General features: G+C 25.1%; 1 protein-coding gene across 2 annotated transcripts; it reads left to right on the top strand.

Annotated features, from left to right (window-relative positions):
• Nucleotides 1–64,578: 64,578 nt before the first annotated feature.
• Nucleotides 64,579–120,400, top strand: LOC129613027 (uncharacterized). Of its 2 annotated transcripts, XM_055526910.1 has the most exons (3): nt 64,579–65,033; nt 66,457–68,380; nt 118,716–120,400. In XM_055526910.1, exons 2-3 carry the CDS (start codon nt 67,534–67,536, stop codon nt 119,972–119,974), a joined length of 2,106 nt encoding a protein of 701 aa, XP_055382885.1. In that variant the 5' UTR covers nt 64,579–65,033; nt 66,457–67,533; the 3' UTR covers nt 119,975–120,400. The 2 variants fall into 2 exon arrangements, with proteins under 2 accessions (XP_055382885.1, XP_055382883.1); XM_055526908.1 differs by lacking the exon at nt 64,579–65,033 and having other exon boundaries at nt 66,408–68,380.
• Nucleotides 120,401–144,179: the final 23,779 nt, after the last annotated feature.

Below are 144,179 nucleotides of genomic sequence, written 5' to 3'. Positions count from 1 at the left end.
TTGGATATCATTCCTGACAGGTGGTCATAAATTTATTTAATTATGTTTCATCAATTCTGGAAACAGATTATAGTTATATATTTTCGAATTTTCATAGTTTACATGGTATACGGTTACAGTTTTAAGAATATCAAAATAAATGTTGTAACTATTTGATATACGAAATCCTACAAAATTGACATAAAAATATGAATAAACACTCAACATCATCATCATAAACATCACACAGCCCCAGATGATTAACCACCTGTCTCCATTAGTCTCGATTAACCGCTATGTCTTGCCAATTATTTAAGCTCATTTTTCTTAAGTGATATTATCCCTCCATCTTAATAACCTCAGCGCCTTCCTACGTGTTTCTGTTCACGTGGTCTAGCTTTAAAAATTTTTTTTGAACCAAAGGTGCAGATGTTCCAGCCATCTCAACCTTTGTTTAACCCGCATCCTCGTTTTGAATTAGGTCCATCAACTTTCCATTTTTCGGACCAAAAATTCTTCTTAATATTTTTCTTTCAAATATTCGTAAATTATTCATATCATACTGTGTTAATGTACAAATTTCAGAACTATAGCTTAATATAGGCTGTAAGGTGGTTTTATAAAGCTGGAGATTACGCATGATCTAGACAGAGTCCTTGATGTATCAATGAAAAATATGCTCTATTTGTAATTAAAATAGAGATGCTTATACCTCAGAAAATTTCTAATTTATTAAATTATTTTTCTAATAAACTAAGATAAAAAATTTTTCATAAAATGGATTTAGCTCTCATGAGCTAAACATGATTAAGCAAAAATTACAAATGCATAGTTTATTTAATTTATTTAAGAAATTTTATGTGAAATTTATGATCAATTTAAAAATGAAAAAAATTATTGAAGTGTTAAAATTCAAATAACAAGCAATATTTTTTTAAAAAAGCAAGTACATAATCGTAAAATTTAAAAATTTAAATGGCTTCGCACATAATATAGCTGCTTTATTTTATGAAAAATATTTTTCTTATATAGTTTATAACTTAATTAAAAAATGTCTGCCTTCGCTATAATTTTTTAAGTGCAAATGCATATTTTTTTTTTTAATATTTAAAAATTTATGACCTTTAACTTGAAATGAATTTGAAAGTACCTACATACATAAATTTTAAAATTTCTTTCACTTGTGCTATGTAGAAGGAGCTATCAATCAAAAAATACTTTGTAAGTAAAATAATATTAGAAATTTAAGTGTTTCTAGCTAGTAGTTTTCTAGAATTTAAACAACATTGTAATACAATGAGAAGAAAATTATCTATTTTAAACTTTCGATACAGGCGGAGTTCATTTAATATGAACATTATCCGACCTGTTGATACAGATTAAACCAAAAGCCATCCACCATATAAGGAAATGCACTATCAACTAAATCATCTGCTTTCATATCAACTTCTTGCATACTTAAAAATACTGCCGGATCAAAACCAAGTAATTTAAAAGATTAAACCAAGGACGACATTGTCGACAATATCAAACTTACTACTAGACCATATGAGTCTACATACAGGTTTTCTACATTCAATTTTATTTACGTGTATAATATTTCATAACAGTGTCTTAAGTTTAGGCATATTTGCGGATATTAAATACTTTTATTGTTTAAAAAAAATAATTTAAATAATAAAAATATTTTATTTTATTACAATATTAAATATTTTCTCTATCTAATCTTTTCTATATTTAAAATACATAAATATGTTTTTATCGATGATAGATCAGCTTTATTATACTATCTAAATCCTGAATTACTTGATTCAAGAATATTAAAATAGTCTTAAAAAAACATTCTATAAAATTTTCTTTTTCAAAATTTGGATGTCCTTGAATTTTAATCAAAATTTATGTACATATAAATTTGTATTTCTGAGCTCTTAAGCTCAAGCAACGATGTTTGTTGTATGTTACAAAAACATAATTTTGAGAAATTGACCTATCAAGATATTAATTGAAAAATTTTAGTGTGCAATTTTATAAGTTTCATGAATGTGCGTTCTCCTGTTAAAGTGCATAATGGGCTTAAAGCATAACATATACGCAGCGTGCCTCTCTTCACCAATCGAAATTCACAATTCCACAGTTTCATTCTCCAACAATATAACAAGATTATAATCTTATATATGTATCTATGCTCTTAAAAGAAAAGAATTTAATGAGAATTGTAGGGAAACTTAAAAAAATGAAGCACATATAATGAAATTTAAACCCATGCATCACATGTTCTTACATTCCAATGCAAAGGCTGCAAAATAAAAAAAAATTGACTCAAATTACACGAAATCACTATAAATCGAAGAATAAATATAAATTTCATTAGCAAGGCCTAACTCCAAAACCTAAAATAGAACAAAAAACAGAAATTTGAAAATTTCGCACATACTACAACGATTTATCAAAGCGACAATATTGTATGTATGTATACATAAACATACATAATATCTTCATACATTTTATGTGCACATATTATCTTACATCTATTATTAATCATTTTGGAAATAAATTTATGAAATTTTTTTTTCAAAATAATTCAAATTAGAATTTTATGGCAGAGCTATTTTATAAAAAAAACTTTAATGTATATTTTGTAAAAAATTTTAAGATAACTGTTCAAAAAAGTACGTAGGGCAGGACTGGCAAATCAAAATCGTTCTGCGGGCCGCATAAGAAGAAGTAGAGGGTAAAATGAAAATGATTTTCGTGTTTAAATTAATAACAAACTTTAAAATTTCCCTACTTTGTCGAACAAACACGAATTTTTGCAATTTTCGACTTTAACTCTAACTTCACGTCAAAGAACACGAATTTTCACGATTTTCGAACGTACCTTAGCTACAATACTGAAATTTTGCCAAAACAAATGTAGTACAATGGCCGTTATTTTTAGTAAAAGAAAAAAACTTCGTAAGTAATTTGGTTATATCTTTGAAATTATGGAAGCTGCAGTATTGAAATTTCTCCAAATAAAATATTTTCAAAAAGAATTCAAAATAATTGCCAGGCTGGATTATGGGCCACGGGTTGACCATCGTATATTTAAGGTGATGGTAACATAATCAAAAAGTTTTTGGTATTCAAATATTTACGCAACCATGCATTTTAAAATATTAGAAAAAAATAAATATGTAGATATTATATTAATCTTTTTCGTTATTTTAATCAAATTAATCATAAATTATAATAAAATATGCATTTTTTGTCATAAATTGATGGCGTGTGAGCATAAAAAGAAAAATTTAAAAAAAAACAAAACTAGGTAAATAATTTTAGGTTAAGTTATTTAAAATAGCAGGCATATTGAACTTTTATTTTGTGCATAAACCATTATTGAAACATGTACACGAACCATGAATATAAAAACAAGTAAACAATTTAATTTCAATCTTGGCCAAAATTGAATACCCGGCTCAATTAACATTATTTTAACCTAAAAAATTAAAACCTTTATACTCGGTAGATATTTTTTTCCCCTTCAAACTCCTGCTAAGGAGCATAGGGCTTCGATTAAACCTCTTCATCTCTCTCTATTTTGAGCTATAAGCCTTATTTGCGCCCAAATCTTGCCTGCAACTGATATTTCTTTTTCTATTGTTCTTCGCCTTTTATTCTTAGGCCTACAGATGTTGCGTCTACCCTGGGGATTCCATTCTAATCCTTGCTTGGCTATGGGCTTATCTGACCTCCTAATTGTTTCACCAACCCATTTATATTTTTTCTTTCTCATTTGATTTCCATTCATTCTAATCCTTGATCCTGCTTGCATAGATGCCATAGGTCGCTGTTTCTAATTCTGGTGACCGAGAATATTCGGCATATGATGCAGAGGCACTTATTTGTGAATAATTGCATTCGTTTTGTTTATGAGCCTGGTTTCATTACCGTACAACATTTTTGAATTTTTCAACTTCTCTAATTTTTGCTTCATATGTTCAAATGAGTGTGAGAAGGCATACATCGTCTCACACATACTCACTCAGTCTTCCCTTGTGAAGAATATATTAGGTCGGCTGCATACATATTAGGCTATAATATCACAGGACTAATTTTCAAAAAAAATTATTGAAGAAAATTAGTATTAGAAATTTCGAAGACTTTTTCAACAATATGCCGCAGACCCATAATTAATACATAATTTTTTTCTTAAATTCCTGCCGGGACTTTTTTACAAGAGGCAGTAGTTTAAGTTGGTCAATATCTTGCTCTTTTCCAACACTAAAATACGTACAGTACAAATAATCAAATTTCAAGGATCTATTCCTTTGCCTCTTCATACGAGAGCTTTAATAACAGACGGACGGACGGACACAATGTGATTCTAAACAAGAATATATGCAAATGAGGTTCTTTTTGGCAAAAGTTTCCTTTTAACAACATACATACATATGTACGTCTTGATAAATTAAAAAAAAATATAATAGTTTAAAAAAAAATTCGTATTTTAAAATTTGTATTTCAATTATAGCTTTGCTACATTTAAATTTGAAAGTGTTGACATATTGTGATATTTGAAATTTCATTAAATAAGTAAAGTATCTAGCACAAATTTAAATTTTAGATTAAAACTTTTCGATATTGTAGAAATTAGTTTTGTTTTTAATAAACTTTTTTAATTTTCGCATTTCTTTGCTTAAATTGTTTGTTAAATTTATGAGTAGATCAATAAAGATTATCGTCCATACTGAATATCGTTCAAGGCCAACTAAATACAATAAAATGCACATGCCAGCATTAAGCAGTGGCGTTGCTTGAATTTAGGCTAAAATTCCTAACATTTTTAAAAAATTTAAAAAAATCGAATTGATTCACTAAAATTTTTTTTTTACACAGAGCCAAAAATTCAGCTTATTTGGCTATAATTTCATTAATTCAGTGTTTACAATTCTTGTTTGCACAACTTAATTTGAATTAATTGATGTAGTTTAAAATTACTTTTCATCCAGAACATGCTAGTGTTCCCATGACCCTCTCACATGCAAAATTGATTTTGTGTATGCATGCATAGATACTATTGTTTTGATTTTGATTATGCGTTAGTATAACCATTTGGTGTCTTCAACTCCATAATTGACATTTATATGGCACATAGGAATTCAAATTTCAAAACAACTACGATTGCCGTGCTGCTATTTCGATATTGTTAAACCCATACTACTTACTCAGTCCATTTATAGCACAGAGCTGAACTGCATATTTTTAACTTAATAACGAAATTTTTTTTGATTTATAAAATTTTCAAGACTACACAAAGCAATTCATCGTCACTAAACAATTTTAATTTCTTTAAAGATTAGTTACTCCTTTTTAATCAAATCATACACACTATCATACCAAAACGAACGAAATACAAAATATCTCACTTGAATCATTAATGAGATTTAAATTTTTTTTTTTTGGTAAGAAGAAAGAAGAAACTATAAAAAAAAAATCAAAACTTTTATTTGATAACACAAAGTTTTAGACGGTTGGTTGTTTTGTATTTCGCTTGATGTACGTTTTAAAAATCAGAAGGTCAAATTTAAAATATTTTGATTTACATCATTTTTTTTTTATTGCTATCCAAACGAGTCTATTAAATAACATTCTGGTTTGTTTTTATAAAATGAATGGAATGAACTAAAAAAAAATAAAAAAAACCATATACTAAAAATGTAAATTATGAATGCAACCAAAAAAAGATACAAAAAAAAATTGAGAAAAAAAAAGTGCATTTTTCACCGTTAAATAACCAGGTGAACCAAAGTGAATACTAATTAGAAAATACTAAAAATTATTATTGTTTACCTATACAAAATATCTAATAAAATGAAACTATGACATCATTTCATTGCTTGATTGGAATTCCTCACTCATAGCATCTGTCATTTATTTTATTTTTGTTTTTTTTTTTTTTTAGTTTTTGTTAAAAACATTAATGATTTGATTCCAAGGTCATATGTCTTCGACACTCATTTAATTTTCGAAAAGAGATTTTTGGGTGAGTCTTTATTTTGTATTGCAACAGAGATTTGTTGAAAAATTTTTAAATTTTTTATCTCTTTATAATGGTCGGTTTGGTATTATTGTTCGCACATTAGATGAAATGAATAAATTATGGAAAAAAATGCTGAATAGAGGAGAAATGGTCAATATTTTCTTTGATATTTCAATTAGAATTTTTGACACAGATTTCAATAGATGATTTTTAGGACTTTTCTAAAGAAATTTTTGAAAAAAAGTGCTTATTAGTTTCAACCTCCGTAAGTACGTTCGACCATCCGTGAGCCTCTTTACAAAATTTCTACCACCTTTAAGATAGGAAGCTGAAATTTAACTAAAGAAGAGTTTTAACTATCTCCTCCCCTAACCCTTTAAAAGTATAGTCCTTCAATGGCCTAAAAATGCCATTGTTGAACTACTAAATATTTTTCAATTTTTGCAACCGCAAAAAAATAATGACTGGTTTCTTCTACAGGCCAAATATTGTAATCCTTAAACTCGTTTTTTGCAAATTTTCAATATCCCTTGTCTTAATACTAACAAATAGTCGTTAGAAGACATTTTTTTTATTCCACCTGCATTCCTGTCAGGTTATTGTCTCTCAAAAATTCTAAAATTGTATTTTAAAAACTTCAAGCTTCTCAAAAATAAGTGCAGAAAGCTAACGCGAATTATGCCATCAAAAAGTATAATTATTAATTTTAATTCACGCAATTAAACCTCGGAATCACTATTATGTTAACGCTTCTTTCAATTTTTTCCAAGTTTCATCCTAAATACATGCAATCTTCGAAATATTTTAACATATGATTGAAAGTGGCTTTAATAATGTAGTACATAGATTGTTTTTAAAAGCAATATTTTCACTTATTGAAGGAAAAACTGCTACTTTACAAATCATTGGTTTGTATTCCCAACCTTATTGCATTTCATTTAAAAATACAAGTTTAACTTCAAATTTTCTATGATTATCTGAAATTTGTATAATATGAGTAATTGATTTTTGACACAAAAATTTAATTTTTTATAGAGTGCGATCAATAAAACTTCCAATATAAAATTCAAAGTAAAATCAATTAAAATTTTAGAGCATTGACATTTTAAATGAAATTTTTAATTAATTTATATGAAAGCTATATCGAATTTTTTTTTGTTTATAAAATCAAAATCAATTTAAAATATATTAAAACCAATTAAAAATAAGCAACAAATCAAATCCAGTCTGTTTTTGCAAAATAAATAAAGTTTTATGGTTTTCAATTGATTTTTATTCGTTTGGAATGAAATTTTTGATAAGAAGACAGAATATTATTGAAAGAAATTGTTGCGAAAATTTAAGTGATTTAAATGTGTTCAACTTAATTTTTATTATGTAATATTCTGCGTTAACAGAATTGCGATATTGTATAAAAATTTGAATGGAAATTGGAAAATAAATTCTTTTCAATGAACACGCTAAACATCTGGATGGCAGAACTCGTAAATTAATTTTAAGTTCAAATTAAATTAATTTATAACATTCTAATGGACACACTTTTTTTAAGATATATAGTAAAAATTTACTTTTCGGGATTTTTAAAAACTTGCAATAGGGCAGGTAATGTGATGGCATAAAATTGACAGTTCACGTTTTCGGCGGAAATGTGTTTCTCCGTGCTAAATGGAGGCGCAAGTAAACTTGTTTTAGAAAGATGTCCGACTAGATTAATTTTCACGAAAATTTATATTGGAGTTTACGTTGAAAATGGGACGGCTTGATTAAATTTCGGCATTAGATATCGCTGAAACTGGATATTATGTTCCATCTGGCAATATAACAAGCTTCCGTATTTTTTGGGGAAATAAGGTGCTCTTACACAACAGTAAGAACAGTGGGCTCTTACACAACAATCAATTGTATAGTAACATTCACATTATCCTCATCGTTATTTATGTAATTGTATATTTTATTTTGTATACCAAAGTACTAATATAAAATTAAATATTTTTTATCAGCCTATGTTAAAACAAACTTGAGATTCCATACATTCGTTGGAACAAATTACTATATTGTAATACCAACTGTATACACAAATTATGTGGAAATTCACTTTCAACTCATTTTCTTTTTAGCACACTCTATATTCTCCATACATAAGAAATCTTTTACATATGTACAAGAAACTAAAAAATGGCTCATATACTCGTGCTTATGCATTAAAAATATTTGAATCGAAAAAGATAATGAAATTGTTCCATTAAATTTATCGAACTATTAATTAAATTGTCGATTTATTTTGCCTCCTTATTTTTCGTGGTTTAATTCACTTTTATCTTTGTGGTTTTTTTTTATTCTTTCCCTTTAGCACATAGCTATACGCATTTTAAATTTGGACAAAATGATGATGATAAAAATGTGAATTTGTTGACATTAAATAAAAAAGTGAAAACAATTTATGGAAAACGCAAAAAATTCTTATATGAAAATATTTACTTGCTATAAAATAAGAAAATTCAAAGCAATTTGTGAAATATTTTGCAGTGTTTCACAACAGCGGTGTATAAGAAAATATTTTTAAATTTTATTATCAAATATGTACTATAAATTTTGCTGTAAAGATTAGAATCCTGCAGTGAACATAAATTTTAAAATGATGGACCGGAACTGGTGTTAAAGATGAAAAGGAAAAGGAATTCGGGCGGCTATGAGTAGTTTTGGAGTGTAAAAGAGTGCACTTGAACGTCACTTGAATGGTGAATGATGTGAAATATAAGGGGGAGGTTTATATTTCGGTTATCAATTTAATGGTAAGGTTAACAATTTTGTTCCAATATTAAAATTCACAAAATCTGGCAGTCTGTTGGCGGCATGTAACTGTAAAAATTATGTGCAACATATTGTGACTCATCAATTTGGTAACTACTCAACCACTTAAGTTAAAATTGCAATTCTTTATCAATGTCATTTGTTATAATGATTAAATTGATCACTTCAATTTCTAAGCCACATATTTTATTATCGAATTTGTTATACCAGTTCCAAATATTAATAAATAACCTTAATAAATTTATTACAATAATTAAATGAAAATAATTTTGTTTGCATAGAAAACTACAAAAATATTATGGAAAATTACCATTATTTTTTTTAATTCCGTTTCATATTCCCCGACTTACATTAGTTTTATTAATGATTCTTCACCTAAGATGGTGCGAAACTAAAACTGAATATTTACTAATATTTGCAATTCCTTAATTCTCTATTTTGTAGGCACATGAAAATGCTGTACACACTACATTTACGACATTAATATAGAGAAAATTATAAGCAAGCACATGTAATGAATTACAAGAACTCTTAGTTCTACACTTGCACTTTTTATCATAAAAATATCTATTACTTTTATTTATTTTGATAATTTATATAATAAATTTTAATTTAAAAGAAAAAAAAATTCTTTATTTACAATTATCTATAAAATTTAATGCGCGTACATGCGGCTTAGGGAATGCAATTAAATTAAATCTAATTTTCGTGAAACACTTTTAATTTTTCCTCCGTTTTTCTTATATTACATGTTTTTCTTATGTATGTATGTATATGTAGTGTTTTACAAAATGACACGATTTTAGCATGTTGTTTTAGATTCTTGGAACTTCTGCTTTTACAGAAGCCATAATATTTTTAAAAATTTGTTTTTTTTTTTTTTTTTGTAAGAAAAAATTGCAAATGTTTTCTCAGCAAGTAACATATGAAGATTAATTGATATTAAAATTTTAATAGCGTTAAAGTAAACTATTAAGGTAATTAATATAAAAAAAAAATAATATAGCTATGTGTATTAATTTTCGTGGCTATAATCATTAATAATGAAAGTGTTTTTAAAAATGAACAAACCGCGTTCTTATAATATTCAACAAATTTGCATAATATGAGCAATAAATAATTTTCGAATATTTTAATTTTATTTTTGTTTTATGCAAAAAAATAAATGCTAGTTGCTTTTTTTATTTTGAAGACAAGTGATTATTACAGAAATTAGTTAGAACACTGCAAATGTGTTATAAACTCATTGGTATTGTTGATGAGAATTATTGTAAATTATACACAGTTGATGTGTAAATTTTTCTCAGAAAATTTAAAGATTTACTTACGGTATAAATTAAAATATTTAATTAATAATATAATAATTGACCATATTAGTCTCCTTAACAAATTAAATTTCTCTGAGAGTACCGTTGATATAGTAAAAACACTGTTCTATGTCAAAATTCTAATATAGAGAAATAAAAACTAGAGAGCTACATATAAAAACGAACTATCTATCGGAATAAAGTTAAACCTTTATTTTAATCTTAATTTTCACGCATAAGTATGTCAGGCCCAGTTACGCGGTTCACCCAAAATGTTACGTCCATCCATTAATAAATTGCGCACAATAAGTCACTTTCATGTTATGTAACTTTGTCACACTGAATAAAAGATTACTCAAAGAACTAAAGTCTAGAATTAAAATCAACAAATTTAGTTATTTTTTTTTTTCAAATTTTCAATGGCGTCCCTGTTTTTCGGTGCCCGTTGCAAATGCTTACTGACTTATGTGGTAGATCTGACCCTGACGTATTCCCTTTGTTGCACTATATTGCTTTATCATAGCTATACCATTTGAATGTTATTTACTTTTAAAAGCAACGCAAGAATTATCACAGTTGTTTTGACAAATTGATGAAAATAAGGCAAGCCCTCACCTGCTCGATGCTCTACTTTTTTCAATTCTTTGCATATGCAAGTCGTTGTTATATTTACATAATCACTTTTATGACTCTGTTACGAATTTTAAGTGGTGAGTGTATAAATTTGCAAATTTGTAAAATATCAGAATAACAGCATCGTATATATTAATTGGAATGTATGTGAATTTTGTTAAATTTTAAATTTTTAGAACAATCTCAAAAATGCCCTTATGGACAATAGTGCAAAGAGTACCTTTGTCAAACTAAATCAGCAAATGCTCAAATTCAGTTCTGGTTCTTAAATTTTTTTAAAAGCATACGTTAGTTTTGATTAAGAATTTAATATTAAAATTATTTTCCGAAAAAATCGCCAACTTTCGTAACTTCTACTATGCAAAATATTATTTATTTTATTTTAAAAAATTTAATCCAATAATTTCACATCAAAAATCAGTAACGAGAGTAAAGCAAAAGTAACAACTAATAACCAACTTTTATTTTTAATTTTTGATTCAATTTATTAAAATAAATAAAATATTCTTTTTCCATAGGAAAATAAATGTGCAGTAAAATAAAAATGAAAAATATTTTAAGCGAAATATTTTAGAAAAATAAAAATTAAGAGAAATTCCAAAAACTGCAGGATTGAAAAATGAAAACAATTTTATACCATCATAGTAAGTACTAGAATTTTGTAACTTGACTTGTTTTATAATTACGCTCTAAAAATCGTGTCCAGACAAATGTCCTCGTAATCTGATAATATTCATTAGGAATATTTTAAATAAATATAAAAATTTATATGTATAACATATTATATAATAAGGGTGATATTTACATTAATAAATTTAAGTTGCTAGTTTGAAAAAAAGAAATACTGGGCTAAAATAATACAAGGAACACACAACTATTATAAAAATACTTGCGTTCAATATGAAGAGTTTTAAGTAAAGTTTTAAAGAGATAATGTAATTGCCTTGATAGTGATATCTCTTTTTGATAATGGTTGAATTAACTGGATTTTATGCTCATGCATACTTTGCAGTATGTTTATGCTTTGTACTACCTCCAGTATACATTTACGTCTAAGCATTAATTAAAAAAACCGAAAGATTATTGTTTTGGCTAGAGAAACAGAGTCTTAACAATACAAGACTGTAACAGCTGCCCGCAGAATACACCATAACCAATTGAATTTCCTTGTTTAAGTGTAACGATTAACACTTCCAAATAATAATAAAAAAATTTTATGCAACACAAATTTTTGCAATCTTAAGGACTACAAACTGCAAGGAAATAATCAAAAATATTAAAATTAAATTACTGAACACCTTACTTAAAAATTATGAAAATGTCAAATTCATAGATAAATTTCTGAAGAGTACAATTTGACAAAACATGTAAAATGTGCTTTTTAGTATTACATTTAAATGTGCTTTTAATTATAACATTATTTTTCACAAGAGTTTACATGAGTAATGTAATCAGAGATTAAAATAATTTAAGTAAAATATTTAATTTTCTTAAAGTTTTTCTACTCAGCAAATCAACATATTATGTAAGTTTTTTTTTTTTGTTTCATTTTGAATACTAAGTTTACTGCACAATATTATGACAAATTTATTTAAATTCTTTTCAAGTTTAGCGATTTCAAGTTATTCAAATAATACACAATTTCATATTTATATTGTATGAAGACAACTGACAGTTGAAATATTTCAAGTCGGATTCTTCTCGAGGTGTAATGTATGCCTTATAAGAAAAAAATAGCAAAAAAATTTAAGAAGAAAAAAAAATCTGAGGTGACAATCTGATCTGAAATTTTTATTTATTTTTTTTTGTTACCGACTGTATTAAATATAAAACAAGAGGTGATGTGTTGGTACCAAAATTCATATGTCTATATAACCAGACACAAAGATCAGTGTCTATCCTTCCATCGTCTTAGTGCAAGATATATATATCTCTACAGCACCCGCTGGAGGTCCACCTTCCTGATGAGCTCCAGCCTCTTGTTGGGCCTGGAAAACGGTTATTCCGTCGCTGTGAGAGTAAAGTTCCTCAGTATTTCTCCTCACCCACGAACGAGAGTATGACCCTTTCTAGAAGGGTGCATTTAGGTCCTCTCACCTTTCACGCGGAATTTGCAAATTTCTTCATTTTCTACACCTAATTTTCCAAACCACTGAATTTACTTTCCAGTGAAAATTTTCATTTAATTCTTATCCAACCCTAAAATCTTCTTAACTGCTTCTGATTATTATCTCCAACAAGCTCTTTTGCTTATTTGCCACACCAAAGAAAGATTTCTCTCTGAATTTTTCCTAAATTTTGCCTAACGAACAGTATAATGGGAGAAGCGTGCTTGTCCTCTCCTCGCCAACGCATCAGTAGCCTCATTTTCTTTTACGCTCATATGATCTGACACTCAACACAGAATGAGCGGATTGCGCCTACTCAATTCATGCCTACTCAATTCATTGAGTTTTTCAAGACAAAATGAATTTAGAACTCATTTTGACAGTCCGGTTATTCGACCTGATTCATATTTTATTCCCGATACCCGATACCCCATTTTAAAGTTAAACTGCACACACAGTTCAATGTAAATTTTCATTATAATCGACCAATTTTTTTCCTAATCTAATAGAAACAGGTTCATTGATCTTTAAAAAATTTTATTCAGTTACATATGTACTGACCACATCATTTTTTTTATTGTATGTATTCCTTGTTGGCGTTATTTTATTTTAAATTTCTTATATACATATGTTACGAGCTATATGTGTATGAATGTATAGAGAATATTTTAAAACTCCATGAATTTAATTTATGGAATGTTGTCTGTGATTTAAATCATTTGGACATTACATATACAATAACAAATATGCACTAGAATTTTTATAAAACGTAAAAAAAAAAACAGAACAAACCACAAAATAAATATGAAAAAAATGAGAAAAAAAGCGCATGTACCGGCTTTTACTTTTTTAATAAGGACTAAAATTTACTTATTCTTTTTCGCTTTTTTTCGACATCTTTTAACCTACCTAGAATGACATTTTATAAGTAAATGCGTGCGGATATTTTACGCTCATTCACTTAGTTTTTTCTTTATTTATTTATTATTTTTGTAGTATAATAGTTTTACTGCTCATCGTATATAAGTACGTTATTTGTATAAAGAGTAAAGATATTAATGTTATTAAATGTTATTGGTAATAAAAGAAGAGAAAATAATGGAAAAGCGATTAACTTACTTTTAATTTGCATAAATACTTTTTGATAATTATATATTGGTAAAATTTCTTATATTCTATTCTTATTTAATATTTCTATAATTACAATAACTATGCCATATAATGTAGTTGTACATAAATATACTTTCGCATGATTCTTCTTCCAAGGATATAGAATTTCAATTTCAATTCTACTCCATATAGAGTATAATAAATATTTGATTATATTTTACATTTTTATTACATTATTATTATTTTAAAAGAAGACGATTGTTACTTAAAAGTTTGAAAGTAATAAATTACATTACATGTAATCTAGACATTTTATAAAAGTAAAGATTATTTAAGAATTAATTAAGAACATGAAAAGATGGTAATGCATAATGAGTACTATATAGCTCATGCTCGTAATATATATACATATATAGAAGAAGAAGACAAAAAAATGTGTATATAATGTCGACAATGAAGATGAAAATAAAAACAGAATGCCCTCAGAATCAGAGAATAAGAATCAATTTTCAAAAAAGAAAAAAATAAAGGGATGATAATTCAATCAAAAGTGTTGTTTATTACAATAAACTTTGCAAATGACTTAATTAGTTAAACTATAATTTAAAAAAAAAGGAAAACTATATCAGATACATTTTCTTTATTGCATAAAAGTCACTCTATATAGTCGTTTTAAATGTGTTAATTTGCTTTGGTTCAAAAGAAATTATTCTATAGTTTATAAATATAAGAATGAATAAAAGAAATTGTAGAATAATTTTCATATTTTACAGATTATATACAAAATCAAGGATTAAACACTGATCTTACCTAGTATTTCATTATATTTTCAAAAGCGAATATTCAAAGTAATATGGGCTTCTGAAGGAATATGATCCTTATGTTCCAAAATCTTCATAAATCAAAAAATCGCACAGAAATCTTCATAAGTCAATAATTACATTTGCTTTTGCAAAAACCTATAAGCGTTGCAGTCTCCATTTAAGAATCAATTTCGTTTCTGCAATGAAAAATTTAAAGAAGTTAATATTAAAATGAGTTCTATACTATATGAACTAAAAGGTAATTGTTTTGCAAATTTCAATAGCATGAATCTTTAATTAAATTAAATCATATGATTTATTTCATATGTATATGCATTCTTTGAAAAAATGACTAGAGAGCTGTCAAATCTTACCAATAAATTGAACTTAGCCGAAATATCCTATATAAATAGATTAAATTGCAAATGCAAGTATAGATCAATTCCGACCATCATTTCTTCATCATATTATGATCACAGTATTATGAAATATTTTTAAATTTACACAAATAAAATGAATACCTTAACTTGAACAATTCACTAGAAAATTCAAATGATTATTTTAAATTTTAGAAAGTTTTTATTTATTTATTTTTTTGCTTCCTTTTCATTCGTATAACTTCAATGAGTTTATTTTATTTTTGATTGTTTCACTTTGCTTTTATGTCTATTTCAAAAGTTTAAATAAATAAATTTTTTAATATGAATTTAATATTTAATATTTATTCAAATTTGTACTGTGCATCACCATCATAACAGAAGTTCAAGATTTTTGAATTTTTTTAAGCCATAATATTTATATATGTATCTGGGTACACAAATGTAATTAAAAACTGCCAAAATTATAAAAAACATGTAAAAACAATTCAGTCGATCTGAACCAAATACCCTATCCATACCAAGACAACCTTAATATTTAAAATATTAGCTTTAAGGTTTTATAGCAGCTACATGAAATGGTAAAACTGCTGCACCAAAAGTTCTAAGATATGTATGTATGTATGTATATGTATCTCAGATATAATTTAAGATATGACTGCAAAGTTTAATCCAACTAGTTTTGTTATGTTTTCAAATGGACAGGCAGACATGTCTAAATCAACGCAGAATTTTACGCAATATTAGCTAGAATATAAATCCATGTTCATACTGCAGAGGACTCCTTTACAAACTCCATATCAAAGTTAATATACCTTCTTCTGGGGTAGATGTAGGCAGCGTTCCCACTTGGATACAATTGTATCCATTTGGATACATTTTTGCTTTAAATTTCAGCTTGGATACAAAGATACTTAAATCTGCTAAAATTTCGAAATTGGCTACATTTGAAAATTTTGCTTAAATACGGCTACATTTTTTTTTTTCAAACACTAAATAAATATTACAAAACAGTTAAAATGCTGGTAATATTTAACGTGATTGTTGATTTATTTTCAAAAAATGTTATTTGCTGGCTTTTCTAAGCAGGTTTCCGAATTTTTTAGAAGAAAGCAAAAAAGATAGTTTATTAACTGCCTATTCCTGTATTCAAATCTAACATTTATGCAAGAACGTACCAGAAATATTTTAGTGTAAGCCAGGTGCTATAGAAAATGCATTGGAAGTACATATTTTTTAAAATTTGTCCGTTTTCATGGTGAATCGTCTTTACCGCATAGTCCAACAACTACAGAGCATAAACGTATAATATGTTTTTTATTTCCTCAACTTTTACATTTAAAATGTAAAAAAAAGTTGTATGTGTTTTCTTTACTAAAATTTACTAAAAAAAATAAAACTCATATTGTGGAATAAAGCAAATTAATATCAATTATGTGTTAATATGTACAAAATAAGACGACTTATTATAATAATGCAATTTTAAGAGGTTGGATACATTTTGGATACATTTTTTTCTCGAAATTGGATACATTTTTTTTTTACCGAGTGGGAACACTGGATGTAGGGTATGTGAAAATAAGTTACATAATCCTATAATGCATAATATACACAAATACTCAAATAATAATAGGATGTGCACTGTGTAACATTACCCATCATTTCTTTTTCCAAATTCACTGCTTATTAAAAACATCATTAAATACAATTTATTTCTAATTTGCATATTTTCGCGTCACATCACTTGCGTCAGTTTCTTAGTTGTTTTTTTTTTTTTTTTTTGTTATTTTATTTTCTATTTACTTGTGCTCTTCAATTCATCATCATATACATATAATCATCAACAATTCGATTCAATGATAATTAATTGTATTTCCACTTCAAAATAATCAACAATTCTTAAATTTCCCTAAAGGTGAATTAACTAACCATTTTGTTTTCGAAAAGGAAAGGGAAATTTTCATTATTTTTTCAATGATTAAATTTTTGTTTTAATGTTATTTTTATAGCTTCTACTATTGGACATGAAATGGTAGAAAATATTCACAATGAGTTCCGAAAACTTTTATATTTCGTATATAACTTCAATTTATATTCAAATTAAAAATACACAATTGAAATTGGAATCAATTCATTACAAAATATGTAATTCAAATATAAAAAAATAAACTTTTTTTTCAAAATTACAAAACAAATCAATTGGAAAAATAACTGTACTTACATTAAATTTGTCCAAATACAACCACAATCACGTATCTACATGCAAATATGAAAATGAAAGTGAGATAATAATGAACTTTAAAGATGAAAAATAAATTTTAAAACCACAAAATACAGAAATTAAAATAATTTAATTTTGTTTTGCATCTTTTTAAATCCTTTAGGTTATTTTGACAAATGATATTGCTTTAAGCAAATTTACTTATATTGCAATTACCTGGATGTAAACAGTAAATATAGTGTTGGTAACGCCAATATTACTGTCATCGATCATTATTATCATTATTATTGTAATATTGTGTTATGTATCGTGATTTTCACCACCTTCGCCATCTATTGATATTATTTGAAACATTTTACGTCAAGTTAGTAATCAAATTCAATCAGTTTTCAACAGGTTGATTTAATTTTGATGATTGAATGAATATTTTGGTTGGATAGCCAAAGGCTGAAAAGAAGGTTTTGTTTTTTTTTGTTTTCATTTTAGTGTTTTGTTTAAATTTTCTTAAAGAAATTGAAAATCGTGGGAGTTAATTGCAGGTTCTTGTGTTTTTCTTTTTTCCCATTTAATTTACATGATTTTATTTATTTTTCTTTTTTTTTTTGTAAATAATTTTTTGATTGTAAACTGTTAAAAAATAAGTTTTTGAAAGTGAAAATGTTCGATTTGAATTGAATTCAATTTAACATTGTATATTGTTAAAGAAGCTATTTTGTTGGATGGGTTTTTTAAATAAATCTTAAATAGGAAATGAGGATTTTATTGCGTTTAAAATTATTTTATTACTCTTTTTAAATTAATTTAAACGGATCACAAGGTGTATTGTTTAGTTCAGCGAAAGTGTTGCACAAGATTACGAAAATATCACTTCAACATTTTTTTCAAATTTCAACAACATTACTAAGCTTTATGGTAACATGGTTAGAAAAATGGTTTTTTGTGGAGTTTCTCTTTATGCTATCCGAATTTCAGGAATATGCGTTGTTTATTTTCTTAAACTTAGTCAAAAACATAAAATTGGGCAATAGTAAAGGTCAAGTTACTGAAACTTCTCATATCCCTTAAGTTGATCAAACCGTTCCATCTCTCTTAAGTACAGTCAAACCCTAAATGTCAATTACCGTAACGAAATTCGTTTATTGCAAACACCTTACGTTTAAGGAAAATGACAATTATAGCCAAAGGGCAATTAATTTAAAATTGATAAAGTTTTGGGTGCAAATTTTTTTTTTTTAATTTTTTCTTTTTCTGTAACAAATAGGATAAATGAAGACATATGTATGTATAAACTTAGGTTAAGCTTAAATATTCTCTTGTATAATAAATTTATGGTCTAAAAGACTTCCTGTTTTTCCCTCACTTAAAGAAAGTCGCAATTAATTATGCTGTAGTAAAATGATGACCATATTTTGTATTACTTTAACTACCTGTCAACTACAATATTATTAACTGAACAAACTTATTGTCAACAAAATTATTAACTGAATAGGTTTAGTTTTGTCATATGGAAATGACTACAATAAAGCTCATATAAGTTGGTTCTCATAGTATTCCTGAACCTGAATGAATAAATAAAAAATTATTTTCAATATCACATCTTTATTTTCGAATTTCCCATCGTTTTTCATAATTGACGAAAACAAAAAATGTTAAATAATTACAATAAAAATGATAATTAAATTTTACAGCTATAGCACTAAATTTCTTCACTTTTTATTTACCTTTACAAAATTTATTAATTTTATAAATTCTTGTGTAAAAAAATCGTTGTAAAAACTTAAGTGATTTAATGAATAATAATATTAAGATTTTAAAATCGCGAAGTATACAGTAGGATGTACATATTTATGATAACATTATAATATTACCAGGAAATTGGAAATCATACTAATTATGTATTAGACGGGTGTTAGCTTTAACTAATGATAGACCTTTGATCCTTTGTATTCTTTGCGCGTTTTTACTTTCTATTCTATTCCTCCCATTTTCGTGAGCTTTGACGTAAAAGCTTTAGGTACATGTTCTATTGTTGTTAACCGAAAAATTACAAAATTTTCAGTATTCTCTGTTGCTAATTCACCAGTCCATACAAAACATCAGAACACTTGCTGTCAGAATTTAAATTATTTTAAACAATTTCAAATTAAAATTTTTACTCCCCATTCAAAGTGACAACACTGATCCAAAAATACCAGTATACATTTGAAGTGTTGTCATTCGAGCTTTTGCAGCCTAATTAAGAATAGAAATTACCCAAAGCTGAATTACCTCAACATTGGTATCAAATGTACTCATACTCAAATTCTTTATATAGTTTTGTATTGTAAATTTTTGAAAAGGTGTTCGGAACAGAAAGAAAAACTAAATGCAAGTCCGCCTTGACATAATTAATTAAAGCACTATTGTCAATATCCGGAACTGTCAAAAATTTAATTTTTTTCAAATGGCATTGTCGAATTTTAATCATAGAAATTGCCAAAAATTAAATATGTTCTAAAATGATTTTGCACATGCACTAAATAGAATTAAACGAAAGATTTACGGAGTATGTGCAACTTACTTAACAGAAATTTGAGTGAAAATTACTATAAAATTATTCAAAACGTTAAGTGAAATGCTGTTGATACGAGTATTCATTTAAGATTTGACAATTTTTGAATTCTTCACTTTCTTTTGTGAATGCATAAACTCGGATTCACAAGTGTGTTCTCGCGAAGCATACAATGTGAAATTTTGCATACATACACACATACATAATTTTTTATTTTTTTTTTGTTTTCTAATGTCAACGTTTTTTTCAACCACAGAATTTTTAGTTTGAAAAATATTGCAAACGAGTAAGTAAATAACTTTAGTTGAAATGGTAAAAGTTATACGATTAAAATGTGATCTTAATAAATTCAAATGTTTTGTTGATTGCCATTAGAGAAGCGAGCAAAACATGCGCTTTCAACTTGTGATTTTTATGATGGCCTCACAGAAATAACTGTGTGTAACTTTTATTTTTTGTTTAGTTTCTGATCTATTCTTTACGGTGTGTGCTCTATCTTATTTAAGAGTATAAAAGGTTAACTGGGATACAATGGATAAAAATGTTTAATTTAGTGGTTCCAATGTGAATATTTCTTTTCTACAGGTTTTGTTTTTTTTTCGAAAACTATTTAAATAATTATTATTACTGTTGATGATAAGATGAAAAATTTTAAATAGAACAAAAAAGGAATAATTCAAGTTTTGTTTTTTTCTATTTTTATATTTTATCCAGTGAGATTGCCATGGAATAGGTTTCAAAATAGAAAATACAATGTTATAAAAATTAAACATTTTTGTAAAACGGTTTATATCATTGTAATTAATAAATGAGAAATTAATTGTGCTTATAATATAAGAGACATACTATAAACAAATTATCCGAGAAGTAGAGCCATTTCCAAAATTACATAAAAAATTAACATTTCCTCAAACGGTGTGTATTTTTATAAGAGCCAAATTAAATATTAATTCGAAAAATATGCAAAACGAAAAAAATTTGAAAGAGGCTTTTGGAAATATAGGAATAGAAGAAACAAAGGACAACTGCCTTTTGAGAAACGTTTGCTAATAGTTTGGATTCAACTATTGAAAAGAAGTGCTCGAATTATTTGAATTTTATATAATATAAATTTTGTATTTTTCCAGGCCATATGCCACTGCATCGAGAAGTATAGGCTTCTTCTTTTAAATTGTTGTAGATATTTTAACTACAAGACTACTGTATGGACTATGCACCCAATAGGGCTATTAAAACTAAGGGGTTTCTACAATAAGGCTATTTGAAATAAGAGACGTAAAAAATACATTATATTATGTAGTTAAAAATCCATTGTAACTTAAAATTTTTGGAGCAACAAATGTTAATATAGCAGATTCAAACGGTCAAAGTGATTCGTAACCGAATAGTTGGAACAGATGTCGAAAGTCGAATTCACAATCATAAAAGAAAGTATAAGTCGGAGTCAACGTTGGTGTTAAACTCAAAAAAAAAAAAATCGAAATTGGAATTTTAATCGGTTTCAAAAACGGAAGATTTGAAAAATTTAAAAACGGAATATGTTGGATTTGGAGTCTAGGATGAAACAGAATTTGAAATTTAATGAAAGTAAGAGTTAAGGTTAAATGAAATTTGACAAATTTTAGATACACACATATTTTTACTACATTAAATATCCCTTAGTTGACTGATTTCAATTTTACATTTTAATTTTCTTGACTTTTTTGTTTGCTTATATCTTTGAAAATTGAACCGCAAATAAGTTTATCTTGAAATTTTTTCAGTCTCGTTTTATTTTTTCTAATTTTAATCTGTTAAACATTTAAAATATACGTTTATGAGTTCCATAAAATATGGTCAAGTTCATGTATCTTCGCGTATATATTGTATAAGCTTGTTCATAAAATCGAAGTAATAAAGAACATTGTTTTTTTTCTTAGCTCTTTCTCCATTCTTACTTGAAATTATATACGCGCATAAATTTATATGCTTGCATTATACGCTTGCATTTACATACACACACCTATAGACAATAATATATTTTTACCTTTAAGGTAATAATGTAAGTTCTTTTTTTTTTATGTTTCTTTCAGTATTAGACGAGCTCATAACATACTCGTATTCTCTTACTTTGTATATCAAAGTTATAAGAAAGCGTTTGATGCATACTCACTTCTTTTGTATAGGCACTAAGTATTGAATTTTTAATTCAAATTTATTCACTTTGATTTTTATTTGCTAGTTAGAAATAATAAAACAAAAAAATTGACTAAATAAAAAAAAAACTTTAACTAATTACTATTAAAAAAAAGATTCTTTTTTTTCGTTTTAGGTTTCTTAAGAAGTTCTTCCACGAATATTGAATCTTTCAATTTAGAAAAATGAAAAAAAAACCAAATTTGGAAGACAGAGGAAAATTAATAAAGTGAAAGAAAGTGAGACCTTTTTGAGAGTTGACAGTTGTTTGGAATTATAATAATGGCAAACTGGTAAGCATGTGACAAACTCACAAATTTTAATAACAAATTTGCATAGCCTCAAAATTTTCATCAAACTTGTAAAAATATACCTGGACGTAATTTTTTCCCAGATATCGGACAAAGGTTTATAACTACGAGTACACTCTGGACTTTCTACATAATTAGATTTTCGTATTTACATACAAATTTGATTGGTGCTATCTTACCATTTTTTCCGAATACTAAAATCGAATTACATAGTAAGGCCGCTGCAGTTCTTTAGATTTAAACTTGAAAATTTCTTAGAAGAAAAGTCAATACACCTTATTACAAGAATCTAGTAGGAATAATTACTAAAAAGCTTTATTAACGCGAGTGGTCATAATTTTAATTTGGACAAAAATATTTTTTTAACATAGAATTTTCCTAAATTTCTAATCTAAAGCCAGTGATAAATGGTGTTTCAATAAAAATATTCGAATTCGTTTTTGAAATAAAAATTTGATATACAAATTATAATTTATATGAACACTCTTATACGAATGAATTAAACAAATCTAATTTTCGATCATTTTATGTAACAATTGGGGTCCCATTTCAAGATACAGTATGGTATAAACTTTAAACGACTTCAAATAAGTAATAAAAATAAACTATAGTGTTAAAATATTAGAGCTTCTTAATTGTTTGCTTGGCTATATCTTGTTTAAAATATGAAGGGTAGCTTAGCGTGCACTAATCAGTTGTGTACCTAAAAGGTCATGTCAATTAGGTCAGGTCAAACTAATTTCTATTGCTTATATAAAATTTTCTCATTTCCATATTTATTGCATTTTCCAATCCTCTAAGAATAATTTTAATTTTATTTAGATAGAAAAATAAGTAATTTACTAAATAGCTTTAAAAATTCAAGATAATTTTAATAGCTTGAAATTGTATAAGCGGTTACTCTGGTGTAACTTTTAACTAAGATGATTTTATAATTTTTTTTTTTAATATTTCTGATGATGGGAACACTAACATCTGATATGATTTTTAGAAACATAATATTTTCGAATGAAAAATAAAATTTTGTTTTAAAACAAAAAAAATTTTTACATTAATTTCTCTAAATAGTTTTTATTTTATTTTTAAATGGTTTTGTAAATTTATTATTAGAGCTTCAATATTTTTTTTTTGCTTTTTCCTCGCGTATTTTAATTCTATTCTTTAATATTTCTTACTTTTTTATTGAAAAAAAAAATTAATTACATGGAACAAAATTTCTCATAATATATTCATAATAGTTTTAAAATTAGTTAAAGAAACAAAAAAAAATAATTGGAAATTTATTTAAAGAAGGAAGTAAAAAAGTATATAAGGAGGAAAACAAACAAAAAAAAAATTCAACATTAATCCTGTTAAACGGAAAATTTTATAGTTGTACACTTCCATTTTTAAACTTTTGTGTTTTTTCTGGTTGTTGTTGTTTTGTTTTTTACAAAATCCCTTAAGAATTAACATGTTGTTTTTACGAGTATCTTGAAAATTTTACACATAATGCTATTAAAATTATTTTCAATTTTAAATTGGAATTCCAATTATGGGAAACGTTCTTTGTGTAAAGTAGCGGCATTTTCTTAATAGCAATACGAGTATTAAAATGTATGAATGTTTTTAATAGTATTTAAGAAAAAATTGGTCTATGTTTCTTGTATGTACTAACATACTATTCATATGCTGTAGTACATAATTTTAGTGTTAATAGTCTTCTACATAAATATAATTTTGTTCATATTCGTATAGTATAATATTAGAAACTCATAAATAAATTATGTAAAAATTTTAAGAAATTCGCAAAAAATTGACGCTAATTGACAAGTCTGTCATTAATATTTATTCGTTAACAATTATAGTTTGAATAATATGAAACGTTAACTGAATTATTTTGAGTAATTCACTTTCAAAATTACATTACAAAATCGGAGAAGCTTGTTTCAAAAACATTCAATCTAAAAATTAATTGTCAAATTTCAAGCTATTGTAGCTTCCCTTTCTTATTTCAATAAGATTTTCATTTGAATGGAAGTACGTTGTAAGTTGTAAGGTTCTGAAATATTATAACAGTCTTTAGATATTACAGAAAAAATTAAAAGTTTATTTTATTGAAAGAAAGTTTTTGTCCAATTCTATCGTAAAATTCTCTCAAAACTCGTGAAGAGCTCGAAAATCGTAAAATTCGAATTTTCAGCTCTTATATTTCCAAAACTACAAGCTCTTCCAAAATTTCTATAAATACAGAAAGCTGAAGATAAATGTCATGGCATCAAAAAATATAATTAGTTTTCTTAACACACCTTTGAATTCGGCCATTACGTTAATGTCTATATAAATTAAAGTAACTTAAAATGTAATAGGAGGAATACTTTTAAGAGGAATATTTTTTTATTTGTTCAAGAGAAGAGTACTACTTCACAAACCATTGATTTGACCCGAATTTATTAATACACAATATTTTATTTATATAAGCTTACAATTATTTTAAGATTGCACATGTCTTGTTCCAGAAAATCCACTAACTTATTACTTTTATATTTATTCAAATTTTCCAATAAAAATGTAGCTGTAACACTTAGACAGATATTCACATTTTTAATTTTGTAATTGTTGTACTCACTTTATTACCAAAATTTATCAGCTTGAATGTATTAAAATTTTAGAGGTCATTTTACATAATAATGTGAAAATCAAAATACGTAAAAAAATTTAGTAAAATATACGCATGATTTGCAAATAAGGAAATAATAATTCTTAACTTAAAATTCTAATCAAATCTAGATTATGTAAATAGATCTATTTAAAATTCTAAGTTAAAATTCTTAAAAAAACTTTAAAATCATTTATTGATTTTTATTGTAAACTGTTTTTCATAGTCAATTTTTACTTATGGAAATGAGTTTCAAATACACAAATACAAAAAATAAAAGAAAATTTACTTCTTGATTTGCTTAACATTTACTCAGCCAAATTATATTGGAAATCATCAATTTTTTATTTTAAATTCAAAGTTAATCAAATAATCAATATTTACAAAATTTTAAAGATTCAATGAAAAGATTTTTAGAATTATCATAATTTTTTAAGAAATTTAAATTAGAAAAAGCAAAAGTACTATTTAATTAGTTGAGAACAATATTTTTGTTTGCAAAAGTAAACTTTTAAAAACTCATAATGCGATTAATTATGGGAGGGTCGCGGCAAAGACTAAGTTACATTATGTACTTCAAATTTTAAGAATAATATTCATCTATAGACATATAGTGAACCAGTTCGGGTTACTCTAGTGAAAATCTTTTTTTCGGATTAGTTGCGTGAAAAAATTTTTAGTGTAAAATTTATTTTAGGAATAATTATGTAAAATTTATTTTATGCATATTCTGTAAAAACGGGTTTCAGAAAACCCTGTGTTTTCGAAGTATTCAATTAAAAGTCGGAATACTTAAATATCGTCACATTGAAAACTATTGAAAACTATAAATGAATTCCATAAATTTTATTCTGATTCCTAATTTGAATTGAATGATTCCGAGAAGGGAGAAAAACCAGCTACTCCTAGTTCTCAAATAAACTGAAAAAGTCAATAGATTGTAAACAAATGTCGCACGAATAAATGATTGATTTTTAAACTGAAAACGGAAAAGAATGTCAAGTAATTTGAGTGTACCAAGTCAACACGCCTATGCTTCCTTCAGTTTTTAATATCATAATAATGACCACTATTGATTGTATAAATCAACTATGACCCTATACATATTCACTATACATATACAAATTTGTTCATCAAAAATCCAAAAAATACAACAAACCCATATTTTATTTGTTTCTTAATGCATAAATTTTTAAGATATTTGCTAAACAAAATTTTTTTTTTTTTTTAGAAAGAAGGACAGAAAATGTTATATGAGATGTGGTTCATACAATGCTAAAAAGAAGAATGCAAATTTGTCAATTATTGACACTTTCAAATATTATGAAATCAGAAAAATAATTATTTAAACTCATTATTTATGATAACTAACCAGTCTTTATTGATTTTCTTTTTTCTTGAAATTCATGCGCATATTAAAATACTCAAAGTTGCTAATCATTGTTAAATATTATTGGGCGCAATGCCATCACTTTGTTAGCTCAATTATGTCACATCCTTTACTGATTCACACCAAAAATATTAAACATATTGAAAATTTAAATATTATGATTATTGCAGCAAATAATAACAAAGTATACATAAATTTCATATACGGTTGTAAGATGCTTTTGAATGAAATAAGTGGCATGTGTGCATTCATGTTAAATTAATATGTGCAAAATAAATTGAGTAAATAAATGAAAAATAGTACTTAAGAGTTTTATGAAACCAAAGTTTTCAAATAAAAATGAATAAGTTATGGAAATTTTATTTGTATTTTTAATATTGACTTGGTTAACATTAAAAATATATGAAATCGTGTAGTGCAACATAATTTTTGTTGTCGCGGTAAGCAATTTCAGAAAACAAAAACCAATATAACTTTTATGTTAATAAAGATGAAGCAATTTGTTGGGATTATTTAATGATAAATGCATCATAAATAATTCTATGTAAAAATTAAATTTATATTTTCAATATGGTTTTTTATTTTTATAACAATTTGCACTTATTTTGGATGTTCATGTCGTAAACTTTCATTGAACTCATTTGATTTTAAATAATTTTGAGAAATTTCTTTAAAAATTTTTTCGGCTTTAAAGCCCATTCCCAAATACTGACGAAACTGTTTTATAGATTTCATATTGTCAGCCGAATTATATTTAAGAAATCATAGCGACAGAAAAAAAGTAAAAATACATTTATAATACTTTTGTTGAATTTATAAGTACAAGTTGTTATTTGTAAATTTCTTAACAGCAATAATTTAAATTTAATTTTTGTTATTTCAAATTTTTATAGCTTAATTATTTCAAAGGTCATCTTTATTTTTTTAATTCATTTTAATTGTAGAAATCAGAGAAATCTGGAAATACTTTAAAGAATTCAAAATTAGCCAATTAAATGTGCAAAAAAATAAGTGAATCTTTCAGCAAACTTGTCCCAAAAATGAATCAATTATATGATATGGGGCGCTATTTAGATTGATGTCGGAACCGAATGAAATCTATATGAAATATCAAAGAGTATGTGAAGGTTATGTTTTTCCATTTAGAACTCTTATAAGAAGCATGAGAAAGTGTGAGTTTTTTTTGTAATAGAGCATGTAATGTTAAAATAATTACTGAGCTCAAGCCCTGACCTCAATTCCTGCAGAATTTGAATGAAAATTTTTGCAGAATTCTCAAAAGGAAACTCAATTATCCAAGATTGTCTAAAATTAAAAATAGAAAATACATATGTATAATGTATTTGGAGTGAAGTATCGTAAAGCAAAAACATATTAAAGATAAAAGATCTCAAACAAAAAAACTCTTCTCAATACGAAATTATAAAAAAAAGCAGGAATTTACATCTCATTTAGGATAATGACTGTGGTTCAAAAAATTTTGTAAGTCTATATTTTATTCACAACATTGTAACTTACTATTTGAATTCCAAATTATTCAAGGGTTCCGGTTTTAATTTTTTTGGCATTTAAGTTGCATGTTCACTTATAAATGTAATATGGTTAATAAAATTATATGATCTAATCTACTGAGGGCGTTTAAAAATGAATAATATTCTGCAATATTAATAATTCATTAAATTTAAACTAGATATACAGGGCGTAATTAAATTATTTTATAATACAAAATATGATCATTATTAGAAGCGCATATAGGCACAATAAATATTCCAAAATTAGTTTATAACTTCAAGGATTGTTGCACCCTCGCAATATTCATAGAATTTATTTGCTTCAATTAATTTAAAAATTGCACCAGTAGAGGCGAGTTTTAGTTCTTAATAATTTTTTTTTGCATTTTTGTATTTTAAGACAATTTCTGAATTTAGTTTAGTGTAAAAAGTATACAATAAAATATTTTTTTTTACAAGAATGTACAATTGCTCATTATCACTAAAGTCTATATAATATTTTTTATTGAAAATAGTATAATTATTTTATATTTGGCTGTAATTAAGACTATAAAATTGTTAAATAAATTTAAGAGGCTTAAGTAAAACTTTTTTTTACAATTCAGAATCTTTAGATTTCATGGCAACTATAAGATTTCTTTAGAGTGAGAAAATTAGGAATTATGAGAAAAATTTTTTAAATTTATAAAATTTCTAAATTCATTAAAAATTGAAATGCCACCATCAAAATAATTTTGAAAATAGATTTGGCACTGTAGCATTAAATTATGGGAACAACTTAAATATCGAAGCTTTGAAAAGTTTGGAAAATCAACTTGACATCTAAGAAATGATATATTAATAAACAAACTTTTAATATCTTTGTAGAAACTTCAACAAGAAGAGATCAAATCATGTATCAAAACAGATATCACAATTGTGAATTCACAACAGATGTATATGCGAAGAGATCACATACGATACGCAAGTAAAAAAAATTTGGCACTAGTATAAGTAAATAGACGTACCATTAAGTAACTGAAATTATTAACTAAAAATATGTTTTATATGACCATTCCTTAATGATAACCTGCTCATCCGTGCTTACAATTTTGGGACATTGTTTAAAACGATCTATAAGTGAAAAATACCACAAATTTTTCGATTTATTTTAACTCTCTTTACACTAAAACTGAAAGTCGACAAATATAATCGTGCGGAATGTAGTCAAAAAAGTCTCGGCGAGATCTACAACTTTTTTTTCTGGGAAATTTTTGAAAATCAGCCATTATTAAAGTCAGTAAGAATTTAAACCACCAAAGGAGGGAAAAGAAGAAATAATGAAGAAATTGATCGAGAAACTAATCGTGATAACGAGAGAGACCATAAGGTCATATCGGAAATCTGAAACACGGAATAAAATTTTGGCATAATCATGTTGGGAAATCGATTATAACGATTTTTAAAATATTGCGAACTCATTCAAAATTTTTTATCTTGCCAAACGATTTTCACCTACTTATTTTCTCATAATTTTAATGAAGATAACCGATTTCTTTTTGTTATTCTAAACCGAATGCTACGTTAGTAATAAAAGTTATTAAAAAATATTTTACAAAAATTTCAAATATGAATTTAGGGAAGTAAAATTTACCGGTGATGTTCATTCCATGTGCTTAAAACTTTATGAATATGTGCATTAAAAAAATTGTTTGTATTTAAAAACGGTTGCACGGCTATACGCAACTGTATTTTAAAGGTAACAAATCACATGTTCATTAATTTGCAATTTTTTATTTCCCTTCAATTCTCATTACAAACACATACATACATACATACATTTTTATTTTTAGTTCGTGTGTTGCAGTTTTTGAACTTTTAAGAGATAATTTAAATTTATTACACATGTTTACTTTTAATTTTCTTATTCGACTTTGTATTTACGCTAATTTTGTGTTTTTTTTTTATTTGGCAGTAACAAACATCAAAAATATTGACTTCTGACATACCTTAATCTTTTAATACACGAAAAAACAAAATTATTCTCTTTTTCGTGTGTATGTACTGCTTTTTTAAAACATATAACAAATTTTCATCAAGCACGTCACTATATCTAATAGTATTTTAAGTGTGTGTACCTATAGATAATTAAAAACAAAGAAAAAACAAAGTCCATAGCCTTTAGCTTAAGAATGATTACGCACGAATACAGAAGTTCAGTTGTATAGTTTAGCATTTTATGCCTTTTATGAAATTTAGAAAACAGCAATAACATCCAAATTTTTTTTGATTTCGTTGAAAAAATAATCTTGCGAATTGAAAAGTTTTAAATTATTGGCTTTGACAGTATCTTTTAATAAAATTTTTTCTACTTGTGTTATAGAATGTTTACTTGCATAATTTTATTCTAACGTGTAATAGTGATAGAAGACAATAATCAGTTAAAAGACCTGCTACTTTTTCAATTTTTACAATTTCTCAGAGATCTTAAGTTTGAAAGCCGAAATTGATCATCAAATTTTAGTTAATGTAACTGGAATAAATTATTGCACTTCAACTTTTCTATGGAATATAGAAATTTCCAGAATGTAAATGGCTACTTTGTTGAATTTTCAACTACAATTATTGTGTTTCCGATTGTTTATCACATGTTACCTTATATAAATATGTACAACTTTACAAAAGTGTTATTGGTTTGGAACATTTTTCAAGTGATTCCAACTGTTTAGGTTAAAAAGCGAAAAAAGAGAATAAAACAAAATTATTTTTATGCTTTTTTTTATTTTTTCCGTAAAAAAAATCTAAAGAAAGTAATAATAATTTTTAATTACCCTCCTGGCGAAAAGTCAATTTTGAGTATAGAGTTTAAAGAGTCTTGTTTGAGTGTGTGCCAATAAAATTATACGAGAAGTATGATTTTCTTACTATAATTAAAATTTTCTTTGATTCTGTTTTGAATTCTACAATATTATACAATTTTACTTATTGTAGTATAACAGATTGTAATGTGTAATATTTAGAAAATTTATGCAAAATTTAATTATATTAGTTTTTACTTATTTATTGTGCAATATGAAATTTTCTTAATTGGAAAAATGAAAATATTATTAAAAGTGTTTGGAATCCTACAAAATAAAAAATACGGAAGAATATTAATAACATTTTTTGTAATCAACAGAGATTTTTTTTTTTGAAATATTTTTTTGTATTTTGCGATTTAGATTTTGAAATTTTTTAATTGCTCGGCGATTATGCAAGCAAGGAAACATAAAAAGCTTGTTACTTGATTTGAAAATACTTTGAAATTCGAATTAAGAATAAAACAAAAAATTAACTGTCTTTCTTCTGATTTTTAGGTAATCAATTTTTTATTTATAGGGAAATAAATTTTTGATATAAAAAATTATGTAATGAATATCGAAAATAATACCGTTATATTAGGCATGAAATGTTAATCGAACGCTATATAGGATACGTAGCATGATGCAAGTGGTAAAAATTATTTCACATTAATTTTTCACTAAGAAAATACATTAAGAGAATGGTTCACTCAAAGACTTGCACAGAATTTGAATTTCATCTGTCATTTAGTTTGTTTATTGTAATGCGTATTATATTTTGCTTTTGTTGCCGCCACTGTCAATAAATTTTATCTAATTTCCCTAATATTTCTGAATAAAATGGAAAACATTAATTTGGAACGTCAATTTTATAAACTAATAGAACATGTTATACAAAAATGTTTTAAGAAATTATTAAAAAAAAATCAATAATTATTCGCTGACATTATCTTCAAAAAAAAAAATATGGAGGGTGATTTATATAGGTCATAGGACATCGTTGGTAAAACTTTTGTTTTCGAACTAAATATGAGTCCCAAATGTTTCAGCCTTTAATTAGTCCTTTAAAAAAACTGATTTGTTTCAAGTTTCTGTCTCTTTTGGAAGAGAAATTATTACAGAAAAAGCTAGAACGCTCATAGGTTTTTTTTTTAATATAAGGCAACGCTTGCGATTTACAACTCTCCTCTAATAATGCAAAAACGATATTAAAATATAGTGTTCGTTTTACAAAGAACATCAGGTTTTTAAAACATCTTCCACATTTACAGTTGTGTTATTGCAATTCTTTACAGAATTGAATAAATATTTATGAACAGGAGAAGGTACTGATAAAATACTGAGAAAATCTACTGAGAAATGTCAACATAACCGAAACAGTATATCTTAATTTTACGCGATTTGATAGGGTGTCATCATTTATATCAACTTTCATAAATAATAAATTTATTTTCAAAACATTTTCACAACAAAATATAAAAATATTAAAAGCTTCTCTTAAATAGTTTCTTCTGTAATAATTTTTTTCCCCAGAAATTAAATCATAAAATATTTTTATTTCGCTTTATGTTTAAATTTTTAAATATTCGATTTACATAATTTCTAATATAAAATATTTTATTGCAATTCTGTATTATACAATGTACATATAATATAACAATATCTAATTTTGAATAACTGGTTGCACACATATTATATGACTATTATACACATTGCACATATTATGCATTGTACTAAATGGCATTAAATAATTTTTTGGTATAACAAAAAAATAAACAAAAGAAAAAACTAATATGTAGTAAAACTTGCTTCCTCAAATATTATAAAAAAATTAAATCGGCATAACAAACATGAACACATATAAACATACAATATTATAAGAGTATCAAACAAATACATACATATATAGAAAATTATGTATACGCGATTCGATACGAATATCGCATATCGAAAACATATTTCAAAATTGAATTATAATACCATTGTACGAGTAGTATATCTGTGCACATATGCGCCTTAAGATAATTTAAAAAAAACAAAGAAAAATAACTATAAAAGGGGGGAAAGAAAAACAAAATAAATGTGAAAACTGTAATGTAAATATTTATTATTACACACCAGAATTTTCTTTAAGAACAAAAAACAAAAAAAACGAGAGAATTTTATCAAAGAAAAGGTAAGCTTGAATGTTCTTGTGAATTGCTAAAGAAATATTTAAGAAACTTAATAAAATAAATAAATAAAAACTAGAATCAAGTAGAATGATTTGCAAAATAGCACATTTCCTACATAATAACTGAAAATGAAGTATTATTGAGGAAAAATGTGTTTCGACAAAATTATTTAATATTTATTACTCTTATTTTACAGTTTATTGCATAAATATAGGAAGGGCTTGGAAGTAGGAAAATTATTAAAAGAAAGACTTCGATCATTATCGTTAATTGTCTTGTATGTATACCATAATTTGAAGATAATTTTGTTGATTTTTTATTCCTTATATAGAAATTTAAAAATTGTCTTAAGCTTGGGAACAGAGAGAAAGATTTAAACTTCATTTTAATAAAAAAAATTAAACAATAATTACAGTATGCTGGGGCGCAACTTCAGACTTCTGTTGCCCGCTATTTGCAATTGAAAAAAAAATTAAATAATTGAAGTTGACATTTTTCAACACAGACATTTTAAAACTTTTTATTGTTTCTTCATAACAAGTAAACAAAACTAAGGTGTAGATTTTATAAAAAATCTAAATTTTTTTCTCTTAAAGAGTTCAGAAGTTTTATAAGCAGAAATTAGTGTAAGCAATAAGGTATATAATAAATAGGCAAATAGGCAATAAGGTAAAATAAATTGAAAAAGGAATGAGTTATATAAGTAAAATTTTCAACTCAAATTCGTTGGACAATGACATTAAGAAGTACTTATAACAAAAATTACATATCGTGTAAAATCTTACATGATTAAATTGTTGAAACAAAGTTTTATATAAGAGAAGTTACATATATACATATAGCTTACTGGCAAAATTTTTTGCGCCGAGAGAGCGAAACGAAAACGATTAAAGATTAATTAGGCAGCGTTTATGGAACTAGGAACTATAATGCAGCGTTTACAAATCAAATATTATTCATTAATTTCGTTTGACCGGTTTGAAATTTGATGCCAGCTGTTCATGAACAATTTTCACGCTGATTAAAGGCTGACTTACAATATTTTTAGTTTGTATCCTTTTTATTTATTAACATTAACAATTTTATTGGCAACTCCGTCAACGATCAAAATTTACAATAGATTTAAACGTTTTCGATCTTTGCGCACTTTACACATATTAGTTTCAATTTTTTTTTGTTTCACCTTTCTTTTTATTTTGTTTTTTCTTCATTATTATTAAAAAAAATGCTGTAAAAACACGGCTATATATTGAAATAAATGAAACAAAAATTATTGAAATATCCCGTTTATTCCTTAATTCAATTTTCACCTGGAAGGTAAGGAAACGCAATTAAATGATTTTTGTTTCCACTTTATTTTCTATTTACTATATTTATTTTTTTTCTCTCTCTCTCTTTTGATTTTCTTGTTCTTTGTTTTTTTGTATTTTTATAACATTCGAACCTTTAAGCTTCTGTTATCATCATTGCTATGTGGTATAATAAGTTGAAAATATCAGAGACTTTCCCATTTTCTACAAAGAAAATTAAAAAAAAAAAAATGAAAGAAAAACTTTCTTTGTCGGCGGGATATTCACATAGAATGTGAATAGTTTTAACTCTTAAAGATAGAACAATTCTTATATATGAAAATCTTCTGTTAGATTCGATTATGATACGCGATTTTTTCAAATCAAATAAAAATGAAAATACATTTAAGAAAAAAATCTGAAGCATTGAAAAAAAATAAAACTAGGTGCGGATAAGAACCAAAGAATACATTTAATATTTATGTGTTGGACTAAACATTCGAAAATGGCACCGTTTTTCAACATTTTCAATTGCGAAACTTCAATAATTGAAGTAGTTTTTGCATAATATCATCAACCGGGCTAATAAACGTTCGTAATATTACAAGTTCGTGAATTTGAAAGAATTTTCTGTTCACTCGGCAACATTTTTTCGTATTCTGTTCATTTTTTTTCGGAAACATTCATAAATAACAACATTTTTCAAGTAATTAAAGTAGCCAAACTTGCTCAAAATTGTAAGAATTTTTTAAGAAACGTTTTTCTCTGTGCTGTTGCTTTATGTGCTCTCGCAGGTCTTTACTTAACATATAACATTAATCATAAACGCAATTACTAATCAAAAGTTGATGTGCTCAGGGCTTCCTGATATATTCCTTATCGAGAGCAATAGGCTCCATCTCTTTGCAATGCAACTAATGGTTGCAGGATATGTTGGCAGAACGTAAAACTTATTACATCAGCATTAGTCTGTACATATTTTATTACTTCTTTTCTTCTTCACCATTCAACCAAAATCTGATTTATGATTCGTTTGTTCTTCCCCTTGTAATAATCACTAGAATGACATCTGTATATTCTACTAAATGAGTCTTTCATTTTTATCACATTAGATCTTGCCTTAAGATACTGTGATAAAGATATAGATTGCTACGCAATTCATTACGTTATTTCGCATAACTGAACTATCACTTGATTTTTTTATTTTGTTTCTTGTTGCAATTGCACACCATCCCCGGATTGAACGTCAATTTAAATCATACAATTTTTGTCTTCGGATACGATTCCTAACAACAAAAAAATATTATTCAACCTGATTTTATTCACATATGAGCGTACGAGGTATTAGAAAAAATTAAAATTAAAAAAAATAATACAAAAAAAATAAAAAATAAAAACTCGCACGTCCAGGAATTCGGAAACAAGAAAACCTACAGATTTTTTCTACCTTTTTTCATATCAAAAAACACAAATCTTCAATTCATGTTAAAAGTCCATTAGAAAGAAGAAAATCAAAAGAGTAAAACAATAAAAAAAAATGAAAAGAGAAAAAATAAATTTCTTTTTTGCGCTATTGCATGGGGTCTTTAATTTTTGGGTGGCTGATGATGACTGGTTTTCTCTACTCTTTTGTTTTTCATTTCTTTTTCTTATTTTCTTTTGGTTGGAAAATTTTGAATTTTTTCTTTTTTGATTTTCTAATGCACACTTAGTATTTGCCACATAGAAAATAATTTTCGGTGCAAAAGTACTTACTCTAATCCTCTATTTTAAATTATTTTTGTATGTAGAAGAGTGTGATGTGTATGTAAACAGGTATGATGGTGATGTGCCAATAATATCGAATTCAAATGTAAATGTACAATATGTTCAAAAGTAAAGCGCGGTTTACTGTAAACAAAGCTCCAGTTTTATTTGCTCTTCTGTTTTTTGTTTTTTTTTTTTATTATTTTATTTGTTTTGTTCAAAACTGTTTTTGGTTTTATTTATTTCTTGGTTAGTTGGCTTGTAGTTATTTTATGTTTACCACTGAATTGCAATGTTTTAACTGGTTAAGGATATGTTATTGTTTTTTCTTTTTATTTTTCTTGCCTATACTTCTCTGTTTTAATTTCTTTTGATAAATTTAAAATTTCAATAATAAAATCAAGAAAATAACTGACCATTGCATGTTATTAAAAACATATTATTATTATTAGTTTTTGAATATTTTTGTATATATGGATGAAAGACCAAGAGAAAGAGAGAGAAGGAGATTGAATTGAAAGATGTATTGATGATTATAAACACATAACAAATAAATTTAGCATAATATAGAAGAGTGTTTCAGTTGGCATTTCACTTTGTTTTGCAGTTATAGATCATTATTATTTAACGGTTTGATGATTACAATATTATTTTAAATAATTTCTCGATCTATTGAATGAAAAATATTCATTGTATTTCGTAATATATTTCAGGGAAAAAGATTAAAAGATTACAAAATAATATTATAAAATTTAAAAAAACATGTAAATGAAATTCACAAATAGAGAAGGGTGTAGCGATTCAAAAATGCTGTCCGTATACCTTAAACATACTATGCAAATTTGAAATATCTAATATAAAAATGAGCACGAAAGATTTAAAAATTTTAAAAACCAACTGTTTGTAGACAAGCGATTCTCAAAAAAGGAATATGGCGACCACAAGTGTGGTCGGATACAGTATAGAAATGACAGCGTGATGATTATCAAAAATTAAAATTTAGTAAGTTTTTAGTTTGACTAATTCGTTTTATGGAAGAGTAGATAAGTTGGTCAAGGTGCAAGAACAACATAAAAATAATTAAATATTAATGCAAATATTTAAAAATCAAACAAGTGGCGCTTATAAAATCATTGCTCAGTAATTTTTGTAATCGCATTGTCATGGATTTTGAGAAACACTGTTTAGATGACTCCATTGTGTAGTTTATTGACACAAGAACCATTGACACAAGTCTACCAAGAAAAGTAAGTTTTCTATATTGTGAATATCAGGTGATTGTAAATTTTTTGACATTTAAGAGTTGATCGTGTTTTTAATGTAAAAACAAATAGATGTGCACAAAATATTGTAAAAAAAGTTTTAAGTTTTGAGTTTGAGTTATTCGGGAAAATTTTAATAAATAGAGAGCAACTATTTGAAAAAAGTAGTATTTGCTACTAGAAATTTTATTATTGTGTAACGTAACTTTGTCAGTAACCTACGCTGCTCAATCTAAATTTCAAAATGGATCCTATATATTGGATAGCGTCCTAATTGAAATTAGAGGATTTCTTGTATTATTCTAGAGAAATTCTTAAAATCACAAAACTCAAAAAAAAAAAACAACAAAATATTGAATTTTGACACTATTGTTTCTTAACATTTTCATAGTTTGTATAGTTTGACAGCAGTAAAATGTCAAAATTATTCTTTAAATTCCGGATTTTTTTTAACATTCTTAAAACTTTAATGTTTTAAGATATACAATTGCCTAACAAATTAGACAGTTCCAAGGTGACCAAACGATGACATTTTTAAAATACTTTAAACGTTGTCACAGGATAACTTTTAACACTTTAAAATCACTCACTATATTTTTTGTACATAAAATTTATGGCATTTGAATTAACGTAAACAGTTTTACCTGGTGGGAAACTATAAAAATATTTTCACTTAAAAGCACAAAATCGCTTATAAAGTGATTTTGATCAGCTCACACACACACAAAAAAAACTTGTACATTTAGGATGAGATTTCCGAACAGGTATGAAAACACATACTTTTTTTTTCTCTCATACTTATGGGCAATAACCGTTAACATAATCATAAATTGTTACTAAAAATAAAAAAAAATGTAAATGTTTGACATACACAAGACTTTTGTTCTTCTTTTTTCAATTCTAAACATTTTGTTGTTCTTTTTATTTTTGCGCTTTCCCAGCCAATTTTTCCTTCATATTTTCATTAATCTATATAAAGTGTGTATATGTCTGTTAAGGATTTTTGCGTACAGTGATTTCTTCCTGCATTTTAACAACTGCAATGTATGAAAATGATTGTATAGCCGAAAAATATTCATAAAAATATTTTTTTATTTTAATCTTAAAATCAAAGAGGAAACCAAGAAAAAACTTAGAAATTTCAAAAAAAGAAAACAAAAATCACAACTTAAAAAAACCAATCATTGAATTGTCGCGATATGATCTGTGAAAAAATAAAAAGAAATCTAATGAAAATAAAAAACCAAAAAAGGCTAAAAAAGGAAATATTAGAATTGTAAAGCAGGAAAGGAAGCTATATGTACAAAGGCTTATCATCTGTGAATATTTTGAAAAATGGTAAAAATTAGGAGTTGATCAGTACGAATTTGGGGTTGCAATTGGTAGTAGTCTTGACATTGCGACTTTTATTGAGCTATTTTAAATTTTAATCTACTTCCATTGTTGTACGACTTTGTCAAATACCAAAAAAGTTACAATACGTTGCATTATGTGAACAAGTGTCATAACACACAGTTGTCTAACATGTCATATGTTTTTTTCTTGAAAATATCAAATGTCAAAAAAATCAATTGATTATTGAAATATCAAATTGCAAATTAAAAATTGATTTTAAAATTAATAAAACTTATTGAAAAACTTTCAATAAGTGAACTACTCTTAGATGTTTCAGTACAAATCCTAAATTTATTGATTTCAATAAAATAATTATAAAGAATCCTGAAAAACAGGGGGTTTTAACGGAGTTCTACTGTTATAAGTTATAAGATTAGTAAAAAAAAATTGTTTTGGAAAAGTTAAGAGATTCGAGATATAGTACTGTTACAAAAGCACTAATTTTGACATTACACACGAAATTGTCATTTCAATATACTTTTTGAAATAGAGAGATGACAATGCACTTTGCTTTTATAGAGAAATGTCATAAAAAATTGGTCTTTCTTAACCAATCGACTGCTTTTTTTTTTATTATTTCATATTTTATAAGTCCCAGTTAGACTTTTTAATGCTTCAATATGCATTTTTACATTATATTTTTTACCAAATTTTACTAGCACATATTATATTTCTAATTTTCACAAATACACTGAAATCTTATTAACAATCAATAACGTACAGTGATTTGAAAACAGAATTATCACTGCTCTCAAAAGCAAAATTATTGGCCAAATAAAAAAGTTCATTAAAAATAACTTGAAAAGTACCATTTGGCAAGCAAATTTATAAAAATTAGTCATGGAACCAATTTTAAAATACAGTTTAGCAGCCCACTTGAGTTTAGGTGGCAACGTATGGTTCAAACATAAAAAAACTCACAGGGATTTCGTTTATATTTACATATGTATATTTTTATACAAGTACGAACGTATGTTCGAAGGGTATACTAAATTCGCCTTACCGTTTATAACGCTAAGAAATAATGGTCTGAGATATAGACTCAAGTATATGTTTTTGATCAGCGTCGAATTCTGAGTCGATTTGGCTTTGTCTATCCGTCTGTCCGCCACACCGATAACTCAAAAAGTAGTTGAGCTAAGTTCACTAAATTTTCACAAATGATTAATTATTCTAGTAAATGCCAGAACTCTATTTAAATTGATTATCATTGTGGTACTGAAAACTGTGGTCTTGAAATTTTACACAAGCGAATATATTAATAGGGCCAATTTGTTTGATTAAAGAGGATGAAATTGTTTGGCTCCTTCTGGTAGTTGCCATACAACTCCAAAAATTAATTGGCACTACCTCAGAAATCATTGGAATTATAATAAAGAAATTTCGTGAAAGCAAATTTCAGGATAAGATAACAAATTCGTACGGGTTTCACAGAGTTGGCACGATCAACGCTATTTTTCACGTTTTTTCTATTTTTATGTTATTAGATACGTGGAAAGGAATCTTGCAGACTGATTGCATAATAATAACAGGGTTTTTTTTTCTTTTATTTTCTCTTTCTTTTTGCATATATGTACAACACTCGTATATTGAAAATATTATCATCGTAATTTTTTGTCAATTCAATAAATTTTATTGAAATATTTTATTGTTTTAATTTGAAATTTTTTCTTGTACAAAAAAAAAGAAGTTAACAGAAAATCATTGTAAATATTGTGAACTATAAGCTGGGACAGACGGCAACAGATTTTAGCCTTTCTTATAAGAATAAATAGATATGTGAAAGGAAAAATAAAGGATAAAATCGAGAATGACAAAATAGAAAAATAAATTTTTATTCATTAATGGAATCGAGGCAAAATATTAAAAATTATTTCTATAATAAATTTAAAAAATTTTTTTCTTCTTTTTTTTTTTTTTGAATTATGAAAATGAAAAAAAAGAAAATATATATTATGTAAGATGAAAATAATTTGTTGTAAATGAGTTGTAAATTGCAACAATTTCTGAAATTTTTTTTTAATATTTAATGCTTACATATGGATATTATATCTTCTTTAAAGGCTGCAAATTGTATAAGGTCTCAGGTTATTAAAATTAACTACCAGTTACAACAGGCTTAGGGATACACTTTATTAAATTTTCAAAATTAGATCAAACGTTTTTAACAACATTCATATGACAATAATAATTTGAGTATTGAATATAATCTATAGTAAAATCTTCAAGATTATCTAAATGAAATCGGTAAGGAAGCAAGAAAAGTAGTGTTGATTGTTCTGTGAAAGTTTGAAAATGAAACTACGTTAATCAAAATTCCCCCCAATTACCAGAACAGCAAACCAAAATTGTATGGCGCGGCATTGCATATTTATTGCTAAAAAATATGGTTGTATAAACGTCGAAAATGATTAAATGAATTTTTTTTTTTCCAACACCGCATGCTTGGAACTGCAAATACGAATTCCATATAGCAAACCTCAGTTCAGTTCATTCTGAATCAGTTCGTTTCTGAAAATTACATGCCGCCGACCAAGTCCGTTTAGATTGACCACTAAATTTGATATGTAGGAAAAAAATTAAAAAAGGCTAAATTTAAGCAAAAAGGGGCAAAAATAACAATATAAATAATTTTAAAAATAAAATACTTGCCATATTTTGTACTCAAATTTTAAGGTTATTTCAAATTTCACATTAGGCTGTTATGATTGTTGTCAAAACTCCGAAACTCCTCCATTATCTTCCCTGCTTCTTAATTTCTCCCACAAAACGGATTAAACCAAAAACATGGTATTATATTGTGTGTTACGCATAGCCAGTTTTTAATGTATCGAAATTTCACTCTCAAGTTACTAGGATTTGATAAATACATTCTGTCAAAGTCCAAATTAAATGTAACATGTTAACATGTTTTTTTTTTTATTCTTTATATGTTTTTCTTTATTTATTGCGTTGGAACCCAAATGGATACATAATATGGATTAGGCATACATTGTACATGTACACATATACCATTTAGATGTCTTTAGATTTGAGTATTTTAGTTCCGATAACTGTTACCTCTCCGCTCCGCTTCCTCTCCACCTAACTTCCTCTCTATACTTCAATTCATTTCTTTAATAAATTTCTTGAGACCTTATTGAGACCAAAACTGGTCAATAAAAATTCCTTACAAATACTACAAAAGTCTATATTTCAATTGAAACTTCAAAATATTTTTAAAATTTCTGTACAACAAACAATTATTTTGTTTTATGTTTTTATAAAAAAATTTTACAAACAATTTTTTTTTTGGAAATTCTTCAACAAAGGAACAAAATTTATTAATAATAAAAAAAAATCTTGTATGCAACTTACGGAAGTCACGACTTTTAATTCAACAATATTTTAATAATTTTTAACTCCTCATTATCAAGTTAAAATTATTTTTATGTTATTTCTTTTGATTTTTCTTTAATTTAGTCTTCAAGACTAAGTAAATATAATAAAATCGTATCTTGTATACATATTAGATGTGTGGATATAAAAACTAAATTATTGTTAAAAAAAAAATAAAAGACAAATTAAACAATATTGATTACCTATTAGTAGAATCGCAACAAATAAAATTGATTTTTGAATTGAACTTCCTTATTTGAGAAGCACAAAATACCAAACTGGAGATGAGATTATCTATTGGTAAGTTTTTTTAGATGTATTTATTTTTATATTTGTAATATTAATTTTAAGAAAATTGTAAACAGAATACAATTAAACTTGCCAAATTAATTGAAACAATAATCATTCCGAAATTCTTTATAAATTCTTTAAACATTAAACTGTTATACGCATATTCAACTGTTATACGCAGCCAATTCCCTCTTTTATATAGCACCTTGAATACGTTATGTGAAACTTGAAGTTGCGTTTTTAATATGTCAGCTTGAAAGTCCCATTATATTTTAAGTCAAATTGTTTGATTAACTTGAGTGAAGCCGACTTCAAATCAAGTAACGTTTATATGGACATAAAATAGATTTCAAGTATACATTTTAAGCTGCTACATTTACGGGACAAATGATTGTGTTCTTTTAAACAGCGTTTAAAACTCCTAATTAGACGATAAGTTGAAGAATGATCAAAAAAGAGTACAGGGAAATATATTCCAAAAAAAAATGTCTAAGATTTTTGTAATTTAGAAAAATGCGTTCCATTTACCGGTATTTTCTCTTAAGGATGAACAGTGGTGATAGTGAGTAAGAAAACCAACAAAAAAATTAAGTAAATTTAAAAATTGAGAATTTGATGTGTAATTAGAGTTTGACAATTTAAAAAAACTTATACATATATTTAAATCCAACTATCGGGACAATGAATTCAATAACACATATTTAGCACTAAGAACTAACTATGTACTCCCAATTACACCTTTTATATTCTTTTAAAAATGAATTTCTCTACTTATTATAATTACATGTGACCCTAAATAAGTGATTAGATAAGGAATACTTACATATATATAGCGAAGGATAATTAAATTCTCTTAATAGATAGTTTAAATATTTTCATACGGAAAGTCAAATTTTTGACAATTCACAGGCAAATTAATATTTATATACTGTTCAATTCTATTTCTATTGTGTCCAAATAATACAAGTCCATATCTATTTTGGGCAAAAGAATGTTAGAAAATATTTGAGTTCATTTATTATTAATTTATTTTTAAATAAATATAATGACAAGTGTCTTATAATTATTATTCATGTCAATGTCATAATCATTTAAAATTTGTACCAAACTTTAACAATATTATATAACAATTATGTTCGTACATGTATTCAAACTTCAATACATTGTATTACTTATACGAAAAATTTGAAATTAATCAGACCACCCATTTTTATATTTGTAACAAGTAATTGAATCCAATTTGGAATTTAATTTAATTCACTTTCGTGTGAAATTAATTAATAAATAAATAAATTATATTTAAAATGTTTCGTAATTTTAATTTTAATCAGAATATTTTTTGAGAAATATTTCACAACATAATAAAAACTTTGTGTTTCTCTTCTCTTTTAGTGAATATTGTAAATTTTTGATGTTTTTTCTCTTTATAAGATAATATGTCAATTATTTTACAACTGACAAGTAAATCAAATATGGATGATTTGACAAATTTTAATGAAAATGATATTTTGTAAATTTTATTTTTAATTTTTTTTTTAAATTATTTGAAATGGTAGATAAAGAAAAGCCAAAATTCACAATATTCATAAAGTGTTATGAATTACAATAAAAACAGAATTGCATTTAAATGCAACATAAAATTACCAACTATGGAAATTATCAACTTGTTCACAAAAGTTCTCTCTTATGGAGATAAAAAAATAAAAACACGAAAAAAAAACAATCTCTCAAATCGTATATTAAAAGATCAGTGTGCGCTGTGTGCTGCTATTCCACAAATTAATAAAGTGATAATCAATGTTAACGTCGATTTAATAACTCTCATAAATGGTTATAATAAAATTGAATATTAAATTTTATAGCATTTTTTGAACAATTTTATATTATTTATCGTGTGAAAATGATTGAAAAGTATAGACAACATTTTGTAGTTTTCTTACATACATACATACATACATATATGCATATATTTATGTTTTACTATAATTTTGATATTTTAATTTTAAATTTTTTTTTTCCAATCTAATCGAAAATTGGAAGTGCAAAAATAAAAAAACAAGATTGATACTAAAAAAATACTTCTTAAAAAATTATTTTTGGATTTTTCACCAAATTTAAACGAGTCTAGGTACTTACATGAATTTAATTCCACACATGAAATAGAATACTAAAGTATAAGAATGTGATTGATTTCCAAGATCGTTTAGATGATTTTCGATAATTTCATATTTATGAATGATTAAGCGCAATAATAATTTAAATATTGAACTCAAATTACCTCAAGAACTTAAACCAGACATGATCGCTTCTCTTTGATTTGTCATCTGACATCACTTTGACATACAAATAACCCTAAAAAATATTAAAAAATCTTTAATAAAATAGCCTTTTTTTATTCTTAAAAATTATTTTAAAATTATATTAAAACTAAAATTACATAATATGTTGGTGTATTATAACTTAACAGAAAAGCCATGATTTAACCAAAATTAGTTGATAATCACAAGTTAGCAGCACTATCGCATTATGGTCTTATACTGTAACAATATTAAAAACTGACGCAACACAGAACTTCTAACTGGCGTCATTAAAGCATTAAAAATTTTTGATATAATTTTTTAATTCGGGCGGACATTTTCACTGTTCACATTATCTTACAGGTAGCAAGAACAATAACAGTTATAAAAATTTCTATAAAATTTGCCATAAAGTTACATTGAATCGCTTTTAATTGAAATTATTCTTTTTAATTTGGATTTTGAAAATTCATTAAGAAATTTGTATTATACTGACGAAAAAGATAAATAAGACGTCAACTTTTTAAAAATTTTCATGTTCATTCAACAAACAATTTTTATTAAAAAATATTTTTATATGTGAGTGTATATGTGTATTGCTATATCTTTGAATAATTTTCAAATTTAGGTATAAAATTACAAATTAAATTTTTGAATTTCATTTTAGATTTAAAGTAAATATTGCAATAATGGAGTGTACATAACGCAACTTATACACAATGACAATATTGAGCTTGAATTTGTAAGTATGTATTAATATTAATATCACTAAAATTTTCAAATCAAATTCTAAAATCAACTACAACAATATTTTGTATAACATTTGTGAGTCAATAGCATCATATAGAATTTATATAGTCACTAGCAGTCATATAGAATTGTTTTCAATTTTCAATTAACGGAATAAGTTGATTGTTTTAATCAATCTCAGATCGTAGCCCAAAAAATAGTGTTTCTGTATGTGATTGTAGAATTGATTTATCTTTAAAATTGAAGAAAAACAAATTTCTCAAAAGGTGAATGAACTTGGATGACTAGTAGGTATTTACAGTTTACACCTTAATTTGCAGATGTTAAGACATGACAAAACATTCTCTATTCTTCCATTACAACAAGAAGAAAAAGATCAAATTTTTTAGATAAAATATTTAGAAATTAATTTAAAAATATTTTGAAGAATTTATTTAAGAACGGAAATTGAAAAAATGGAATGATGAAATAATATCAATGTCCAACCATCTCTCAATTAACTTAAACAGAACTTAAGAGTTTAATGCGATTTTGTACTAATTTTTTGACATGTTCAATTTAATATTTGTTTTAAATTTGCAATGACAATAGTATATTTTAAGTATGACAAGTATCTCTAATTGGAATCAACTATTTGCCCTCATAAAAATGTTAACAAATATTTTTTACATATAAAAAACACCCACTCTTTTGTATTTACTCATAAAATTAATAAATAATTTGTGTAAAATATTTTCAAACTATTAAATTCATAATATGTGTTCAATTTTTATACTTGTAAATTGTGAGAAACAAAATTAATTTTTATGAAAATGTAAATTGCTTTGTGAATAAGTAATACATGACAAAAGACGCATAAAAAATTTCGAGTTCTTATTGTTGAAAAATTACAGTTTATAGTTCATTTATTCACATGTCCGGTAAAATAATATAGCAGTAGCATTAGTAGAACAGATTCAATTCAGATTTTAACAATATTTTACTAGTTTTATGTCCACATCAATTCAAATATTTTATTACAAAAATTATTTAGGTCTTATTGAAAAATTAATGACAAAAATTCTAAAAGAAATTTCATTGCAATTTACCAATTCCCTTGTCTTAACCAATTTAAATTTCAGTAATATACAGTTGAGAATTTTAATTGGCTGAATAATAAATAATAAAGAGAAAATGCATAATAATTGTGAGAGCAATAAAAATTTTTTGTTTTAAATGTCAACTATTGAACTGCCCCTCAACATTGAATGCAATTTTTATGACAGCAATGTGAAACAGTTGATAAAAAAAAGGAAAAAGATGTTTAGTTTATAAGGTAAACCTGGTCTATTTTTTGTCTTCTACTCATATGCGAATAATTTGTTGACATTAAACTTCATTTTAGAATATTAAAATAAACAAAATTTTTTTTTTTATTTTTGTGAATACCCTCGCTAGCCGCAATTATTTCATGATAACATTTCAAAACGGTCGTCTTTTTCAATATTTAAATTTTTGTCACCTTTATATAAAAAATTCTAAACTCCTAATGACTTATAGGAATTTCAATAAGATTAATTTCTATAAGAAAAAAATTCATACAACAACTAGGCAGGTTTTGTAGTAAAACAATATTTTTCATTTTGCTCGAGAAAATTTGAAAATCTTCAAAAATCGTTAATCTTGAAAAGCATTTAAAAATCGTTTCATTCCATGTGATCATATTAAAATTTCAATTCTTTTAATTTTTTTTCCGAAACCTTGTTTCACTTTATGAAACACTGAAAAATGGGAACACAAAACTAAATAAAGCTCTTCTTGGGCAAAAAAATTTTCCAATAATTGTTTTAGTTAATTTTCAAACCAAAATATATAAAATGTCGTAATGATAAAAAAAAGTTTATATATGAAATGTTCATAGAAATGGTTTGTGTCTTAGATAAATATAAATTATTTTAAAGTTTTAATTCACCACCAATTATTTTTCAATTCGCTCTTAAATCTCAATTTAAAGATTATAACAAAATATTTGTAAGTTTCAATTCAAAACTATTCATATGTGAATATCACATTAAATTTTGGTGGCGTATTTGAAAGTAGTAATGGCCAATCTAATTATAGCCATTTAGTTAACTATAAATTTTAACCCTAGAATATATTTGTTTCTAATTCCATGTGTGTAAACACATTCGAATTCTTTTGGAGTTAATAGAAAAGTATTGCCAGAAGTAAAAGCAAAAATATTACACCGTTTTGCACATAAATAGTTGCATAATTTATTTACAATTAAATATTTTTTATAGAATGTATTTCAAGCTATCATTACTAATTTTAATTGATTCAGTATAAAAATTGGTCCTTAACTATAATTAGTGAAATTGAAAACATAAAGTGGTCGAGACCAATTCAAAAATTTTTAAATGTTGTGTTATACTTTCTACTATTTTTTATATAAAAATATTTTAAAAATTAATTATTATTTAGTTTATAAAAAAATTCTTGAAAAAATTATTAAATATCGTCTGAAAGGCTTTGACAATAATAAGAACCAGATAAGTACACACCGAAAAGGCTTTCTATTTAATTTTTCTATAATGGCACAAAATAAAAACTATAATATTAGTATAAAAAATTATCATTAAATCTGAATATTGATTCAAAATATTTTTCTATTTAAATCTTGTTTGGTGTTTGTTTTTTTGTTTTCGTAATAAATGAAGAAAAAATATTCCCACCTCTCGATTAGATTCGATCATCTTCTTTTATTCATAAAATGCGCATTTTATAAACTTTTTTTTTTCAATTTTTTTTCAACATAAATGTTTTTAGTTTTACGTTTTGAATAACAAAAAAAAATACTAAATACGGTAAAAAAAAAATTTCAAGGTATAGTTTTCGACCTTTCTCTTCAAATGGAAATTTTAATTAAAAATTTTAAAATACAAAAGGCGATTTTCGAAGCTTGTTGTAAACGTACATTCGAGGTGCAATTTTTTTACAACAAAAAGACCGAGTAAAGTGTTTGAAATATTTAAAATCCATTTTCGGAATTTGATTTTTAATGTAATTTTAGGAAGATAATTTTAGGGTTCAAATATTTTTGAATAAAAATTTATGATTTTTGTTCAAAAATTTTCCCTAAACATACTCGCAGGCAGTCACTGGGCCAGATATTTTATACAAAATTTTACTTCAAGAACTTTCTACATACAATATATTGAGGGCTCATTCACTTAATGATAGTGATATATGTATATCGTAAAAAGATCGACTTTATTATTGTGAGCATGAAATAACTCATACAAATGATTCGTGCCCATAATAAAATTTTTGAATTTTTTACGACAAATGTCTCTCACACTTAGTGATTTGACACTCAAAATAGACTCCATTAAGAGACGCCATTAACAAGCCTCATTTTTACTTTTTATCTTTTGTACAATTATAATCTATACTCCATTTGTTGTTTACAAAAGATTTACGAAACACAAGTAAACGAGCCAATTTAAATATAGCTTCCAATGTTCATCATTATTATCACATAATACATCATCATGGTTTTCTACACATCATCTCCATAATATGCCAATTTCTTTAACAAACAAATTAATCGGTAAACTAAAAATTATAATCATAAAGAATTCCAATAAAATAATATCGAAAGCAAGATATTCAAATTAAATCTATTCGTAAAAAACAAAAATCATAAAATTCAAATCCATTCACATATCCAATCATAGCATACGACAATTTATGTTTGTAAGCATTGTACACATGCAAGAAAAAATATTTAAATATAGCCGAATTCAATTCTTGTATCAAAAATACCTGACTAGGTGATTTACATATGTACATATATATATGTATAAGTATATGCATGCATAAGTATGCACAGGTTTACGAAAAAAAAAAATAAAGAAAAGGTGGTAAAAATACCGACACAAAAATTATCGATTGGAATGTTGACAAAAAAGAAAAAGTCAGAAGACCAAAAAAAAAAAAAAGAAACCATAAAAAGATTGGACATGTCTTAGATTTTTCTTTTCTGGCTACATAAAAGTAAAACGTATATAGGAAAAGGTGGAATGAAAAGCAAAATTTCTCATAGCCACTCTAAGATAAAGAATATTTTTGCAGTTTAGAAGAGAAATGTCACACCCATTTAGCCGGACAAGATTTATATAAAGTCCTTCATACACAACCTATGGAGACATTTTTATCGTACACGGGTTTGGTAACCTGGTCAAGGACTTTAATGCTCTATATATATTTTTAAAATTTTTTATGGAGTCTTTTTCCTTTTAATATTTTTTCTGATAATTAGATGCATAAGTTTGCACACATTCAGTAATACAATGAATCAAAAGATCCTAGTGTAAAAGCTTACATCAGAATTATTCTTTTCCGACAAAAGATAGACATATAAAAATGGCAGCCCCAACTTCTTGAGATAATTTCATCACGAATGAATGATTTCATTTGTTGCATGAGTAGACAGTCACCTGAATTTATATAATCTCGCTAGACTATAGTTTTCCTAAATACTGTGCTCTTTACAAGACAGTTCGTACTAAATTTGAATATTTATTGAGGTTTGCTTAGATTATTTTACTTAAAACGATCTAGAATTTGACACCAAATAAGAATATTACAATTTTACATATCTATAAATTTCTTATAGTCAATTGGAACAAATTCACTGACTTAAATCTGACTTCATTCTGAACGAATTTCAAAAGAATGAATAAAATTAGCTAAAAAATATGAAAAAAAAACTATTATACTTAACTTTGGTAATAATAATTGTAAATACCTTAATCAAAATGTAAATATCAGCAAATAAAAAAAAATTATTTATACGAGTATGTTTGTATGTGTTTGATAGTTAACGATAATCTTATATGAAATTAAAATGAAATAGTGGTAAAGAATCGCAATAAGAATTATAAACAAGATAACTGACTATTCGATTGACGTCTTTTAAATCAAATTTACAAAAACAAAGGTGTTAATTTTTTTGCTGATGAATAAAAAACAAAAAAAAAAAAACAGAAAACAAAAACAACATGACATGCTCATTTTGTAATAAACAGAGTGAAATCGATTTACAAAATATAATCACACGTAGTACATATTTAGAACTTCGTTCAGAATGAACTTACATTAAATTAAAATAAGACAGAAAACTACTCCTGTACAAACAGTTTAATACGTGCCAGTCAAATTTCTCTCTTTGTGAGGTGTTGTTACCGGCATAAATTGTCATCACTTAATTAACATCAAAATCAGTCTCAAGCCGATAGCTTTAAACGAGCTGAACAAACTAAAAAAAAATTATAAATCGATTAAAACGTCATCTGTCAAATTACTTTCTCAATCTAAATAAATTCTTTTACTAACGTCTACTATACACGCTTCTGAGCATCTCGTTTATTATTAGAAAATTGCGTTAGTATTGGTTTAAAATGTCATGGCAGAAAGGTGGGAAAATTTTATGAAAAAAATCGGTCATGAAAGGCTCGAACCGCAAATGAATAATTAACCTCTAAAATTCCATTCAAACTGTTTGATTTCGACAAAACAAATTTTTCCTAGAAACCGTCCAGTTTACAACCGAAATATCTCGGAAACGGAGCATCGCGCAAAAGTAATTATTAAAATGTAATTTAACTATCAATACAAAATCTTTCAAATTTTGAAAATAGAAGAAAATTAAATCGGGTCATACATTGTTTTTTTAAAAATTACTTATTTTTCAGCTTTCCATTGAATATATTAATTTTTTTAAATCGGTTAATAATTATGGAAGTTATAGGCATCTGAGCCGATACGCCGAAAACAAGAAATTTTGCAACTGGGATTTTGAGGGTTAAAAATGCATTTGCGCCCCCTTTTTATCCGTATACGAGATAAATGACGGTCATTCGGCTATTGGGGAATCTAAATTTCATCGGAGCGTTGGTTTCCTATACGATACAGTTAATTATTCCGATATTGCGATGTTGTACCTTTCAATAAATCCGAATTGTATCAATTCTTAAAAACAAATTATTTTTTTTTTGTATTTTTCACACTAAAAATCATCAATTTTACAAGGCAAATTAAAATACCAATAAAAAGGAAAGGTTTATATTATAAAACTAAAAATAAAAAAAGAAAAATAAGAAAAGAAATAGAATTAGCAATCTTTATGCTAAAAGTACGTTAAAAAATCACGTTATTCGTTTTCCAATAAAAACAAAAAATAACAACAATATAAAAAACGAAGCAAGTAGAAAAACGTTTTTTACTCAAACTCACCTGCAAATGTTGATGGCCTAAATTTTAAAAAAAAAATTTTTATATTTTTTCTTTGCAAAATTTTATAGGAGGGCGTTGATAGGTAGGTGGGTAAATAAACATAATCTTGAAATTTTCTTATACTTTTATTATTATTAGAGAATTCAACTTCTGTATAATGCAAACTGCATAGGTTTTCTTGCAATTTTTGTTTGTAGGATTTGTTAGAGGAGCTTTTTGATAGAATAAAAAAGGGAAATTTTGTGTTGTGTAAAAATAAAAAATTTTTTTCTCAATGATTTTCTATGGGAACCATACTACTTGTGCATTGTTTTGTATTTTTTTGTATTTGTGACATTAAACTACATTGTATATGATACCGCGATCAAGTTAATGAGTTGTAGATTTTCTTTGATTAGGGTAAAGTAAAAAAAATATTTTTATTTTTTCGTTTTTTAAGGAAAACTGTTGCAAACCTTCGAAATAAATTGCCTTTTTTGCTCTTAATATTTTTATTTTTTTATTTCATTTTTTGTAAGTTTCAAAGATGCATTGTACAAATGAAAACACTGCAATCTGATATGTATGTATTTCAACAGCTTTCGATGCATTATAACGTTGCTGCATGTGCAAAAGTGTTCTCTGTCTATTTTTGTGTAATGAGAACCTATTCTTATAACATTTTTGCATGTGGTACAAAGTCAAGAACTTTTAAGTATGCCAAAAAAAGTTTAAATGTAACTCCTAAAAAAACAAAATAATATTCCATTTAATTTTTGATCCTCATAAACGCTGGCTCCAGATTGTAATAAAATGTGTTTTTAGATCAGCTTTATTATTTCTCCCCAAATTACAGAGTATTGTGGGTACATTATAGAACGAATTTGAAATTTAAATTGCCAGAATCTTATGTTTTAAAAATCTTATTTTAAAAAATTAAATTGTAATTTTTTTTCGTGGCGCTCTCTAACAGTATGGAATTGAATGCTTTGCCAAGATTTTTGTTTAAACAGTATGGAAGGCAATGCTTCGCAATTTTCGCAATGTGGAAGTCACCAATAATTCTCTTTCGAAATTAATCCATTTGAAATTCCTTTGCTTATTTTCTTGAACTAAAGGCTAGTATAAAAGTTTACATCTCTTGCAAAAATTTTTAACTTCTTCGAACAGAATACTTAATAAAGATGATTGACACTAATTAGGACAATTCAATAAAACTTGTAGAAATTTTGCACTTTGTTTAACTGATCTTCAAGTTAACTTTGTGATATTCAAAAATTAATTTTATTGCCGTCATACTACTTAGTTTACTGCAGGTTTTCTGAAATTGCTACTGCAAATATCCAATTCGTATTAATTCTGAAACATAAACAGCTTTTGCTTAATATTTAACCAGTAATTAATAACATTAAATATATTTTATTCAAATTTTAAAAAAATTATTAAAAATTTTCAAATAAATTGTCATTTTGCTTTTATTCGCAACATGAGTAACCAATTAGCCAAATTCTGTTTCGCAATATATTATAATAATTATTTTACAAAAGAACCTTAATATCTCTTATTAAACTATATATAATAATTTTTAATTTGGTAAGGCATTTGAAAATCCGGATTCTTTTTACAATTCCAAGTTATTTAATAAACCAGTATAATTAAAATAGCTCAGCAGAAGCTTAAGAATGAAAGCTACAATTCAAGATTTTTTTTTTTTGTTATTATAGCCATTTGAATTTTTTTGATAATTTCCAATGTCCACAGACACATACTAACATTTATAACAGCCCGTGTATAGTTGAAATTGATTATGAGTTAATATCGAGATTTAATTTACTATCTATGAAATTTAAAATTTAAAATTTATATACTATAAACATAATAACCTTGAATTTTAATTAAATTTAGATTTTCAATTAATAAAAATATTAGTACTCGTATAATATGTATAAGAATTTTAAATCTTAATAGGTTGTTTTCAAAATTTTTATAATAATAATTTATTAATTTGAAACATGTACATAAATATAAAAGAAAACAACAAAACAATTTGGTAAATTCAAGTAATCTTATATTTTATGAGCATAAATTATGCGCTATGTCAAGAATTTTATAGTTTTTGTAAATAAATATTAATAAACAAAAATTAATTTAAAATTTATATATGCTTAAAATTATAATGTTATAAATAATAAAAAAATATTCGAAAAAATTACAAAAATTGAAAATTGGTAATGGTTCCATATCAATTTATTCTGGTTAGACGAAGGCGATTTAGTGTTGTCTGGATTGTGATAAATCTTGAGAATATATGAATTTTGTACCCAAAGCTGTTTTTATGCCATACATATCTACTCAACCCATTCGCCCAACTTATCCCATTCACCTTATTAAGAATTTAAGCTACTAATAATTGCTTACGAATTTTGTTTAATTTGATTAAGGTTTCATGCAAGTTTGATATCAAATAACATAATTGTTATTGATGAATTTTGTCATCAACCAAAATCTATATTAATAATGTTTGATACCTAAGTGCTGTCTTACGCTCTTCTATACCCCAAATAATCCTTTCCCACATGATTCTTGTAATTTGTTTTATTGATACTGACCGTCACATTGATCACAAAAAATTCTTGTTTTACCATTTTTAGTTTCCGTTTATAATTGTTTTCAAAGTATCCCGGTATACGGATTGCCTAACAATTATCAAATTATTTCTTCTATTGTTTCTATTTCCAAATAACGAATTCAAAAAGGCTTAGCGTTTTATATTCAAATATTCTAATATTTTACATGAAAAACAATAAACATGTTCAATATCAATTTAGAACAGTATTACTACGTCAATAGTCATAATTACGAAAACACAATTTAATAAATTTCGGGGCCTGTACAAAACAGTCTTCTAAAAATCACGTTAAGAAATATTTACAAAAAAAAAAATTTTCTCACTTCAATATGGTATGTTACCAAAAGTTTTTTATCATATCAAACTCATACTTACCCACATACACAACTAAGTGTATGCAGACAATAATTAAAAAACCAGTCCATCCATATTAATTTTTTCTATTTTCTAAGACATATTAATTTCGTTTAGGGCATTGTGTGTACGTTATAGACTTACATTTTTGCACATTCTTGCTTTCGTCACAATATTTCCAAATTAAAGAGAACCGAATTCGTGATAAAATTCCTACAAATAATTAAACTTTCTTATTAACTTTAATTCCAAACATACGATAAATTTTTCTACTTAACTGTGGTTGTGTCAATGTACATACATACAAGTATATAGTGTCACTTCACGCATACCAGCTTTTATCTAAATATAAAATCAACCTGTTAATAAAATAAAAAATAATAATGATCTGTTACTGCCAAAATCGGAAATTAAATCAGTGAAAAGAAAGCTTTTAAAAGTAACCAGTTTTGAATTATTTTTTTGTTTCCGAAAATTTTAAAAATCAAAATAATTAAAAGATAAAAAAAAAATTATTGAAAGAAAACAAAATAAAATTTAACAGTTTAACAATTTTCTGCTGATTTCATGTTTTGGCATGTAAACAAAACCAGAAATTCTTTAAACAAAAAAAAAAATAAAAAAAAAAAAAAAATCAATTAAAAAATAATAAACAATAAAGATCAAAATTTGATTTTATTGAAAATCCCAGAAAATTAAGTTAGAACTTTAAATTTTGATTCAAGAGTCGAAAATAATTTCATTCTGAATTAGTTGAGACACTAAGTTCCTAACGAAATTATTTTATCAAAAACAAATAAAAAATTCATTTAACTCAAAGTTTCTTAGAAAAATTTAAAGTTACAACACAAGTGGTAAGTTCGATCATACAAGCATATCGAACATTGTTCATGTAATAACCAACAATATCCATTGAAATATTAAGAAAACAAGAACTGAAGCAAATTTTAATCCCCCAGATTTTTTTTTAAACAAAGTTCATCAATCATGATTTTGTTTACCAATTGTATGATATTGTATGAATAGGGTGTAAAATTTGTTGGATGGACATGTTGGTTTGGATCAAATATTTTAATGAATTTTGTTTTTCTCTCAAAAAAAGTTCCATGTATGTATCGTATATGTAGATTTCATAAAACTTTCAATCAAACGTAAATTCATGTACAATGTTTGATTAATGTGCTTCAAAGATTGTTGCAATCATAAAATTTGTTTGACATTTGACTCATACAATTTGAATCATACAATTTTTTTTGACATTTTTCTTAATTAAATAAAATGTCGTTTAATTTTTCTTTTCTTCCTGAATTTTTCAAAAACACGTTTTATGATTTTGTATGTTTCGTTGTACATAAACGTTATTTCGATTTTATTCTATATCCATCAAGCAACATTTTATGAACAATGCTTGCGCTGTCGAAGCACTAAATTATAAAGAAAATTTTTTTTCTCAAATTTATAATTTTTTTCTTTTTCTGTTGTTCTTTTGTTTTTTTTTTCATTTTTAACATTGTTTATTTTCTTAAGAACTATATGGGTCATTATGGTCAATCCAATTATTATTACTATTACATTACCATCACTACTATTCAACAGATCTTCTATACAAAAATGAGCTTAAAAATTTTCAATAGAGCCCCAAAAACAATTATGTATATATAAAAACGAAGAAATCAAAGTCAAAATATATAAAGGTAAAAAATTTGTCGATGATCCAATGTGTCATTTTTAATTTAAATTCTGTAAATGATTTGCCAGCGAAGCCAAAATTTTGAATCAAAAGTTTTGAAATGAAACTCCAGACTGAACACACAACTGTACTTGTATATTAAACATACATGAATGATTCTGATCAGTCAGTGGACCAAAACCTTCCAATGTGATTAATTTAAACAATGACTAAATATTTAGGTAAAAATTCAGTTGTGACAGTTTCTATATATACATACATACATGCATACACACAAGTAGTTTATGAACGATAATTAAAATCCAATGTAGCTTATAAGATTAGTGAGTTTGAATAATTTTTTTTTTGTTTTGTGGTAGAATTTCGAATTGTATTTCAAAATTTCTTGTATTTTAATAAAAATTTTGTATGTATGTATGTAGGTTTGCACTGAGAGCGAAAAATGAAGCTGACAATTCAATGAATTTTTGGGATTTTATTTTTCATTTTTTTACTGGTTTTTTTTTTCATTTCTTTTACAAATTTTTTTTTTTACTTTTTGAAATTTTTGAATTTTTTGGTGAAAGTTGAAGTTTTTTTTTTTTCGCCGATCTCAATATTTATTTATTTTTATAAAATGAATAAAGAAAATGAAAATTAGACAAAAAAAAAAAAACAAAACTTTCAGTTACTTTTCTTTATTTATTCATTTAACACCGGTAAAAAAAAAAAAACAAAGGTAAACCAAAAATGACCGCGATCAAAATAAGATTTTCGATTTAATTGGAGATTTATTTAATAATAAAAATAATAATAAAGCGTTAAAACAGTTGACCTAGTCATCAAACTATTATATTTGATGTATTGTAAGAAATTGGATTCGATACAGATCGACTATGTCTCAATTAATATTTTTTTGAGATTGCAAACATTAAAAAAACCTTATGTATGTAGTGATTTTGTTTAAGCAAATTTTCTTTTTAATTTCTTATTATGTGAATTTTTTATTATATCGGAAATTGTATAGAATTTTATTGCGGTTTTTATTGTCTTTCTCTCTCTTTTTAGAGAAAATATGAATGATATTTTAAGTGTTATACACGTTCGCTATTTTTAGGAGCAAATGAACAAAATAAAATAGTCACATAATATTGATATTTTAAAAATTACAAATAACTTTAATTTTAAAGAACCTTCCAATAAGCAAATGATCGTTTTAACAATGGCAGCAAAATTTTAATAAAATTTTTGCAAGATGTGTGTTGAACTTTATTGTGAACAAATCCAATTTTCGTATGCAAAAAATTTTAGAATTGAAATTCATGTAGGAAAGTCAGATAAGCAGACATCTTTACTACCAATAATATCGAAACCTTTTGAAAAAATGTTGTTAAGAAGTCTAATGCCGAAAATAAAAAATAAAAAATTTAAACCAAAACCATCAGATTGGTTTTAGAACGAAACACGCAACAATTGACCAACTGTAGAATAATAAATATTGTAAAAAAGAAGTAAGGTTTAGAAGAACAGCAAACATATTCGAGAACATTTGCTAAGCGTGGCACAGGAATGAAGATTGGATAAAGTTTGGCATGTAGGTTTCTTATTTTAATTTAAGAGAGCAAAAATCTTTACAATTCATCAGTTTACAGGAATCCAATTTGTCTGAAAGTATTTTTCGAATTAAAAAGGAAGAAGAGTGCTCTTCGTTTAGAGAAATTGGAAAAGACGTTGCTCATGACAGTATTCTGGTTAATATATTATACCTATTTCATACAATTGATTTTGCAGAGTTAGGGAGTGTAACAGTGTGGCAACATATGCCAACGATACAGCAATGCTTGGCCTGAAGTAATTATAAAAATTTAAATGGAAAACAAAACTAAATGAAAGTAAATCTTGGATTCTGATCCTGGATAATTTTGTAAGAGATTTTTTCATGAATAACTGAATATTATTAATTTACATACAATAGTATCGGTTTTACGTACGCGTATTCCTAATTTTCTTCATCAAAAATAAATTGTAATAGAATTTTTCAAAAATTTTATTACCCAATTATTGTTGCACATTGCGTTATACATTTAAAATTTTCTTTGCAAGCAAATTTTTGCTTTTTGTTTTAATTTTTATAGCTCCCAATTTAGATTTGTTCGCATTCTTTATAAATTTTTTATAGTTACATTGTTTATCACGCAGTATCACGTATAACGTTGTCATTTAAAAAAAAAACAGTGATTATTATTGACTGTTTTTTTTTTTGTATAACAAATATGCGCGTACTCATATAATTTTATTTATAGAATATTCAATTTATTCTCTTAATCTAAAATAATTACAAAAAAATTATTCTTTAGATTATTTTTTTTTTTTTACATTAATTTTCTTTTATTGAGTTACAGTGAATTCTTCAGTTCCAATGCTAATTATGGTTACAACAACTACATTAAGTTCTGACCCACATTAAAATAAAAACAAAAAAAACGCAAATTATAGTCAACTATATATACTAATCGCCCACAATCACCATTAAATTATACCGTGGTAGATTTTTAGATTCTTAAACCACCTATAATGTATATTTTAAAAATTAAATAACAAGAAATAATTTCTCAAGGTATTCAAGTTCAACCAACATATTTTCTGTTATTTTTTTTTTTTTGTTATATGTCAATAGGTTTTTTTATATACGATTGTATAAGCAAAATCTAGCAGTTTTTAAGTTATGCGTTGTGTTAGATACATTTAATTGCATTAAAATTAAAAAAAATAATTTTTGCTTATTGATTATAAAATAAAATAAATTTGAATTAAAATTATGGTTTGCAAAGTAGCACATTTCCAATTGAAAATACTTCTTCCTTATAGGAATGATGTTATCTACAGATAATTTGCATTTTGGTAATGTGTAATATTAAATTAAAACTTAGATTACATCTAAACTTGAAAATGTGTAATTGAAACCTGACGTCAGATTAATATCTACGATGAAAAAAAATTGAAAAATATCCGATTATTATGAGATTTTCTCTTAGATTTTCAAAAACAATATGATTTGTAAGTACTTATCGTATTTAATCTTAAATTAAATCGTTTATTGAGTCTAATGTATCTGGCACCTTACATTATGATATCCTGCTATCACATAAATCATGATCATTGCAAACAATTAGGATGATAACAAAGTTGTAGCAAAATCATGGAATTAGTAACCGTTTACTAATTAGGATAATATTTAAAATATTTTAAATTGTAAATTGGAGTGTTTTCAATTTTGTTATTTTTGAGAAGTTCGAAAGGATTGGTAAAATTCTAACAAAATGAATTATTTATTAATGTCTAAGACTTGTTAGATCACATTTCGAACAAAATATTAGTTTTCTGATTCTTAAAAAATTTAATTTTGCAAACAGATGCATGAAGGGATGGACAACCGACTAAAACTCTAATAAGCAAATTTTTTTGCCAATTTTGTTGATATCTAAGATTTCAAGTGTTAAACGAGGATTCTATGTACAAGATAAATAATTTCGAAATTTCATAATAAATATAAATTTGAATTAAATTTTTACCAAGACTATTCACGCCAAATGGACCGTTGTAAATCGTCTAAAGGCAATAAATGATAACAACATATTATAATCGTTTTTAATTTATATACTTGGTGAATTTATTAATTTTTCTATTTTGAAGAATTTTTAACTAGTAGTTCTATTTTGGAATTGAATTAAAAAATAAATACAAATGAAAATAATTTTTCACAGTGTACCGCTTATAAAGAAATTCAAGTCCTCGAAATATTTTCATTAATATTCAAAAATTTACCGTGTTTTTGAAAATTTAGTTCCAACTTAATACCATTTCAGTAGTTTGTTAGAAATGTGAGTGCTTTTCCATCGGCAAGAACAATTCTACTTGAAAATGTATTACCATATAGTGCCAGTATCTTAATTAAATAAGTACTTATAATGATCTTATAAAACGGCAGTCTCTTAGTGGCTGCACAGTCATAAATTTATTCAAAATTCCATTATTTTCTTTACTGTTGCCTCTGCTGCCAAATAAAAAATTGTTATAACTTTCGAACTCTTTTAAAAATGTTGTCGTTTTACGTAATTCTAATTAAGCACTGCCAATGTAGGTATAAGTCCCGAACATACAAAAATACTCAAATTAATTTTGAATTAAATTTCACTTTCATATAAAATTCAGAAATAATAAATTTTTGATATATGATCGAAGATATATTGTAAACTTTTTCCTTACTCTTTCCCTTCCTTTCTCATTTTTCCTTAATTTTCAAAGTTTCTCGCCTTAAACTTTCATTAATGAGCATTGAAATCTTTCGTTCATACTTCGTATATAAGCATGTACAAATGACTTACAATTTTATTACTTTTAAAACTTAAATATGCCGCTATATTAAAGCTTTTACTAATTACTTCAAAAAAAGCTCCAAATTAAGTTTCAATTTCTTATACTTTTACTATAAAGGCTTTAAAGAATGAAAATTCGAAATTAATTAAAATTTTCATAATAAAAATATTTTATATTTGAAATATTTGAAAGTATGTGTGTGTGTCTGCTTTATATTATATTTGTATATTTATGTTTTGTAATATTTTTATGGCAATTTCTGTTTTTCTTTTTTTTTTATTCTCTTTTAATTTTTTCGCCTTTTTTATGAGTATACTCGTAACATGAATTTTTTTTTTAGTAACAAAAACAACCAGCGTACAGCAATGGAATATGACAAAAATAAGAAATAAAAAAAGGCAAAAAAAAAATTCAATTGCCCCAAATAATTAATAAAAAACTAAAAGAATAAAAAAAACACAAAAAAAAAACAACAACAAAAAAACTCAGTTAGTGGTTCGTCGCAGTGTACTGTCAGATTATGCAAAATGTGATACTAAATAGTTAAAAACGACAGCTTTTTTTTCGTTTTTCGTTTAATCTAAGAATGCAGTAGTAGTTGTTTATACTATAATTTCTGTAATACCACAGTAATACTAACACAAATAATACTTAAAAGAAGAAAAACCGGTAGAATGAAATACCAAAGATATTTTAATGAATTAAAACTAAAAAAAAAAAATTATGTTTAATTAGGGCTTTTTTTATTTTAGTTGCTTAAACATAAAAATGAAATTGAATGAAATAAAGAAATCATTTGGAAATTTTTAATCTCCATCTATAGTGGCACTATATGGAAGTGCCAAATCCCTAATTTAAAGACGCAAACCCTGTTACATGATTCATCAGGGAAGTTTAAGCTAGCCCTTAACAATAATGCGGGGAGTTAGGCAAGGTTGCCCCTTTTCGCCAGTCCTCTTTAATATTATTTTAGATGAAATCATGAGGAAAACTAATGAAGTTAGAAATGGCATCAATCTGGAACATCTTCAACACCCTGGGTGATCTTGAGTATTCGGATGATGTATGCTTCTATTTGAAGAATTTCTCCGAGGGTCTTCGACTGCTACGTTAAGTCAATAATTTTTTACGGCAGTGAAACTTGTCTCATGAACAAGAAAAACATTAACAGAATGCAGGTCTTCATATACCGAATATTCTGGACGAACAGAATTAAAAAAATATGGGACCTATGCAAGCGGGATCCGATAGAATATCAAATAAGAACGAAAAAATATAGATGGGTAGGCGTAACATCGGCAGGCCCAAGAATACATGTTGAGAAACCATAGAAATAACAGCCGCAGGCAAGACTTTGGCGGAAATAAGGTCTATCGCCCAAAATAAAGAGAAATGGAGAGGTTTAATCGAAGCCTTATGCTCCTCAACAGGAGTTTGAGGGACAAAAAAAAAACATTACAGAATAACTTGTTTATCATGAATATCAATATTCAACCAAACACAAAATCTTATCAACTGAAAACTTTGCTTTTTTATTAAAAATTTAAATTTTAATGTAAGATATACTCGTAATATTAACAAGACTTTTGAATAAAAAGTATTAGAAATGCACATAAGATTCGAGTTTTAACTTTAACAAAAATATTTCACTTGCCTCACCTAAAAAATTTTACCTTTTTTACCGAATATAGTCCTTTTTATAATTTTAGTTAACAAACACAATAGAAAAATTATCATGAGTCATCGCATTCTTATAACAACAAAAATTTCATGCAAGGCGTCAACAGCCCAAAAATTTCAATTATGAAGGATGTGCGTGAAAAATGAACATTCCTTTTAAGAATCACGTACAAACGCTTCCTAAATTACAAAAATTTTTCAAATAAAAAATTACAACATGGTTTTATTATTAAATTTCCAACAAATTATTAATATTATTCAAAATAATTTCATATAGAAACTGTTCTCATTAAAATATCAAATATAAACTAAAAATATTTAACAACACACACTCATCTACCTAAACGTACATTTTCCATAAATATTAAAAGTTACAATGTGTCCATAATGCAAACTTACATTTACATATATACTCAACATTTGTTAACTAAAAATTACATAAATTACAATATAATATATACAATCATTCATTAATACATTATAATTTCATACACATGTGCATTTCATGAGGCAAAACAACAGTCATAACAGAAAAATTCGACGGCTTTTATTAAATAAACCTTAATCTTAATTAAAAAAAATTCTTCATTATCTATTTGAATAGGTAAATCTATTTACCTACCATATACAAAATTTCATATATATAAAATATATGAATAATAATTGAATTTTTAACACATACATACATTTTTATTTACTTTAAATACCTGTCAAATATTTTAATGTATTTGTCTTTAAAAAATTACTATGTGTTGTCTTTAATAAAGGAAACGGTGAAGAAACAAGGGCTTATAATTATTACAGCTCTCTATTTTATTCAAGAGTTTAAAAGAAAAATTTGTATATACATGCAATTCTCATTTTGATTTACATGTATTGTGTAAATGTAGTTAAAGAATTTGAAAAAGAAAATGAAAATGTTTAAAAACACTCGGCAAGTTTGTAACTTTAGTGGATGTGAGTAACACAGAGCTATTATTGGTATTTGAAATATAGGAGTCAGAATTAAAGGTGAAATAGGAAAATCGGCGTAATGAAGTCGAAACTTAAGAGTCAAAATAAAGGTGTAAGAGACAAGAAGCCGAGGTCGAAGAATTGAAATAGAAGTATCGGAGTCAAAATATTTAGATTTTCAATTTCCTAATTTGAAAAATATGTCATATTATAAGGAAAATTTTAGATGTTTTACGTATAGTTCGAAAAATTTTGAAATAAAATTAAATCGAATTCAAATTGGAATCCCAAATTTTCTCTAAATCAAATATCCAGACTCCAGAACTCTCCATATAACGCAGCTATCTACGAGTACTGCCGTAGCAAATCTATTCATATTAGAAAAATTGTATTAATTGAAAAAAATATAGTTGTATTTTTTCCTTATCCCCCGATAGATGGCTTTAATAATGTTTTTATAATTTTCAATTTTCAAGACCCTTGATATATAAAATTTATAACCTAAGCTGTATTTCGGCAAAACGAAATTGCTGTTTCATTCCAGAAGTAATCACACTCATAAATTGTTATTGTTGTTTATGTGACTGAAACACAAACAAAAAAAAAACAAAAGATTTCAATGCTTTAATTTTTTTAATCAAATTTTAAACGAGAAACTTTAACAAAATTGTTCAGTATAGAGACAACATAATTTCTAAATTCAGGATTTTGAACCGAGATCTTTCGAATAAAAGGTTCATCATAGTTATTTGTTTTTATTTATAGTGCATTGGGTCACCTTAAATATTATTTTAATACAAAATTTTACATACTCGTTACAAGCTTGTATCCTATTGTTTTAGGAATTATATAAAATCAAATTTTATTCCCCGTCTCATATACATACATTATGTTAGACAAAAAATTCCAATACATTCAATTTTTATATTTTCTTTAATATTGTTTTTTTGCTTGCTTCTTATTCTTCATCGTGTATTTCTTTATTGAAAGCAAACTAAAAATAATATATTGACGTAAACGAGAGTTCGAGTGTATTAAAATGAAAACGAAGTCACACAATAATAAAACAGGTACTAATACACAACAATTTTTAATTTATACAGGTAACACAGTCTACCATTAAAATAAAATATTTTTGTATTTTATTATTCTTTTCTCTTTATTATTTTATTTTCGAAGTCTTTAAAGTTGTCTTGCTTTTTTTCCCATTTATTTTTTTCTTTTATTTCCACATTTTTTTCTTATATTTTTTTTTCTTTTCGTATTACTAAAGACTTGAGACTTGAGAAAAATACCACGTCGCAATTTTTATTAGTTATTCTCGAGTATCGCTCGTAATCCGGTGTTAAATTGAATACGATACGGATCGCGTATATATTTACTGTTTGGTCACATAAATACAAAAAAAAAAACAAAATTTCTTTATTTCACAGATTTTTATTGCATTTTTTTTTGCAAAATGAAAATTTAATATTGAAATTACAAAAAATACTCAAATGGATTTATAAGTGAAAAAAAATTCTTCAAGAAAAGCAATAAAAAATTTTTAATTTAAATACAACAAAAATTTATAAATATAAGGCTGACTAATATAAAAAAGAAATAAGCGAAAAAAAAATGCCTTAAGAAAATTAAATTTAAATTTTTTTTTCCACAAAGAGTTTTAAAATTCAAAGAAATCGCACAGACAACAAAATACAAAACAAAATATAAAAAAAATTGAAGTTGTGGCATTCTGAAATATTTCAGAAAAAAAATTCGAAAGTATAAAATTTTTTTAAATTAAAATTTAATTATAAATAAATTAAAAATTATATAATTGACTTGAAAAATTTAATATTAAGAAAACAATTACAAAATAAAAACACACAATAAGCCCGAATAAATTCAAAATTTTATTCAAAGTGAAATAAAGGATAAATTAATTCACAATAGAAAATAATAAAAATTCAAAATATTTTTAAATATTTGGTAAACAAGTTTTAAACTTAATTATTTTAAAAAATTCGTAAATTTAAAATATAAAAATAATCTCGAAAACTTTGGAAGAAAAAAAAACCTTATTTTTTTTAACACACACTCTTAAAATAATTGAATTTAATTTTTTTTGTCCTCTTAGACAACACACTAGAATATTTTGTTGTTTAATTTTTGTTTTCTATCTATTTTTAATTAAAAATAAATTATCCGCCATATTATTTTAACCAGGAAAGATATTATAGAAAAAAAAAAAACAAAAAAACATATATATTATTATTCTATTTTCTTTATTTTTCCTTTTTATTATTGTTTCTGTTATATACACTCAACACGGAATAATATATTTCTACAAAATTAAAAAAAAAAAACATAAGAAGGCACTCATCACCCATCATTGTTTGTAAAGGAATTCCAAAAGGAAAACGGAATGTGTATATGTAAATAAAGAAAAAAAATTATATACCAAAAATACAATTATTATACAAGCACATACAATTGAATATACGTAGTATAACAATAATTATATAACAAAAAAAAAATTTATGATTAATTTAAAGAACAAGAAAAATATTCTGCGTGAAATTTCAATATTTTGGTTTTAAATTTAAATAAAATTTTGGTTTTATATGAAAATAAAATCGAATTAAGTAATATAAAATATAACAATATTATACATTTTGACAGATTACTTGCAATTTAATATAACAGAAATTGCTGGATGAAAGCATTTAATTATATATACAAATAAATGAGATTTAAGATTTTTAAATTTAAAATACTCTAATTATTTAAACTCATTATCAATAAATATAACAAATACTTTTTATATGTAAAACAAATTCTTAATTAATTATATAAAAGAAAAATATTATGTTATGTTACTATTGTGAATTAAAATTATTAAAAATATATTTACCTATATAATCTCAATAAAATGACAGAAATATTACACTAACAAAAAAATATTCAACTGTTATGATGAATTAAAATGAAATTTCTTTGTATTAGTGTAGATCTTAAAAAAAAAAATTATCTATGTATAAATTATAAATAAAAATAAACTTAAAGAGTTAAGAAAAATTTTTTTTTTATTATTTTTTATAAAAAATTTTCGAAAGAAAAAAAAATTTATCATAATACTTACTCGGTGAATAATAGTAAAAAATAAATTGTGAATGTATTTAATTTTATTATTTTTTTTTTATAGAAAAAAAAATCAAATCTAAATATAATACTTACAATATAATATATTAACAGTTTTAAATAATATACAACATATATGAAAGTGTTTGTGTGTGTTTAAATTTAAATGATTAGAACGTGATCGGAATGTTTAACATTTTTATTAAAAAACCAGTTCAAAATACCGAATAATAATGGAATGGAAAATATTTTCCAAATCAATTCAAAATAAATACAAATTCGAAATATCGATATTTAAAATAAATATAATAAAAAATATTCTATGAAATTTTTCGAAATTATTTTATAAACGAATAAAAAAGTATAAAAATTTTTACAATTTCATTCAAAAGAGAAAAAAAAAAGTGTGGTTAGAAAAATTTAATAATTTTTTTTTGATTTAATATTTGTGGAGTGTGTCACCTCTCTGGAATTATAAAAGAAGTGTTGTAAATGAAGAATTATTTTTTTTTTTTATATATTGAAGAATATACTAGAACAGTGAGAGCAATCGAGAGGAAATAAGAGCAAGGAGAATCGATATTTATTGTTTTTAATTATTCTTTAAAAAAATTTTATCAATAAATTTTATCATTTGAGATTTCTTACACAAGTTTATCATACTTTCTTTCTTAATTTTTATATTGCATCTTTCTTCTTCACTAGAAATTCGATTGTGATCAAATATCGAAAATTCAAAAGGTTTAAAGTGAATAAATTAAATATTTTTTTTAATTTCTGATTTATTAAACGAGTTATTCTTTCCAAATTTAAATAAGAATATTCCAAAAAGAGAATACCTAAAAAGAAAAAAATTATCAATAGAGAAAGAAATATTAGAATAGAAGAATAAAAAATAATTTAGTCAAAAAAATTAAAATTAAAATTATGTAAAAATTTGATATTTAAAGAGAAGAGAAAAAAATCTAATAAAATTAAAATTCTAAGGGAAAAAAGTACAATAATTTCCTAAAAAAAAAATTATCTAATATAAAATAATAAAAAAAAAATCAAATATTTTATAACAAAAATTCCCTGTTAAAACAAAAATTAAAAGAATTCATAAGCAAATCATACAAAAAAGACACAAGAAAAAGAAAAAATGGCTGAATCAACACCAATTTGTCGTTGTCGTGTCCTTTATTTAGGTAGTGCTGTACCACGTCAAAGTAAAGATGGTTTACAAGGTATACAAGAACCATTACGTAGTTTATATCCATCAGAGGGTGCAATTGGAGCTAAAGGTATTGATTCATGGTTAAGTGTATGGTCAAATGGTATATTATTAGAGAATGTTGATGAAAATTTAAAACAAGTAACACGTTTCTTTCCAATTGAATCATTACATTATTGTGCTGCTGTTAGACAAGTTTTAATACCAGAACGTGGTAGTTCATCACCACCAGAACCAAAATTTTTACCATTAGATTCACCATTTGCCCGTATGCCAAAAGCACAACATCCACCAATATTTGCTGCAATATTACGTCGTACAACTGGTATTAAAGTATTAGAATGTCATGTATTTATATGTAAAAGGGAAGCAGCAGCAAATGCTCTAGTCAGATGTTGTTTTCATGCATACGCTGATAATTCATATGCAAAACAATTAGAATCTGGTCCACCAGGTAGTGCTATAAGTGGTATTGGTATTAGTGGAGCTGGTAGCATTGGTGGTGGTAGTAGTGTTTATGGCACATTAGGTGGTTTAGGTGTATCAACAAATTCTGGTTTAAGTAAATCAAATGGTGATTTAACAACAGCCGGTATTAGTGGTAATAGCGGTAATGGATGGCGTTCAAGAGCTGGTAGTACAACAACATTAAATAGTGTTGGTAGAACATCAAATGGACATCATCAAATGTTATTAAATGGTAATGGTGGAATTGGTTTAAATGGTAGCGGAAGTAATAGTAGTGCAGCTGAAGGTTATACATCTGTTAAAAATTGTAAGTAAAATTAAAATTTTATTTATTTTTATTTTTATATTTTATACAAAATATTAAAATCTAATAATTTCTGAGCTACAAAAATGAATTCGAAAATTTTTTATATTCGAAAAGAAAAAAATTTCTTTTTTTTCTTATTTTTATTTCCGTCCGAGAATTTTTTAAAGATGAAATATTGAAAAAGTATGATAAACTTTGCCAATTATAACAATATCCGCTTTTTCCCTCATTATTGAATTATCGAGCATTCCATTTTATGTAGAAAGAAAACCAAAAGAAGAAAACAAAACAGCAGAACCAAAACTTCACTTTCATTCATTCGCCATGCAAAACCAAAAAAAAAAAAAAACAAAATACAAAACGTACTCATTTCTCTTATCTTTATCGCCATATTTGAATGATTTTTGCGTTCATTATTTCGTTTTTGGTGCTAGTTTGTTGCTTCTGTTGTTCAATTCATAAAAAACACACACAACAAATATAGCACGAAACTTTTTGTATAATTTCATTGTTCAATCAAAATTCAAAGTTGAATCAACTGTGAGTATAAAAATAAAAAGAAGAGAACACAAATTGTTTTTATTTTTGGGTCTAAGACAACAACCTCGCGTTGTCAATCAAGGAAGTTGTTACTATATCTGGGACAAAAATGTGTGAGATGCCTACAAAATATTTTCATTTTTTCGAAATTTTATTTGCTTTCCTTTTTTTCTTCTCTTCATAATTATTATTTTTGTGTTACTTTACTCATTATTTACCTATACCCATAGTTTGTTGACTTTGAAATGTTGTCTTTAAATAGCGTCCGTACACGGTTATGCAAATATTTAATAAGAAAGTTTGTATTTTTTCAAATGACATTTTAATAAAAAAAAAAATATAAACGAAAAATAAGAAACTGTTTTGGACAATAAAATAAAATTTTTACATGGTATATAAAAAGAAAATCAATTTGAAAAATAGAAAGGTTACCTTCGGCAAGTAAATAAATTTTTACTAAACTATGCACTCAAGTGTATATATTTTAGATTAAATATGTCACCTGTTTGTTATTTACTATGAATAGAAATTTTTAAAATTCATCAAATCAGAGGCAGTCTGCCAGTAGTAAATGTAAAAAAATTTTACATTTATTTTTTTTGTCAATTCGCCAATGTTTTCACTTGTAGTGTACACTTGGGATACGAACGATTTTCTAGTCAAAAAATTTCTTTATGTAAATGTTATTAAAATTTATAAATTGCTAGTAAAATAAATTTAATAAGAAATTATATTGACTTAATTTAAATGCAGTACTGGAGTTGTTAAATCTGGTAATCCAATAAATTTTATTGGAAAAATATTTTAACGTTAGAGTACAGGAGATTGGACTTAATTTCACTTATAAATAATTGAGCACTTTGTATATAAATTGAACACAATGTGGAATATTCTGTATATTCAAATTTTGTTATACAGGAGTGAAAATTACTCTCATAGTACTTAAACATTGAAAATTGGACATTTACATATTAAATCACTAAAAATATTGATATATGAATTGAAAATAGTGTACGTATAGACGAATTAGACGCGCTATTTTAGTCCCAAATCTCTCTCTAACATAATTTCTAATTTAAACATACTTCACTTTTTTTTAAAAACCGGTTAAAATCTTTAACCCTTATATTCGCTAAATTCTCAACATACCAAAAATATAAGTGACGTTGTAAAAAAAAATATCAGCCTCAAAACTCTTTTGCACCACGTTGCCATATCAGCTTCTGTTAAAATCGTTTCTCAAATAATTAAACTTGCTCAAAAGATAAGCCTAACCGTAAGGATTTTTCTTTATGAAATTCATAATTTTATGTTCGAGAACGCATTCTTTTAATGATATTAAAGAAATTAATTTTTGAATTGTTTCAACACAATTCTGAATTTTTAATAAATTTTCGAAATAAATTCAATAAATAAAATTAATAATGCATATGCCGAACTATGCTATCATTTTGTCTACATCATTGCCAATCAATCAAAGAAAATTTAATGAGAAAAATTCTCAAACATATAAGAAAAACTTCTTACTATATATAATTCATCATTTGAATGCAATATTACAAAAATAAATCTGAATAAATTCCAATTTGTTATAATTTCTATTATATAGTATTCCAATAGTCGGACGATTGATTTTACAAGAAATAAGTGCGTGTATTTAAATGGTCATTTACATTTTATAAGATTTTCTAAGAATCATCGCGTATTGAAAGGGCTCACCTATTTTCTATATAATTCTTATATTATTAAGGCATGACAAATTTTATTAATTAAGTGTTTATTGTATTAGAATTTGAAAAAATTTCTACAATTCTATATAGATACCCTCAGTTCATTATAAATTTGATTAATTATGTAGCATTGGATATTTTGATATGGTAAAATATTCTGCGTTCAATTATTCAATCATATTTAATTATTCAAAATAGAAAAACTTAAAATTTCTTTTAATTTTGAAACATTATAAAAAATATCATCGATTGCCAAACCTTTAAATATTAAAGAAAAAAAAATTTTATTCAAAATAAAATCAATAAATTTCTTTTCTTTCTTTTTTTAATGTTTTCTTCATTTACACCTGTTAAATTGAAAATAACGCATCAACGCATTTTATTTAGCAAGCGTGCAGAGAAAAAAAACTCAAAAAAAAAATTATTTTTTTTTTTTTTACGTGACCAACTGTATATGAAGTTTATCTATTCAATAAAAAAGAAAATACAATAAATTTGCTTAGCCATAACATTTTTGAATTCCAAATATCCATCGAAATTTAAACACTTTCCCTTTATATAAAAAAATTTATTTATTTTTTTTTACTGTTTTGCAATGCAAATATTCAAATTACAATTCTCCCCCCTCCTCCCTTTTGTAACACTTTTATAACTACTTATATATAGTTAAAATGTGAGGAAACTCTAAAAAATCAATGAAATAAGAAACAAAACAAAAAAAAACATTGCAATTCAAAGATGTTTGAATAGGAACTTAAAGCTTACGTTTGATGTTTTTTAGAAATTTTATTAAAATATTTTAAATATGAATATGAATATATTTTATTAATCACCAAAGAGCTCTTAAATATGTAATATGTATACCATAAAATATGCGCATTCATATATAACTCGGGAGCCAAAAAAAGTATTCCGAAAAAAATAGTAAATTACCAGAGTATTACAAAGAAAGAACAATAGAGAGTTGGTAAAGATTATGCCGAATCTGTGATAGCCTTCCGAATGAATAATTCTATGAGTTTTACATGGAAACAACTAGATAATTTCGACTATAGTTTTTCAAAATAATTACCTTCTCCATGTAAAATATAGTGTATATCGTGTTAAATTTTATCACAGTAATTTAAATGATTTCTAAGGTAGGAGTTTTAAATTGTAGGTAGTCTCTAATTTGAAAAATTTTCACAGATTTTTTTAGCTTGTAAAATTCCCTTGTTTTAGCGAAATCGCTAGCATTTAGTATTAATTATTAGCGAATGCAATTTTTTTTTTCGCCAAATTTGTTTTCGCAATGGTAACATTGTACAATATTGACAGTATTTTAAAATTCACGATCACAACAAAATCCTTTATACTTTTGATCTTACTTGTCATCACATCACGATCCCATTTGCCAGATTTTTCGTTGAATTTTCAAAAAAATTTGTCGAATTCGCCAAATCTGTATAAAAATAAACTGTGGCGAATGGGGCCGCTAAACATAATAAGCCTAATGTGTAATTTTATGTTGAACGCGATTTGAGGATGTTAATAAAATTTGTACACTTCTTGGTATACTATAATTAGTAAAATCATAATAATTGAACTTTGAAATGTTTTACAGTTTCGAAAACCAACGTGAAACATTAATAGACCAGACTTTCTTTAAATATAACCAATTTTTAATCAAATTTAGTACTAAGACTAACACTTTTCATGTTATCAAAATTTTTTTTGTAGGCACGTTTATGATATGTCAAAATATGGGCACGTCTTTTCGAAACCAAACAACAACAATAAAAAAAGCATAGAAAATATAGAAAATTTTGTCATTCATATATTACGAATTATTTGAATAAATTATTTAAAAATGTAATGAAAAGAAAAAAAAATTTCTTTAATTTTTATAATTTCAAATGTGACACATAAATTATGACAATCTTATAAACAATAAATGACATTATGACATAAGTGAACTCTCATTAAATTAAAGGTTGTCAAAAGGTTTTTTTTTTGTTTTTTAATTTTATCATATGTGGTACTGAGAATTTCATTGAAATAAAATTTTTAATAAAAAAAAATTTAATTTAAATTTTTTAACTATTTTATAACAGTTGAATTATAATTTTTTTTCTTTTCTATTTTGAAGTTATATTTTTTTATATTAATTTTTATTGTCATATCGTTGAAGCAATCACAGTTGTCTACGGAATACTTAATCGTATTATATTCGAAATTTTAAATGGAGGAAAAAAAATTAAAAAGAGAATCGCATTGAGATCTTCAACAAAAATATTTCGAATTTATTCAGGGATTGGCAATAAAAAAAACTATTAAATAGATTTTAAGGTTTTTTAATAATAAGTTGATCGTAATAATTAAGTATTATATAATTGGTAATTACACGGAAATCTGAATATATCAAACTAAAATTTTCATATATGTATTTACACATATTAAAGAAGGTTTTGTACAGTGTGAATTTCCAGTTTTTATGATGTGATCAATAGCAGTCATACGATCTGGAATTAAAAATTTTATTAAACATCTAATGTACCACTCACTACTAGAATGTTCAACAATTTTTTTACAATGTTACAAATTTCCTAGGTTCCTCATTAAGTTAGCACAATATTTTTGTCTTATTGTACAGTTTATTATAAAAATTTTATCTCAATATTTAATAGAAAACTTGTAAAGATTAATTTAAATTTACATTTGAACTTAACGAACCAAAATTTTCTAATTTAACGAAACTAAATTCTAACTTAGCAAAGCGCGAAATTCTAAACTAACATAAAAAAGCGATATTCTAATCTAAGAAACGTAAGTGTTTTTTAGGAATCAAAATTGTAATCTAACAAAGCGAAATTGTAACTTAACGAAATGAAATTCTAAACTTAAGTAATTGAAATTTTTAATAAGTAAATCAAAATCCAACCTCAACGAAGAAAAATTCTAAATTAATGAAATGAAATTCTAACTTGACGAAACTTAACGAAGTGAAATTCTAATTTAACGATGCAATACAATTATTTTAGTTAAAATTAGTCATAAATATTCTTTTCGAATTTTAGAATAATAGTCAAAAAATCACACTAGTTTTTGAAATAATTATCACAAACAAAATTTACAGTTCACCAGTACATGGGTTAAAAATTAGCAAATATCAGTACGAGTACAATAAATAAATTGTTTATTAGACTAAATAGTTTTAATTGGACTAAAATTAAATAAATAATTTAAATTGATTGATTACATTTACATTCTAATTAAATAGTTGTTGTCAATGTCATTGGAATTTTAAATAAAATATAATAGTTACTTTTAATTTTAAGGTTAAGAGTTCTGCTTGAAGAATATTTTGAAGGAGTGGTACCTACTTAATTTAGAAATTTTCTGATATTAAATAATGTGACCCTAATAAAATTTTACAAGATCAACCATCAGGCTTTTAATTTATTATACGACGCTTAATAAACATTTAAAGTATAAAAAGTAATTTCTTTGTCAAAATCATTATTTTATTAAAGTATAAAGATTTTTACGCAATTAGAAAGTTTTTCGAGATTTAAATGAATTTAACGAGTTGATTGAGAGAGTTGAGGCTAATCGTTATAACAAAAAAAAAATGCTAAAAGCGTCTATAAGTGTTACTATCATATTCAGGTTCTTTTAAGTCCAGAATTTTGAATATGTTAAAGTAGATTTTCAAATTTATGGTAGATTTAGTAGATAAAATCAAAAATCCCAACAGCATTAGTTACAGTTTTGTTTTCCAATAAAAATTTCAAAATTTTCAAATAAAAATTAACAGTCCACGATAACATTTTCGAAATTCTTCGATTAAATTTCTTATTTTGCAAAACAAAAGCTAAGTATGGCTTTTAACGAAAGATTTCTTTGTTAAATCCAGATTTATTCATAAAACTCCCTTAATAAAACAAAAACATAGTTGACCTAAAACCTTTATTCAATGTTATGTTATGTTATGTGACTGATTGATGCAGAAAGTTAAATTTCATTAAATTTCAGTATTTTCTTATGTAAAACTACACAAATTTTAAAAATCTTTCATGCACAATTTCTCTGCATCATCGAATTGCAAAAAAAAGATTGAAAGAGCAATAAGAATTCACCTCACTTGTTCATATTATGCTAAAGAGCGCCTATGTATGTATGTACATGTTGGGTAAAAAATACAATATTCCAAAATCTAGATCATTCCCATAATTTTAATACATTCATATTATATAGTTCAAGTATGTTAACCTTCAAAACCAATTATATACACATACTTACATATATTAAAAAAAAAAATTTCAAATAAATTCACATAATTAGAAAAAAATTAAGCCAACCTCATTAATTTTTAATAAAAAAAAAAAAATAAAAGAGAAAAATTCATTTTTTAATCATTTTTAAATTCCAACCTCATAAAAATTTTTTTTCTTAATTGGAGAACTTTAATTATTAAACTTAGATCAACACCATAATGGTATTCGATCATAAAAATTAGTATCACGTTACAGAAAAGATCATTTCAATATAACCAATAAAATAGGTTCCAGTTATAGTTTAATTAAAAAAAGCTAAAGAAAAATATTTTGCTAAATTACTGAAGCTATATAGAAAAACAGAACAAAAAACTAAATTCAACCCGCGAAATTAAATCAACGCCAATTATATAATTTTTTCTTGAAATTAGAAATTAAATTTTTAAAACTAACTAATTTAAGAGCAACAGAAAATGCTGGCAATTTTATTTGTATAAGCTATAATGTATAAATTGAAGATTCATATTCCGGTCTACCTCATCTTCAATTATGAAATTTCAATTTAATATAAAATGTATGCAGAAAATAAATGAACAGAGAATGCAACTTTAGGATACAGAAACGATGCAGAAAGAAACATTTATTTAAAAAATCTCAAGGCATTGATAATTAAATAATATTTTGAAGACCCATTTAAATGAGTTCAATTAATCTTTTCCTAATTTTACATGCTATAAATATAGTGCTGTTGACAATTACAGTTATAAAATCTAGTTTGAAAGCTGGGTCAGTTCAGAAAAATGAAGATTTAATAAAAGAGAATAATTGGCACCTAAAAATATGCAATTTTTTATACAAAATTGTAAATTATTAATTTGTCCAGTTCACATTGATTCTGTATAGCCTCCCCATTGCCACTTCATTTCTTGTATATTGTTTGATTTGTGATGTTAAAGTGTGTTTTCTATCGGTATTTTATTCATTAATATTGCTCTGAGTCAAATTATTTTCGGCCTTTCGTTTCAAGTTATTTTACGTTTTCTTTATGTATTCCATATTAACAGATTACAGTTTTCTTAACTACTTCTTGATATGCATTAACATATAGATACTTCATGTGTATGCTTTTGCAGTTCTATGTACTGGCCAGAAGACTATGCAAATCATTTTAAATGCTTATTGTTTATTGAGTATGTGCTATTGATTTGCGTTCAGGTTTTTACTTCAATACAACACAATAGGTTTTATGGTGATAGAAATATTCTTAATCCTGTTTTCCTGCAATGTAATGGCATAATAATAATTATAATGGCATAATAATAATTAAACATAAAATTTAAAGCATTTCAAAATGAAATCTAGGCAATTGCCTCTATATGCATATACCGTATCGTGTTCTCCAAGTTTTTCGTATATGAACATCCTAAAAATATAGATGATAAACATATTTATAGAATGTTATACACGAACAAACAAAATCATTATATAATTTGCCACTCATATTCAATGTTATTTTCAGTTTTCAACACCTCTTGCAATTGAACCAACAAATCCAATTAATGTTTTTCTAAAATAAAAAAAATTAATTTTAATTTCAATCCAATAATGTATACGATGATATAGCATCATATAACACGAATATGAAAATAAAATAAATTTTCAAAATGTTGGTTGTATTGTAAGATCTAGACATAAATTAATATTATGTAGTTTCCCATAACATAAATACGAAAAATAAATAAAAAAAAATGAAATTACATGACTTTTAACAAATTTATGAAGATGCTAGAGCAATTCTTTTTTTTTCTGTTTGTAATTTTTTTTATTAGTTTTTCACACATGCATACTTGTGTTTTGGTTCAAAAATCAATAAATCAAAAAAAATTGCATTAAATTTTTTTGAATCTTCAGAAATATGGGAAACTTTAATATACTTAAAATTCAACTATATTAAAAAATTATCATTTTCTTCCCATATTTGGATTTCTAGCTTAACTATAGCATTCGCCATATTTTCAAAGTTCACTTGAACAAACTTTTATTAAATAATAAATTTTTTGCTCAAATCGTAAAATCATTAAAATATTTTTTTGTTAGAATTTATTAATGACTTTTTAATAAGCTTTATTATTTTAAAATTTATAACAACTGCTGCTTAACTGCACACTCTATACACAAATTCTACATGTATGTATTTGGTTTTCTTCTTGATGGTGTGATTGGATAATTTATTGTAATTTGAAATTCAATAATTTGATTTGAAATTTAAGACGATTTTGAACAGAGAATATTATTTTTGTGTCACTTGCAGGAATATTTATTAAGCGTATGACAGATTTAAAAAATTTTTTTATGATCTTGTGTAGTTTCAAGAAAAAATTATTTAAAATTTCTTGATATTTTCTATTTTGGTTAATTTAGAACAAATTTGAATATAATTTTTCGATTTAAAATTAAAAAAAAATTGAAAATTATCTTGGGCACACTTCATCAATATCTAAATTATCTTAATATAATATGAAATTGATTTGATATGCGAGAATAGTGGCTGTCAACCTCTTAATAGTTGCGGGCAATTAAATATTACATAATTTTTAGTAGACCCATATTTTGTAACACTGAATTTATTATATCCACAAATTAATTTATTGTTATTTCATTGTTTTCTTCTTTATGTGATTTCTGGTCCCAATTTAATGTAGTTATTTTCCCCAAGTTAATTACCCCTTATGAATGAAACAACGAGCATAATTGTTGAATTTGCATGCATAATGTAATTTACTCTTGATATAACGCCTCTATTGCATGATTTCGCGATATCTGCACAAATATTTAAGTTTCCAAAGTCCCCTATCATCCAAAACTCCTTATGGAAATCTAAGAGTAATAAATTTTAAACTATTGATAAAAACAAAATTTATCGAAAATTTTTAATTAATTTGGCTTATTTATATTCCAAATTTGACAATATTGGATTATTGGAATAATTAAATTTGGATATTGTTCGAAAAATTCTTATGGCTCTTCATCAGTCTATTGGTTATGAAATCATTGACTTAGGAAACAAATATTGTTTAAGTTTAATGTTATAATTCTAGAATCCTCACATATTTATTGTTATCAGCTTATTGTTGACTATAGCCCGTGTTTGAAATCCTTGCATACTTAGAACACAAAAATAACATTAATTAATTAATTTTTGCTTGTATTGTGGTACAAATTTTCATAGAAAATTAAAAATTTTGATTTAAGTTTTCTACTTGATTAAAAAAAATTTTTAAACAAAATTCATAAATTCAATTCTGACATATGTCATAACTATGTATGTATGTGTATATATTTAATTAGAAAAATTAATTTAAATTTATTACCGACCGTATTGTGTAAACAATAGGTAGGTTATGTTATGGCATCAAATTTTCCATATCAAGTTTTCGGTGGGAATGCACTTCTCAAGTGTAAGTAAACTATTTTTAGCAACCTGTCGGTCTGTCGGTCTGTCGGTCTGTCCGTCTGTCGGTCTGTGTTTGCACGCGTGTATCTCAAGTTCGGCTGAACCGATTTTGATGAAATTTTATATGTAAGTTTGGTTCCATCATGGCACGGATCGATCAACTTTTGGTATATATCAGGCCTCGGGAACTGCACTTTTTAGCGGGCCTGTTTTACATTTTTGAACATTTTGAAGAAAATATTCAACCGATTTACTTGAAATTTTCCGTCCGTTCGACCGTCCGCAAAAACTCGTATGTTTTGGAAGAAATCAGGCATCGGCAACTAGACGTTTACTACGGGCCAAACATACACTTTTGTGTATATAAAGAGAAATAATCAACCGATTTCATTGAAATTTAATATTTAAATTCTTCGTATTAAAGCAATTAACATATAACTTTTTTGGAAAGATCAGGACTCGAGTACTGATTGGCGGGCCGATTTTACATTTTTCACCATATCCACAGAACAAATTGATGGAATTTCTTGAAATTTGATATTTGAGTTCTGGTTGTTACCGAAACTAACTGGCGAGCATTTCAGGGAATTCGGGTAGCACAAAGCGAAACTCTACTAAGAGCCAAATTTACATTTTTCTAAGTATGTTAACTATAAGCTTACTAATGTCCTAAAAATTGGAAAGAAGTATTTAACAGACATTTTTATAATATTCTGTAACACTTTCATTTAACTAGACAATACACAATGCGGTCGGTTATGTGCTGACCACATCAGATTTTTTTTCATATGCTCGTAGCATGAAAAATTTTTTTTGAATAATGTGGTCGGCTTTTGACAGTACTTTTAATTTTTATTTACATTATAAAATAAATTGGCATGCAAATTTTAAATTAGCATAGAAATTGATTTTATAAAAAAAAATCAGAAATATTACACTCATGTCGACATTATTAAATATTTACTCAAATAAATTTAATTTTTTTTTTTTAGTATTTGAATTGCAATATTAATGTACAAGTGTGTGTGTATGCATGTGTTTACAAATATTTCATATAACTAACACCACATGAACAAATCTTTAAACTTAAAAAAAAATTTTTTTTAAATTACAATCACTTTTTTCCTTAAACAGATTCATATTGAAACTTACAATGTATAGTTGAGATTTTTATCAATTTAGACTGTATATCGATCAAAATAAAAAATCTGGTACATAAGTTTATATAATATGTACATCACTATATTGCTTCTATTATTCAACAATGTCGCATTGCAATTAGAATTATTTAAACCATTCAAAACATCAATTTTTTCCAAATATCTTACATTAATTCCAATTTTCTTTTCTGAAATTAGATTTGTGCGCACTAGATTCTTGCTTAAATTTGGATTCATTGATTTATCGGTTTTAAAATGAACAGTTTCAAGTCGAATGAATTGCTCTCTTGGTGCTTCCTTGGTTTGCCTGAAATTCGTCTTTATTTGTCACATTCTTGACAAGATTAGCATAATCATCATTTGAGTTAGAGAGAGAGAGAGAGAGAAAACCACATTAAAAATAAAGAGAATGTCAAAATTCATACAAAATATACTAAAATAATCTTACCCTTCAATTTATTGTATAGCATGATTATTAATTTTCACCCTACTATAATGTACCTGTATTGTCTGTTTTATACTAGGCAGTCTGGCCTGATACTAACAATAAAAGTGCCATTTTTTTTTAATAACATTTTAAAAAACAAATTTTAAATCAAAATATCACACGTTTAAAATTACCAGAACAAAGTGTTTAATAACAAGTAAAGGTTACTGCACTGTACACTTTGTATTTTCCAAATATTGCTATAAAAACTGTCGATGGTCGATCGATACTATTTTACACACAACCACAATGGATGTGAATGCAAACACATTTTTATGTTTATGTGCATGTATTTGTGCACAATTTACCTAAATTCTTATTACTGTATTTTTTTTTAAATTTTTAATTGACATACCAAAAACTGGTTTACCTTCAATAATGATCGTAATTTCAGTTTTCAATTCTTTTTTTTTCTCCCCGATTTATAACAGATCGATTTTATATTTATAATAAATTCACATAATAATATTTTTGTTAGTATAAAATGAAAAAAAAAAATAAGATCATACAAATTTTGATTTTATGGTTAAATTCAAAAACCACACATACATACACTTAAACATAAAATATAACTGTATAGATAGAGTTATATTCAATGTGTCAAAATATTATATTTGAACAGTAGTAGTCATAAAATCATTCGAAAACACAGTAGTCGTCAATTAATTACAGTATAACAGTTTACAATTTAGTATTTTTGGTTTGAGTTTTTTTTATTACATATTTAGTTCAAATATTTTCCACAATACACTTATTTGTGCAAGTATGTATATATGTAAGTACATGGTGTTGTAAGTCATTTATTTCTTTACTTAAGGTGTTGTAATAATTTGGTTTTTGTTTGCTTTCGTTCTTTTAGACAGATTGTCAAAAATAGCAATAAAATGTCTGTAATTTTTGTTTTTTTTTTATCAATTTTTACTTAAAGGAAAAAATTAAACTGAAATACAGGAGTAAATTGAATTTTAGTATCCAATATAAAATTTAATTAAGTTTTTTATTTCAATTTTCGTAACAGAATGGTAACAAGCAACTAACACTGTGAATAAGTTCAATTGCAACTTTCAAATTTTTTCAATTAAAATTTTTGTTTTTCACATTAATCTTTTTTACAAATTAAATATAAAAAAATTTATCGATTAAAGTTTCTAATATTCGGTTTATAGAAAAATTTTGAGCAATTTGTATTTTCGAATAGGCTCACATTACGAGCGAATTTCGTTCAGCTTTAAGGTAACCGGTTACTTTTTATTTATATATTGTATTTGTATTCGGAATACAAAGAAATCAATGAAATGAAAATGTCGGATTGTAACGTGTACTCTTTGCAATTGTCCTTATCGTTACATCATATTATATCCGCACAAATCCCAAAACGAAAGAGTGTTTTTCGAATAAACAAATTTAAGATTTACGAAAATAAAATAGAATTTTCAAAATTTCTCCCTATTTACTTTCTCCTAAGAACTTTTAATGTTCTCTGGACGAATAAAGAGCTTAAACTACAGAAATCTTAAAATTACATATTTTCTACACGGAAAGAAAATTGTCACTGTTATAAAGTTATAACTGCATGACCACATACTCTAACAACAATATTGTCAAGAGTATCCAAATTAAAATTTAATAACATTTGAAAAACATTGAACACTAGTCAAAAATGTTAACCCTAACTCCTCATTTTGTACGACAAAAAATAAATGTATATATAGAGAATCAAATAATAATCATTCATAGTTGATAATGGAAGGTTTCAGATGTAAAACTATGTAATTCTTCTTTATTTTTTATTTTTATAAATTTTATAAGAGCACACACACCTCATATTTTTAATTGATTTTTTTTAAATGAACAAAAATTTAATGTAAATTAACATGTTTAATATTTGAAGTCTTTAATAAATTATTTTATCATTAATAATTTTCATTGAGTAGGTACTCAAAATTATTGCTTAATTAAAAATTTCATAACTAAATCGTAAGAAATAGGGAAGTGTTAGTAAGTAAAGTGAATTTTTAAAGTGTATAATTTTATGCCTATAGTGTCGGTGTCGTAACTTTTGTAATCAATTTTATATTTTTCTTTTTTTCTTTTCGAATAACTGAAATTAATTTTTTTTCTGTATTTAAATTTCCTTTTTAAACTTTATATTATAAGAAAAATATAGGAAAAATAATGACAACCTCATTACTCATATCAATTTACACTGAGAATAAAATACGAGTTGAAAATAAAAAAAAATAAATATTACTCGTAATATGAAATTTTAATGTAACAATTAATTTTTGGTTAGAATATCGCTCAAAATTCGACTAAAATTAGAAGCAGTTTCAGTTTTAATTTCAGTTTTAAATTAAGATTAAATCTTAAAACCTTAAGATAGGTATTTCAGCTGCGAAGTTCTTCCAAATTATGTTATTACAATACTCTTAACTTCCGTTTTGTACCAACAATTTTATCAACCTAAATGAGAGTATTAGAGCGAATTTAACTCTGTTGCAATACTAAAAATGAATTCAAATTAAATTTTATACACATATTATTTACAATTTACAAAAGCTGACCTAAATTTTTAGTAAAGCATTCTATTTGCAAAATTCTTCAAACTTTTATGTATGACCACACCACTGAATATTTTGGAAATGCCAAATTTTTAAAATTCAAATTTGAGTAAGGGATACCGATTTTCCAAATTCAGAAAAAATTTAAGTTCGTAAAATAGAAAAATTTTGTTAAATTTTCGACCTGCTTCGAATTTAAATTTTATTTAAAACTTTAAAATTTTTATTATAAAATTTGAAAATGTAGATTTTAATTGTCTATTTCGGCGAAACTATTAATTTTTTTAAAGTGTATAAATACTTAAGTCTTAAAATTATAGAATTAAAAAGGTAATAAAAAATTTACTTATAAAAATCAAAATTACATAATTTTTTTAATTTCATAAAACGCGGTAGATAAGGCGAGTTCATAAATCTTTTTACGAAATTTTATTTTCATTTTATCTTATTGTTTTTTTTTTATTGAAATTTTAAAATATAATGAATTGGAATTGCTTTAAAATATTTGAAAAGAAAAAAATACACAGACACCAACCGCACATCGCGTTCGCGTTCGCGTCGCCTCTTTCAGAAAAAAATGATTTCTAAATATTTCTTACCGCCTTTTTTTTGTATTTTTTTTATTAACCATGCAATATGCATGCAGTGAAATTTTGTTTCTAATTTAAAAATTTGCTTAAAAAGTCATTTCAAGGTTAATAAACAAAAATCTGTTACTTATTTTCTCCATATTTATTTTTTTTACACTATTATAATATTAATTACAAGACTGTATACCATAATTGGTAAGGTAAATAACCACTTAAATTTTTAATAATACTTGCGGTATACAATACTCAGTTTACGAATAAGTATTTGAAATATAAATTAGCATAATAATTTAAATAAAATATTTTTAGTATAAATATGTGTATGTACATATTTAGTAAAATTTAATATACATAGTATAAAATGTACCTGGTATATGTAAACAAAATATAAATCTTAATTAAATTGTCTATAAGGAAAATAAGAAAAAATTTAAGTATGTATAACAGTTTTTGGATTTTTATTTGATTGATTAATGAAGCTGTTTAGGTCAAGATTTCAATTTTAAACAGTAATTATTCAAAATACATACGTATTAATTATTATTTTAGAGTTTAACTAAAATTATATACACAAGTATTTTGTAATTTTGATAGAGAAAAAGAAGCGATTTTTATACACTATTATACAGGGTATCTCGAATTAATGGTGGCCGATAATTTCAGGGAAGGTTCTTTGATCAATTCCCAAAAAAACATTGTTTGGGTGGAAAGGTGGAGATATTTTAGTTTTCGAGCTACAATCTGCATCGAAGCAAAAAAAAAAAAACAAATTTTGTAATTTTCAATAGCTTTATCTCGAGAACTATGGCTTAAATCTAATTTTTGTCTATTTAAAAATAAAGAGCTACTTAATTACCTATAAAACAAGTCCCCGATGGTTACATTTATTTATATGCAAGAAAAATCGGGTACGCATCTCTTTCAACAGGCTGTAGCTCGAAAACGAGTATATCTGCACCTTTCTCCACCCATTCGATTTTATGCTGGAATTAAATGCTAAATACCCTGTATACTATAAGGAAATTTGCAATTTTATGTTATATAGTTGATTGGCATATTTTAATGGCGACTTAAAAAAAAAATTAAAAAATTAAAATATCAATTAATTAACCTGCCTTCTTTCCATAAGCTACTGAATAATATTTTAATTATTGGTGTAGAAGTAAAGTTTCTCTGAAATTAAATTTAATCGTTATTACAATCAAAATGCTCATTTACGCATTGTAATTAGATACATGGATTTTTAATACAAAATATCCAAATGAAATACAATATTTAATTGAGAATCCTCAAATTTCGTAAGGGAAATTTAAGTTTATTATTATAATAAACTTCTCATTATGCTTATGGTATTTAACATATTTCCTTGTAATGAATATTTAAAACCAGAATATTGAAGAGAAAGTTTCTGAAATAAAAAGTCGATGAAATTAAAAGTGCAATTCAAAAATAATTCCCGTTTTACATAGTATTTTTTTCACGCTAAAATCAGTGGTGCAGATTTTGTCAGTAGTTAGTGATAAGGGAAAACGTAACAGGAGAGATTATAAATTTTATTTAGTTAGAGCTCGCTTGTGTCACCACTTGTGAATGAACGTTTGATCTTATTACAAATGTCTAAATTCAAAACGGTCTAACTGCCCAGCTATTCCCATGATTTGAGCATTTAAACTATAAATTATTAAAATAGAAATTTACAAAAATATTACAATATTTTATTGTCTTTGTATTGGAATAATAAAAATCTAACAATAGAGGCATTTACACTTTCATAACATTGAGATCATCAAATTTTTTCACATTCAAAAACAATTACTTTATTGTTTTCACATTAAATATGGTAATGTAAAAAATGATGTCATTGAATTAAAATTTCTTTTTCCTTAATTCTATTTTAAGAATTTTAATTGTAAAAATTTCATTAAAATTAATTGACAATACTTCTAAAATTTATTAAATACTTATCTGAGAAGAGAAAATTAAATTTAGCTTATATGATCCGATCAAAATTTTAAATTCAAAAGAAAGTGATTAAATAATTTTTGAATAAAATTTTAATTATTTTGAATACACACAAACATATAACACGTATTCAATTCTGATAATATTATTTTTTGAATAATTAGAGGGCTCTCTTATATTATTACACACATTTACAGGTTTAATTCGAAAATCGACACACCCGAAATCGGATAAAGAGTAAAAACGGAACAAATAATAATCTTTCAATATTGTAAATAATGAAAATTAAAATTTTACAAAATTAATTCAAAAGTATAAAATATAAAAATAATTAATAATTAGTTTTTAAGCCAACTCTCCAAAAGAAAAAATTAGTTTCACAAAAGGTTAAACAAGAAAATTTTTATTATACGATATTATGTAGAATTTGTCAGTTAAAAATTAAATCGTAATGGAAATTGTGTTTTTTATCACTTGTCGTAAATATTTTGGTTAAAAAACTGTAGACAAACGCAACTAAAGAGTGTGTAGAAACTGTTAAATAAACTTTTGACCTTTTCTGTGCTACCGCTGTGTAGTTTGTAATGATATACAGAAAACAATTTTTGTATTTACACTACTTTTGTTTGAATGTCATTGTTTTAAGTTAAAAATACCCACTAGCGCCATTCAAAGAAAGTAATTCGTTTTGTAATTACAAGAATTATCTTCTGTGTATCACCATAAACAGTATACAGAATGGTGCTTGCTAAGTAATAAATTGAAGGAGTATTTGTTCTGTGTCTGACTTTTATACTTACCGGGCGAAAAAAAAGAGTAAACATGACGTATTAGTATATATAATGCAATTTCCAAGTGAATGTGGAAAATATGGCTGTTTAAAGTATATGGAAGTACAATTTTATGTAGCAAAATTAACATGAAGCGTACAAAAATTTCTACACGGAAAAAAATTTGTCTTTTAATATTAACCAAAAAGATGAATGGCCGAACAAAAAATATAAGTACAAATGACTAGACTGTATTTTTTGCCCTTTTTTATTTCTTTTCTTATCCAAATATGCTGCGAAACAATTAAGAAAGCAAATTGTTAATAAGCTCATTTAGCCCATCTTCAAAATCTACAATAATAACAACAACAAATAAAGAAAAATCATTTTCGGAACCAGAAATCATAATTACAACAAAAGCAATGCCAAATTGTATAAAAAGAAAAAAATCGAAAATGTAAAACTGATACAAAAGTTGCGCATTTCTTAATAATTTTTTCTTTATTTCTTTAATCGTTTTGTAATTTCTTTCCATTATTTACCTTCATTTTTATTCAAAAAAAAAAAAAATTTTTTTTCATAATGACTTCCATATTAATATTTAAAACAGTTTCACAGTTCAATGTGCTGTCATGATACAAACAAATTCATAAGGTACGCATATTTTACATGTACATACAAACATACATACAATTAAGAGGAATAAAATTTTAAGTTTTTTGATTGATTTTAACTTTTGAATTATGAAATTTATAAATGAAAACTGTTTTATGATTAATAAATGGCATACTCAGAAGGTAGGTAACGAATATTGTTCCATAAAGAAGTTTCACGAATAATTAATTCATAAAATTGATTTGCAAAGATCTTTAAAATTTTAAAACAGCACGATCAATGCACTTGTATATGAACAATGCATTTGTAACTCTCCTTCACATTGAGTATGGCAATATTAATATTATATCATTAGATTGCTCAGAAAATATTGGAACGTTAAGTTTCAGGAAGAGAGGTTTTTCACAAACTTGAATAATTTTTTATTCAGTTTTTCTCTCAGTGTACTAGCATACTGAAGCCAAATTTAATATTACAATGAAAAAAATTGTTTTAAACACAGTATTTTAGAGTATGTTAAGAAACATTTTAGTATACACTGGGAAAATAATCTTCGCAATTCGATTTTTATGAATTATTCAAAGAAATTTGAAATTTGCAACTAATCATATTACATTTTCCACTTAATATTTTTCGAAAGGGTGAAACTTCCTTGTTAACTTTAAAACTTTTTGGTTTTTTTTTTAATCCTGGATGTAACAAGAAAGAAATAATTTTGCAATTCCTGAAAATTTTTGTTCCTTCATCCAAATTCTTTCCTTTGGCAGACTATGTTGTTGACTATGGTTGACTATTAACTAAAAAATTTTCCTGTACAAAAAAAAGTAAGCATTAAAATCGAAGTTCTACATTATCACTGTTCTCCATTAAAGCTCAAAATTAAAATTTTAACAACTTAAAGAATAATTGTAATGACAGAATATGAATTTTAAGATTTGACAAGAATAAAAATGGTCACAGAAAAATTCTTCCAAAATATTTAAAATTTACTTTCAAAAAAATATTTCACACAACATGCCAACAACAAAAATTTGTTATATAAAATAAAAATGTTAACAACATTTTTCAAGTTTTGCATTTTTTTAATATTGAATACAGGACAAGGACATCATATATTTTTCTAGTATCATATAATCAGAATCGGATTAATGAGATTACTTAAGCCCCAGGCTAATACAATTACTCTAGTGAACAAAAATGTGTATAATACCAAATGTTCATCAATCTACAGAGTTGACAGTTATTAAAAATAGTACGAGTTTTGAATAAAATTTGTGATTGATAATTTCAGCGGGGACAAGATGGCAACTCTTACTTATTGAACAACTGAAGACGCCATACCTTTCCAAATATATAGCCTTACCCTGTAGCTTGCCTGTTCAACCTATTTCTGAGATTAATTCGGCTCTGATTATAATGTATATACCTACATATGTAATCTGTATAACATTTATTTAAAATAAATATAACACTACTTAGTTACATGAAGTGAATTATGAAATGTTAAAAATAATTGAAAATTTTTTAAATGCCTTTGGCCAAACAAAATTTTATAATAAATTAAAGCAAAAAAACTAACAAAAATTCAATACGCTCATGTAACCATTTTGTACACTTGCATTTCATATATACAATTATACTAACATAACTGTGTTTTACATGCGCACTGCTTATATGCTTAAGTTTTATACATAGTATTCGTGAAATTTTTAACACAAAACCGATATGTGTAAATTTAATTACACGCTAAAAATAATTATTTATTATAAAATATGAAAAAAAAACAACAAATTATTGCTACCTGCAATGAGAGCTGCTCGCCACGTTGTTTTATTTTTTTTTTACCGATTATTTACCATTATTACCAATAAATACACAATTATTAAACCAAGTGAAAGTAAAATGTTTGAATATAAAGAAACGTAACGTTTTAAATAACTGAAACTGTTTTGGGTTTTTTTTCTTTGTTTATAGAAAACAAAATGTTTTCTGTTTTCGCGGAGTTCCACCGGAAAAATATTAAAAATAATTTTAGTCAGAAAATGAAGATTTTTTTTTTTTGTTAAACAGTTTAAAAAAGCATAAAATAAATAAAAAACAAAAATTAATCATCTTATCTAATAAAGTGTAAAATAATTCGGAAGTAACAAATTTATAGTATTCGCCAGAAATAACCATTAAAGCGTTAAATAAATTTTTTTTTCACTAGACTTTCTTTTAGAAAAATTTTCAAAAAACAAATTCGCTATTTTTTATTTTCCTTTAGTAAATTGATCAATAAATGTTTAATTTTTTTTTTAAATTGCAATATTTACCTTTGAATATCATTAGTAAATTACACAAAATTTTTTAACGACATAATTAATATTTGGTTGGAAGGGAGATAAAGCGAAAGCAACTAATTTTTATAGTAAATTTGAGCGAATTTTTGATCACTAAATAGCCATCTTTAAAAAATTTCTGAAATATCTTTAATTTCAATTATTTTGCAAGGCAGGCTTGAAAAATTTAATTTTAATTTAAAAATTAATTTAGTTAATAAATTAAGTATTTTAAACAAAAAAAAGCAATTTTGGATATTTTTCGGAATATTAATTTCCTAAACCGCTCAATGCATCTATTTACAAGTGTATGTATCGAGCGTAAGTGTACGCACAGCATTTTTACTTTGTGCTTCTCATATTCTCTCTCTAGCAAATAAATTTTTGTTTTTATAAAAGAGAGAAAAGCATAAAAGTAAGGCTGTGGATACGCTCAATGCCAATGTTCTAATAACAGTAATGTTTAATTTCTTCCAACTTCAAAGACCAAAAATTCTTACAAGTTATGAAACTCAAGAAATCTTTATACATTCAAAGATGCTGTCAACACGTTCGGTTAAAAATAAAGTTTTTCAGCTATACAAAAATTATAAGTGATTACAAACATATTGCTCTTCCACACAAAATTTGACCATTTCACATTAGTTTATTGAACTACCTAATAAAAGGATGATAATGAAAATCGAAGGAAGTGAAATAGGAAGACTGACACAAAAAAACTGACAGTAGGTGTAAACATTTACTAGTTATGCGATAATCTATTTAGTGAATTCCTCACGCAATCCGAAATCTTCAATTCCTTGACTGAGCGACCGAAATCTTCAATTCCTTCTGAAGTACTACAAGGTTTGAAATTTTCGTTTTGTCCCTTTGTATTCAAAGTTTTATTAACAAATTTAAGTTTCTAAAACGTAAAATCTGTAAAGAACAATGAAATGCACACACTTTGTTTAAAAAAAAATTAATTTGATCTACTTAATTTGAACTACTTTATATAGCTCTAGATTCAATTACAATCACCTCCATGTTTTAATCAACATCACGTGAGGTATTATTTAATTTGTTTAATTTGTTGCTTTTTCTTAACTTTTAAAGTTCGAAAATTATATTTTATTTTTATACAATTGAATGAATTAAGATTTTTTTTTTCACATCATGCATTAAAATTCACATGTATGTGAATATTTTCGACTATATATGTAAGATTACATTTTAACATTCTTACTCTATACTTGCATATTTTTTGTTATTTCTTGCATCAATTCAACTGAAATCTATTTTAATTTATTCCCAAGGTACACACGCACATATGTATGTATGTATGTATATGAAAAGACTATGAAAGAAGATTGTAGAATAATAATAACTTTCAAAATAATTTTCATCACATGAATATTTTGAGATCAGAGGTATTCAGCTGTATAGAGTTTGAATAAATCTTAATAACATTAAAATGACAGTGGTGTATAATTGAAATTATAATTGAATGTTAATTTTAAAAGGTGTTTCTGTTTTAAAATTCTATTATCAGGGTTAATTTTTAATTATTTTTCTTGATTTTTGAGTATCTTAGATCTTCTTCTTCTTTTGCTGCTTTTGGAAGTTTGGAAGTGAAGATCACATAATACTGTTCATTAGTTGCTGATGTCTAACCAGATCTTTGGCCGTATGAATCAGTTCCCCTATATTTGAAATATCTGTCCACTGCCTAATATTTTTTAGCCATGATATATGCTTTCTTCCAATCCCCTTTTTCTTTAAATTTTTCCTTGGACAATAAGCTGAAGCAATTCGTATTTGTGTCCTCTCAAAATCTGACTAAAATTGGAATGTTTTCTGTTGTTTAATTCTTTAAAATAATTCTCGATTTCCGTCAATTTTTCTTAGAACTTTCTTGTTTGAAACATGTTCTGTCCGTGAGATTTTCAGCATTCTTCGGTAGACCCACATTTCAAATGCATCGAGTTTATTTATGTATTTAACTTTCATTATCCAAGCCTCCATCCCATACAAAAGCACCGACCGACCATAGCACTTCATAAATTTAGTTTAGGTCTAAAGAGCGTAAAAATAACTAATATTGTTTAATTATATATGTAGGAATTTTTGCGATACCCGACCTGTAATCGTAACAAAACAGTTGATAACTGTTTCATGAAATTATATTAAAACTAATTTAAGACAAATAGTAGTACAAATAGCCATTAGTCTAGGTTACAATACGTAATTTGCGTCATTATTTACAAAATATTTGAAAAACAAAAACCTCGTAATTTATAATTCTGTCTTTATAATTTAGTGTGCGAGAAATCATCAGTTTACAAAAATAATCGAATTTTTTCCCAAAATTGTTTTTTTTTTTTTAAATTCGTATTATGTAACCCTAAAATTTATAATAATTACCTACTATGTCTTGTGAATTTCAGTCAACAAACAAAGAATCTTATATTCAATTAAAAGTTTTCAAAAAGTACAATGTCTAGACTTAATTATCAAAACAGACCTTTACTTTAATACTAACAATAGTTTTTAATAATCATCTTAAATTAATCTTATTAATCATAATTTTAAGATTGGAACAAATAATGACGGAACCTTTTTATAAAATTTTAACTAAGAATTAAATTTTTTTTTGTTTAAAAATTTGTTAAAAATTTCTTAAAAAATTTAAAAACTGTGACATCATAACAATATTATACAAGACAGCTTGTGTGGGGACACTAAAATTAATAAGTAATTACTTATTAATAATTATTATAAAATTATGACCACACATTATTAATTATAGCAAAGAAGCAATCTGTAGGCACGCAACGTTTCGATTACAAATTGTGAAGATAACAATTAAGTTCTTGTTTTCAAAATATTTTTAACGAAAATAGTTGGTTTCCCGTTTAGTAATCACATAGGTGGTTCTGATTACTACAACGAAAATCAATCACTTATGTACTTTGTGGTTGATTTTCAAAAATGTGTGGAATAATCGAGTTTTTTATGGAATATTTAAATATAACTAGGAAATATTAAAATATTGCGGTTCTCACTTAAAGTTAAACACAGACATTTAATTTCTTAACTATGCTAACGTATTTTTTATTGTTAACCATCTCATAACGGAAATCCCAAATGTACTCATATATACAAAAATTTTGGTTACTAAATTTTTTTTAACTTAAAATGTAAATTAGAAACCCTTAAATCAAATGAAGACGCGTATAATCTACACAATTCCTTCGTGAACACAGGATACAATTATGCCAGAATCTCAATCTAGTGATTGTACATTTCGTTACCCCTAACTCGACACTGCTTTTTGAACTTTAATGTTGTTTTACGAAAACTTTGTACCAGAAGTACATTTGTATGTTCTGGAGAAAATTTGACAAGTTATCACTGCAGTTTTGCTCATGGTTCTCATGTCAAACACTTTATTATTTTATAATTTTTGCTTGTTTATTTTCAGTAAGCACTTTTGTTAAGCAAGACAAATCAAACACAACACAATAATACAGACTGTATAACAGGATTTTATGACACTTCATTTGGCTGCATTAAAATTTGTTGACTAGTAAATCGACCTGAGGTCACTTGGAAAAACGTTCTCAATTATAATTTTCAATCACCTTCTAAATTTTATTATGATCAACATTTTCAGAATGGTGAAAACCACAATTCAAAAATACTATTTCCGTCACTGCTTCATTAAATGAACTATACTAAAAAATATGACTAGGTGCATAAATTTTTACAGAAACCTGCTAATAAAATAAATATCTATATATGTATATATATAATATGAATATGAATAATTATTCTAATTTTCTCTCATCATAATCGAGATTTAAGAAAAATTTCTATACAAAATGTTTACAAATTCTAAAATCATAAAAAATAATGCTTGATGAACTTATACTTGCAACAGGTACACATCATGTATATTTACATACGTTACGTTCATACATAATAATTTTTGTGATAGCGATTTTATGTACATTTCATACACCTATTTTGTTTTTATCTGAATTTTCTTGAAAATGCAATTGCAACAACTATACAATTACTGCATCAGTGTATTTGTATGTAAAAATTATATATACAATAAATTTAACTGTTATTATTATAATTGTATGCGATTCAGGAAAAACAACTACAATATCAAAACTGTTGTCTATGAAAATAAAAAAAACGTAAAAGAAAACCAAGAACGTAAAATATGTACAATGAAATTGAAAATGATATGTTAGATAACCTCTTCAATGACACCCTATTAGCTTTAATTTCTATTAGGGATTTTCTTACGTGTTTTTCTTTTTTATCTGTTGTGAAGTACATAAGCATGCACAATATTCTACGTACCAGTACTTCTATAATAACAAAACAAAGTAAAGAGAGAGGAAGAAAAAATTAAGAAGAAAACCTGCCCCGAATAAAAATGATGGTATAGCAATGAATGCAGCAACTTGATTCACATTGAGACTATAAGTATAAGTTTTACAGATTATAAAAATATCTATACAATATGTACCTATACATAATGCACATCTACAGGTATGTAGGTATGTACATACGTATATGGGTTGAATATTTATTATGTTTGAAATTATTGTAAATAATTTTATACAAGGTGTTGCATGGGAAATGAATTTATATAATTGCATGGCATTGCATATGAATGAAAATCTAATGTGGTCCGCACATGACCAACCACTTTTAAATGTTTCTTTCAAAATTTTAAGGTGACTAATAAGCTTTCAGCTAACATACCCAGAAAAATATGAATTTGGAAGTTAACAGATAATAAATTAAAAATATTAAATTTCAAAATCGGCCCTAGTTAGATTTCCGACCTTTGATATTTTCAAAAATTTTATAAGTTCATTTTTTTAACACTTTAAATTTATATTTTAAATTTCAAGGGAATCGGTGAATTATTTCTCTTTATATGCGCAAAAATGTGTATTTTGACCAAGTTAAACGAGCAATTGCTAAAACCTAATTTCCTCTAAAAGTTAGGTGGTTTCTCGTACTCTCGAATGAAGCTACTATAATAGTAGGATATAAAAATTCCAGCCTGTAAAAAGATTCAGTTACCGAGGCCTGAACCAAAAAGTTCATCAAAATGAACTCACATGTAAAATTTCATTAAAATCGGTTCAGTAGAATTTGAGATAAACACAGACCGACATCTTGTTAAAAATGGTCGGTTTAAGTTTCTGTATCATGGAGAAGTGTGTTTCCACCGAAAACACGATATGCGAAATTTGACGTGGTCACGTAACCTCCGTTATTGTATGTAATGCGATCGGTTTATCGTATTTAGCGCAGTTTTCAATATATATCGGATATGCAACGGTGTTATACCATAATATTATAGTATAAGTGCCATATTTCAATTAAATTCAGCGTTGCCAAAACTGTTACACTCTGTGTTAATATGGTTTATCTTGAAAATATTTTATAACAAGTTTTGTGAATTTTTATCGCTATTTTTTTTTCCACAATTTGCGGTTTTATAAAAAAAAAACTTTAGATGACATAACAGAAGTTCTATTTTGCTTGATCATCTTCATTCAATTGTAAATTTATTAATTTTGTTTTTGTTATGCGGGTGAGGGTGTGATAATATTGTTTAAGATTATCAATAAACACTACCTTAGGTATTATTGTACTTGTTTGTGTTTTGTGTTTTTGATATTAGTCTAACGAATGTGTTTGATAAATGTAAGAAAGATATTTTTTTTCTTGAAATCACTTTTTTTTACTTTTCCAATTGCTTTAACTTGTTTGACGAACTCAATAGAGAGTTGCGATCATCAGTTAATAATAATTTTCACAATAATTTTAAAATTATTTCAGAATGTATAAATAACAATTACTTATTACTTCGTATTTTTAACAATATTTTATTAAAATTAAAACTTAAAATAATTTTTTAATTAAAACTTATATTTCATCGAAATGATCACTTAAAAAATGAAGATCATGTTAGTAAACATATTAAAATACATGCATGATATATGAAAAAATTAAAATGTCATGGTAATTAAACACACTTTGTGTACAATAGGAACATTATACGAGTTTATGCGAATTCAAGTATAAAAAAAACTATTTGCGTTATTAATTTTTATTGAATTAATTTTGAAAATCGCCTTTATTACAGTTGTAATTATTTTGTGAATTTGCGTCTTTATTCGGCATTTTATAAGATTATTACGAATTAAAAAATTTATAATTAAATTATATGTATATGGGTATGTGTCTAGTAAATATTCCAGGAAATTATATTAAACTGTTAGTTACTGTTTAAATATACGAAAAAATCTGAGCTTTAATCTAATTCTGATGGAAATCATATATGAAAATACTGTTTCACATTAGAATTTGTGTGACAAGTGACAACAAATAATAAAAATTCTTATCCAATGGCAACATTTTATTTTAAAAGTAAAATGGCAACATTTTATTCTTTGTGGATAATGGGTTTCGAACAGTGATCAGCAGATTTTTATTTTGTTTATAATTTTTGTAGTAAAATTATAAGATTTTGACATAAAGTCTGAGTTTTATCAGATAATTTTAATTTTATATATAAACAATTATCAGAATGGATGTAATCATAGATTTTGTCGTATACCTTAACGGCATCTTTGTGTTTCGAACATTATGTATGAACATACATGGAGATTACAGATCGATTGATATGCACTAAAACATATTTTTGTTATAATTTTAAGAACTTCTGTAGTTCATAATTTTTATAACATCACTTTTATCGTAAATTCACATTATTAACATTATTAAATCTTGCTAAATAGTAGTGTTAATACAGAGGCTAATGGAAGATTTCAGATAAATACTGAAACCTTCATTACAATATTCTCAAATTGAATGTGTTTTAATGTGCGTCATCATTTAAAAGGTTCATTCACAATCAGTTTTTCACTAATATTAAACCTAATTGTAACTCGAACTAATTAATCCTGCTAATTTTCGATGTATAATTCATTTTAGTAATTAAAACGCTTTTAAACTAAAAATAAATTTTATATAAATTTTTGTTTTCCAAATCTACTTACATTGCAATGCACAAGGAATTTTCTCATTAAATTCTTGATTTCTGCTGACCTTTAGAGTGATTATATAATAGCGAACTGAAACGAAAAACCATAATATTCAAATTATAATATGCGAGTGAATTATTTTTCAAAAAAAAAAAAAATATTTTTTTTTAATTTACAAGGTGTAAACGCATTTAAAATGTAAATAGCAATGCATAAATCTATGAAAAATAATTTTATTACAATATTTTATTCCATTCGCCATTTTGTATATATATGTATTTATTTAAATTTCTTAAAAATTTTTTATTCCCATACAATATTCATGCATATACAGAGACCACATATTTGTTATATTCTATTACAAAACTGAATTTATTTAGAATAGGTAGTTTAAGCCTCTTTTTCTTGAATTTTTCCTTGTAGTAAAAAATAATTAAAAAAACTTCCTAGCTAGACGATGCTAAACCGATATTCCATGTTCTATTACATATGTACCTATGGATGTATAACACATATATAGAAAAATTATATAATTAAGTATGAAAAAATCTTCACATCGAAATTTAATATTTAAAATTTAAAAATATAAAAAAAAAAAAACAACAACTCTTGAGTGTGATCTTCAAATCCTGGTCATATTTCGTTCTATAATTATTACTATTTTGTATATATCATATGAGGGTATGTATTATATAACACATACTTACATACATACAATTATTAAGATTATTTTTCTATAATTAAGATTACCAAAGCGTCAACAAGTTTTCAATTTTTTCTTTTTAAGTTTTTAAGGTTTTTTTTTTTTTATTTTTATAACATTTTGTCATTTAAATGGAATGCTGCCGTTGTATTTAATTTTCATGATTTCAAAAAAATTTTTATGGAATTTTAATTTTGTTTTGATTTTTTAATATTTTCAAGTCATATACACATACACAATATAGTAGAGATATCAATATTATATAAGTAATTCTTCCTTGGAAATTTGTAAATTAAATTGTCAAATTTTATACAAAAAAAAAAAAAAAAAATTCTCATATTATGACATAACAAAAAAATCGCGATATTTTTAACACGATTTCAATTAATTTTCAAAGTATTTATTTTTATTTTTTTATTATTTTTGAGGAATTTTAAATGATTCTCGAAGGTCATATTTGGTCTTACTCACTCAATCACTCATAATAATATTTTTTATATGTATACATACATATGTAGAAGTAAACACTTAAAATATTAAAATAATCCTTGAATTTAAACATACTAAGTTTTTTTTTTTAATTCATTCGAACACACAAAAAAATAAAACAATGAAATATTTTAATACATTAAACCTACCTTTATTTATAATTGATTATTATGCAATTATAAATATGTAATTTAAATAAGTAAAATTAAATTTAGAATTTAAATTAAACAAAAATTGTGGGTAGAGCAGCACCATCTTACGAAAATTAAATGTAAATAAACGAATTATGTAAATATTAAAAAGTGAATTTACGCAATTTTACTATAATTTGTGCGTTGTTATTGAGTAGTAACTGCTATGACACTATATTAATATTTTAAATTAATTTCCTAACATATAGTTACTGTTATAGCACTACATTCATACATTTCATTTTCGGACCATACTTTTTCAACAATGAAAAATTTTTTTCAAATGTAAAATTATTATTTTTACAGCCTAATCGTCTATCCCGTTTGTTTATTTACTTTCAAATCAGAATTCTTCGTTTTTTTAATGGATATTTCATTTTTCCAATAAGATCCAAGACTCATTTTTTCAATTGGATTTTTGCATTTTTTTCTCAAATTATCGACTAAACGTCTCACTTTCAAAAATAAAGTGAATAAATTTTTGTATACATTTTAGAAAAAAAACGAGATACGCAATACCAAATAATTCTTCTCACTCGAAAATTCCATTATACAAGATAGTTACGCACTTTCTTCTCACTTGACGAGTAGAATAGCGAAATAGACCCTTAAATTAATTAAATTTATACATGTAAATATCAAATATTGGTGAAAAATTGTATGATAAGCAGTAGATTGCTATTTTCAACTTACAATTGCAATAGAATTTTTGTATTTCAATTCTATAAAATAAAACGATTGCATGTTACAAAAAAAAAATTATTTACAACAAGAAAAATTAATACAATTGCATGATCTTTGGATTTTATAATTTTTTTTTTTAAATTGATAGCAGTTAAACCTCGGGGTGTTCCTTTAAATGTTTTAAAATATTATGAGAATTTTGAAATCAAAAGAATTTACAACGAAATTTTTTAAATAATCTAGAAATTAGAAATTAAAATAAAATATTACAGTAGAGTCACTTTTTAATAAAAGACTGCGAAATATTCACAAATATTTTATAAACTGAATTAAGTAGGGCATAAATACAGGCTGAGACAATTTTGTTTTACATTAGTAAAATTTATTATGTAAAATTATTTTGGAAAAGAAACAAAACAGCAAAATTACGAAAATATCAAGTTCAAGTTCAAAATTAACTGAAGGTCAAAACTAACTTTAGTGTTTTTAATTACAGACCAAAGGTCAATTCAAAATCGAATAGCAAAAGCCAAAAATCAGTCAAAAGAGTGCTGCAATTTCGACCTATAAGACCGTTATAATAAGCATCCAATAAGAATCCAACAATTAAGACCTATAAGATTGTAAGAAATAAGCACTCAGCAAGCTTAAAATATCGTTCTACCGCACATTTTAAGAGAATTCTTCCACTTTCTACTCTTTATTAGGTATGGTATTGCCACACACTTGGATTTTCTACCATTGACTTGCAGTGCAATGAGGTGAATTCATTTCTAAAAAATTCATTTCAAAAAATTTATAAATTAAATTTTTTTTTAACAAAGAATTATTGCAAAAATTTAAAAAGAAAAAAACAATTGTTGTTGTGAAAACAACTACCTTTCGAATATTTCTTAAATAAAATGCAAATTTAGTGCTCACGCAACATTTTAAAATGTTTTCATCATGTAGGTAGGCATTTGAAATTTTTCATTGCAGTCATTAAAGTTTTCTTATGATTGATATAAGAACAAAGTATCTCGTATAGAAAGCATTAAAAAATTTGTTCTATAAAACGTCAATAGTAAAAATATCTTATTCTAAAATATATTAATAATAACTGTCAGTGTTAATGTACTGCTCAAGTCTAACTTTTAATTGTCATTCTGATTATATTCGAAAAACATTTTTAAGCCAAACAGCAGCAACAGATTACGTAAAAATAGCATTCGGAATTTTAATAAATTGTCGCTATACAAATTGTAAAAGACGACTAATAATATTTTCTTGACTATCCGAAAAAAACGCATTTCTTTTCATTAATTATTTGCATTTAATTAAGTCTAACTACAACTTTAAATCTAGAACAATCCTCTCTCTGTCACTCTTATCATTCTCTATTAATTTTAAGATGTCTTTCAAACGTCAGGGTACAATCTATACAAAATCACAACGTATTGGGGTTTGAAAAGAAATATTGACGGTACAAAACTCATTTTTCCTTCACCCGAAAATCTTGCAATTACAAACGAAACATCTGGTAATTAATAAACTATTTTATGTACGAGTATAAGAAATGCTCTGATCTGAAATTAATAATTGTGAATTGAATTTTTAAATAGAAAATTAATTTTAATAATAATGAAACGAATTAAATTTTTATTTTAATAAATTCCATATTTATTGTTATTTTTTTTTATAAAACAAAAGAAATTCTTTCTCATTTGAATATTTTTTTCCCATGTTACCATGAACAACAACAACAACAGAAAAAAATGGCGAATTATACTTCAGTAACTTAGTTAATTAATTCTCATCATTCTACAAAATATTTTCCCTATCAAATTAAGCATTCATTTGTTATTTTATTTATTCTAATTTTTATATTTTGCAATATTTTTTTTGCATTTGTATAATATTTTTGAAAAAAAAAATTATGATTTGAATTTTTTTCATTCTGATCAAAAGATTAAAAATTCAACTTGCAACTCTAAATTGAAATTTTATGTAAAAAATTTCGCTGTATATGAAGGTTGTTAAAATTTGACCTTTTTTCATATTTTAATTAAAATTAGAATAAAAAAATTTATTAAAAATTATACTTGAAAATTTTTTTATGTTTGTTATTTTATTAATTAATTATTCTACTTACAATATTCCGAAATAATTTTATTTTGCTATTTAAAATTTTGTAGAAATTAATTTTTATTAAATGATTTTTATGAATAACTAGAAGCCCCTAGTGTGAATCGCATTAATTTCAAAAATTATGAGCAAATGAGCAAATCTAAAATTCGAACTCACCTGTGAATAACTTATCACAGGTTTGTAATCCTACAATTAAGAAAAAATAAGTTAAGAAATAAGAGCTACATATATAAAATGTTAGCCTTTTTTCCGTAGAAATCAAATTTATCTCTGCGTCACTTATAGTTGCCTTAGTTATTCGTATGTTCAGCAATGATTCAGTGCATATATGAATTTGCTCACTGGTAATATATCGAGAATCAGCGTGTTAAAATATATATGGATGTAACGGTTAGTAATTCATTTAATAAAGAAAGGAAAATTAAAACTTAGATAAGGCTTGCCGTTGGCTCGCAAAATATAAAGTTTACATCAATATACCCGCAGTGTGAATAAAAATAAAAATGATTTGAAGTGAACATGAACTTAAGTTTCAAAACAAAAATGCAAAGTTGACCTCCCTATGCATTGCCAGTTTACTTTAGCACCTGTATAATATGCATGAGTCACATGTTTAGTACAAATATAACAGTGCTATGCAAGAATAAATTCTTATTGAAATAAGCTAAACATACAGATGTCATATACACATTACGTTTTACATAAACTTAACAGATTAACTAACATAATATGTTATAATATCCTTTGCAAGCATTATGTTGATTTATATTAAAAAAAAATCTAATACGATAACACATGACCGCAAGATACGAGTATTATTCAGTTTAGCTAAAATTTTGCATAAGACTACGAAACTGTATTTTAAATACACTTCTCACAAGTCTTAGGAAGACTAGTACCCTTTTAGTTAACATACCTAGATGTAAATTAAGCTCTTATCAGAGGCTCACATTGTGCTAACCAAATTCCTTTAAAGGGTCCTCAATTAGTTTTTCAGGTTGCAAACAGAGCTCAAATTTTTAATTTCAAGAAATTTCATCAATTAGTTTCATAGATATGATAATAAATCAAATTTCGACCCCTGGTTCGGTTTCTGAGCGCTGAAATTTCCACAAAATTTGTAAGTTCATGATGTATACACCATGAATATAATCATTAAATTTAACAGAAATCAGATGTATATTTCTTATTATATAATGAATACAAAAACAATAATATTAAGAATAAATTATACGTTTTCGTTTCTGCGCAGCGTAACGGGCTTATTAAACTTATAAGAAAATAAACACAACACGAAAAATAAAAAAGTTCTGCAACAAATCTGTGAACAATTTTACGAGTATAATATGATATGCGTACCTAAAACATTGCGATTTGCTAGAATTCAGAATAATTTTTTTTTTCGTTTTCTTTTTCTATGTTATTCTTCCGAAGATTAAGAATATAAACGAAAATACACGATGGTTGCGCCATCGAATTTGGCTTGTGTACGAGTAATATAATATAGATGTACTGAATGTACTAAATATATATTTTATAAATTCAGTTTAGTAATTATACATATGTAGTATACAAGTGTACTTAGTAGGCAGACATGCAGTTTTTAGTTTTGCAACTGTTTGATTGCTTATTTTTATTCCCCATAGGTTTATATTCAAACCGCGCATGTGCTACTGTATAATCGCATACAATTAAGCAATCAAATAGTTTTTAATTTTTTACAATTTTTAATTAACGTAATAGATTTGAATTGACGGAACAGTTTAGTTGCATAGATGTGCAAATTGTATGTTTACCTAAGCCCTCTATGCCGCAATAATTTAATTATTGGTTTACATTAATATTTATTTTAGTAACTTTAATTAATGTCAATGTCAGTAGCACACATGTTCGATTTACTGAATTTTTTTGTATTCCAGTCATTCAGAAAATTTTAATAAAATTTATTTGTATATAAAAATATATTCTGCATTTACAAGAGATTTTTTCTATACTTTTCATTTTCGATTTATTTCTACAATTAGTTTTAATGTAGATATTTGTTTACACTTAAAACTGATTAAAACAATAGCTCTCATGCTCTATGGAAATTATAATTTCATTTATTGTATGACAGTTTAATGAAACGAACCATCTAAATTTTTAATATTTTAAAAAAATGTACGAGTATATCATTAGTTTTGTGTTCGTATATTCAGAATTTTTTTCAATTCCAAAATTTAAAAAATTCCAAAAAATTTTTGTTTTTTTTTGACAAGTGAAAAATTTAAAAAAATTTTGGTTTTTTGACAAGATAGGGGGTCGTGCAAAATTTTTAAAAAATTTTTGTTTTTTGACAAGGGGGTGGTGCAAAAATTTAAAAAATTTTTTGCTTTTTGACAAGGTTAGGGGGTCGTGCAAAATTTTAAAAAAATTTCAAAAAACTTTTGTTTTTTTGACAAGGTAGGAGTCGTGCAAAATTTAAAAAAATTTTTGTTTTTTGACAAGGTATGGGGTTGTGCAAAATTTTAAGAAATCTTTGTTTTTTGACAAGGTAGGGGGTCGTGCAAAAATTTTAAAAAATTTTTGTTTTTTGACAAGGTAGTAGTCGTGCAAAATTTTAAGAAATCTTTGTTTTTTGACAAGGTAGGGGGTCGTGCAAAAATTTTAAAAAATTTTTGTTTTCTGACAAGGTTGGGGGTCGTGCAAAATTTTAAGAAATCTTTGTTTTTTGACAAGGTAGGGGGTCGTGCAAAAATTTTAAAAAATTTTTGTTTTCTGACAAGGTTGGGGGTCGTGCAAAATTTTAAGAAATCTTTGTTTTTTGACAAGGTAGGGGGTCGTGCAAAATTTTAAAAAATTTTTGTTTTCTGACAAGGTTGGGGGTTGTTCAAAATTTTAAGAAATTTTTATTTTTTGACAAGGTTAGGGGGTCGTGCAAAAATTTAAAAAAATGTTTGTTTTTTGACAAGGTAGGGGGTCGCGCAAAATTTTAAAAAATCTTTGTTTTTTTGGCAAATTTTAAATTAAATTTAAAAAAAAAAATTTGTTTTTTAAATTTAATTATGTTAAAATTATTGAATTCAGGTCTTCCTCCATTTATCATTATAGATAATGTAATTTTTATTGTCTGAAATAAGAAAAAAAGCATTTTTAAATTATGATTTAAAATTATAAAATTTATAACCAAGTGGGCTTGTGTATATACACACACTTCCCTCTAATACATATCTACTTATGTATTTTCACAGAAAATGCATAAACATTGGCGTGTGTTTTATCAACATTTTATGTTGATAAATTTATAATAACATTAAAATTTTATTCCAGGAAATGCTTTATGAAATATTTTGTATAAGTTTTTTTTTTTTAATAAAATCAAAAAAAAAATTCAAATTTAAGAAAATTTCATGTTATACTATCACCATTGTTACTGAATATATTTAGATATAAATATTTTTTTGAAAAAAAATTCAATAATTTTGAATAATTAAAATTGTTGTAGCTGTGTAAACATTTATTTCTCATTAAAATGAATTTTTTTTTTTTTCAAATATTTTACTACATTTTTTTTACAAATCCTATTTAATCACCATTATATTGATTATTAAAAATTGATCGCATAAATTCGAAATTATAAACAAATCATTTATTAATTGAATAAATAAAAGAAATATTAAAATTAATTAATAAGAAGTATTTGTAAAAATCAAAAAAGTCAAGTATAGCTGTTAATTTTAAACTAGGCTTAACAGTAAATATTAAATTAACAAATAACAAGAGGAATTAATAAAAGAAAAGAAAGAAATGCCTAATTTTAATTACTTAACTTTCCTATACTCATTACTTTGGTGTGAGATATTTTCAAAGGTTTGCTTCAAACTGGAAACCAAACTCTTGAATTAAAATGATATAAACGACAATTAAAAACGGTGATTTAGAAATGAAGAGATGGTTAAGCGAATTTAGCATAAAGAAGTGCTTCAACTGCATGGACGAGTTTAATAATCTTCATAATAATAAGTCAAGTAATAAGGCGAGTCGGATTTGGCATGCCATAGAAGCCTCAGGATAATAAAAAACTAATATTGTGAACGTATGAAAAATAATTATGTGCATATATTTATAGCTTATGTGAACAATGAAGCGTATAAACAGAAAAGATGTAGAGTGAAAAGATGTATAACAGTTAATTGGTACGAATTATAAAGCCTATAATTTCGATTTGAAATTATAGACTTTATAATTCGTCACTATACTTAATAAAATCTCACTATACTTAATAAAATCTCCCTAGAAGGGGTAAAGACAATTATAAGTAAATATAGTTTTTAATATTTTAGTAAATTTTATTTCACCAAAAAAAAAAGTTTAAAGAGATTTTTGCGATTTTAGACAAATTGCGAGGACTCTAGCCCTTTTTCGGTCTTTTAAATTAATCCGGCACTTCAAGTTATTATTTACTTGGAAATACAATAAATTTCATATATTCTTCAGTATATACAAAAATTATGTAAATATATTGTGTTAATATGCAACGAGGAATTCTTAGGTTAAATCAGTAGCTTCGGTAACATGTAAATTAGGGAAATTAAAAAAAAACTGAAAAACTAATTACTATACTATTATAGTTTTGTATAGAAATTTTGCTTAATTTCAAATACCTTACTATATACATTCACAAATTATATTACATGGTGTGTATAACAGCTTTGTGACAAATTTGATATATTACAGTCTTGTTGGAAATCTTCAATACTAAAAACCTTATAGTAATTTTTTGCAATTCTGTATATAAGTTATGTAAAAATAATATAAGTAAAAAACTAAATTATATATTACTTTAAAATACAAGTTTTACTTCATTTTTTAAGTCTTCTTCTATTGATCAACCTTGTCCGGTGTAACTAGATACATTTATAATGTTCTTGATTTGAACGAGAAACACCATTGCCCGTTATTTATATGATAAAATGTATATATATATATATATATAAATAGCCATGGTTAAAGAATTTAAAAAAAAAAAAAACATGGAAAATATTAAACTTGTATAACAAAATACATGTATACATATGTAATATCTATAATAATTGTAATAACCGTGTTCAAATACAAACACACGTTTATGCAGTTTAGATTAATGCACAAATTTTATATCACTCTATCTATCTTAATAATATTAATGTTAGAGAAACAAGAATAGTTGTTAATTAAAGAATAATATTTTCTTTTAATATGTTTTCTTTACATCATATGAAAATACATAAATAATTTGTTTCATGCATAACATATATATTAAGTAATAAAAATCACAACTTTTTAATTACAAGTTTTTCCTTATTTAATTTAATATTAAAATAAAATATAACACCATATAGTAAAACAATAAAAAGAAAAATTAAAAAATAATATAAGAATTTTTTTATATCAAACAGAAAAACTAGTCTTCCTTTTCTCTATAGTAGCCTAAGCTGCATAGAGTGTAGATTAATAAAATGTAAACGTACTACTTAAGCTAATGTAAACAAACATGTACGATATACGTTGTATACAACAGATATCAGTCATACATGTATGAATATATGTAGAAGAAAAGTTGTTTGTTGTTCGATTATGTTCGTGATTTATAACTAAATACTTACTATGTATAAATTTTCAATTGTAAAGTTAATAAAATTTAATAACATAAAATACAAAAGTAGATAAAAATAATTATGAAATTACATAATATTATTGTATATATTTAGTATAGTTTATTAAATCTAATCCAAATTAAAAATACGCAAAAGTAAATATTTAATTATGAATTTAAGTTTGTAATAAAAATGTACGGGGCAACTTTTCTACCATTTCATATTTCATTCATAATAAAAACCTACCGTTTCTATCAAGACCTTAATGGAATCAGATTCGTTTACATAATTCAGTATAAGTCATTTAAATATACCCAATAAAAAATTATACAAAAATGTTATACTATATTTGAAATGAAAAATTGAAGATTATTTTTTTTTTGTTTCTAAAAATGTGATTAATTTTTTAAAAACAAAAATAATTTGCCCCCAAATCGTTACAAAGATTAATGTTTACATAATATAACAGTTAATTATTAAAATTAGGATGTAAATGTTTTCGTATAAACAGTGTTTTGTATACTGCATACAGGGTCAGTCTTCGTTTTAAAGAAAAAATCTAATATGAAAATTAATAATAAAATTTTATATTTTTACAAAGCAAGTTTAATAAATTTAAAATGCTGTCTTGTTTGACCATACCACATACATATCGAACTACATATAAATCGAACATATATAAGGTACTAACTACATTTATACATATGAGCATACAGGCCTTACATATGTAATGAAAGCTAAGCTCTACTGAAAAGATTCTCTCATTACCACCAATATTGCATACTTTTAGGGGAAATCTTAAAATAAAGATTTTTTTTTCAAAAAAGTTCAGATTTAAATAGATTGTTAATTAATTTGAGTTTTAATACACTGGTGATTTTTTTTATTTGGTGAGCTAAAACTTAAAGATTCCCTTCATGCTTTATATATACGTAATAGAGTAAGAATATTTTTAATCATATGAGCTCTTTGTCGAAAATCATTTCTTCTATAATTTTGCTGTATTTGGAGGTACATTTTCTGTAAAATAAATTTTATAATAAAATGTTTAAATAAAATTTTCGCGAAAATCTCGAATTTTTAAGAAGATTTATTTTAAATAAAAATAAAACCAAACCGAATTACCAGAATGGTTATTTTTTTACCATATAAATGACAAGCTATATTACAAACATACATGAACCCATTAAAGCGGCATATGTAAAAATTTTTAATATACAAAAAAAATCTCATTTAAAATACGAGTAGTTTTATATTATAATTTTGTTTACATATTTTATTTATGCTTCTTTTAAAACCTATTGAGGCAATAGATTTTACAAAAAAAAAAACAGAAGAATCGAAAAATATTTTATATATTCTTCTACCGACCAGATTTCAGGAGTACTATGCTAAAAAAAAAATCAAAATTGCATGTAGGCAAAGCAGGAAAAAGATATTAGTTGTCGATAAGAGCAAAACTTGAATTTTTAACATTTTAAAAGTTCCAAGATCTTTAAATAATTTTTAATCTATATTATTTGTATATACTTATATGTAGTTATAACATTTAATTCACCATTCAATACTATAGAGTATTAAGATTATTCTATATAGAATTTTATAATCGAATCTAACGTAAATTGACCAAAACACGCACACACATTGTATATAATATTTTCTTAATATTATTTGCCATATTATATTAATTTCTTGCTTTACCAGCTATAACTTCAAATCTTTTACTATAGAAGTTAATAAAATAATAAAAAGTATAGATAAAATATACAGAACATTTTTTTTTTATAAATTTCAAGTTTAAAATTTTTAATTCCAATATTGCAATTTATTTTTGATTATATCCATATCTATACTGTTTACATACCTATATAAGTAGTTTATATAATAAAATTAAGAACTTGATTGATTGAAATTTACTTTACTGATATTTGAAATTATACGAAATATGCTATATGTGTGGGTATATAAAATTCATAAATAATTTATAATATAGAAAAATGAAAAAAATGTTATTTTTCACAGAATATTTTAGACATAATTTCTGGGGACTCTAATATAGAAATATTTTTTTTTTTAAACTTTTGAGGTCATAATATTAATTCCGATATGTTGTAATGTAATGTAAATATCGTAAAAATAATCTTAAAAAAATATCGTATTAGATTGTATAATACAGCAGTAAGATTTGATTTGTTAATTTTGAGAGTTCGATCACACCTCGACTTTGATTCCCAATCTGACTCTAAATTTTGAACATTAATTTTTTATATATTTTCCGAATCCAAAAGCAAAAACAATACTGCAAGCCATTCAAAACTTCAAATTCTTAACTTGAAACGACTTGTTGACTTCGAAACCGTACCGGATTCCAGCCCAGATGAGGCATTATAATTAATATTCATTAGAATTTAAAATTTTCGTATATGTTATTTTAATATTTCTCTGTCATATATTAAAATATACTCTTAACAATTTTCATTTAATATTTTGTTTTAGAAAAATATTACTACATTTTTTCTTGATGCAATTCCAAAAATGAATGATTGTATATAAAAATAAAATTATCATTATACATTATTTTCCTTAAATGTTAAATATCAGTATATCAGGCGTATTTGATAGAATTGCCGCCCATTAAAATAAAAGTGGTTGTTTTTTTTCTGTTCATTCCCATACAAGATACTTAAAATCAAACATTAGAACACACAAAACGATCCTAAAAAAACCTTAATTTTGCTTTAGAAAAACATTCATTAAACGCAACAAATTTCTTTTATACACATTTTTCCCCTCTTATTGTTTACCTTTATAGAGACATATATACACAAAATTCTGTCTTAGAAACTCAGTCATCAGCTAAATCTCCGTAAATATGAAACGTTCTTAAAAAATCCAAAAAAAAGAAGTAAATAACTTTATTCAATGCTATTGTTTTGTTGCATATCCGAAACTTGCATTATAAATGAGCCACTCTAACAAAAAGAATAAAGCAAAAAAAATTAAACAAAAAATTAAATAAAAGTTTTCGTTTTTTTTCTTGTTTTTTGTTTTTAATATTAAATCTAGTCTCAAATAAACTGCAAAAATTTACTAAAATAACAAAAATAACAAAAGTTTTGAATGCCACCATAAATGGTAATCAAAGAAGAGACGTTCCCCAAAAATCCTACAAAAACAATGAACAAAAACAAAACTGTTAAACAACAACAAAAAATTGTTAAAACAACAACAAAAAATTGTTAAACTACAAAAAAAAAACAATTTCCAATTTGCAATGCAAAATGCAAACTACATGTTTTTTTTTTGTTTTTGTTATTACATTTTTCAAAATTCTTTTCTAAAACAATATTGACTCAAGGCGCACACAGTTGATTTTGATCGGGTCTCATTAAAATTTTTAATATATTTGTATCAATTCTGATACAATTTAATAGACTTTAGTTTTAGTTTCTTAATGCATTCTGATCCTGATATCACAATTTTTATTTTATCACATTGAAATTGTGAACTATTTCTTTGTAGGTATATAAAAACATTATAAGTAAACAAGTAATAGAACAGTAATATACCTCTAGCAGCGCAAAGATGTAAATATTTAGAATGTACATATTACTCTTAAATATAATAAATTAAATATAATAAATTCAAGAGAACAGTCTATGGAAGAAATGAGTCACATTTGAGCCGCAATAAGGGAAAAGTACGGTGAAATGCAGTGGCATGTATACATAACCTATCACCTCTCCCTAGTATGGAAGTTTAGTGGAAGTTAAAGATAAATCACCGCCTAGCGCTAGCATTTATGCTACTTTCAAGAATTAGGTAATAACTCAACTAAGTCCGCGATATTTTTCGATTTTGAAGAGGTGCAACACAAAAGTTATTGCAAATTCATTACAATTTTATATTCAACAAGAGATTTAATTTACCGATGCATGCGAGATATTGATTTCTTGGTTCCTATTTTTTGCAATATAGATCCTCTAGAAGAGCCTTAACAATAAAAGGACGAATGTCCCCCTGAATTATATTTTAGTTAATTTTTTAATTTTTTAAAATTGCTATATTAGTTTCGAAAAAAAAATTAAATATTCTTAAAAATACAAAAATAGAAAATTAAGCGGCAACACTAGAATTATTATGGGCATAATAAGATTCTTGTATTCCAAACATATTAAAAGTATAAACCCATAACAAATATGTAGAACAAATTATGTACCTATGTATATAGTTTGGCAACTTTGTTTCTAGACTTTATTTTTATTATTTTAAAGTATAATTTTTTTTCTACACATTAACCAAAACCGAACGAAGTAATTTGGATTTTTATAAAAGATAAATAATATAAGAGAAGAAAACCATAAAAATAAAATAAAATAAAAAAGCAAATTATCAGAAAATTCAAAGAGTTTTAAAACTTGAAAAAATTTCAAATATTTGAAACGGCCACTCCTTGACTTTAAAATCCATGTTCAAAATAATCATGTGTTTTTTGTATAACACAATAGCTACATCGTACAGATACATAAGTATAATGCTTTCTTTGTATAAAAGCAGTTAATATTATAACAACTATTATAAAATATAACTCGTATATTAAAAAATATTCATAAAAATTTCAGTATAGTTAAGTATAGTACACATAGTAATTCAGTATAGAGTACACATAGTAAAATATGCATATATGTACATACATACAGTAACATACATTTTACAAACATAATGCAGTCAAATATAAATGTAGAACATTATTATTAGTATAACGTCTCTATACCACTTATACATTACATACACATCATAAGCATAATATGGATCTATGCATAAAAAATAAAATTAATACCACTCAACCCAACTACTCAAATATGTTAATCTTATATATATGGGAGCTTTATTATTGGATAGTGAATATTTGCTAATACTATTTAAAAAGCCGTAATCTCATTTTTTTTTAATATAATAACGCAGAAGGGAAAAAAGAGAGAGAGAAAAGAAAGAGAGGTGGGAAATTTCATAAAGTGAAATTATTATTATAGAAATATTTTGCTAATAGAGAAAAAGAGGAGAAATTATTATTACCAACAGAATGAAAAGAAAAAAATTTAACCGGATTTCATATTTAATACTAAGCTATTTAAATTATTGTTTAATAAAAAATTAAACAATAAAAGCAAAAAAAGAGAAATATTGCACTTTAAAGAATTTAAGGAATTCTCATTATAAAGGAATTTAGTTCAAAAGTAATTTAATGTAACAAAATTAATTTTATGGATCGCACTTTTACATATTAGAGACGGGTATATTTTCAACCAATTATGAAAATATGAAAAATATTAATTAAAACACACATACATATGTATGTATGAACATCAGAATTTTAAATCAGAATCCTTCAAATTTTTCTAAAAATTATTTTAAATTTTCCAACTTGATTTACTGATTTTATCATATAGAACGTTTTATCTTTTGATCACTAAAATTAATCAATCCTGAATTATTTTTATTACTTTATTGTGAATATTTCCGCATACCAGTAGTTGCTTAAATACATAAAATACATAAATAAATTTCTCTTAATAACTTATAAAAAATCTTCAATAATCAGGTACAGAAGTACATACAGAGTGTTCCCTATAACGGTACACTGACATATACCATCGTATAGAGTAAATTTTCGTTATAATTTTTGAACACTCAGGATTCTACCGCAACCGGTTCTTGAGATGAGTAGGAACTCCTAAAAAAAATTTTTTTTTGCTGACTTAACTAAAGTAGGCTATAACTATAGTTGTGTTAGGTATAACGGAACTCTTAAATATACGCTCGAAAGGTGATACAATACGCTATTGAAAAACCATACAACAAACTTTGTAAAATTTTTGATTCAGGCCATTAGATCACTACCATTTACTACATTAATTTTTGTAAATTTTATGATTTTTATTTTTAATAACGGCATTTTTTTCAATTACTTGATATGATACTTGTAGATATTAAAAATTTTTCAAGAATTGAAAAGCCTAACTGGTGCCCTTTAATAGTAACAATTTTTGGCGTAGTTGTTTAGGTTTGCGAAATAAATAAGAATTAATCCCACATTTTATATAACTTGCAGTAAGTAAAATATTAAGTTTTATCAATTGCATTGTATACAGGGAACACCCTGTATACATAAATCTGCAATTTTAGTATACATATTATTATTCAACTATATATGTAACATATGTTAATGTTTCATAATAAATTATTTTTAAAATTTTATTGTATTGCAATAAATTATAATATAAACGAACTTTTAATTGGAAATAACTGGTTTAAATTTTATTACAATAGATATTTTTCCACATATAAACTAAATTATAATAAATGGCAGCACTATCAATTATTCTGTATCAAATACTATGTATTTTAAAATTTTATGATGATTTTATGTTAAGGTTTACATACATAAATTAAACTATTCAAATGCGCCTACTTGAAACAGATTAGATGTTCATAAAAAAAAAATTATTATATAAGCTTAAGGTGCGGTGAACACAACATACACAATTCAATTTAAATAAATTTGCTTTCCGAGATATAACATTTACACTTTTAAAATATTCATAAAAACTTCATTTAACAGAATAAATCCTTAAAATTTGTAGTAAAAATTTGTAAGTTTATGATACCATTTCATATTATTAAATATGCCTACCATTCTGGCAATGCAATAGGTTAAACCCTAATAATTTAATCTTATATGTTAATAAATTTTATAAGATTATAATTATTAATGCACTTAAATTTTTCACAATAAATTGAATATTCTCGGTTTGATGAAGAAACCGCAACTATAGATTGATTAAACATTTTTAACGACTCAATTTCAACAAATTAAAATACGTGATTCACAACATTAGTAAGAGCATAGGTGATTCGGAATTACAATGGCATAAAATTAAATACTTCTAATTGTCCATAATAATTCAAATAATAATTTTTCAATAATTATAAATAACAATTTAACCATTGAACACAAAATTACAGTGTATTTAATTACAAATTTGTTAAAAATATTCTGTATGTGGTCTTTGTGAAAGCTATATACATAAAGTTTTGTGGAACAATAACATTTGCATATATCTACCTACAATTGCTTGGAATGTTTTGAATGGAAAATTTAAACTTATTGTTCAATTATAGGCGTGAAATTTAAATTTGTTAAACATTTTATAATTATGAATTATTAAGTTGAAAATTATTGTAATCAATTGAAATTATAGTGCAAACCTAAAAATCAAATTCAAGGTTATTTAAAATATTATTATTGTTCTCCATTTTATTATATTTGACACTAGAAATAATAATGAATTTGAAAAATTGATGAAATCGCACATTAAATACATTATTTTATCAATAAAGATCTGCATATGTATATTTTCACAAAGTTCATGATCTCAAAGTTAGATCAAAGTATATGGTATCCCAAACACACATTATTTATATATTCTGAAGTATAAAAGGAGCAATACTGAGTGATTTAGGGAACAATCGAAAATGGTTTAGGCGAAATTTAAACGTTTAATTCAGTAATATCAAAAATGAGAAAATATAAATTCTTTTTGTTCGTCTCTTTGCAAACGCTTAAGATAATAATAGTAACAGTAGAAAGGGATGGGACATGTCACAACGTGACATCAACGTAAAGCCTATGCACTAGGCCAACAGAAAGGCTCATCGTGAACCCCCAAACCAACATCCCACAACACCCATATAATCTAATCCTAAAAACGATCTACCCGAACCAACCAACCTTCCTGGCGAATCTAAAAAGTCGCGCGAGAGACTCCCCAGACAGGTTCCTCAGGCCGTCATAAAAAAAGTCCCAGGGATACGCTTTCTTTTCCACATCAAAAACGGACAGGCACAAAGAGCATGTTCCACATTTTCCACCTCCGCTAAATCCTGATATCCACAGCATATATTCGCCGTAGCGACCCCAAGCCTCTTGGTCTTTTTCCCCAAGAGGCAATGTTCCGTCATCACTTCCACCAGTATACTGAGATTAGCCCTACTATACCTCAATAACATGTTCGTCCTCCCCTCTTTCCTGCTAGGCACACTATTCTGATCACCATACACGTGTGAGTCTCCGCCGGCAAGAACTCGCTACTCCTTTTAGATAAAAAACTAAAATTTTATAAATAAATTATAATATTTGCAAGAAAACTATTTTTCCAGAAAAAAATGTTCACTCACCTTGCCCCGCCCCTTCTTTATCTGTTATGGTTTCTTATTTTCGACAAGTTATTTTATAATCCAAAGCATTTGGAAAATTTTGCGAAATTCACAGCGACATTTACAACGACAAGTTAGCCGTTGTCCAAAACTTGTTTTTTATTCAAATTTTGGTCAACTTTTTTTTTAGGCGAAAGCTTGTAAAAATTAATTGTATATGTTTTTAGTTGCAATTCCAGACCACCCATTAAATTTCTTCTTCATTCATTAATTTCTTCTTCTTTTAAATTTAAATCCAATTTGCATACTATTTTTATGGGTAATAAACTGGTTTACACATGGAACACACACATACATAGTTATGGGTACATTTCAAAATTTTTTTAACATTTTTATTACTCTATGTGTAGTAAATTTTTATCTACCTTATTGTTAACACGTCTTATATTAGACAAAAATTTCCTTTCTTTTATTTTCTAATATTGAAGTTTTTACACCTATTATTAGAATCTTGGTTACACCTTAAACAATCGTTAATGAAGAAGAAAGTTTGTAAAATATTTTTAACCCTTTCTTTTCCCAATCGTAAATCAGTGGAAATAAAAATTTTTCAGTATTAATTATTATATGAAGCATTGAATTTGAAGCAAAAGATGACATATACCGCAGTATTTTAAACACAACTTAGAAAATTTAAAAAATTTACAGGTTCAGTTTCCGTATACTTGCATGTACGCACTAAACTTTGCTTGAACATCATAATTACGAGTATTCAAATATTAAATAAATTTGCATCCATTAATTTCTAATAATCTTGTAAATTATTTTGAAAACTGAAATGTGATTGAAACTCTTTCAAAAAAAAATCATAGTACTACCATACTCTAACACTCTAAATTTAGAGAAAACGTGAAAGCGAACAGAGGAAACAAAGGGTTAAAAGAAAATTAACTTCAAAGTACAATTTAACAAGCTCATTTGAAAGAAAAGTAAATGTCTATATATTTTTTAACACTATATTAGAAAATATTTTTATTTGAAATTTAAATAAATTTGACATTTTATTGGAATATTAATTTTCAAATAAAAGTAGGCGGTTTCAATAATAATGAAATAGAATGGCTTAATTGCTTTATTTTAAAAATACTTTAAAATTTATAATTTTTATTTGTTTTCAATTGCATTTTCAGTACATTAAAGACCTACCATACCCTTTCTTATAAACTAAAAATAAAATTTTAATTTATTGTTCATTTAGCCTAAATTCCGGTGTCGTTACAAATCTGTTTTACATATACATATTTACGTGTATGTAAGGCAGCCGTTAACAATAATTTAAAATACATATTTGAAGAATGTAACTAGAAAATCCAATACCATTTATGTAAGGAATGACTGTTATACTACAAGTAAGGCGGTATACTTCAGTAAGATGCATGTTACAAACAATAAATATTCAGCAAAAACTGGAATTTAATGTGCCGGTATTCATCTTTAAAATAAGAAATAGGAGTGCACTTGAATATTTACAGGACAGTTCATGCTTTGCAAGCGAAGTTCAAACATATAATTTGCGGAATATTCAATATAGGGTTCACCAAATTTAATAGTTTGCCTCCACATGTCAATCAAGTTAATCATAAAACATTGTATTGTTTTTATTAAAAATTCACAATAATTAAATGCAAATTTAATAATTGTGAATTTTGTTGAATTGAATGCTGCGAAATCAATATCAAATTCAAATTACATAGTTTTTTTTTAAAGAACTAATAAAGTACTTATTATTATCTATGTTTAATGCTTATAGTAAAAGAAAATATTTTTTATTACGAAACTTAAATTGCAACATTTGATAAATACATAAAAATAAATGCATTTAATTAAACCTACAGTAAGTGCAGAGCGTCACAGTAATAAAAAAATCTTGTATTCTTACATAAACTATTAAAGCAAATTTACATAACAATAACACTAATTAATTAATAATTAACTACTATTATTTAAATTTCATTGATCTTCTGATTTTTCTTATTTAATTCATAAAATTGATTAATTTAGCAATTAATCTTTTAGCACCTAAAAAATTTATTTTTAAAATTACTCAAATTTTTTTATATTCTCTGTAAATTGTAGGCATGAAGTAAGTTAAAAATAAATTTGAATTTTAACAAAAGTAATTGACCTAAATTTAATCAAATAAAATTTTTAATACACTTCGAAGCAGAGGAAGAGGGAGAGGGGGGGGGGGGGGGGGCTGAGTTCGTACAAGAAAAAATAAATTACCTTGAAGCCTATTCAAACCGAAGTAAATTGTAATTAGTGGATTAATTTAAGCTTTTTTTTTCCTTTACATCATTTGAAAGTGATAGATTTGACAGAATTATGTATGTACGTAGATTTTACAATGACATTGCAAAAATAAAAATCATATTTTTTTCTGTAATTTGTCTGCAATTTGATTTTAATTGTATTTGAATTTAAATATGCTCGGTTCGCATAAAATTTAATTACCATTCATAATGCATTTTCAAAAATAATTTTTTAATTCTTACTTGAAATATAAATTTCACTCACGTTCTATAATTCAATTCTATGATTTGCTAATTATATTATTTCAGTTGCTATAATTGAATTCCAACGCTGATTTTCTGTATTAAATTCGAAATTTTTCGCGATTTTCAAAAACAAATCTGATACATTCAGGTATATAAACTTATTTCTACATTACATAGATGTCTCTGGTGTATAATATTTTCAAACTTTTAATTTTAACACAACAAAAAGTTTAAAGTTTTTTCAAACCACATAGAAATATTAATAAAAACGCATACTTAGTCCGGAATAAATTATTTAAAAAAATAAAATTAAATAAATTAAAATTTAAAAATTTTCTTTAAATTATTCCTCCTCATATTTTTTTAATGGGAGGAAAATACCAAAATGAAAATTTTCTGAACTACAAAATAGGAAATAAAAATTTACAAATATTTTATTTTCGCACGTCCACTCCTCGATTGGCAAGCTTAACGATAATATATTTTTCCATGTCTAACATTTTTTACAAGTATATACATAGGTACGTATATATACACTAATCTTCTTCCATCTCTCTTATTCTCTCGTTCTTTGTAATACACGATTAAAATGATTTTATCGAATTTATTGTTTTAAATCTTTTATTTATTATACGCTTTACATTTTTATTGAATTTTCAATTGTTTCATGAAATCATTGAGTAATTGCTATTTATTTATGAAGTTTTTAAAATTGCTGTTAGTTATAGCTTTAATTGGAACAGTTATTTTTTTTTTAATTTGCATTTAATTCTCGTGATGACTAATAAAGCAATATTAAGCTGGTTGAACTGGTTATTAAAGCCCACCACATTAAATTTTTTTCTTATTAAATAATTTTTTTAATTATTAATTATTTGCTCAGTTTACCCTGTACTTTGTTATTTAACATATATATGTACATATTTTAATTTTCCCTTTAAAAAATATACTGGCAAAAGTTCGTGCCATTTAATTTACAGTTATATTGGTATTGTACTTTGATTATTCTGATTTAAAAATTGTTAATTAAAACAAATTTTTTGAATTGATCTACAAGTTCAAAGTCATTTTAAATGTTATATAACATTTATTATTGTCTTTAATTTTTTTATGTAGTAAATTTACTACATTTCATTAATGATATACATTAACTGATATTTTTTAATAAAACAATTCAAAAGTTGATTTTAGGGTAATGAAAACTATCTTCTTAACTCAATTTCAGGATTCGTTTTCTCGTTTACTTTCACTTAAAATTTTAAATAATTGACGAAATTTGTCATAGCTTCCACATGACTGGATTTAGCTTCTACTCCCCACAAAATTTGAAAATTTTGAATAATCAGAATATGAAACAAGGTACCTAAATCCATTCAGTTTCTTCTCACTCACGCTTTAATGAGGCAGAAAGATTTTAATTCGGAAGTCAAGATTTCCTAATAAATTATAGATCGTTCAAAAGGCTGTTCTTACCTTTACTGGTTATAATCTTCGCATTTTAAAGTGACTAAATAAATATTCGTCTGGTTTACAAAGGTCTAAATAAGTCCAAATAAAATGTCGGTATATATTCTCTGCTTGCAGTAAAACTACTACACTTCTAATTCAACTAGCAACACTATATTGAAAAAATCATAAACTAAATAGATTAAATTTTTCACTGCCTTCTTGGTATTGTTATTTTCCGGTTTATTATTAAAGTTTATATTAATTTCCGGATTTTATTTATCTCAATTTATATACAATATTTTTTTTTTTAATTAATTTGAAAGAACTTTTTCGGTGTTTCTTATAACAATTAAAAATAATAGGTTCAAATTAAAAAAAAAATCACATAAATACTTAAATTTCAAATAGATGGGGCAATCAATAAAATTATTTTGATGGTTATTTCTTGCATTGATCTGATACGATTATAATATTATTCAATTCTCTGTAGCGTATTTTTTGTTAAAAAAATTTCTATATTAAAAACCTATTGAAAAGTTCATTGCTGTTGTGTTACATGGAGGTCATTGTTTTTTAATTATTTAAGTATATCATAATATGTATAATAACTGTATTTAAAGATTTAAATTTTAGAGATATACTTATTGTTTTTTTTTTTTCAATAGAATTCTTGTAGCAGGAAATATAAGATTTTAATATAACAAAGCAATCGCTTGTATTGCTTATTAATTTACACAGCTTTTCGTCATCATGTTCAATATTAATTTATTTTGTTTATTTTTCTTTTTTCAGTTTATGCTAGTAGCGCAGACCTGAATATAGTCGATATTGATGGTGATGGCTCAATATTTAATGGTGATGAAAATCATAAAGTTTGGAATGGTTCACATGATCAATTAGATGGAATAGTAAATTTAGAAAGTCCTTATGAAGTTTTCTCAGGTAATTCATCAACTTTAGGAAGACCAGCTAGAGCAAGACAAATAAGTGCACCAATACCAGTACCACCACCACCAATGAAAGAAGAAACCAAAAAAAAAAAAGATAAAAAATCATCAAAATCTGGAAGCAGTCAAAGTTTATCAGGTACCTTAATACGCCCAAAACCAATACATGCAAATAGTTTACAACGACCTACTATGTTACATCATCATCATCATCATCCATCAATGGGCCCACCACCACCAGGTAGTGTTATATATGGTCCTATTGGTCCACATGCAGCAGCATCTGTTAGACAATATCACACATTTAGTCATAGGGGAATACCAAATGGTATGACACCGACACAACAACAAGGTCCACCACCACCACATCATCATCATCATCATCATCACCATCATCATCCAAATGGACCATCACAACCGCCACCACCACCACACATGATACAAACACCATTAGCAGCAATGCATCAATTACATCATTCACAAAATGGTCCAGTACCAATAATTATACCACAACAATATGCAACTTTACAACCTTCAAAATCGAATAAAAAGAAAAAAAGTAAAAATAAATCAAATGGAACAAATGGTAGCGGTGGTATACCAGTTGGTATGCCAATAATACCATCGATGTATGCACCATATCCAGGTGGACATCCACCACCACCACCAGCACTTAACGGTGGTCCAGGTTCAATGATTAGTGAATCAAGACCATTAGCAATGAGTAATCGAAAATTAGCACAGTCAGCTGGTAATGGTTTAGATGATTCTGGTAATTCTGGAGCTGAATCACCTGGTGGTACTGGTATTTATCGTAGAAAAGGACATTTAAATGAAAGAGCATTTAGTTATTCAATAAGACAAGAACATCGTAGTCGTAGTCATGGTTCATTAGCTAGTCTACAATTTAATCCACCTGATATGAAAAAAGAACGTGAAATTGCACAAATGGTTGCTGGATTAGATTTAAATGATGATTTATCAACAATGCAACATAGAAAAACTTCTGCTAGTTTACATCAAAACGGTAATATACCACAACAACAAATGAATGGTAACATTTATGGTCCAGTTAGTGGTAATTATGGCAAACCTAGAAGATAAAATATAAAAAAATTAAAAAAGGAAAGAAAAATTTAAAGTTGAGTTTAACATAGAAAAAACCAAGATTAAATTTAAAAGTTAAAAAAAGAAATCCAAAAAAAAAAAAAAAAATTAGAAGAAAAATTTTAAAAAATTAAATATACTTTTTTTAACTGTAACTGTAAAATACGATAAATCTAGCGCATGTCAAAAAAAAAACACACATAAATTCTGGGGTATTTTAAACTTCTTATGGTGAAGGGTTCTTAATTTTATGTTAAATATGTGCATGCTTTTCTCTTCAATTTACTATTGTATATAAATACAAACAAATTTTCATAAAAAATAAGATTGTTTTTACAAATTTAGAATTACATTGGCAACACTTAGTTAGAAATGATACATCTAACAGGCAGAAATTTTGTGTACATATGCATATATCAGTTCTCAAAGATTTACGTGCTGCCGCCTTTGTTTTGATTGAGTCACTGGCTACACCAAAATGAAATATGTATGGAAAGTCATACTAAGGAATTTTATTTAAGCGCAGTATAAGTAATATTATTCCCTGTATTCGCATTGAGAAGTTTAAATTTCAAATTCGAGAACTAATGTTCTTGAATTAATATGATTAATATCACCTGATGCAATAATTTAATAAATAGCAAATTTAACCTCAAACTCATTAATTTTATTCATCTCATATAATATTTCTTTAACAATACATATGTATGTACATGTACACTTCATACTACATACAAACGCATGCAAAGTACAGTTCATCATGCATTCTTATTAATAAAATATATTTAACATGTCAGCTATATTATAATATTTTCATCTATTCTTTTTTCGATCCGATCTTTCATTATCCGAAATTGTTTTATTTTTCACATAACTATTATATTTTTCATTATTTTTGTTATGTTATACATATAAATTTATCTATATATATAAAGAAGTATATATATATCATTTTTTTTCGTGTTGTTGTTATTTTACATTTATATTATACATATATATATATTCTTAAATAGTTAGTGTAATTTAAAAAAAAAAAAAAACATATTTTAGCGATTACTTGAAATTATAAAGAATTTGTAAAAAATTGAATTTTAGCCTAAGAATAAAAAAAAAATTGTTATAAAAATTTGGCATTCTAATTAATTTAAGCCGATAAATGCTTTTTAAATTTAGTTTAGAGTGGTCAAAAACGTAAAAAATATTTTAAAATTATAAAAATATGTACAATTTTAATTTTTACATTCCAAAGTAAAAAAACAAAATGGTGTATTTTCGGAAAATCAGTTTTAATTGCAGCGCCATGTAAAATTCTACAACACTGAATAATTTGTAATGATACCGCCTCTATAAATTTCATGGTGCACAAAAATGTTTTAAAATATCGAGTAATTAAAAAGAAATTAAAAAATTCAAAGTAGATTTAAACTGTCGATTCTATAGAATATAGATAATGAAAAATTTTTCAAACTACAAAATAAATCTATAAAGCTGCAATTATTATACGTACTATTAAAATTGCAATTAATTATATTATGTTATATACATAATATAGGTACACAAACGCAGACTGCGTTTTCGAAAATATCCATTTTGACAAATCTTTTAAGAAAAATAAAATTTTGTGTTCGATAAATTATAATTTTAAATAGAACTTGTATCGCATAATAAAGCTATTAATTAAATATTTATTCAATTTATGGGGGCGCAAAGCCTAAATAAAAGTAATTCATGGTATACTTGGAAAAATTCGTAAGAGATCTTTATTTATTCTTATACAATACAAGAATATTTTCAAATCCAGTCCAAAATTTTAAATAATATTTTATAAAATAAAGTATAAGGTTTCTACATACAAGAACCATATATTTTTTATATGAAAATCAAATTTGTTCATATAAAAATTTAATTTTGTTCCGGATATTTCGCTGGTACAACAAATTTTAAAACCAATTCAGGTTATAAATTTCTGAAATTATTTTCAAAATCATATTACTGCAATTATGAAACTCAAAGTACTTTAAATTATAATTTTTATACATATATGTACATATATGCGTACATAATCTAGTAACAAAAATAACAGTAAATATTAAAAACATAATCTGTTAAATATAATAAACTTTAATTTTTAACCAAAATCAAAGATTTAAGGTCAATTCTATTATAAATATATATTTTTAAATAATTATTTTATAATACGAAAAAAAAGTCATCATGCTATTATTAATTTAATTTTCAATTTTATATAATAATAAATTTTTTAAATAAATGTATAGATAAACTTAGTTTTTATGAAATTAAAATCATTATCTATATTATATTATTAAAAATTATTAGAAATTATTTATAATTTTTATGTAAAAATTAAAAAAAAAAAACAATAGAAAAAAAATGAAAGAAATTAATAGAAAGTAACAAAATATAAAAAATTTTATTCATGTGCCTTATTAGGATTTTTTTTTTATTTTCAAATATTTTAAAAAACTTTAATATATTAATATAGTAGATTTTAAGATAATAAATAAATATATAATAAATAAATAAGAAATAAGTTTCGATTTTAAAATAAAATTATTGAAAAATTTTTTAAAGACCACAAATTAAAAAAAAATTTAAAAAAATTTAAAAATAAAAAATATTCTTATAATTTTGCATCGACGGCAGCACTTACATGTGCAATCTACTCAATATTATTACAAAGTAAAATGTCAGTAATAATATAAAAATTGACTTTTAAAGTGAGCTTTATAGGCCGAAAATAACCTTTAGCCATAACATTTCAAGCGAAGTAAGCAAAATTTTTTGATAAGTAACGTTTATATGAACATAAAATAAGCTTCAAGTACGATTGAAGCTGCCATATAAACGGGGTAATTGAATTGATAAATAAAAAAAATTGGCAATGACAAATTGAAATGGGAAGAAAAATTAAATAATAGTCCTAAGAACAGTGCTTTATTATAATATATAAAATTATTAAGCTCACTTATTCAGAAAAAATGTTTAATAATATTTGCTTTAAAACTAAATAATTCGTAGCCGAATTTACTCTTATTAGAAATTATTTTATAATTCTTTTGGTAAATTTTATGCCACTACTGAAAATGTCATTGCGTATTTTTGGCCGAAAAATTTCAGAGAAATAAAATATCAAAATACTTGGCTCTTATACAAAAATATTTCAATTTCTCCCAAAATAATTAATGCGTACTAGACCTTATTTTCCTTAGAAAACATTTTTCAATTGATCTACATTCACACCCAAGTTCAATTTACTCTGATAAAATTCATTAGGAGATGGTTAAATTAATTTTAAGACAATTAAATAAATATTATTGATGCAAAAGAAAAGAAATATTATTTTTTTTTAAATATAAAATTTTTAGTTGATTTTTAAACAAAAATATTTTTAAATTTCTAATATTAACAGAAATTGTATAAAATAAAATAAAAAAAAAAATTAAAAATAAAAACTATTGTCCATACTAGATTTTAATTGAAAATTAAAAATAATATTAATTATTATACTCGAATAAAATGATTTTGTAAATGTAAAATTTATATAATAGCATATCCATAATATATATTAATGTATGTACATTTATATATAACTACAATGGTATATAAATATATGAATTTTTAATATTTGAAATAAACTATACATATTTACTTATATAAATTATACCAAAAAAAAATTTTGATATTTTATTTAAAAATGTTCCTATTTTAAGATACATAATATATATAACACTTCAAACGTATAGCACTTAATTAATTGTACATAGTGCATATGAGTGTACAATAAGTACTCTCACAGAAGAAGTTGAGGAAAGTAGTTACGCTCATTAATTCCGAGAGCTGATCCAACATTTTTATATGAAAATTAAAACTGCAATCCACAATAATTAAATTTAAGAGTTAATTTTTACCTGTTGTATAATAGAATTTCCAAGCAAAATAGCAATCATAAATTCTAGAGCTGTTAAGAATATTTGTCTAAGTGTTATATTTCTCTTATAAGTGTTATATTTCTTTAATTATTAAACTTATTCAGTGATCTGATAAACCGCTTTTCGAATTTATCTGAAATGGCAGAATTTACCGAATTTTACTATCATATTTTAACAAAGTGGAAACGTATTGATCATAAAATTATATGAAGATGATGTAGAACAAATATATTTATGCTATATAGGTAATTGGTAAGTACAAATTTTGCCTAATATAACACATAAAATCAGAAAAATTTGATAAAATTTACATTTATGGTATTTTCAGACATACACTTTAAAAGTTCTTCAATATTAAAAATTTTTCTATTAAACAACTCTTCTAGTTTATAATATTTTTGCAGTAGTTCCTATAAAAATTCATTTAGAACTATTTTGTCAGATTTTTGGCAGAAACAGTTTGGATTTATCGAACATGTTTTATATTAAGACCTAAATTAGTTATGGCGATTTTCGAATTGTCGAAAATCGCCATAAACAGTTTGATAATCACAAAAACTTTTTAGATTTTTAAGCTCCTTAAATTACAATGCATTTTATCTATTTATTATACTCTACATACAAGAGTTGCATAAAATTTTTTAAAATTATCATGAAAAAAAATGATTAATTCAAGAAAATAATTTGCATTTAATTTAATTAGAAGAAAAAAATTTGTCTGTCACTCTTCTTTAAAAATTAACCTGTAATGCAACCTTTATAAAATAAAACCGATTACTTTATATAACAAGTTCAACTAGTTGCGGATTTAGAAAAAAATAAGAAATATAAACAGTCTTAAAAATTAGTTTAAGAACTTGAAAATTTTTACCTACATCTATAACAATTTTCAGTGAGTTCATCTTTTTTTTTCTGTACAATTTTAATCGACTTTATAATTATTATTTTATATAAAAATATTTTCCCACAAAATCAAAATCATTTTTCATTTCTCTGCTCCTCTTCTCCTCCACATCCCTTTCAAAAATTTTTTTCCAAAAATAAATTTTCTTTATAATTTTCACCCATGTAACAAACTATACGAGTATAAGCATTTGGTAAAAATGCAATGCGAAAATAGAAAAAGATTATTTAAAAAAAAAACTCATATGTTAAGCAAATATACATTGAAACTTGCTCATGCCAATGTAGGTAAATAATATTGCATATATGTACATACTTATATACCCATAAATATAGCTTGAAAAATATTTTATTATGAAATAATTTTTCTTCAAAAAATTTATTTTCCTGTTACAAAATGCGCTTACACTAATCAAGATTTTCAGGTTTATTTTTTTTTTTTCTTTCATATATATACACACATAATTTACTAACATACATTATTTTGTATTATAAAATACATATATACGGACAAAGGTATGAATGTATGTTTATTTCTTATTAATTCTTTCATAATAAATTTAAAACTTGGAAAGAAAAAATTATTGAGGCCCATATAGAAAAATCAACAAAATTAATTTATCTTTTTATATATTATTATTATTAAAATTATAAGCTAGTACTGTATATACATAATATGTATATATTATGTATACATATATCACACAGTAATGCATTACATATAGTTATTTGTGTTTTTTCCCAAATAGAACACCCAACAATGTTTTTCGTATTATGTAAATAAAAATTGGAGCGTCCGTCGAGATATTAAATTTTTAGCAAGCTAGAATGAAAAAAAAAAATATGATTGGTTTTAGAATACTAAAAAAATAGTGTACTTCTGATGACAATAAACTCTAATAATCGATCTACTAAACTCAATTGTGTATACGATAAGCAAGATCAATAAAATTCATTTGCATTAGAAATTTCATTATTTTAAACTCTAAGGGCTGAAGTCATTGTAAATACGAACGAAACTTTAATTCAACAATTTTTTAATTTTTTCTGATTCAACGATTTTAGTATAAGTTTAATAATTTTAAGCTGAGTCCTAAACCTAAATTAAAAATAAAACTTTATGATATGGTAAAATGTTACAAAAAAAATACCAAATATAATAAGCAAAATTCAATTCAACAAATTACGCATTAAATATGGCCCTTACAAAATTCTACGTCAGGGAAAATCAGAAGAGTTTAAAGTTTAATAAAAAAGCATGGAAATTTACAGTGAAATTAGAGCCCTCTAAATACTTTTAGAATGCGCAAAAAGCCGAAACAAATTTGAAATTTTTCATATGCATACAAAGTTTAAGTAAATGAAAAAATGTGACATTGAAGGTAAATAAATTTTTTTTTTGTCATTAAGAAAATTAACACCTCTTAATCACAATAAAATGCCATCAGCACTTAATTCACCACATTATTTCCACAGTCAAAGAACAATATGAATCCCACACCAAATGTTACTAAATAAGAAAAAATATTTGAAAAATTATAAAAATATTCTTCGAACAATTTACTAGTTCAAATTTTTTTAAAGTAACTATCTACCAAATACAACTCCAAAAATGTAACATCGGTTCTTTATAATTAATTGTTCCATTAAAAAATTATTAATTACATATTTTGGTTGCCAAGCAGAACTTAATAAAGCTAAAAAAAATTTGTTATATAAATTTGACCCTAGTATTGCTAGCAACTCATTTCTTTTCCCTGAAAACCATTCATTAAGCGCAATAATTACACTTAAATTTCATGTGATACTTAAAACAAAATTTCCGTCTAAATGATAAAAATAAGAAACCAAATTTAAATTCAATTTGCAAAAAAAAAATTATTAAAATTTATAAAAATTGCGAACTGCATGCAACTAAATATTTGTCTTACTCTTTCTCGCAAATTGCAAAAAAATATTCACAATTTTAGCATGGTATTTTTTGCCGCACATAACATTTTCCCCGTGGTTTTAATTTTTAATAAAAAATTTATTTTCCTCTGTAAAGTATTACTTTATAATTTCAGCTAACTTGCGAGGTACACAAACACATACGTTTATAAAACGTATTTTAATATCATGGTAAAATTTCAAAAAGAAAACACTACTTATTTGCTGCCGCTGCTAGTTTCTAAAATAACAAAAAGGTCAAAAAGTGTTCACCATATGTGCTTTTTATGCACTTCTTGTATATTTAGGTAACAAGAATTTATTAAACTTTTTTTTTTGCTTTATTTTAAAAACACAACTTAAGGCTATTTTCTATGATCAATTTAATGGAATTTTTTTTCGATTGAAAAAATATAGTCAATTAAATGCATGGTTTGTAAAATAGCACATTTCTCTTTAACAATTTAATTCTGAAGCTTTTGTATTTACACGACGATAAGTCTAAATAATAAAAAACGAGTTATTTAAATTTATTAAATTATGTAATTTATTTATTATAAACAAAATTGCAACATTTTTGGGACTTTTGCAAAATTTTAGGGGAAATTTGGAAGTGATATGTCAAATTCAAATGTCAAACAATTTACACATGAAAGAAGAAAAATTATCTATTATCGATTCTATGGTTGCAAAACACCTTTATGAAACGGGTCACACAATCACGGAAGATAACTTAATGGTATTAAAAGAGGTAAAAGGAAAACACAGGAGAGAAGTTCATGAAAGCATGCAGATATACAAATCAAACAAGGACTGCCTACTAAACACGGACGAAGGTAACGCGGCTACTTGGCTCTTTAAATTAATTATTTGACCAGTTTTAAGGTTTAAAACAGGTATAAATTTAGTTTGTAAATAATAACAAAAAAAATAAATAAATAATCAAATTCTAGATTAAGTCAGGTAGATTATAATATTAAGTCAGGTATAATATCCCCAATTTTAATAGATTTCAATTTTTATTGTTTGTTGTCTTAATTAGAAGAAAATCAGCTTTGATAAAGTGCGTATGTAGCGCACGAAATATATTAGCGAAAAATAAAAGTATTTTATTCCGAATAAAAGGAAGTTTTCTTTTCACACCAATTAAAAAAAAGAAAATTATCTACTTTTTCTTTGCAGGAATCACACATCACTATTCTATTCCACTCTATATTGTATACAATATTGTATATATTGTATATATGTATATACAGCACTCTATCTCGAGTCGTGCTCAAATTTGTTTTGTAAGCAAACGGACAAGCGAACAGACGGACAAATTGAAATTAACACACACATTTTTTTCACAATTATTTTCGAATATGCCAAAAAAGAAAGTAATCCCATAGAAATATTTTTAATTTTTAATACCTTATTCCTGAAAGTGCACATATGCTGTACACCTACCAAAACCAATGAAAATAACAGAGCCACTAACTAACAATTATAAAAAAAAAAATAAATTTTTCGTCAAGAAATTGATATTGGTTACCTGTAGTAAGCTTAAAATCATGACTAATTTACAGGCAATTAGTTTTATATTTTAACATAATTAATTATTTTAGCTAGGTGTTTGAAAAACACCTTAAGAATATTTTAACAGGAATGCATTAAATATATTTATTTCGAAAAATGTGATAAATTGGAAAAATATTATAAATATAATCCCGATAAATTTTAATTAAATTTGCAGTTGAATATTAAAACCATTATGATAGGTATATAGAATATTTTTTCACTTATAATATTTTGGTTTGAAGATAAATTCTCTTTAATTCGACATAATATACTTTTACATTTTGCACCCCATCTTGAATCTGTCTTAATTGATGGTACATCTGCATCATACTTGTGAATGATTTTATCGTAGTACAACAGCAGATTACGAATTGAGCTTGATTGGGGATTGATAAAATTAATATGCTTGGTGGCTCTCGAAAAGTCGTAATTCTGAAATAAAAAATTATGTAAGATCCAATTTCTAATCAGCTATTATGCCTTAAATTTAAAAAATGTGGCATCACGAAACTTCATCGCAATTCAATTGAATTGTTTACATAATTTCGGTGTGCAAGCATTCGAAGCCAGTTATACTATCCTCGAAACATGAATAATATACGTACAAAATATTAAATTTACACAAGAGAATACCTTTGCCTTAATTTTACTTTTTTCATAACTGTTATACTTATAAATTAATTGAATCCGTCAATATTAAAATGCCTTCAAAATTTTGCAGTTGATTCTTGTAATTGACTGCAAAAATAATTGACTGTCTTGTAATTTAAAACGAAAGTTGGATTTTCCAACACGTGGATACAGTCGCTATACACATCATAAAGAATTAAATTTAATTTATAAGGAAACGTGCTTTCCTTCATTATATAAATTTATTCCTTGTATTAATAATTTCGGGTTATAAACTTAGTTGCTGGTGACTCCTATTATATTAAGTGTTATATATATTTGTACATATATAGTCGGCTAATACATTTAATAAATATTAAAAATTCATACATGTGTGTATATTCAATCGGATTGAAATTATGGACGACAAGGAACGGCGACTTACGACGAATACTGCGTATATGTTTTTGCAGCGCATTTGATTGATCGTACGTGAGAAAATTTAATTTTTTTTTTTGTAAAAAAAATTTTCTTTTCTTCTACACTCTCAAACTTTATCGTTATTGTTATTTCTTACTTGCATTTTCAACTTTCTGTTGTTTTATTGAAAATTAGTTTTCGATAAATTTCATTGTGGAGTTTTATTTTTTTTGTTAGTTTTTTCAATTGGTTTTTATTTATTTTCTTCATTTTGAGTTGCGATCAATTTAATTTTTATAATTGGTATGTAGAAATTTTTATATGTTGGAAAAAAAAACCAAATAATATGTAGCAGCATTTTGAATACAATATCCAACTTATGTTTTAATTCAAAAGAAACTTTCGAATTTTACATAACACTTAAAAATAATCAATAAGAAAAAAAAACCTATACTTATAAAGCATAAGCAATCTGGGTATATACTCAAATTATATTGTTGACTTATTGGCTTGGTCAATATTCGAATGAAATATTGAAATGCAAATTAAAATTTCCGATAATTTAATGCATCAAGTTGTTTTACATTGTAAACAATATGAACTTTTATTTGGAAATACCTACACTAAATTAATTCTATCATAAAAGCTATAATTTCTGTAATCATCCGTACGTATATGAGAAATAAAAGTTAAGACGACCAATTGGTTATATACACATGTAATAATATAAACTTGTAACTGATTAACTTAATTAGTAGGAACACATTTATTTCTTCTTAGAAGTAAAAAGGAAGGTCCGAAAGGAAAGTATTTATTCAGTGTCCTAAAAAATAGTTAAGACTTTCAGTCTTGGTACAGCAAATAATAATTTTGTTCATGCTTAAGATTATTTGGGAGAACCGAAATTCTAATAAATTTCTTCTTAAACTTCCAAAAATATACCAAATATAAATTTGTACTACTCATAAAACAATGTTCATTATTATGTTTTTTTCTGAATCCCTGTGACCCTGGACCTGGGGCCTCACAGGCCTGATTTCCAAAAATCTTCGGGAATACAAATTGTAAATCTCGCCGAGACTTTTTCGACAAACATCCGTGTAAAGGCATTTGTCAACTCTTAATTTTATTATGGCAGGGTTTAAAAGGGTTCGAAAAACCGATTTTTCGCTGCAACTTCTTAACAGATAGGTTTTTTAATTTTACAATCTATTATAAACAACTTTCTTAAGTGTCATAGTGAACGGATGAGCGGTTTATTAGTGATGAGGAAAAATTTAAAAGAATTTAATAATTCTCGAATAATAGGTTTAGTGGTTTAGAAATTTCTAAATTATTATCAAACGCCCAGTTGTCGTTTTATACAATACAATTCGGCATCAGGTAATTCCATCAAATTTTAATTGAATTCGGTATTATTATCTTATCAGCAACAACAATTTTTAAATGCCGCAAAGCAAAAATTAATCACATATGTATAGGCAGGCCTAAATTTCATAAAACGTAATAATAATGAATTACATAATATTTAAATAAGTAATTATGTTAGAGTGATAATTATTGAGCAAACATATTAGTATTTCCTCCTTTTTAAAAGGCGTAATAGAATGAAAAGCTAACCATCATATTCGTATAAAACTAGTCCACATTCTTTAACATTTACTAAAAAAAAATTATTTTATAATTTAGTTGTTTTTTTTTTTCTTTTTAATTCCCAATCAACAATTTTCAATCTTACCTGAATTTTTTTTAAAAAAAATATCCGTAAGCATTAAATTGACCCATATATAGTTTTATGTATGTATTTAGGCACGCACTTAAAGCTCATAATATTCTTATACGCGCATAAAGCAAAAACAAAACAAGAAAAAAATTTCATTCAAATAAATCCAATTTTAGAAACTTACATACATATATGTACTTATATTTCAGCCAAACTTAATTATTATATAAAACAACATCTTAAATAAAACGGTAAAACAGGAATCTAAGAATACCATATAAAAGAAATACGCGAAAAAAATGGAAAATTCAACTTGATTAAACCTAATTTTCATTATAAAACAAACTTATACGTAATTTCTGTTTTTTTTTCTCTCTCTTTTATTTTCATTTTTATTAAAACTTGAACTGTTCGAAAAATTAAAATTTAACTTTCTGTCAAACAAAAAAAAAAAGATACGAAACGTAAAATACAAGAACAACCAAAGCAAAGATGAAGGACAGAGCCTGAATCCATCGACTTTGAGAAAACCGAGTTTTTTATTTTAACACTTGAAAAACAAATGTAGGTACGAATAAAGTTCATTTTATTCACAATTTTTTTTTCAAAAAGAGTCTTTGCTCTTCCCTTTCATACGTATAACAAGATTTTCAGAACTATATATAGGAAACTAGGGCAACAAAAAAAAACAATAAATAATAATCAATAAAACAAAATAATTTTCGAAACCAATAAGAGTTTAAGAAAAGCGGAAAAAACATGAGCAAATTAAGGAAAATTCAATACCTTTTTTATATAACATTGAAATCTAATCATAAACTTGATCTTTAAAATTTCAAACTTAAACTGCATCCCATTTGACACAATACAATGAGTTTAGCGAAATAAAATTCAGATGCGATCATATTTGACCGCAGTGTGTGTGTTTTCCGAATAATATTAAGGAATTCATAAAAATTTCTTCTTATTAGCTGAAGGAAAGAGAAGCACAAAATTGTGAAAGTTTAATTTTAAAACACTTATTTTGTTTTACACACTCAGAACTAGTGTCCTTTTACTTAATGTAAACACCAAAAATATAAGTTTGTTTTATTGAAAGAGTTCATTCATTTCCAGGCAGAGATCTTTGCCATTTGAACAAAACCATTAACATATTCCTGGATAGTCAGGCAGCCAATCGAGGCCTTGAGCCTTGCCAATTCAAATCGAATTTCTATTGGAATCGAAGGTTGTTCTATTGTGAATTGCAGCGTTTGTGGACATTTATGGCAATGAAAGGGCGATTGCTCTTGCGAAGTCCAGGGCGGCGGTGGCGACTTTCTCTGAAAAATCTGTTTCAACAACCTTATTTCCCTATATATATGTATAGGCTGAAAATGTAAATTCGGCTAGTGATAAAAGTCCGATTGCTGATGGCACCTGATTTCTTTGCAGTACTAAATGGCTCATTGTGTTAATATGGAAAGATCATATATAAAACTGGAAGAAAACCCATTGAATATTTTTTTAAAAATAATCAAAAACGCAAGAAATCTGTTCACGCTTCCCTAATATGGCAAAGTTCATTTCACGTTTTTAGTGGCATCACATTGCCTCCCTTACTGTATGCAATACGGTCAGTAGAAAGGAAATAAATTTTTTTTCTATACAAATCTATCTGATAATAAAAAATAATAACAGGTATTCATCACCTTAATGATGATCATTCTTCTTCATCATATCACCATTATCGTCATCACATAGTATAAAAACATTAACATTACCAATATAAAAATATAAAATATAAGAACCGCATTCCATTATAGTTAAAATATTCATAAAAATAAATTTTGTTTCTCTTACAAAATAGTATGTGTATGTTACTTTACATATGTACATACATACATACATTTTGGTTATATAAATAACACAAAGTGATTATCATTATCAATTTTACAACAAAAAAAAAAAGGAAAACAAAAAATTTATGTTTCAAAAGTTAGCCACTGTATCAAACAATAATTATTATAAAAAAAAAAAGCAAAAATAAACTGAAAAGCATACTTAACACACACAACACACACGTGTACCATGAATACATTTTGTAATAGATCGAAAAAACATAATAGAATAGATGACTGCTAATGTAATGACAGTAAAAATTAGCAACAACACAACAAACAAGTAGAAATATAAAAACAAAACTCATCAACATTTTCAATACTCTCCAAAGAGTTATGAAAAATCAGTAATAAAAAATGCAACAAGAAGAAAAATAAAACCTCAAAAATTAAAAATTATTTTTTATTTTTTTTTTGTAAATTCCAAAATGCACTGTAGTTAAAAATCGATTGGATTGAAAAATAAAAAAAAATGTTATTTTTATTGAAGATGTTGCATAAGAAAATTGTTGGAAAGAAAAGAAACAATAAAAAAAGAGAAGAGGAAAAAAAAGTAATTTTATGTTTTTCTTTTTTTTCTTCTTTTTTTTTTGTTATCAGGATGACCGAAATACATACTAAACAAGATGCAAGGCAATAACCTGCTTCATTGATATTTTATTGTGGTATTTGCTTTGCTTAAGTTGCCTGCCTAGTTTGCTTTTTTTTTTATTTTCTCTTGCGTTTTGTTTGTCATAATATTGCATATAGGTGCAACACTTATTACATATACATACATATATACATATGTACATATTCACTTGTTTTTCATTCATCTTATATACACATTATAATAATTCAAGATTTACTATTATTGTTAAAGAATTTGTTTTGTATTGAATGTAATTGTATGTTAATTAAGAAAGATGCACTATACAAATTTTAAAACTTAAATATTATGAGCACTTAAACCTATAGCCAAGTATATTTACATAAACATACGTGTATCTATATACAATTTATATTGATGATATTGATTAGCAAATTAAATTGCAAATGAATTTTTTAAAAAATATTTTATCTGATTACTTTGATAAAAAATCTCACAAATTACTGGTTAATTATCTGGACATATATGCATATTTATGACAATGTAGACAATTTGGAAAATTTGGACAGCATAATGACAATTTGAACAGCATAAAGACAATTTGGTAGACACAAAAGCTTATTAAAATATTAAAGCACATGAAAATTAGAAATTACTTCAGTACACAAGTTTTCATTGAAATTCGCCGGACGCCTTACAGTATGCAATAAATGTATATATAATAAAAAATAATTTAAAAAATAAAATAATGGTTTCGAAATTTTTTAGGGGAGTTTGCTTGGGTTAGGTTTTTGTTTGCGGATTGACTAAGGATATGAGGCTTCAACAAGGTTATAAAAACTCTGGTTGGTTGACATGAGAGAATTTAAAAGTCCGGTGGTATCACAATAGGTCTATTTAGCCTACGTGTATTTTATGGAACAGCGTTTTCCTATACTGGATTCAACTTTGAGATCAATTACTTTGTATGAGAATTGACAGTTGCTTATATTGTATTTGGTAACAGTTTTGAAGATTTCGTGACACTTGCTTATATATATCAGAATAATTATTTATTTTTAATTATATACAACAGTAATTTTTTCTAATTTTTATCAAAATAGCTATCCCAAAAAAATAATATTGTAACATAAAAATTAAAACTTTTATTCAGCCCAAACATGTAAGAATTACGTACATTTATATATAGTTGCTTTTATCTCAGGATGCAATTTCAAAATTTTTAAGCTCATATGGCATAAACATTCTGTTGCAAAACTATATTTTATTTTTCTTTAATTTGTCAAACTAAAATACCATATTTGCGAATTTTTTTTAAGATAATCCCAAAGTTAATTTGTCAAAGATACTTAATAATATCTGTATATGTAAAATACATGCATACTTAAAGATATTACAAAGATTACTTTCCGTTTAGAATTATTTAAGATACGAATCAGTTAATCTTTGTATAAGAATTGCTTCAGGACTGTGTGTAATTTGAAATTTCGGAATTTTTAACAAAATTATTGCTTTTATCAATTTAATAACAATTTTCATTTTATCATAGTCTTAGAACTGCAACCACAACAGTAAGATTCAAGGCTACAATTCAAAGAGTAACGACTTGACCGAAATTACACCCGTTACTTATTAATGATGTTATCACTTATTTGCTATTTTCTTGTTTCGTTTTGTCATTTTAAAGTTAAAGTTGGTACCGGAAATCTTTCTAACTATATATAGTTTAATTACGAGTAAAAGTAGTTAAGATTAATTATATTTCCATAAAAAAGCTAGTGTGTATAAGTTACTCTACTTAAACCTCTTAATGGAAATTTGTAAGTGTGTTCGTTAAACTTTTCTAATCAAATTAACAAGCTTTTAAATTTGATTAAAAAAATTAATAAACTTTTTCAAAAACATGTACGTATATAAAAATTTTATAGTTGACAGGAACAACTTTGTTTTTTTTTTGTTACTGTCTTTGTTTCTTTTTATCATTTTATTGTTTACTGTTGCTATTATAGCATCTTAATTGATGATGATGTTGATATTTACTTATATGATGAAATAACTTAGTTTGACTGACTGACTGAATTAAATGTTTTTGGCTATATAAAAAACAACAAATTTCAATTTTCTATGTTCAACCTGTTTTAATGTTTTATACTCTTTATATAGTGTTTTTTTTGTTAATTTATATTTTTTATTTTTGTATCATCTTTATATAAATATTTGCTTCTCTATAAATCTGTGTCTGTAACAGTAGGTAGACTTATAATTTATACGCACTAGCCTGATCGGCGTTTGAATCAAAATGTAAAAAAATAAAAACTTTGTACGGAAGGAAAAGACAAACCGTCACTTGTGGTCTATCCATATTTTATGATGGTTTAGTGTAGGTAGGCATAAACTACATTAAAAAAAAAAAAAAAAAAAGTAAATTACTTTTTTCGCAACTAAAGATTTAGTATATTTAGCGTTATGAAATTTTTTTTATTATTTAATTTAATATTTATATATTTTGGCTCTGAAATCTTAATTTAAAGTTATTTTTTCTTAAAATGCTTATTAATATGTAGATATTGCACTAATAAAATTTAAATTGACTTAAATATTTTCTGAATAAATCAAAGTTTTAAAGTAAGTAATAAGGTTAAAAAATATTACGGAAAATTATAGAAGATTTTATTAAATTTGATTGAGGTGCACCACAACTCACAACACAGAAATATTCAATTCTCTTGTTAAAAGCAGAAAATTCTGAGCCAAAAACCTTAAAATTATCATTTCCGCGGCTAAAAACAACGTAATATGGACAATTCAAACTCATTAGGTCTTAATTTTTAATTAAGTAAGTTGTTGAAAGTCCAAAAAAGGTAAAATTTTTTTTAATAATCTAAATTTTAAACTTAATTAATTCAATACCTGCTTTTTTGACTAATAATTTCGAAATTTGTTCATTAAAAACTAAAAACTTAATCACCGTCCATCATACAAAACTCTTCATCAATCACTGATTTCATTAAAACATTGATCTTTTAATACACAATACAAAGTGGCTCCTATATTCAGAAGCAATATAGCACTTGTAAATATTTCGAAAGTTTAAAATACAGAGGCATTCACAAATTACATTTTTGTCAACACTGAATTCTTTATGTTCCAGTCTTAGTTGAAAATAATTCTATTTTTTTAAAATTCCATTTGGTTTGACTTTCTCTCCAAGTTTTTACGAGAAACATGATTTGCAATTGCAATACTTTTTACCTTATTACTGCTTATTAAATTTTGATCACTAATATAATCGACTAAATATTCGGCCAAGTTTTTTTTTTACTGTCAACTTGCAAATGACATTTCGAATTTTGTGTCTATTCTGTATAACTCAAATTTTCTTACTTAACCTTAACCTGTGTATACGAGAGATTTAAAATCTTAATAAATGAAATTTACTAAATGTACATTAATAATGTAATAATTTGCTTAATAAATGCACAGTGGACATATATGGATATATACACACAAATATTTCAACTTTATGGTGTAAGTAATTTTTTTTTCAAAATTCCGCTTAAATATTATAAAGAATGAATTTGAGCTTTAAAATGATTTGAATTTCAAATTATTTTATTTTAATATGATAATAGGGAACCATATTTTTATCATAAATTTATTTATTGAAATTTTATATGAATTCGTATTAAGTATGAATATTTACGTAGGAAATATGGACTTAGAAAAAAAATTGTCAAAAACATGTTAGACTGAAATATTAAAGAGAAGAAATTCTATCCAGATTTAATTATTTTGAAAATTTTCCATTACGAAATTTAAAATAGCTAATGAATAGCTTATTTCTTCTTAATTCAACAAATCAACAAAGTGATCAGCAAGCATTAAAAACTATTTATAACTAAAGGTAGCTACAAAAGTTCTTGAGTTATAAAACTTTATTTAACTTGTGAGGCAATGAGTTTATCGCAAGATCTCAAATTTTTTCTAAAATTGATTTGTAATTCTAGCTTCTATTTGATTTGCAATATTAAACGTTTACTTCTAATGATATGGGTAACATAAATATGTATTCCTTTATGACTCTAAACATCTATTTACTACGAAAGTAGATAGCAGATTACACAATTCATTCAGACCATTAGAATCCAGCATTAAAAACCTGTCTGAAGTAAAAGAGTCTAAACTGTAAATTTTTTCTATATGGAAATTCTATATTTCTATTATAAAGAGATATATTATGCGTGTATATAACATATATTTCAAATATTTCAAAAATTTGCATAAAATATTTATAAAAATCTAATCTCAGCATCTCTTCGATTACTAATATTCAAATATAATATTTAACCTAAATTCTGTCAAAAATAATCATGTAAAATTTCAATCAGTTTCAATTGGCGCTATCAACGGAATTCAATGAATTTCCTCTTCAAATCAATCAATAACAAAAACAGAATCTTTTATGTTGAAAACATTGCAACATTTTTTTATTCAAATTAGAAAAATCAATTTGATAAATTCACTATGAATTTCTAATATTGAAAATAGATTAATTACAACAGAAGACAAGAGGAAACACCAATCATCCGTAAACACAAGAATAATTAAAAAATAAATAAATTTGTTTGTTTCTTTAACGTGTAAAACTCTTAAAGAATTTTTCCTACACAATTAAAGGCCACAGTAATCAAATATAACTTTTGCAACATAATTTTGTATCTAAACATTTGTTTACACTTTTCTTATCGCCTGAATTTTTGTGAGAATTCTTTAAAAAAATTTACTCACTCTTTAAATTTATGGCATACTTTTAGGAGAAGGTTTATTTATTTTTAATAAAAAGAAATTATAGGCGAAAAATAATTGAGTTATTTTTTATTGTATTTTTTTTGTACTTTATTTTATAATTATTGCGAAAATTTAAAAATATTCTTTCATTTTCAGTATGAAATTATTAAAAATAAAACTAATCGAATTTTCATTATATGTTATAATTAAAAATTAATTAAAAAAAAAAAAATTCTTACCTGATCATATGACATCAATATTATCTTGTTTGCCAACTATAATAGCAATAATATTTTGAACAAAAAGAACAATGTTGGTGATAATTTTTTGTATCCACACCACATGTCGTAATCAAAAAATTCACAATATTCTTCACATATAATTAAGACATATCACGGTTTGTGTCCAGACTAAATTTAAAATTTATTAAATCAAATATTATCAAAAGACATCAAGGTTTTCTTTTATGCAAGTACATCACAATTCCATTCACAAACTTGCTTAAGAATTATTAATAAAACAAATTGTTAAACTCTGGTGTTATTTACTTGTATTATATAATTGATAATTGAAATATGAAAATGTTTACAAAAATTACAATAAAAATTTATTTTTTATGAAACAAAATTTTTGACAAATTAGACGTTTATTATGTGCTTCTCTGTATTCTCTATATAAAAATTACAAAAACTAATAACGGTAACTCGACATATTCATCATTATACAAGTTTAAATACGCTAAATAATTCAATATAACGATTTACAAAATGAAGTTCGCTCAAATTCTTATGCACCTTATTATTATCAAAACTGAAGATTCTTATTTTGTTATGGTCAAGTACGTGCAGGATCCAAATGATCCTATTATTAATTCGGATATAATTTAGTCACACATTTTATAAACTATCATTATATAAATTCAATAATAAACGGAACTTATTTTATTCACTGTATAATTATTTTCCATTCACTCGCTGAACATTCATTTAATAAAATATTTGAAAGGTCAAAAAACGTTTTTGAAAATTTGATATTTAAATAGTTACTTTATATAATAGGCAATATATAATTTTACTTGCGGAATAAACGTGGTCCCGCTTAAAAATTTTAAATAAAGAGCCGTAATTACAAACAATTTCTCGTTTTTCAACTTTTTTTCTCATTAAAAATTTAATCGATATTCAAATAATAATCGCAAAAATAAAATTGCAATACAAATGAATCTACTACTCCCAAGTGTTCAAGACATCGTGTCCTTGAAAAAAACAATCATTACTTCCAAAATTAATTGCTTAAATGCTTTTTGAATTCTCCAACTACAAGTTCATTGTATTTAACTCGCTCGCGATCATTTATAAGTTAGGAAATTTTCATTTTCAATTTCAGTTTACTGTCGCTTAGTAAATTTATACCGGCTTTTTTTCAAAAACAAATTTTATTCCTTTTTATTATCACTACACATTCACATTTTACTAAAATAAAATGTCAAATTTTTTTTGTACATTACTTGAAATTTGCAGCAAAAGAAATTTTTTTTTTATTTTATTATCTAAAAAAAAACTCACTTGTACATACGTTAGATGCCAATGATGATGATGATGATTAATGATAATTATTTATGGTAAAAGCAGTAAAAAAAACTTTTAAACTTTACAATACTTTTATATTACACAAAGAAGAAATTAATAATAAGCTTACACACGATAATATTCTTCTCAAAGTTTTAAAAATTTACAAATTATGAACTTTAAATTTTCGTTTATAAGAAATGTAAAATTTTTTTCCAAATGAAATTGTAAAATGCCGAATATCGGTAAAAACAGTAAAAAACAATGTCAAAGATATTTAGTCTCTAAAACATTGTCTGTCATTCAAAAATTTCATTATTAAAGTTATAAATTACCTTCGCCCTCTGTGCAATAGAATTTGAAATATTGATTATGCATTGGAAGTTTTTAAATAAAAAAATTAAAATAAAAATATGTATGTAATTTATAAATAATTGAGATATAAATGGGAATTTCAAGAATGAAGCAAAATTATCGTCGCAAATTTAGCCGGCGGCTGTAAAGCAGCCAAAATTATTTTTTTATGAAAATTATTCATCTTCTTCCATGAGTGTGTCACATTACATGCAAAATATTGAACAGTTGATTTTACTCCCCAGTTATTCTGTGTTGATTAACAACGGAAATTATCCCCAGTCATCATTCAGCGATTTGATTCTGTTCTTACACTTATAAGCTCAATGTTTATCTGACTTTTTAAGTTACATTCGCATTGGAATTTTTTTTGAAATTAGTGATTTTGGTGTTGCAGTTCAGACGAAATGAGATATTTACAATTTAAACTTCATGTATTTTTCCGAGCTTTAATATTAAAAAGTAATACCGTTGTGTAAATAAAGTTGCAGGTACTACCTTTTTACTCTTTTTGGCTTAATAAACAAAAAATTAATTTTTTCCTGTATGCTTGGGTTCTAATATTAAAATTAACTGCTTTTAATTTTATATTAAATGTCGAAGTTTCAGGGTTTTATAGCATTTATATTAAGTTAGTCGGAAAAAAAATAATGTATCAAAAAAATTAGGAAATTCAACTATATTATGTACGTGTATGTTATTTAAATTAAAAAAAAAATGTTAATTCGAAAATTATTCGTCTTTAGACTCCAGATGGCACTTAAAACCTTCTAATCACAAAATGAAGTTTATACACGTATATATGTTTGTATGTATATATACAAATATTACTTTTCTCTTTCCGAAATGTGAGAAACTTCTACTCTTTTAATAGTCAAGTGCAACTTATGAAAATGTCAATTTAATATAATTCGACTTTTTCATCAAAGAAAAATTATAATTATGTAGTTTTGTTTTATTTGTTTTTTTTTTTTTTAATTTTCAATTTTCTTCTTTTATATACTTTAAAATCATTAAATTGCCGATTCGCAGTAATACGCGACGACGATGATGTCTAATAATATATTTTAAGAAGGAGAAAATCTTTCTTTTCCATATAATATGTAAGTATGTTTATTCGTACTAACTTTTATTTACATACGCGATACACACATGCTCTAATATAATAATGTGAATTACAAGCACACATGTATATATGATTTAGTAACTGACTAACAATAAATTTTTAACTATTGTTTTAATAGCTTTTAACTTTTCTTTTGTTGTATTTTGTTTTTGTTTTATTCAATTTTCTAGTATTGGCGGGTAAATATAACTGTGATCATTATTATTGTGACTAAGATATAGAGAACATCTCGCAAGTTTTTCTAAATAAATATTGAGTACATTTAATATTGGGTAGTTTATGGCATATTTTTTTGGGTAAACTACGCAAATAAATTTCGCTTCTTCAATCATTTTTATATTAATTAAATAAAATTTAATAGCGATAATAGTTTATTTACATTTTGAATTAAAATTGAAAATAATTAAAAGATTTTTTAAAATTTCAAAAAAAAAAAAGTGTTTTTTTCTGCTTTTGCGTAATTGAATTGAAAAAATGTGTGCATTCACGCGAGATTCTTTTTTAAGAAAAAAATTCATTTTATAAATTTTTAAATGAAAAATAAATCACGAATAATAATATAATCGTATAATAAAATGTAAATAATTGAAAATAAATTGTGTTTTTGAATGAAAAATAAATTATCTTTTTTGCAATAAGTGAAAACTTATATGAGTATTTTTGTTTAATTAAAAACTGAAATGCGTAATATTAAAAATAATTAGTAATTAATATAAAATTAAAATTAAAAAATTATTAAATAATAACACATTAGATTATTTGGTTTTAATTAAGAGAAAAAAATTTATTACTTAGTTAGAAAAATGAAAGTTTTCTTAATTAATTTATGTAATTAATTGGAATACTTTTGGACTCAAATAACATTTGGATTTATTAAAGACTTTGAAAAGAAATACCCCTGAAAATTTGTATTAACATTACGTGGAACCGGCAAATTTGGTGAGAATTCTTTCTTAAGAAAAAGATTTCTTATTTACATATGTAAATAATTTTTCATTTACATTATAGTAATTTATTATTTATTACAATTGAAAATTCGGGGCACATTATAATAAGAGTAATAACAAGAGTAATCAAAACGAAATTTTAATGAGTATATAAAAACTTACTTTACTCTCAATAAGGATAATGTTTAGAGATTCTTACGCCTGCTTAGAGATTCTGACACCAACGCCGATTAATTTGTTATGCTTAAAGTCCTTGTGTCATTCCTATAATTTCGATCCGACTTTTTAAGAAAAAGAAAGGAAAAAAACTGCACTAAAATATCAAAATTTCAAATTATCATACAGAATACATCAATTGCTTACGAATCCAAAGAACCAATTAATCTAGCTTTAATATACATATGCATTTATTTTAGAAGGCCAGTGCTGGTCGATTTTTTATTACAATTTATTACCATATCTCAAACGTAACACCAAACACAACTATTTAATGTATCAATAAACATCAAATTAAAATTAACCGATATTTCAGCCTCCCCTATATTTAAATTTCAACAAAAATACGCAATTTTTACAGTAATATTGTAAAAATTTTAAATTACACAACAGTACGGAATTATTTTTTTCTTATATGAGTATGAATTAACATGCTTACAATGTAATCATACATTTCTCTATACTTACGTCTGCACAATTTTTAAATAAAACTAAATAATTTATCAGGAAATTATCAGACGGTTTTTCACTCCGTTCCAAATATTATGTATTCTTTTAATTACACATGCGATGAGTACTTAACCCATATTTCTTTTTATACTCGTAATATTTTTAAAAAATTTTGTGGAGCATAAAATTTTTAATTATTACTTATGAATGCAGGAACTTAAAAAGGTGTAAAGTTTTTTACTTGATTAAAATTTTCCTAAAAAAAAAAGTGTTTTGGAATTAATAAAAAAAAATAATAATTCATAATATAACCGAATTCTTCCCATATATGCAATATCAGGAAATACACAAGGATCCCAAACAAAATCCGAGTTCGAGGTAAATTGCGTATATAAACAGCACAAACAGTATTTTTGAGACTCATCTTAAAATATTACAGCGAAAAAGATTCTATGCCTTAAATATTATGTAAGGTTTCTAAAGAACTTTTAAAAACGTTGAAACTTCGATAGTAAATTGTGAACAGAATTCATATTTTAGTTTAAATTTCAATTTTCTAAATTAATAATTGTAACGATAGTTCATTTTGCCACCATTTTATGTTATAAATTTGATGCAAAATATTTTATGTAACAGTAAATCAAAAACATATAATTTTAATTTTATCGATTTGCAGAAATCAATTTATTATAATAAAGCACCACAAGATTAATTTATGTGTTGACGTATCATATTTGTTATACAAAATCTAGTTAAACAATTTCAAACTCTTTATATAACAAGTTTTGTTCAAAGAGGTAAATCAACTATTAAACAACCATTATTGAATTTTATTTCATATTTATGAACGTAATGTAATCAGTGACGTTAACTTCTTTGAAAAAGCTTAAACATAGCCTGCCTTCCTTGTATTAGTTCTTAAATTTAGAACAATTATTTTCTTACTATACTACTTTTTGACAAATTTACAACGCAATTGCTAATTATTTTTACTCTGTCTGTTCATTCCTCAGTTGCTTTACTAAACAAATACATATGTAAATTATTTAATACAGAAAATAATCACTACGAATTTTTGTGAGAAACCTTTTACTCAGAAAAAAATTTTCTCACAAAAATTAACATTGCTTTTCAGAAATCATTTTTATTAATCAAACAAAAGCATAATTATATACTTTATATACCGTGAA

This window comes from Condylostylus longicornis, unplaced genomic scaffold, assembly GCF_029603195.1.
Source record: "Condylostylus longicornis isolate FDR11 unplaced genomic scaffold, ASM2960319v2 ptg000080l, whole genome shotgun sequence".
Classification (NCBI taxonomy): Eukaryota; Metazoa; Arthropoda; class Insecta; order Diptera; family Dolichopodidae; genus Condylostylus; species Condylostylus longicornis.
Note: the sequence above shows the minus strand (reverse complement) of the source record. Positions and strands in the feature narration are given on the sequence as shown.

What these genes read in the sequence shown, in the direction of transcription:
- LOC129613027 (XM_055526910.1), top strand. Translation starts at nt 67,534, where the DNA reads ATGGCTGAATCAACACCAATTTGTCGTTGTCGTGTCCTTTATTTAGGT. An exon ending in TTATACATCTGTTAAAAATT is followed by an intron (nt 68,381 to 118,715) that starts GTAAGTAAAATT and finishes TTCTTTTTTCAG; the next exon opens with TTTATGCTAGTAGCGCAGAC.